General features: G+C 42.4%; 4 protein-coding genes across 4 annotated transcripts; all 4 read left to right on the top strand.

The window, feature by feature from the left end:
- Positions 1 to 36,366: 36,366 nt before the first annotated feature.
- Positions 36,367 to 55,655, top strand: FERMT1 (FERM domain containing kindlin 1). Its single transcript, XM_009906880.2, has 14 exons — positions 36,367 to 36,531; positions 37,257 to 37,490; positions 39,516 to 39,662; positions 40,223 to 40,436; positions 41,450 to 41,552; positions 43,116 to 43,223; positions 44,121 to 44,252; positions 44,400 to 44,449; positions 48,304 to 48,428; positions 49,706 to 49,812; positions 50,551 to 50,772; positions 51,409 to 51,533; positions 54,001 to 54,142; positions 55,334 to 55,655. The coding sequence occupies exons 1-14, from the start codon at positions 36,381 to 36,383 to the stop codon at positions 55,505 to 55,507; spliced, it is 2,034 nt and encodes a 677-aa protein (XP_009905182.2). The 5' UTR covers positions 36,367 to 36,380; the 3' UTR covers positions 55,508 to 55,655.
- A 7,372-nt stretch (positions 55,656 to 63,027) lies between these two features.
- On the top strand, positions 63,028 to 70,357 carry LRRN4 (leucine rich repeat neuronal 4). The gene is made up of 5 exons (XM_009906879.2): positions 63,028 to 63,072; positions 64,201 to 64,940; positions 66,091 to 66,295; positions 67,881 to 68,018; positions 68,918 to 70,357. Exons 2-5 carry the CDS (start codon positions 64,247 to 64,249, stop codon positions 70,239 to 70,241), a joined length of 2,361 nt encoding a protein of 786 aa, XP_009905181.2. The 5' UTR covers positions 63,028 to 63,072; positions 64,201 to 64,246; the 3' UTR covers positions 70,242 to 70,357.
- Positions 70,358 to 81,067: 10,710 nt separating this feature from the next.
- CCT4 (chaperonin containing TCP1 subunit 4) lies at positions 81,068 to 91,765 on the top strand. Its single transcript, XM_054180083.1, has 13 exons — positions 81,068 to 81,300; positions 82,014 to 82,066; positions 82,306 to 82,395; positions 83,109 to 83,217; positions 87,298 to 87,440; positions 88,126 to 88,247; positions 88,341 to 88,473; positions 88,820 to 88,959; positions 89,242 to 89,338; positions 89,652 to 89,762; positions 89,987 to 90,117; positions 90,224 to 90,458; positions 91,403 to 91,765. Exons 1-13 carry the CDS (start codon positions 81,183 to 81,185, stop codon positions 91,616 to 91,618), a joined length of 1,698 nt encoding a protein of 565 aa, XP_054036058.1. The 5' UTR covers positions 81,068 to 81,182; the 3' UTR covers positions 91,619 to 91,765.
- A 2,330-nt stretch (positions 91,766 to 94,095) lies between these two features.
- On the top strand, positions 94,096 to 104,199 carry FAM161A (FAM161 centrosomal protein A). Its single transcript, XM_054180082.1, has 7 exons — positions 94,096 to 94,261; positions 95,442 to 95,689; positions 96,154 to 97,335; positions 97,731 to 97,898; positions 100,276 to 100,375; positions 102,570 to 102,721; positions 103,352 to 104,199. The coding sequence occupies exons 1-7, from the start codon at positions 94,142 to 94,144 to the stop codon at positions 103,836 to 103,838; spliced, it is 2,457 nt and encodes an 818-aa protein (XP_054036057.1). The 5' UTR covers positions 94,096 to 94,141; the 3' UTR covers positions 103,839 to 104,199.
- The last annotated feature ends 39,980 nt before the right edge of the window (positions 104,200 to 144,179 follow it).

Below are 144,179 nucleotides of genomic sequence, written 5' to 3'. Positions count from 1 at the left end.
TTCTGAGTCTTGGTCTTTAGAATTATATGAATATAGGCTTAAGACCACCCAAATTCTTTTTTTTAATTCTTTTTTTTTCTTTTTCTTTTTGAGAGGGGAAAAGAAAAAGGACATGCACACAAGCACATGAAAAAGAAAGAAACCATTGCCTTCATGTTGGACAACTGTATTTTACAGTAACAAAGATCTGACAGGCAGCATTGACCTGTGACAGCAGCTGTATTTACATTATAGCCTAAAAGGGAAAGCAGATTGGAGGGGATGGTATATACACTGTATGATACAGTGGCCTTTAGAGAGATCCTTTAACCCACATGTCCAAAATCCAGTTGCAGGAATGTAAGTTCCCTCCCAAAGCATGCCCACGCGGTAACTGACTTTTGTCTCTTGCTTAGAAAGTACATGGCTGATTTTGCACCTAAATCTCAACTCTCGATCAGGAAGCACTCACATAGTAGCAGGACATGGTCATGTGAAGAGCCAGCACTCATCTCTGACCAGATAATCCTAGTTACCTCCTCTTTTATTAGGATCATCAGCAGGACTGATGCGTTGGAAAGAAACAGGACAATTGCACACAAGCTAAGCAGCTTCTAGTCTGCATGACAAGTTTAGAAAACAGAAGAGTAAGAGTTTTAAATCCCCAATTCATCTCAAAAAGCTAAACAAACCAGTCTCTTAGCAGAGAGGAAGGAGGTAGAAGTATTTCAAATACTACAGTTTAACACTTTATTGTAGCTAATCTCCTTAAGCTCCCTGGCAGCCCATAGAGAGAAGAGGAAAGGTTCCTCTGGAGATGATTCAGACCTGGAGCCCCCACCTCTCCACAGATGACACTGTGAGTGTAGAGACTCGAGACAAGCACCTGAGAGGCAGGGGCTGTGCCCCTTACAGATCCAGGCTGAAAGCAATCAATTTGTACTGGATCTATTCCAAACCGAAATTCATTATACAAGCTTTTGACAGCATTTCTTTGTTTTCTAATTGATTCAGGCTTTCTCAGACTGATCTCTCAATACAGATTCTAAACAAAAAGAAACATAATCAAAAGCTTGCTATTTCAGCAGGGGAAAAAAAGAACCATGAACATTGCTCTGTCTCGTGCTGTAGTCTTCCTGTGCTGCTCCCCTCTTTATTTATTGTTCTTCCTTCCCACCATGGGTTCTTGAATAGCAAAGAAAAACAGTTCCTGTCTTCAAGAACAAAGGTTGGCAGGGAAATCAAATTAAAAACGGCAATCACATTTGCAGCAGTATAGTCAGCTAAAATAATCAATGTTATTTATACTGTATCAAGTAGCTCAGAGCCCTGTTACGCCAGCACCCTGTGAATGGAAAGGAAATGGCTAACATAAGCATGTGGAAAGCATACCTGGCCAGTATCTTCAGGTGCTTAAGTTTTAAGCATATGCACATATTCCATTAATTCCTTTATTATCAGCTGCTTTTAATGACCTGCCAAAGCAGGTGCTTATTTACATCCCTGTAATAGGGGGGTTGTGAATAAGGGTGCAAGAGTTGAGACATGATAGGTAGATGGGACAGGCTGGAGGAGAAAGAAGACAAGAAGAGAGGACAAAGATTAAAGTAATAGGAAGATTTAGTATAAACCTGCCATGTGGAAGACTCCAACAGACAGTTCATCAATAGCAGCAAACCATGACATCTTTGGATCTACGTTTTCAGCAAGGGTAATGATTTCAGTATGCAGAACCTAAGCAAAGGCATTGGTGGAGTCACAGCAAGAACATGCAGCAGTCTTGGTTCAAGCTTGTTCTCTGCCACAAGCTTTCATATAACTTGGGTCCAGTTCACTTAGTCTCTGACTGCTTCAACCCCACAAGAATGAGACCATGCTACCACTAACCTCTTCTCACAGGCTTGTGTCAGTAGAGGCAGCACAGAGTACCAGGAGGTACTCAGGATTCCTGACACTTGAGGTTGTATGGCTTCCTTAGATGTAACCAGCTATCCTCACAAGTCTCAGGGAAAGAGGATAATTATGTCACAACACCACTAAAGCCTCATCAATTTGTGAGCTTTTTATTGCTTCTAGCTGAGGCCTTTGTGGTGAGTCCCACAGAGCTAAGCAGGCACCAAGCTCTCATATGTAATTTAAAGAACGATATCCTGCTTCCCATCTGCCTGCTTCCCATCTGCCACATCATTCCCCTTGAAGAGCCAGTGAAAATTTTTCCACTCATTCACCAATATACAGCTCTTTCACATTGGTCCTGGCTTAGGTACCCATTAAATAAACAAATCTTGCACTTCTAGTAAAATAAAATAGAAAAACAGGTCAAGATGGCAGTGATGGGGTGTGAGCTCAAGGGCCCAGTTTTGGTTTCATATATGGTATTAGCAAAAGCCAAAAGCCACAATAGCCATTGCTCTCAGCTACACTTTCCTCACGTACAAGGGATTGGCTGTGCAGGAGGGAGCAAAAATCCTCAGCTAAGACAAGGATCCCTCTGACAACAAGAGCAGTCTTCCAGCAAGCCTCTACCCATCCTCTTCACCTGAACAAACAATGCCCACAGTCTGTAACCCCAGAATGGGCTTAGAGAGGAAAGGAGGGAAACTGCTGCAGCTCAGTCACTGACGTAGGTAAACCCACCAACCCTGCTGCCAGAAAGAACCATTTCAGGGACTCCTTTCCACGATATTGGGAATTCCTGCAAAACTCCCATTTCTGACATGTTGCTCTTAAGTGAAATATCCATAGTGTTTGCAAAGTGATTATGAATGACTAACCAGCCATGCATTTATTTCAAGACAACTTGGAAGCAACTTTGTTATTTTTGGAAACGGGACCACTTGTTCAAGGAGAGCTAGTAAGGAAGAATTGATGTGGAAAGTTACCTAAGGAACAAAGAGTCTGTACTGCCACCTACTGCTTTACTCTGGATTTAAAATAGAAACCAGGGATAAAAGGCGTCACCCTGGAGTAGACACAGGATCAGACTGCCACCCAGACCTGACAACCATCCACCCCAGATTCCTCACCAGAAGGCACAAGAATGCTGCCACAGATGGTGGAAGGGCTAATCCCACCGGAGAGCTTTGCAGCCCAAGACACAAAGCATGACAGCCCACAAAAAAGCATTCCTCATTTTTGTTACAATAATGTTTGATATCCTTGTTGCGCACATAAATACCAAAGATAGTTTGGACTCTTAATACGTCCTCAACTTCACCACAGAGCAGCAGCAGTACGTTTCAAAGACAGTCCAAAAGATATTCCAAAGATACATTTTATGTAAGTGTGGGTAATTCAGAACTTCTCAGCTATTTGCATATAATTTAATAAATAAATAAATATATATACATACACAAAAGTAAAGATCCTTTGAGCGTATTTTGAACTGCCCAGGCAAATATATGAGATGTCAATTTTCCTAACCACAGGTTCACAAAACAGATTATCCCACACATAAAATAGGTACTGGTTTTGGATTCTGAATTACTAACCAGAAAACAAAACCTGCAAGAACACAAAGGGAAGGTTGCTGTTCTCTCTCCCCCAGCTAACAGAGTATCAAAGAACTGTAATTAGGATTTGCTACTCAGTATAACATATTATCAAAATCACCAAACAGAACATATCAATTTATTCATAAATGTGGTCTGGATTATACAGGCATTGTAGATGCTTGGTTGTATGTGTGTCTGGTCTGGGTTTTGTTTGGTTTGGAATCCATTCGTTTAGTCCTTAATTTGCCATTAAGGAACTGATACAGCAAGTGTGCACATTAAACATTTACATACGGGTGCCCAGAGGCAGGTATAGTTAAACAACTGCAAGTGGTTATCGCTGAAAGTTTAAACAAGTGATTTTCCTTCCTTTACAAAAATGAGGTTAAAGGTTGGACAGCCAGCCTCCAGAGATTCTTTCCAACCTAAACTGTTCTATCATTCAAGGACATGCAAGTGTAAGAATAGACAATCCAGAAGTAGGCACAATGTAGAGTATGATGCTCTAGTACATCACTTCCTATTCACATAGGAAGATTGGTTCATAAATGCAGATCTTAGGAGACTTCAGTCCACATCTTCAGAAGTATTTGGATGAGAAACTGCCACTGATATCTGTAGGACTGAAGCATTTCTGTAAATAGGGGGAAGAAGGACCCAGGGTCTTGTACAAGCTTCCAAACTACAGACCTAATTGCAAACCTCAGAACATCGAGTTCACCACAGTCTCGGTGTCATGAATTCAAGAGTTTTCAGTCATGTGGAGCATAGAACAACACAAACAACATAGCTATGAGATGTCTGGAAAGCCTGTACTGCCACAGTGTATTTATTCACTGTAGAAGGGTGAAATACAGTGAAGGGGATTTTAATAGCTACCATACAGAAACTCACAAGTTATGTTTGATTATATTGTATCTGTATCCTGTAAAAGCTGACCTGAATCCCTCTTGTGCCAAATGTAAAAATATCTCCACACAAATTAAAGCAAATTCATTACATGGCTGATAAGTTTCCTCTATTTATCTTATTTAAGAGAAAATCTACACAGATCTTAATAAACATTGAATACTGTCACACTGTCTACTCTTGGTGGAATACAGCAATAGGAAAGTGTATCACATTTCATAGTCTGTGCTTCCAAAATTTGGCCTGTCTTAAAAAGAATAACAAACAAACAACACTGTCACAAAGATGATTAAGAGACTAGAGCATCATTCATATGAGAAGAAACAGAGAAAACTGGGACTGTTCTCCCCCACAAAGGACAAGAGTTCAGGGAGATCTTACAACCTGGTATAAATACTAGATGGGAGAGAATGAAGAAGAGGGAGCCAGACTCTTCTCTCCGATACCAGTAACAGGACAAGAAGCAACAGATACAATCTGAAATACAGAAAATTTAATCTGGTCATAGCACAAATATTTCTTTACCTTCATTAAACTGCAATAAAGATCAACAAAAATGCAAAACTGCAGACAAAAGGTAATATATGCTGATGTACCATCGTTTGTCTGCCTGATCTACCTGATCCCTCAGTACATATGAAAAACTGGATTTACTTACTTATACGGCAGGTACACATACAAATGGAATAATGGACTAAAAAGATGTGGTTTTACCTCTGTGTGAATCAGAAAGAAAGCGACAAGTGCTTTTTTGGTTGAGTAGTACAGTGAATCCAAGGGTTAGGAATGTGTCTGATCAAATACAGATTCAAAGAACCTGCAATTGTAAGAAAAGTCAAATACATCAACTCCTGAGTTTTTATCATTCTTTTGTGCAAAAAGCCTGAATTTCATCACAAAGTTTCCAGAATATAATATACAATATGTCTAAAAGTGTCTTGCTCTCATACAGGAACTGATACTGCACCTATTTAAGAATGTGGCAGGATATATTAATTATGTCTCCAAGAATAAGGTCTGGCCAACTATCTTTAGTGCATCTGTATAACTAAGCTTTAAATAAGTCTGCAGTATGCAGGCAAACAGTGTGCAGAAGTCAGCAAGTGGCACTTAAAAAGCACAGCATCAATTTGCAGTACTTAGCAAACAGCCATGTTTTCCATGGTGGTTACAAGAGATTTGCCTTTGATTCTGCATTAACTAGCCAAATTTTCTACATCCTGTTTGATGCATTTAGAAAACATCTGTTTTGATTAACTTGAAATCAGTGCAGCACGTTAACATCTCGGAGGAAATTAGGTTCATTTAATATGGATTTTAGGGCCGTGTTCCTCTCACCCTAGTGATATCAGAAAGGGCTTTATATGTAGAAGCTGTTTCTGCCATGCCTATCAATGGTGGGAACGGAGTATTCAGAGGATAGAGTAAGATACATTGACCAAGATGTGCCTTGATTTACCTCCCTGGGTGGTGGGGATAAATTGGCCAGATGAGAGTTAAATCCTGTGGGATCCAGATACTAAATGGGGCCCTAAGTGGTATAGTTTCCCCTTTCCTAGTTTCAAACAGCAGGAAATTCCACAAATTGATTTTCTTGGTTTCAGGCACTGGAGGAAAAGGGTGACACAAGACAATTTTGAGAAGCAGAGGAAACAAACTAAAACAAGCTGCCGCTGTCTTGTGGTAAGAATCACTCCAGAGTAAAACAGCTTCCTAAATGTGTAACAGGCTGCAGCAAGCTGAAAAATGAGCTTTCTCCACAGAAAAGGTATTTTTCTTCTGCAGAAGGGAAAAAAAAAAAAAGCCAAAGCCAGTAAACCCATCTGAAAATACCAGTCCAGTATTACAGGTGGTGTAATTCAGTTGCCTCACATTGCAGTATTCCTCCATAGTACTGGTTTGGTGAAAGCTCTCAATACATACCTGTCCTCCTTTCAAGGAAAAGAATAGCACAACCACCTCAGGAATTTTCAAGTGTGGTTTACCATGGACATCTGGTAAAGCAAGCCTGCTCAATGGGACCACATGGGCACTGACACAGCTTCTGAGGTACTTAAGCTAGTTAGTAAATTCAAAATAATACAGAAGTTACAGTGTTAAGCATCTATGGAAAAACTTCAGGAGGCTGTGACTAAATATAATGAAAAGAATACTGTAGGCACAGCATGGAAGGTAGGGTCCAAAGCAAATGTTTGAGGATGCCCATGTGGAGCTAAAATAAATGTTTATTCCCCATTTTCTCAGACTACTCTCTCTCTTTTGTGCCCATTGGATGCTAACAGACTCCTGCAGCTAATATTTTCAAAGCAGCTTAAAATTATGAATGAGTTTCAATAAATTTGGGTAACAAAGTTCCCTCAATCCAACTTGAAAAGCACTCCTGTGCCTGTTTGGCTTTCTGAGGACCGTTGTGCATTTCTTCACATAGGGTCCAGCTCAGCAAAGGGATCTTTGACTGGGAAGATGTAAGAGACTAAATCTCCTCTCTCTCTCTCTCTCTCTATGTGAATCAACAAAGATAAAATCACCTTTGCTTCCAGACAATAGAAATGTGTAATGGGCAGACTGGATAAACTCTCTGGAATGTGCACAGACAGGATTATCTCTACCCATCAGCTAACCCAGAAAGGGAGGATGGTGAAAAGGACAATGGATTCACCACCTGGCACACCCTGGGGACAATACCAGGCCACATACAGTAAAAAAACCTGTGACTGAAAACTGTATAAAAGACCTGAACAATGCCTGCTCAGAAGAAGAAAATAGAAGGAGAGAAAAGGACAGACACAGGAGAAAAGACATCACCATGTAGCCTGGAGGCAGCAAACCAGGAGGAACCCTTTCTCCATCTCCTAAGTTCTGCCTGATGCAACTCATGGAGCTAAAGACAGAGACCACATGTTGGAGGCTGCACAGAGAAGGGCTTGGACTTGGGACTTTGGGATCTCTCCCTCCCCTCCATCAGGGAGGACAGCACAAGCCTACAAGGATGGGCCCCTCAGTTTAAGAAGGACATTGAGACACTTGAACGTGTCCAGAGAAGGGCAACAAGGCTGGGGAGAGGCCTTGAGCACAAGCCCTATGAGGAGAGGCTGAGGGAGCTGGGATTGTTTAGCCTGGAGAAGAGAAGGATCAGGGGTGACCTCATTGCCCTCTACAACTACCTGAAAGGTGGTTGTGGCCAGGAAGGGGTTGGTCTCTTCTCCCAGGCAACCAGCACCAGAACAAGGGGACACAGTCTCAAGCTGCGCCAGGGGAGGTTTAGACTCGAAGTGAGGAGAAAGTTCTTCACTGAGCGAGTCATTCGTCATTGGAATGTGCTGCCCAGGGAGGTGGTGGAGTCACCGTCCCCGGAGGTGTTCAAGAGGAGATTGGATGTGGCACTTGGTGCCATGGTCTAGTCGTGAGGTCTGTGGAGACAGGTTGGACTCCATGATCCTTGAGGTCTCTTCCAACCTTAGTTATACTGTGATACTGTGATGACATCTCCTCCAAGCCAAAGTGGCAGCACCCTTCCTTGAACCCAAAGTGTCTTGGTGGGTAAGGGGTGAGGTAATGTAATTCCTTTCCTCTTCTCTCTCTTTTTTCCCTCTCTTTCCCTTCTTCTGTTCAATTCACTTTATTCTGTTAATAAATAGCCTCACTGTTGATATTTTGGCCTCGTTTGTGCCTCTAATTTCATAACACAGGAATGTTCAAAAAGAGCTGGGTCTTTTTCCCTCTCCAGACCAAGACATTAATATTAGCAGAGTCGGCAGGCTTCCCGTGTAGTGAAAGTATCACAGTAAGACTACTGCATTTCTGAGAACCCCGAAACGTGTGTGTCTGAGACGTACTCTGAGTACGAAGTGAGTGAGGAGTCCAGATTCGTGTGTCCACTCTCCCGAGAGGGAAGTGCCCAAAGAAGGACCAAAGCAAGAGTTTGTAGAGAGACTGTGTGGGAGTTCTCAAAAACTTTAAATGTGTGTGCTTTCTCGGGGAAGATTAACTGGGGTATAAATGTTGATATTTTGGCCTTGTTTGTGCCTCTAATTTCATAACACAGGAATATTCAAAAGAACTGAGTCTCTTTCCCTCTCTGGACCAAGACAGAGTATGTACATGTTGCTGTAGCATGATGGCTAGTCTAAGTTCTCTGATTATAACTTTATCAGTTGGCAAAGTTTCCAGGGTTTGAGCTTCTTACTGTGGCAATCACAATAAGCCAGTTCTGCAGACCTTAGTTTCACATTTCCGCTCTTGTTTCAAAAAAAAATCTAGTTTTCATCACACCTCTAATGATAGCTTCACAAAACTGTGGTTTTGCTTTGTAGATCGTTTAAGTATTTTCTCTTGAGTTGCTCCACAGCTCTACTGTGTCAGCTTCAAATGAATCAAAGAAATCTCAGAATAAAAATGGTTTGAAACTGGTAATATTCTTTTGGATTCTCAGTGGAACCACCAATTTTGCCTGATGAGGTTCACTCAAAAGACATCATTAACTTAAGCAAATCTTTCAACATGCATGGCACAAGTTTAAAGTTTCTAATGAACTATGAAACCAGGCAAGTTTCAGAGGAGCTTATTGAGAATGCTTTTCTTAATTCAAGCTTCACATCACCTAGCAATTTTGCCACCAATCTTATGATGCACAAGACCCATGGGGGAGTTGTACAAGCTGTTGAGGAAAGCTATGACAACCATATTAGAATACACAGCAGGCCCAGGGAAATCAGAAGTTATTCACCATCTTGTAGGCCAGAGCTCAAAGGGCCAGTGAGAGAGCAAGATAAGTATTATTCAGAGCAACACTGATTTGCTGTGACAAATGAGGACTGGGTATTTTTTTCTTCTTTTCAAACAGTTTTCTTGTCAAATCCTTATTCATTAATACTAACAATGACGCACTTGGATCCAGGACTTGATTTCTAGGCAGAGAAGGTCACTGGTTTAGAAAGATTAAAAGCTATAGAAAACAATACAGCCACTGAAATCTAGGATTGGGGTTTTGCTTCGTCACAGTGTTTCTACACAAGTTAGTTTTCTCTGTGCTCTATCTCCTCATTTTCCAAGCAACTGAAACTTCCGACTACGCAGAAGTCATGTAAAGACTTTCTGGTGTTGAGCTGTAACAGGGAGCCGGATCATGAATACTTCATGTACCTTAAAAGAAGCTATAAAGTTCACAATGAGCCTCCCCAGTGCTTATAAAACATACTACTGGCCACTAATCAACACTACCATTTTGAGTGACATTGAAGGCTTGACCAGTTTTTGTTTATGCCTGTGCCCCATCCTAGAAGGCTGTTAAGCATAAACAGTGTGCAAATAGTTTTATGCTGATTTTGAAATCCACAATATGCATCAGCATATGGCACTTATCTCCAAGTACTAAAAGAACAATCAATTTTATTTCTAATTGAACTGAAGAATTCACATGCAGGTTTGTCCACAACAGAGCCTGCAGAGGTCTCTTCAGCAACAGACCTGCCAAAGATCTACTCAGTCACAACTTCTCGATGTGCAAATACGAATTTGCTCTAGCTCCTAACAGCAACTGCATTTACATTTCGGTTACAGAAGTGACACCTCCACCAAATTCCAGTTTCTTTTCACTTGCCAACTCTGGATTGATCCTACACTTCCTTTTTCTGCATTTTAAACTTTGTAATCTGTATGAAAGAGAGAAACCTTATGTTCTTTTTAATGTATTAACTTAGAGGACAGAGATTAGAAACCTCTTGGTGACATAGACTGGAGTCAATTAAGACAACATATTCCATGTGCATAACTCTCCTCAAGGCAGTATCTGCAGCTCCTATGTAATGCAAGCCATGTTAAGCAGATACATCTAGCCTGATTTCTGCCTAGCTACCAAGGATTCTGACTGAATTTCACCAGACAGAAACTGCAATGTTTTTGTCAATAGAGAGCGCCCAGGGAAGTAGCACAACAAAATGCTTCCTGCTGCTGCTAAATGCAGGAGGCTGTGACTTCAGCTCAGTCATCTGCTCTCACATTGAGTAACCCACAAATATTTGAGCTTTCTGGCAGTATAACCCTCTCCCCCCCAAGTAGCAGAGTTTTTTCCTCTAAATGGTCCAAGCCATTTCCATGTTTGCCTTCTCAGGCTATTGATAGTAAACTGCTTAATAGGAGAGGGCATCTGTGATGCTTTTCCTGATTATTGATAACATCTAGGAGGCTTAAACATGGCCTTTCCTGTCTCAGTTTTTAAAGGAACTTAATTGAGATCAGATACTTAAAGCTGAACTTAATAGCAACAGAGTAAGTGCACAGTCCAGACTATGGGGGGTGGGAACAACAAACAAACAAAAAACCCCATATTAGGACTACTTGGAATAGTTAAATATATCCAGATCAGTCACATACGATAGATTCAGAGCACTTCAGCAGCTAAATGAAAGAGCCTGTGCTATTCCTGGGTATCTGCAGAGTGCTAACTGAAGACTCCAGGAGACCAGAAAGCATAATTTTAATTACTTTTAAGAGATAGGGTACAGTTTAGGAACATCTAGTCCAGTCTATAGACCTGATTATAATCCCTGCCATACAAATAAGACAGTGAGAAACACCTTGTATGCACACAGCAGAACAAATGAAAAAGTCACCCTTTACAGGACAGCTAGTCTATGACACACACAGAGATTACACTGTGGCAAGCAAGGATTTGAGCATTGCCCTCACAACACATGAGGTTGTGAAAATAAGGAAAATCATGGTCTTTGTCAAATAATAATAAAGTAACAACACAAGCAGTTGAAAATCTGTGTTCACTGAGTCTGTGTTAGCTCTTCACTGGGAAACTGAATGTATTCACTAGTGTCTTTATCCTACACACATTGATATGGTGTAATAGCATTCAGAAGCCTTTAAGGCGCTTTTGAGAAACACTTTCTTCATTAAAATATACCTATAACTGCCTATATATGTGTGTGTGTATAAATATATATATACCAAGCCAGGAAAGAGTGCAAGTACTTAGGAGGATAAAATCCAGATTTAAAGTTATATTGGTCAGCTGGAGAAGCCAACAATAAAAAAAAGTTAACAGATCTGCTAGACACCTTTGGAAAACAGTAAATCAACAGGAGTAACAGCAAATTTTAGCAAATCAGAAGATACAGAAAGTAAGGAGAGGGGGGAAAAGGGGGACATCTTGCAGGACACCACATTTGGTGGTGGGAGTCAATTATTTTGTCCTCTTCCTCCCCCGAGGGCAGGACAAGAACAAAGAGCTAAATTTTTAAAAGTAGAGAAAATCAGCTGAGAAGTCAAAAATATTTTTAAAAATATATATAGTTACTTGGAGAGACTGTAGAATCACCTGTCACAGATTTCTAGAACATGTCAGGGTGATTTAGGCTAATTATTTACTTCACTACGGGTACACCTTCCAGTCCCTATGGGAACCTCCTCCAATCTGTCCCAGCTCATGCTGTTGTTGCTCCTTGTCTGTGACATCCTATTTCATGTCTCCTTGCCTCACAATCTCTTCCTTGCATCATTTTTTCCCCTCTTCCTCCAGGAATGGGGAAAACCAGAGTTTAAGCCTCAAGTAACTAATCAATTAAATTAGAATTAGCATCACGAACGAGAACATCTTTCAGCATCTATTTGACCAGTGGCTATAGTGACCTCTTATGCTAGGGTAATACAGCTGCTTCTATTCCAGCATCCCTAATTTCCAGGGCTGTGAATAACTTATAAACTGAAAATTTCTAGGCATAGGTTCCAAGCTTTTTCCAGCTTGGAAAAAAATACTTTGTCACTGGAGAAATAACTTCTGATCCTATACTTAAAGTCTAGATGATAATAATGCATGTGCCCAGGCAGCAGAATTACAACTACACGCCTGACTGTGGCATTTCGCATTTCTGAAAGCTTAGCTGTGTAACTCTAATGCTGTATTACCATCAGTTCTTTCTATGGGATCTATTTTACAATGAACTTAAAAATGGCCTGTGTAACAAATAATATCTATTGCATTTTATTATTCATCTTTTTCCACAAATTGACATTTGAGATGTAACCAGGGACTTTGCAGGGAACACGTCTGGACAAAGCAGTATGTGCTGATTAATGTCCTCTTGGTGCCGATACAAAACACATGGGTTCTATTAGCAAAGTGATGTATGAAATGATACATTGGAAATTACTTACCTATTCCATGAACATGACTTACCAGAGTCAGGAATGTTCTAGCAATTTAACTCTTACAAATGCACATGAATTAAAGCACTTCTTTCTGCAGAAAGGGCTGCATTATCATCTACCAATGGATCTACTGGGTCCCTCCTAAAATCTTCTCCAATAAATGGCTTTGATGGCACAGTTGCAAAATTATACATTCAGGCAATGAGTAAATTAAAACAAAAGGCTACTCTCATTCCTGTTCAACTTGACAAATTTATTTCTTCTTCAAATTTGGGCCACTACTGAAATCCCTACAAAAGTCCTTAGACATATTCCTCCCTTCTGTTGAAAACAATATCCCACTGAAATTGTTAAAGTTAAGCACACGCTTAAATATTTTCCTGAATGTGGCCATTGGGTACTTACTTGCCAAAGTTTTATTTTCTTTATTGATACAATATTAACTCCAAACTGCTGTGGACATATAAATACTAGCCACAATTACTAACTTTTTCTGGATTTCTTGGCCTTTTAAAAAATCTGGTCTGGCTTGAAGATTGCCTTATCATTAAACCAACATATTAAATTTCTCTGACAGTAAAATCTATCTATAGACGTACAGTAACAACAAATTAACCTCAATCTGACATGAATGAAAACAGTTTCTAAGTGGTTATAGTTCCTAAAACAGAATCTATATGCAATAAATGTAATTATTTCACTGAAATTGCTAGCACATGTTTTTCTTTTGCAACAGACATGTTCACCGTACCATCTTTGTTGCATTGATACGTTCTTTAGTAGCCCATTCTGTGCCTTCATCCTTGATTTAAATGTATCATGACACATTTTTAAACAATAGCAGGAAACCTCACTTATGACTTTAATTATAAAATGGTGTTATAAAATTATATCCACATTTTACTTTTGGCAGTTGGCAATCCTCATTTAACATAAATAACCCTTCTTGGCCTCAGCAGTTCTCTTTGGTTGATTTCAATGCTTACTGTATGTAATTGATATAAAAACATAAGGTTTAGGAAGCAGTTATTGGAACTTGTTAAAAGAAGTAGTCAAGTTCATAAACGCAGTCATTTTGCTATGTTAATGCCAGGAGAATTAATAATGTGCATTTGGGAATAAGGGAGAAATTCTGGCTTTTTAAAGAAAGACTGATATAACTACAGTATTCCACTCCTATGTTAATTGTTTGGCTCACAAACCCATGGCTTTGTTTCTCTTCCACACACAGCTGCTTCCAATAATCTTCTAAAAACTGACACATACAGACACACACATCCACATTCTATGCAGACATTCAGTTTTAACTACACATATGCACCAATATCAAACTAATGTTATTGTTCTATAATAAAAAACAAGAGCAAATATGTTAACCTTGCTGTAGAAATAAAAGACAATCACAAGAGGCTGTCCTCAGAAGACCGAAGTTTAGAGATGAAGCTACTTCAAGTCACTTCCTAGAGTTCCCAAGCAGTTCATGTGAAGGGGCTGATTTTCATCTGGAGACACTTGAATCTGGACAGAGTCATCTTTGCCTGTCTTTCGCACACTGACAGTGCTGGTACCTGAACTTCTTAGAGTTACTTGTCTGTATAAGCAATGAAGCGACTTCAAAATATCATCCCCTGATGCACCATGGTCAAGTGTACAAAAAGTCATCTGTACATAATGCAGCTAGAGCATCATTTGACAAACTGAAGCTCATCATTAAAATGCAACACCTTCTTAAATTGTACTTGGCCATTGCATAGCATTACTCATGGGATTAAAAATAATTGCACACTTAAAAGACTTTGATGAATGGGACACAAAAATCAGACCAGTTCTCAACAACGCTGATTCCTCCATAACCCTCACTGAGCTGATAGGAGCCAGTAATCGCCCCCCACTTTTGAAAACAAACCACTCAGGTTAGGCCCCACTTAATATTTCTTCATCTGCCATTTTAAGGGTCCAGTTTCAAAAATTCTAACTAATGAGGGGGAAAAAAGCATTGAGAAGGTTATATTTAAGCTGATTTATCTCATACCTCACATAAAAATAATTTAAGACACAAAAAAGGGACTTTTTGCATCAGAATCCACCACCTCAGATCATTAGAGGGATGTGTCCTACAAGCCAAGTCACACAACAGGACACAGCCATAGCACAGGGTTGTGTTTGTGGACAGCCAGGGACCCGTGATGCCATAGCTTGTCACTAACAAATGCCAGATGTGGATGGTTGGAAGCAGAGGCAGTTGGGGAATTCAGAGGAAAGCTGAGATGCTTAAAAAGTATGTGCTGTCAGTAGTATGATGAGAGAGCAGGACAGAGGGGCCAGATGTGCAAGTCTCACACAGAAAGAAAGAGCCTAGGCAGACCTGCAAAACAAAGCTAAATAAAATTGTTAAGCAAATGAATGTTCCCATTATGGCCCATTACCTTGGGGTAAAAACCCAGCTTTAGGAACAAGGAAGGGACAAATCTTTTCCTGCCACCTCTGACATACTGAGACCAGGAAACCACCCCAGCTGATTTCATACATCCAAAATATCATTGGTCAAATATTTGCTTAGTCAAGAGTGTAAGTACCTGCATTCATATATAAACCAGTCTCTTAGCTCAATCAGATACCAACTTGCTTCCAATCCCTTTCCAGCAAACAAGGAGAACACACCAGTACCACCAACCGTGACAAGAAATGTCTCTCATCTGTAACTTGCCACTTCCAGCCAGTGCTGAAAAAGCAAGCCAGCCTGTGCCTTCGTCCACTCATTAAACAACTCATCCAGGAAAGCTTGAGTGTCCTTCAAAATCTTCTTGCATCCTCCCTTCTTAACAACACAAGGATGGGTATAACCCAGTCTCTGTGACTTAATAAAGTTCACTAAGTACATCAGTCTTAAAGTTTTAATTCTTCTCCATCACTGAACATTCAGCCTCTCAAGACTTGATCCTAATCAGCTGAAACCTACTGACTTTAAATGAAGCTATGCCCAGATCAGCTCTGCTACCTCTAGAACACAGAAGGTGGCTTCCATCCCTAAAGCCAGAACAACAGCAGCTGCCAACTCCTGAGTGGTAGTTGTCTAGGTTGTCCTCTTTCTTCCTGAGGCATCACCAGGTTTGTGCAAGTATTGAAAGCAAACCTGAAAAAAGAGTACTAAGGAACACATCACTTTTGTCCTGACTGCCAGGCCCTGAGGTAGAGCTGAGGAGGCCACACATACTAGCATGCCTCACTCCCCCAGATGTTACAGTGTTTCTGAATAAATAGGAAGCTGACTGTACCTAGCAGCAGAAAAAATTACTTCAGAGGATGCTGAGACTCACTGGACTGCCATGTTTCCTAATATAAACATTGATTTTGCTATTTTTATTGAAAAGGGGGCGCTCGGCAAAGGGCCTTGTGCTTCCTTCTCACACTGCCTATTGCTATATGCAAGATTAACACTTTAACCTTATAGTTAGGGGTGGTCATGTTTTATACCACCTGAGGTTTTGCAGACCTCACAAAAGTCAGGGCAGGTAGGAAAGGAAAATTACAAAGCCTGAAGCTCACCTCATCTTTCCTTATAAATCCATTATTCTCTTTTCACCTGTGAAAGGAGATTCAGATTGCCTCTTTAAAGCCATCATATTTTCCTAAGGACCCATCTCCAACACTCGGTCCAGATATACTTTTGAGGCAAGTCCTAAGTGGCTGCAAACTGTCAGCATCCCTGATACCTGTCCTACCAGTCTACCAACAATAAGCCCCAATGTGCCTGCCTCTGTGTTTGGCAGAGTAAGGGGAAGATCAGCCTCATCATTCTGCAAAGGTCAACTTCTACTACTTAAACCAAAAAAGGCAAACAATTGGCTTTGGCAGTATTCAGGAGGCATTTGGCCACAAAATCCCAAAAGAGAAATCAACCATCAGAAAGGCAGGATTCAAGCAGTTATACTCCCTATTGAAAAGCAGATTCCATGCAAATTAAAAAAAAGAAACAAGTAATCACAGCTGAGAAACCCAGAATTCCTGACTGAACCAACCACTGAAATCAAAACCCAAAGCCACATCCTCAGCTAATAGAACTATGGTGCATCTGAACCTGATGGAACAAGAGCTCTCAAACACATCCCAGTTCTGCTGCCATCCTTTTTAACAGCATTGAGACAGAATCACTTTTTAATGCACAGGAGAAGGGCACAGCAATAGGAGGCCATGGTTTGGAGTTTGCAGTGGCATGAGGGTGTTTTCAATCAAGTACGCATTAGAAACAAAGTAATGGACAATGGTGTGCATAGAAATTATGAAAAAGGATCATAGAATAAAGCACTGTCTTACATACATAGAATACATACATAGAATAAACCAGGTTGGAAGAGACCTTCAAGATCATCACATCCAACCCATCAACCAATCCAACACCACCCAAACAACTAACCCACGGCACCAAGCACCCCATCAAGTCTTCTCCTGAAAACCTCCAATGATGGCGACTCCACCACCTCCCCAGGCAGCCCATTCCAATGGGCAATCACTCTTTCTGTATAGAACTTTTTCCTAACATCTAGCCTGAACCTCCCCTGGTGCAGCCTGAGACTGTGTCCTCTTGTCCTGGTACTGGCTGCCTGGGAGAAGAGACCAACATCCGTCTGTCTACAACCTCCCTTCAGGTAGAGAGTAATAAGGTCACCCCTGAGTCTCCTCTTCTCCAGGCTAAGCAACCCCAGCTCCCTCAGCCTCTCCTCGTAGGGCTTATGTTCCAAACCCCTCACCAACTTTGTTGCCCTTCTCTGGACTCGTTCCAGCAAGTCAACCTCCTTCCTAAACTGAGGGGCCCAGAACTGGACACAGGACTCGAGGTGCGGCCTAACCAGTGCAGTGTACAGGGGCAGAATGACCTCCCTGCTCCTGCTGGCCACACTGTTCCTGATGCAGGCCAGGATGCCACTGGCCCTCTTAGCTGCCTGGGCACACTGCAGGCTCATGTTCAGTCTACCGTCAACCAGCACCCCCAGGTCCCTCTCTGCCTGGCTGCTCTCCAGCCACTCTGACCCCAGCCTGTAGCTCTGCATGGGGTTGTTGTGGCCAATGTGCAGAACCCGGCACTTGGATGTGTTCAATCTCATGCCGTTGGACTCTGCCCATCTGTCCAGCCTGTCCAGGTCCCTCTGCAGAGCCTCTCTACCCTCCAGCAGATCAACTCCTGCCCCCAGCTTGGTGTCGTCAGCAAATTTACTGATGATGGACTCAATGTCCTCGTCCAGATCATCAATAAAGATGTTAAGGAGCATGGGGCCCAGCACTGATCCCTGGGGCACACCACTAGTGACTGGCTGCCAGCTGGATGTGGCACCATTCACTACCACTCTCTGGGCTCGGCCCTCCAGCCAGTTCCTAACCCATCGCAGTGTGCTCCCATCCAAGCCATGGGCTGACAGCTTGAATCATAGAATTGTTAGGGTTGGAAGCAGGACTAAGAATATGTTCTCTGGCTCACACTCAAAGAATTGAATCTTCCCTCTTGTCTTTTGACAGTCTCAGCTGTCAAAAATCATTCAGCTGAAGTCAGCTTAAAACCATCCTTCCCATCTTAACTTTAAAACATGATAGTGAATCAAAGGATTATTCTGATATAGTGAATGACAGAAATATTTTTAAAGCATCAAGGATTTAGCTTTCACATTACTTTTGTTTAGCACACAATTTAACAAAATTTGGGTGAATTCTTAAAACAAAAAAACAAACACACACAAAAAAACCCAAACCAACCAACCAACCAAAAAACCCACACCACCAACACTTCTACATTTCTAAATCTCTACTTTGACCAGCCAGGTCAGGGAATTTTGAGGTTGTCTTCTTTGGTTTTGGCAAACAAGATGTTTAAACTCTTCAAGAAGTTTTTAAATTATGGGACCCATCTCCTAGAAGACACCAGACTGGAGGTACATTCTCAGTTACAGTGCTATTTAAACGTAAGCGCAGCTTTCCAGGTTCCTCAGCACCTCAGAGCACCTATCCTGTTGTGTACATGACTCAAGGCTGCTCATGTCTGCCATTTCACTTCTTTGCCTGGTAAAGATCCCTTTATAAAAACAGACTGATAGATTTTTCAGTTGTCCCTCAGCTTCCATCTCCACACCAGGTATCAGGGAATGACTGAACAAACATAGTTTTTCCCCTTCTGAACTTTCTGTGCAGCATTAAATTCATAGAATCATTTGGGTTGGAACACACCTTTAAGATCATTAAATTGAACCATTAAACCAGCACTGCCCAGTCACAATCATGGTTACCACCACATCTTTCAAATACCTCCAGGAATGGTGATTCCATGACTTCCCTAGGCAGTCTGTTCCAGGACTCAACAATCCTTTTGTCAAGGGCGAAGATAAAAGGTGAAAAAAATTTTCCTAACACCCTGCCTAAACTACCCTTGGTGTATAAAAATTAGCCAACTGCTGCCATCAAGAGATATCCCCACACAAGGCACATAAAAGTTCACTTCCTTGAAGTGATCAGTTTTAAACCCCTCCTTAATTTCAGCTTCTGCCATGATACCTGCTTATCCCTCATGCACAGGTGAAAGCTGTGCTAACAATAGATGCATAATGTTTCCCCAGATTTCAGTTCCTCCTGCTGATTCTTACCCACCAGAGTATTTGCAGTACTGGTGTCAATCAACAGCACTTCCACAAGCAGTGCTTTACTGACTGAAAACTGGCATGACACTGGCACTCTGTGAGATAGCTTGGTTGGAATTTGCTTTCTACAGTTTCAGGAGTTTTCACTTTTCCACAAAAGTAGATCCTTTTGTAACTGTAACAAATTGTCCAAAACTCTATAACCCATCAGGCTAAAGATGCACAGCAAATGCCAAAAGCCAGCAATTGCTCTTTGAGCAATTTATTGAACAACAATGTCCTCTGCTGGCTGGAACTAAGCTCAACTGGCAACACTGAACTGCAGCACCTTCCCCATGATTCTGGAGACATCATTGTGAATACAGCATTAAATGACCTGAACAGGCATCCAAGAATGCAACAAAACCAACACTGTAATAAAGTGATATTTGGAAAGTTTTATCTGGTTTACCTCAGGACACAGGTAAGGTTATATTCAATGCACAAACCTTTGATGGTATGAAATAAATTTTCATGTGAGTCAAGATGACTTCACACTCCAGTGAACAGGGCAGCAACATGGAAACATAATCCAGATTCTCCTCTAAGCCTTACTACTTGTCCTCCACTTGTCTTCAGGCAAATCAGGTTTCTTCCATCCATTTACATTTTGAAGGCATCAGAAGAGTGAAGACATTTGTCCAAGCAGATCTTACCACAAAGGACCTGAGATACTTTCAAAAGCACACAGATGACATGGGACTCCAGGATTTATCTACAAGTGTTACATACAGTCTAGATTTCCAGAGTACCAAGCTTCCAAAGCAGGCCCTTACATGACTCAAGTGCTCCCTGGAAGCCCAGTAACAATTTGACTCCTGTTAATCCACTTCAAACACAGTGGCATTGATAGCTGCTTTGTTGAGTTCCTCCAAGCCCCTAAGTGCTGATTCTGAAGAGTCTAAGTTTTGGTAGCACTCCAATTCTTGAAATACAAAACAGTGTAGGTGAAATTCAAGTTTAGGTCTACTACACCCGATTGCTTTTAGAAAGGACAAGGACAAGGACAAGGACAAGGACAAAGAAGAGAAGAGAAGAAGAGAAGAGAAGAGAAGAGAAGAGAAGAGAAGAGAAGAGAAGAGAAGAGAAGAGAAGAGAAGAGAAGAGAAGAGAAGAGAAGAGAAGAGAAGAGAAGAGAAGAGAAGAGAAGAGAAGAGAAGAGAAGAGAAGAGAAGAGAAGAGAAGAGAAGAGAAGAGAAGAGAAGAGAAGAGAAGAGAAGAGAAGAGAAGAGAAGAGAAGAGAAGAGAAGAGAAGAGAAGAGAAGAGAAGAGAAGAGAAGAGAAGAGAAGAGAAGAGAAGAGAAGAGAAGAGAAGAGAAGAGAAGAGAAGAGAAGAGAAGAGAAGAGAAGAGGCCAAAGGATATTCTTCATTTTCATTCTTGGCAGGATTCTGTTTGGTGCTCCTCATACTCCCCCTATACCTCAAAAGAGTAGTGTCACAAACATACATGAAAAAAAGCTCATGAATCCCAACTACCGTCAAAAGCAAGCATTGTTACAGTTCTAGTATCTAACCATAATCCTAAAAACACATAATGACATGCTTTCCCCATCCACAGAGCTTGACAGTTCTGTTGACATTCAGGAAGGTAAACAAGGATTATCAAACATATTTAGAAAGACCATATGAACCTTTTGGCTCAGAGTCACTTTGTCAGATCCCTTGAGGGTCTGAGTCTGTTTTCTCTTTCCAGCTACACAAGCTAATCTAGGAAAAGCCATCACCTCTCCCAAAAAACTTTGTTTCCTTGATATCCTTTTAACACTGTTGCTACACCACCACAACGGTAAGAGTTTTTATAACTGTCTTCAGCAGCCAATAGAAGTCATCAGTGGAAGAAACCTCCAACACCTGCAAAATGACTAAAAAGTTGCTTAAGAAAGCAGCAGCCAAGCTGAGGATAAGGGGATTGTGAATCAGTGCAGCAGCTGAGAATTGACAGAATTTAAGTGTCACAATGATGGTGTTTCAGCAAGGAACAAGGAAAACCACCATGTAAGGCTGTGTGAGATATGGTCATCAAAATAAAGTGAGCAAATTTAATCACAGGAAAAAAAAGGCAGAACTATTTCTAATGATCCTTTAGCTTAGTCATCAATTCTATTTATACGTTTTAAGGGACTATAAATATTTTTATCTGCACTCAGGTCTCAAAGAGAGTTTTCCACTTTCTACATAAAGAAGTCATTTTGGACAGATCAAAACAATAAAGGCACAGGACTCCTGGATGACAGATGCCAGGATGTTAGCAACCATAAATGGTTTTCAAATATGGCCCCATCACCATCCCCCACAGTAGCCCTTTCAAGTGGGAATTACAAATTGCTTACTTGGAGAGGAAATTTCAAACAGGCCACTTATCAAAAAGTGCCAAATAAACCTGTCATTGGGATAGAAGTTACAAACCATTCCTAAACTCTGCAGACATTTCCTGAGCCTGTGAACTCTGATCTTGGCTTCTAATAAACATGACATCAGCTCCCCAGTACTGCAGACACAAGACACATGACCCACCACTATGTTATCACTTCCTCTGCAGTTTCTTCTCGTATCTGTTCTAAAGCACAACATCAATGGAAGACTTTCTGCTTACTTCAAAATTGGTTTTGGATCAGGTCCTTAAAGGGAGGTCAGAACAAGCACAGCATGGTATCACTGTGTGAGCTACAAATATTATTGCAAGTATCCACTTAAAAGCAATGCTGAATCTGAGACCTTTGAGGAGTTTTCCAGGTATTGAGCTAGCAAGTGAGCAAAGACAAGACTCCTGTTGGTGTCAAAGACTTACTAACTGCTAACCTCTCATCCTAGAAATGTAACTGAGCCTTTAAAAACTCTGGGTAACCATATATATACAGGATGGTTACTGAATAACATCTCAAATCATGTTAAGAATGATTACAATATGCTAGAAGATTTCAAACACTGGAATGACAGTCACCTAAATTCCATAGAAATTCTAGGGATGGATTAAGCTAACTAAAGCTCTACTGTTTGCTTTTTCCATGTAGGCACTCTCTTTGGGGCTAAGTTTTTCATTTTGAAACTGAAGTTGGAAAAGTAGATTTAAAAGAAGATTTCTCATTTATCTCTGGGCTGGAAACTTGGCCAAGAGCCCTACCTGATACACCAGTCAAAATGGGCCATAAATGCAGTAAGCTACAATGTCAGTAAGGACAGAAGTAGGGCTCTTGGGAAAGTAACTTAAAAATTGTACTATCAAAATAAACTATTTTTTCAAACTTTCAGGAAATTAAGCCTCTACTTCTGCCTAAAGCAGAGACATTTTTTTCGTACTTGGATATTCCCAAAACAATCCCAGCCCAAACAGGGGTCAGAGCTCGCAGGTTATAATATGCCATGAGTAAGAAATTTTATTTAAAAGTTTCATAATTAACACATGAATCTTGCTGTAAAGGACAACTCCAAAAGCCACCACGAAGCCTCACAGATGGTAAATTATGGCAGATGCAGAAAGCTGACCAAAATCCTAATTTTTCATTCAATTTCATTTCCATCCCCAGCATTTCAGAACCTGCAATTTTTGTAACTAGGAAGATCCCCTTGGCTGTATAGGTCAGAAAGGAGAGCTAGCTGCTCCACAGCATAAATTGACCACCATCAGCTCTAGTCAAGCTTAAAGCAGTTGTGAATAAACAGCATTCCAGAACAAAGCTGCTAAAATGTCCTCAAGTCATGGCAGCCTTGGCACATGGCTAGCCTGCCAGCTATAATGCAAATGTTCTGCCCTTCTCATGGCAGGACACCACCTACCATTCATTGTGTGAAACAAATACACAAGAAGACATGAGCATATCTACTGCTATCACAAGACTGAGGAGGTTCTCACAAATCTACAAAGCTCAAAGTCCCTCCATATCCTGATGAAGGGAGGGGGAAGCTACTCCTTGCTCCTGCGATGGACAAGAAATGCTCAAGTAACACTCAAGTTACTGGGTGGTGGATTTCACTGCAAGGACTTTTCTTAGGAAGGGAAAGGGAACTCACAGATTGCACAAGACTCTTGGCCTATATATGCTGACAATCAAAAGAAATTATTTCATTTATGTTATCTGATTATTTAGCCTTCTAGTCTCACAGCTGTAAAAATACAGGGATGTCCCAGTACTAAAAACACCACCCATGCTACATCAGCATCACAAATCCACAGCACTTCAGTAGGAACACAAAGAGCAAATGATGATACTGGACTGCCAAGGAGGGGACTGCACCAGGAGGGAGCTTACTAGAGTCACAGCTTAGTCAGAAGAGGCAGGCAAAGCCACACACTTACTAAGGGAGCCAAGCAATACTTAATGTCCAGGGAAAATGCAGTGCTTTGGATTTAATGACTCATGAAGCAGTGCAGTACCTCCTACCAATGTGCTGTGGCATTCATACCCAGAAGGAAGTGTGTCAGACACCAAGTCATGCACCCAGGAAGGATTGGCTGTCACCAATCTAAACACAAACTATGCCCAGCCCCGTTCAGTCCTGACATTACTGTAGCCCAAGGTTAAGCTCATCTCCCAAGCTTGAAAGCCCATCAATTTCCCTGCACACACACTTAGCCTTCCAACATCAAAGCACCTGCAACACAACCTGCCAAAGGGACTGAAAGCAAAACTGTTCGGCCACTTAGGAGCAAACTTTAATACAGGAGTGGGACTTGTGTTTTCACACTACTGACCGATGTTTGCAAATCCCTGGAGGTAATTTTGTCCAGCCTGTAAAAAGGATGAACTCTAAAGCCAGCTATATTAAATTGTTATGCAACAGAAAGCACAGCTGTGCTGAACAAAAACAGCCTATGACAAGCAGAGCAAACAAAAGCCATGAAGTTGCATGTAGGAAAAACTAATACATTTCAGCTAACAAAAGAAGAGACTTTTAATTAACTTGTTGTCATTTAATTAAATTACAGAAACAACCACATCACTGTAATTCGCTCAGAAGAACCCACATACAGAGACAAAGGGGGTTTCAAGATCCATCTATAAAGAAAAGAAGCTCCATTTAAACTGTTTTACTCTTCCTTCATTACATGCATTCACATGCTTTCTTTCAGCAAAAAGACAATCCTAACTCTGATTCAGTTTAATCAAACCCTTGAAAGGCTACCACAGCTGGTCAATGGCAAGCTGAACATGAGCCTGCAGTGTGCCCAGGCAGCCAGGAGGGCCAATGGCATCCTGGCCTGCATCAGGAACAGTGTGGCCAGCAGGAGCAGGAGGTCATTCTGCCCCTGTACACTGCACTGGTTAGGCCGCACCTCGAGTACTGTGTCCAGTTCTGGGCCCCTCAGTTTAGGAAGGAGGTTGACTTGCTGGAGCGTGTCCAGAGAAGGGCAACAAAGCTGGTAAGGGGCTTGGAACACAGCCCTGTGAGGAGAGACTGAGGGAGCTGGGGTTGCTTAGACTGGAGAAGAGGAGACTCAGGGGTGACCTTATTGTTCTCTACAACTACCTGAAGGGAGGTTGTAGGCAGGCAGAGGTTGGTCTCTTCTTCTAGGCAACCAGCACCAGAACAAGAGGACACAGTCTAAAGCTGCACCAGAGGAAGCTTAGGCTGGAGGTTAGGAAGAAGTTCTACACAGAGAGAGTGATTGCCCATTGGAATGGGCTGCCTGAGGAGGTGGTGGAGTCACCATCACTGGAGGTGTTCAGGAGGAGACTTGATGGGGTGCTTGGTTGCATGGTTTAGTTGATTAGGTGGTGTTGCATGATAGGTTGGACGCGATGATCTTGAAGGTCTCTTTCAATCTGGTTTATTCTATTCTAACTTCTGATATTCTTCAGGTACTTTGTATTTTTACAAGTAATTACTCATGATTCTCAACTTCTCTTCATCAAAGTGTATCTCCCTTCCTTTTGGTCACACAGTAAAAATTGACAGTATGTCTTGTATGCATCACAAGAGCTCAAAGCGACAAATGAAAGCTAAGTGACGAACAAAATAACAACACTGGGCAGAGCTAGTTTGATAAAGCCAAAACATTTGGGTATGATTTAATTTGGGGGAAAGTGCTGCTCACAACTTGAGGTCTTCAAGGCCTGACAGTGGAGGCTTGCCTAACTGCTTCAGAAGGGACTGTATTTGTTTGGATTGAGCCTGTATCAAGGCATCTGAGTGCCTGACCTGCAGTATTCTTTAGCCAAGGCAATAGCCCACCTTCCCAGGGTCAGCCATAGGAAAAGTCACTCATCCTTTGATCCATTCAGGTCCAGCAAAGAGTTCATGCCAAGCTGAAGCACAAAGGAACACCTCTAACTGGACCATTCACCTCAATAAATTATGCATCTGTTGAAGTGCTTAGCAGAACCAATCCAGAACACATAATCTCACCCTTAGGAAAAAGGGCTCATGTTAAGAGGAACTCAGGCTAGAAGAGAATCCACTGATAGAGTGCTCCTTGAGGTCTATGCAAACATGCTACAGGTGCTCAGAGCAGAGTTTCTCCACAAGTAGTTACACAACCTATGCATGCACCTGCCCGGTAGAGATGATAAGATGGAACAGGAAGGAGACATCTTCCATCAGAGGCAAATTGGCTGGGGGAACATCTGCAAGCTTGTAACGTCCCAGAGATCGGTGCCACAGCCAGCTCATTTTGCCCTTAATGCATTCCACATGAAAGCATGAATGACGTAGACCCAACACCACCACATCCTCAAGTTCTCCTGTCATCTGCACAGTACAGCTGCACTGGTTCTAATCCCAGATATCCTCACCACAGAGTCTTCTCCTAGCAATTTAAGGCCTCTTATGGGGATACATGTTATATAAGCAACACGTTCTGTGCCTTGGCTTAACAGCAACTTTTTAAACATACAATGCCCCAAACAGACTTCACAGTCAGGCAGGTTAAAAATATATCTTGATATACACATAAAAATTAGAACTACAAAAGAAGCTGTACAGCTTCTACTATTTGCTTTAAAAAATGAAATAAATAGAAATTATCATAACCTAGGAGGAGTTATTAAGTAACATTTCAATGGAAAATCTTTTCTCCCAAATATCATTTTAAACTTGAAAAGACACAACAAAGGTCATTCACAGTATTTCAGAAGCATGCAATAGACAGTGTTTAGCAGCTCCTGAACACAATGCCAAGCAAACCCACCATGCCAAAAACCAGCAATGTTTGCTGGCCCCAAAACAACAGTAACCTGGGAAGAGGGGCTTGGAGCACAAGCCCTATGAGGAGAGATTGAGGGAGCTGGGGTTGCTTAGTCTGGAGAAGAGGAGACTCAGGGGTGACCTTATTGCTCTCTACAACTACCTGAAGGGGGGTTGTAGACAGGCAGAGGTTGGTCTCTTCTCCCAGGCAACCAGTACCAGAACAAGAGGGCACAGTCTCAGGCTGCATCAGGGGAGGTTTAGGCTGGAGGTTAGGAGGAAGTTTTACACAGAGAGAGTGATTGCCCACTGGAATGGGCTGCCTGAGGAGGTGGTGGGGTCGCCGACGCTGGGGGTGTTCAGGGCGAGGCTTGACAGGATGCTTGGTTGCATGGTTTAGTTGATTAGGTGGTGTCGGATGATAGGTTGGACACGATGATCTCGAAGGTCTCTTCCAACCTGGTTAATTCTAAATAGACATTTGACTCTTTGCTGCTGAGGCTGAGATGCCATTATGGATCTCACTTCTACCATAAGACACAGGCAAGCAGAAAACTTGGACCGCAAAAGCAAGCTTTCCACAGAGTCCTAAGTAGGAAGCATGTCATCTGTCATGAGCATTAACCACGCCAAAGTGTACAGAAAGTGGTTTTACTCCATGCCTATCCTCCTAGGATCAGATGGCATGGCATATACTATCATCAGCTAACATAACTGAGAAGGCTATCAGGTGTCCCATCCTACGCTACAATTAAATTCCACGTAGCAGTGCTCCCAGTTAATAAGGCTGCAGTGGCATCTGCTGGTCACAGCCCAGTGAGACAGACAGTACTTCTGTCAGCTTCAAGCGTTTCTCAGGTGACAGGAGAGCTTTTCAGGGTTCCTACACTTCTTCCATTTTTTCTCTTTTTTTTTTTTTTTTAATTCCTATCTCCTGCTATTCCTTAACATTGTAATTTATTATTGTTGCTGTTAAGTTTCTCTGGAGATGTTACAGCAACCTGGCATCCAGGAAAAGGTAAGTAAAAATCTCAGGGTGAATGCATCACTTCAGCCACCCCGCCGTTAGCTTGTGTCCCACCAGCTCTGCAACGAAAGCTAGTGCTATTTTATACTTGGATTAGCTGGACTTCTGAAAAGACCTACAAGGCAAATTATTTCCAGCAACTGTGCTGGAAATAACTCTCCTAGTATTTCTGTTTACCACATCTTGCAGTCTTTTCATGTCTTCAGGTCCTCAGAAACATCTGAGAGGGACAAAAGCTGAACTCGGGCTGGCATGAATGACTGCATAAAACTTGTGTATCTGTGTGTCTGTGAAGGCCAGCAGTCTGTCATTACTGAGTTTCTCTTCTATAGATGCTCAGCTCTAACTGGAAAGCAAGCTTAAACAAGAGCCAAGCCTGAAGACTGCAGTTAGGCAATTTGTGGCAGTGCAAGTATCCTACATTCAAAGAGATCAGTCACATTTTCTGTTGTGTTAAATTCCCATGCTCTCAAAATACACATTTGTCTATTAAGAGACAAGGTGCAGAAGGATGTTTCCCATTCTCTTCTATGGGAATTTTGGCAAAAGGCATTGCTCATTTACAGGTTTCCCCACTCACCATCTCAAAGGATGAGAGAATTGCACGTCTCCAAATCAAATTTCCTCAACCTCTCACAACATGCCTGAAAATGAGGTAAAACTTAACTTTGCAACTCTCCTGAATTAATCCCTCACTGCCTTTAATGCTGTGGGTATAGTCCAATGCTGAATGAAAATCAGAACTTAAAAATCAGAACTTACAGAATTGACACAGAACAGCAAAATCAGATCTGCTCCACACGGATGCACAAGCCAAGACTGGCAGATAGCCCTCCTCTTCAGTACTCTCAACAACCACAGAATCAGTAAGGTTGGAAAAGACCTCAAAGATCATCAAGTCCAACTTGTCACCACAGACCTCATGACTACTAGATCATGGTACTTGGTGCCATGTCCAATTCCCTCTTGAACACCTCCAGGGATGGTGACTGCACCACCTCCCTGGGCAGCCCATTCCAATGCCTAACAGCTCTCTCTGTGAAGAGCTTTCTCCTCACCTCGAGCCCAAACTTCCCCTGGTGCAGCTCGAAACTGTGTCCTCTTGTTCTGGTGCTGGGTGCCTGGGAGAAGAGACCAACCCCCACCTGGCTACAACCACCCTTCAGGTAGTTGTAGACAGCAGTAAGGTCACCCCTGAGCCTCCTCTTCTCCAGGCTAAACAACCCCAGCTCCCTCAGCCTCTCCTCATAGGGCTTGTGCTCAAGGCCTCTCCCCAGCCTTGTTGCCCTTCTCTGGACACGTTCAAGTGTCTCAATGTCCTTCTTAAACTGAGGGGCCCAGAACTGGACACAGGACTCAAGGTGTGGCCTAACCAGTGCTGAGTACAGGGGCAGAATGACTTCCCTGCTCCTGCTGGCCCCACTATTTCCGATGCAGGCCAGGATGCCATTGGCCTTCTTGGCCACCTGGGCACACTGCTGGCTCATGTTCAGCCAGCTGTCAACCAGTACCCCCAGGTACCTTTCTGCCTGGCTGCTCTCCAGGCACTCAGACTCCAGCCTGCAGTGCTGCATGGGGTTGTTGTGGCCAAAGTGCAGCACCTGGCACTGGGACTTGTTAAATGCCATCATGTTGGACTCTGCCCATCTGTCCAGCCTATTGAGGTCCCTCTGCAGAGCCCTTCTACCCTCCAACAGATCAACACTTGCCCCCAACTTGGTGTCATCTGCAAATTTACTGATGACTGATTCAATCCCGTCATCCAGATCATCAATGAAGATATTGAACAGGATGGGGTCCAGCACTGATCCCTGGGGGACACCACTAGTGACTGGCCTCCAGCTGGATGTGGCACCATTCACCACCACTCTCTGGGCTTAGCTCTCCATCCAGTTCCTAACCCAGCACAGAGTGCTGCCATCCAAGCCACAAGCTGACAGCTTGGCCAGCAGTTTACTGTGGGGGACGGTGTCAAAGGCCTTGCTGAAGTCCAGGTAGACTACATCCACAGCCTTCCCCACATCCACCAGGCAAGTCACCTGATCATAGGAGATCAGGTTGGAGAGGCAGGATCTGCCCTTCCTAAATCCATGTTGGCTAGGCCTGATACCTTGGCCATCTTTCAGGTGCACAGCGATTGCCCCCAAGATGATCTGCTCCATAATTTTCCCTGGCACTATAGGCTAACAAGCATATAGTTTCCAGGTTCCTCCATCCAATCCTTCTCGTGGATGGGGATCACATTGGCCAGTTTCCAGTCATCTGGGATCTCTCCAGTGAACCAGGACTGGTGGAAAATGATGGAGAGAGGCTTGGCCAGCTCATCTGCCAGCTCTCTCAGAACCCTAGGATGGATCCCATCCAGTCCCATGGACTTGTGAGTATCCAAGTGGCTCAGCAAGTCCCAAACTAATTCCTTGTGGATTTCAGGGGTACTGCACTGCTTCCTGACCCCATGTCACCCACAACATCATTCAAGCAAAGACTGAAGACCCATCCTGAGTTCAAGCAGAGCTCTTAGAACTGGTCCCAAGTGAATCTGGTTGAAGCAGTTAGAGGCCTTTCTGTGCCCTAAGGTGACTTAGAGTCCAGAAAGGCACAAGTTCTTCAGTCTCTGCTTCAGAGGATGTCCAATACTTACACAACTTTGGTGCATACCACAAGACACATCTGAGGAGATGAGCACAGCCAGAGCAGCTCAGGGGCTGACTCCAGGACAGCCATAAGGGGTGCAAATATCCTGTGATATTAATCTGTGCTTCAGCAATTTCACATCTGCTTTGTTCTAACGAAAGCAATTGTTCACTGCCCATGGAGCATCTCTGTTTCTTGTTCTTGTTGAGCTTTGGGTGCAGGGTTTTTTCCCCACCGTGTCACTGCATCACCAAGAAAGTCACACATTTAGGGCATGAAAGGCTTTCTGAGGATATCTGCCTCTTGGAGAATCACTTGCCCAAGCCTAGTCAACTCAACCCACTCATTCTGCACACCCCTACATCACAAATACACCTTTCTATTCTTCAGCATGCACCCAGAACTTATTTTCTCCCATTAGTCTCTAATCTCTCAACAACTGCAGCCTAAAAGCAACAACTTCTTGTATGCCCAATGTGGTTCAATGGCCTTGGAGTCATAATGTTACAATTAAAACATAAACAAGCCAGAGTTCCCCAACAAGACCTCCTCATAGCATGCCTAAGTGTGGCTCATGGGTGTTTCACTATCATTCCTATCAGTTTCCCATCCAACACCAGCCAGGAAGGCTTTCAGGAGGGGAGGGAGAAATCTTTTAGCCATAGTCACTACTGAGTGCTTTGTATCTACCTAGGTATGTTTTCAAACACTAATTGGTCTGACAAGTGTTTGAATCTTACCCTACAGTTAATATTTAACTTCCAAACCGTATTTGTGGTATCTTTGTACCAGTTCTTTCTTCCTGAAAGGGAGATACGGAAGCATTTCAGATAGGCGTTGGCCACTGATCTTGAGGGCAGCTATCAACTTCCCCTGGCAGCCTCCACTCGTGGCCCAGCCATCCCCACAAGAAAAAGCTTTGTCACCAGTTGCTCCGTCTCCAGGTCTGTGGTGGCCACACTATGGTGAGCAAACACGTCTAGCGAGTTAGAAGCCTAGACGCCTTGGAGGATAGGGCGGGTGGCGGAGGCGCAGCAGCCTCTAACCGCGGGCGCAAGGCCCTCAACGTTCGCCTCCAACGGCTGGGCGGGCAGGGCAGGAACGCACTCCCCACCAAGCAGAGCGGGCGGAGAGCAGGGAAGGGCCGCCTACCTCCGGGGTGCCGGCCGGCCGGGGCAGCTCCTCCTTTCCCCTCTCTTCCCCTCCCTGCTTCTCAGACGGCTGGTAGAAGCGAAGGGAACTGGAGCCGGGCAGGGAGGTGAGGGACGGCGAGGCCATCGGAGTCTGCATGTGAGTGGGCGAGCGAGCGCGGGGAAGGGCTGTTCGCCGGCGGCGGGAAGCGCAGAGCTGGCCGGGAGCCGGTATGTCCCCGGCTGGCGCAGGCACACAGAGGCAGCCTGCTTGTGGGGACCCGCGGAGGAGCCGGAGGAGGAATGCTGGGCAACTAGGCTATTAAAGTTGTTTATTTTGTAATTACTATCGAGCGCTCTCGGGGAGCCTCCTCCCCGGGGCCACGCCAGCAGCGGCAGCCTGGCACTTCCTCAAACTCTGGCGCTGCTCTCGGGGCCGTGAGGAGGCGGCGCGGGCCGGGGCCGTGTTTACCCCTTGGCCTCACAGCACCTCTGAAGGCTGGCCAGGCGCTCCCTGCCTTAGAAGTAGTCAGGGAAACATTACACTCCGGTTTTCCCTCCTTTACCTTAAAGTGAATCTGTACCAGCTCTAGCACGAGTAACAGCCTTGTGTATTTCCGCACAGAATTTGAAGTTCGGGCCTGCTAAGGGCTAAAATTTCTGGAGAACTAAGTCTGTAGAGTCATTGTGGCTTTTTACAGTTCTGTTGGCTTAACTGCTCTGCAGAAATACTGACTGGAATCACAAGTAGCCTCAAGACATGTTTCTGGTCCTTTTGATCTCCCTGTGCCAGGCCATACAGCTGCACCCCACAGGGTGCTAAAGGAATTGGGGTGCGTTGCCAGAGCAGATCCAGGCTTGACCTGGAAGTTTTATGACATGGAGCATGCCCAGCCTGCCCTAGCAGTTTGGGGGTTTTGGGGAGTTAATATGTAATAATTAGTTGTCCTTGTTGTTTACCTTGCCTTTACTGCATACTCCAATAGATTTAATGGGGTTTGTGTTTTCTTGTCAAACTGAAACCTCTTGGTTTGAAGAGGAAGTGGGGAAGACAGCAGCTTTAGGGCATGTTGGAGTGCCAGGATTTGCTGCACTGAGGCCATGGTTTTCCAAGCCATCATGAATGAAAGTGTTTCACCCACCCCTTGGGCTGCCCATTTTCACCCATGTCAGCACAAGCATTTGCATGCAGAATTAGACCTGGAAGTTTCAAAAAAAAAAAAATCCAGATCGGCTCCCAAATGTTTTTGCTGGCACAACAGGCAGGTCAACTGCTTTTCTGTAACAATACTGGCTTATAGTGGACTAAGTGTAAGCAAAAGTATGGTTCCTCTGCCAGATTGCATACCTATGCTCCTGAAATGAAATAATGTTGTTCTTACACTTAGGCCAGATGCAGCTTTATTTATTTTTAAAGCTATTACTTTGGAACATGTCTGGTAGCCATTTGACTTTTCTAAAGTCAGGATCTTTGTTTTGCTATGAATATAGTGAAGTAATACCTTTTCTCTATACTTTGTGTTGAAAGCCTCGTCTGCACAGGAGACCATCTCAGGAGCTGTGTCTTGGATATGGCCTTCAGGAGAGACATAGCCCTTCTTCACCGGGGTACCCCCTGGTCTAATGCATACCTAAGCTAGTACATCCATGTGGCATAGAGCAGCACAAACTCAAAAATCCCAGTTTTGACCCAGAGGCAGGAGAGCAGCCATAGTGTTTTCCAGTGTCCAACACAGTGTCTCTACTTACCAAGGCAAAACAAGTGAGTATCTTTGACTAGAGGCTGTCCTGCTGGAAAACAGCTCCATTCATGGAGAAAGACCTTGGAGTACTAGTGGACAGCAAATTATCCATGGGACAGCAATGTGTCCTTGTGACCAAGAGGGCCAGTGGCATCCTGGGGTGCATTAAGAAAAGTGTGTCCTGCAGGACTAGGGATGTTCTCCTCCCTCTCTACTCTGCCCTGGTGAGACCACACCTAGAATACTGTGTCCACGTTTGGGCTCCCCAGTTCAAGAGAGACAGAGATCTGCTGGAGACAGTCCAACGGAGAGCTAGGAAGATGATTGCAGGACTTGAACATCTCTTCTATGAAGAAAGACTGAGAGAACTGGGGCTGTTTAGTCTTGAGATGAGAAGGATGAGAGGGCATCTTACCCTTGTCTATAAATATCTGCAGGATGGGTGTCAAGATGCAGATGGCAGTCTCCTTTTGGTGGTGCCCAGTGATAGGACAAGGAAGAAGGGGTACAAGGTAGAACACAGGAGGTTCTGCTTCAACACTGGGAGACACTTCTTTACAGTAAGGGTGGCAGAGCACCGGAGACTGGTGCCCAGAGACCTTGTGGAGTCTCCTTCTCTGGAGACTTTCAAAACCTGCCTGAATGGTTTCCTGTGCAGCCTGCCCTAGGTGATCCTGCTTTAGGGGCTTGGACTCAAGGATCTCTAGAAGTCCCTTTCAACCCCAAACATTCTGTGTGTGAGTCTGTGATTCTTGGATATCAACCCTTCTTGGTTCAGCAGCTGTTTGGTGCCAAGTTATAGGCTGGAACATCTGAGAACATAATGAACAACAGCCTCAGTGTAAATTAGCCCCTTGGAGTCTATGAAGTTACAGTTTTCTGAGTTAGGACTGTCCATAAGTTGTCATGATATTAGAAGTTCAGGGCAGATTCCCAGCACCATTCCAGTGAAATTTCTTGGTAAGGTGATTTTCCCCTAAAAGCAGGGGCTTGAGCTGGACATACTGTTTCATCTATGTTGTCGTTCATTTGGAGGAAAAGGGGTTGTCAAACTAATCTTTAGCAGATCCACTTTCACCTTTGGAATGACTTTTCCTTATTAGTAGAATTTGTCATTACCACCAGATTTCTATTATCTCTTTGATAATGAATTTTATACCAGTAGGGTTGACACCAGGCATGGCCTAGGTCCAAAGGAGTTAGAGGAGCCAAGTCTACAACAGTAGTGTTCTGACAACAAATTTTAAATGAACTGCACTGAAACAGATGACTTTCATTTATGTTGTACCTTGTAATGCAAATATGGCATGATAAGTAATTTAAATAAATAACAAAAGTCTTCATGTGGAAATTTTTAAACCATGAGATATTAAGAAACAAGAAGAACACCTGAAACTCTGGGGAATATTAAGCTGTGACTAACTGGCTGTTGAGGTACAAGTGCCTCCTTGCACCTCTGGAAGGGAACCTCAGAATGAATGTTGAACTGGGCACTGCCCTCAAAGAGCATCTTTTGGCACCAAAAAAAAATCTTCTACTATCTAATTGGTAACATAAAGCTTTACTATTATAAACTGGGTAAATAGGTGAATTGCAATTTTCACACTGGTTATCGACATGCTGTATTTAACATGTAGCTTTATATTACATTAGTGTAATGTTAAGCTGGAATGATGTTGTCCTGCAGTCAGTCCTAGAAAATGTCATTTCTTCTCTCGTTCCTCACCTGTGACAGCTGTCCTTGATTTTTCTGTGTTTAACCCAACTTTTAGGCTGTTTTAAATCACAAAATACTTTTCTAAAGATCTACAAGTTGCTACCTCCCCTATAGCCTTCTTTGTAAACAACTCCTTGACCTAGGGGTGCTGGTCGACGGTAGGCTGAACATGAGCCTGCAGTGTGCCCAGGCAGCCAAGAGGGCCAATGGCATCCTGGCCTGCATCAGGAACAGTGTGGCCAGCAGGAGCAGGGAGGTCATTCTGCCCCTGTACACTGCACTGGTTAGGCCGCACCTCGAGTACTGTGTCCAGTTCTGGGCCCCTCAGTTTAGGAGGGAGGTTGACTTGCTGGAACGAGTCCAGAGAAGAGCAACAAAGTTGGTGAGGGGTTTGGAACACAAGCCCTATGAGGAAAGACTGAGGGAGCTGGGGTTGCTTAGCCTGGAGTAGAGGAGACTCAGGGGTGACCTTATTACTCTCTACAACTACCTGAAGGGAGGTTGTAGACAGACGGATGTTGGTCTCTTCTCCCAGGCAGCCAGTACCAGAACAAGAGGACACAGTCTCAGGCTGTGCCAGGGGAGGTTCAGGTTGGATGTTAGGAAAAAGTTCTATACAGAGAGTGATTGCCCATTGGAATGGGCTGCCTGGGGAGGTGGTGGAGTTGCCATCATTGGAGGTTTTCAGGAGAAGACTTGATGGGGTGCTTGGTGCCATGGGTTAGTTGTTTAGGTGGTGTTGGATTGGTTGATGGGTTGGACGCGATGATCTTGAAGGTCTCTTCCAACCTGGTTTATTCTATGTATTCTATGTATTTTTTATGTTAGAAGCAGTCTGTGTACAGCGTTTTTAACAGAAGATTTTCTGTCTGTGACTTGAGTTCTCAGATACAGCTGCAGTCTGCAATAAATGGAAGTCATCCACTTTACTGCCTAAGCTTCAGCTGCAAAGGCATGTTTCTTAGTGTTCAGCTTGACAGGACGCTGAGTGCTAATCTGGTATTTTCTCCCACTGGTTAAATATCACAAATCCTTCTTGTTGCATCAGTCACCTTGCACCTACAAGCTCTTTCTTCAGTAATTAGCAGAACTCTACTGATGATAACCAAAGCTGCTACTTTGAGCATCTTCTCAAGTTCGGTTTGGCATGTTTAGTGTTTACCTGTCCTGGCAGGGAGGAGCCTGGTGGGATCTCAGGTGATCCACTCTGCTGAAACAGGATGCATGCCTATACCTCTGTGCAAGCAGACTATCAGCAGAAACTGCATTATGTTCCAGGATATTTCTGGCAAAGAGTCAATACAGTTTTTTGCCTCCCTTCACATCTGTTGAGATAGCTAAAACTACTGTCTGGGACCCATGGGACCAAGTTGGCAGAACTGCAAATCTAAACTTCCATTTGCAGTGAAAATTACAGCTTCAAGTGTACAAGGCAGTGTAACTCCTTTGTTCACTGGACAGATTGCCAAAACAGATCCCACTCACAACTGCAGGCTTCGCAGTGTCCAGACTGGCCAATTAACTGTATAGTGGGGAAAGCCCGGTAAAACTGGATGCGGGGGAAGGAGTGGAGGTGGAGTGGTGTGTGCGAAATCACACTCAAAACAAAAAAATCCCACATGCCTACCTTGGCAAGAGTAATCACAAGAGCAGAGTCTGAAGTTCCAGTCAAGGCCACTGTGAGGTGGTGGCAGCATAGAAGTGTTTTGAGACTATGGAAAAGTGCATTCATTTCAGAGAGTGGAGGGAAATTACTGGTTTTTTGTCTGTTTATTTTGGTTTTATAGAGCTTATATAGGCCTTTCCAACATGACTTCCTCAAGCGAGTATGGGTCTCACTCCTGGGAGCTCTTGGTGACAGTTGATCATCAACATGAAGAGGTACAAAAGGAATTTATGCTACGGGTCACAGGGGACCTTCATATTGGAGGACTTATGCTGAAATTAGTAGAACAAATCAGTGAGTAAAACCTGTTTAATTTACAGCATTATTAAGCTAATATGCACAGCTTTCCTTCTGCAAAAAAAAGGCTCTGGCACATTTTGAAATGGCACTACCTCACTTCTTTGTAACGGTACACTGAGTGGCTGCTGCAGACTCAGGGCTTTCATGTGGCCAGAACCCTGTCCCTATACTACCTCAGGGCAAACAGAACTTTTAGACAAATATAATTGCACCAAGCTAACTATATTCAACTCCCTTTCCAGACTTATTTTATAGGTGGCTAGTTTGAGGGGTGATAAAGGTAGCAGATACCCTATTTATCCACCTGTAGCAGTCAGAGAGACAGGGTTAGTTCTTACAAAGAAGTCTGGGTGCAAAGAAGGTTTCGTGGGAGGCTTTTCAGCTTGCAATACCAAGTTGCCTTGTTAGTAGTCCATATTGCAGCACAATCTAAGCAGCATTGGACCATGTATACTACCAGATTCAGGAGAGGCACTTTCCCTATGGATATCTGCAAGAGTAAAGCAGTGCCACAGGCAGCACCTAGATTGACTTTTCAGGGAAAACAAAGTTAGTTCCCAGTGACTGACACAAATATTCAGCAAATGGGGTCTAGGTCTCAGCAACTGTGGGTGCCACTTTAGTGTAATGAATGCTCTCTTTGCAGAGCACTGTTTCCAATCTAAGTTTTTTGTTTATTAGCTCCATAGTTTTTTACCAACCATTTTCTGTCTTCATAGAAATATCACAAGACTGGTCAGACTATGCTTTTTGGTGGGAGCAAAAAAAATGTTGGCTCCTGAAAACTCACTGGACACTTGATAAATGCGGGGTACAGGCAGATGCTAAGCTGCTCTTCACTACTCAGCACAAAATGCTGCGCCTTCGCTTGCCAAACATGAAGACTGTGAGACTGAAAGTCAGCTTCTCTTCCATGGTATTCAAAGCTGTCAGCGACATCTGCAAAATTCTCAGTAAGTAAAGCTAAATCCCCTCTGGCAACTAAGTTGGAGAATTTTATTAAGTGACTTTGTTTTGATGTGAAGTCCTTACAAAACTGCTTAGCTCAAGGAGAAATTTGACTGGGTTGACTCAAGATCAAAAGACAGTTACTATTGTTTTTAGTATCCAGTGCACGTCAGTCAGTCTTTGTGACTGACACAAACAGTGTCAGAAATGTGTCCTACGAGCGGCAGGAGTTCTGGCTAATCCAAAGGACTGTTGATGGGTTTGTAGGAATCCTTGTCCTTCTTGAGTAGGACTCAGTCCTGCTTATTGTATGCCATTGACTAAGAGCTTGATCTTGCCAATCTCCTACACCAGTCTGTACCATAGGCAATTTTACTGGTGTCAACTGATTTATCACCTGTTTTCACTAGTATTAATGGTACTCGATGTATTCCTTGTATGTATTCACTTCAGAAAGAGATGTTTTAAATGTTCAAAGCTTTTATATGCCCAAACCTCTTCAGGTGAAGGTATACCCAGCTGCCCCACACAAGCCCAGGAGTCTCCCAAGTCTCCACTCTTTCCAGTAATGGAGCACCTCCAAGTAGAGATGAGGTTTTGGAGCATGCCAGACCTGTATGCCTGTCATTAGTCTGCAAATAATCTTCAGAATCCCTTAGTTTTAGGGTAAAACAGGGATTAAAATCCTCATTTTAAATCAGATCTCCAAAAGTTACCTTTTATCCTCAGAAGGAATTTGCTACCTCATACTGACTACAATGCAGCTTTTAACTTCATCTAGCAGTGGATTATGAAAAGTATAATATGTCTGTATTATATGTAACAGCTCAGCTAAAAGGATGCTGTAGTGGGTTTGAGGCAGACCCCCTCCTCACCGAAACCGTCCTCTGCTACCAAGAATGTGATGGCTTGAGGCAGACCCCCTCCCCACCACAGGCAAAAATAACAATTCAGACAAATGGATTGCAAAAGTGTTGGAAAGTTTAAATGGAAAATGGTGAATGTTTACAGAAAAACAGAAGCGCGGTGACAAAGATCCCAAAACAGACCCAGGAACATCCCATCCCCACCTGAGGGTACACCCAAGACCCCCAGGGCTCCTTCTTCCCTCTCCTGCTGCTAGGCTAATCTTAGCTGGCCAGATCTGAGACTGCCCATCCCTCCATGGCCTTGGGCCTAGCCAGGCCCATGGCCGGGAGACATCTCTCCCTGTTACTGGGTGACGGCAAGGAAGAAAGAGGAAGTGCTAGACCCCGCACTGGATTTTATAGTGGTGCAAAGAATTATGGTAGGAAATACCTAGCTTCCTGTGTCTGCCCACTGGGCTGGACCTCTGGACACAGGAAGCACCTCACATAGCAGAGGGCACCCAGCCCAAACTGCAACAGATGCCATAACTGTTCAACTGACATTTGGCCAAATTTATTTCTCCCCACATTTCCAGACTGAGTCAGTACAGGAACTCTTTAACTTTTCTTATGAATGAATACTGTCAAAAACATCTTTGTTCACCCCAGGATAAAAGTGTTTTTCAGAGACAAAAGTGCCAGGTTTGCAACTGACAATCCATGTCTGAATCAGTAGTGCGTTAGGGAGTAGCGTATAGCCGAGGCAGAATTTTGTGCATGAGTACAGTGAATAATAAAAGGCATTAAATTCAAATACAGTGGTTCCATTTCTGTTCATCCTTACTCCTAAGTCAGACATTTCTTTGAGGTAATTCTGGTCAAAGGTAACTGCAGGGCCCCTAGGGAGAGTTTTTCCTTGGTGTTCTGAAATGCAGTTAACTATGCTTGCTATAAAAGTAGGCTTAAATCCTGTCAAAACTCATTCTCACAGCCCAGCATCTCTGACCTTGTTATTGAATTGCTGGATTTTCCACAGCTACTGCTTTCAACCTGCTAAAAATAAAATTCAGATTGCAAAATGGAGCTTCCTCAAATGCTGTTTCCACCCATGGGCTTTTTTGGATGTAGTCTGCTAAGTTTCAAATGTTTCATCCTGCTTCACTTCCCAAATTGCCGTTGTAGATATTAGACGGTCAGAAGAACTCTCTTTGTTGAAGCAATCAGAAGACACACTCAAAAAGAAAAAGAGAAAAGACAAGAACAGCAAAGAACCGCTTACAGAAGATATTTTAAACCTGTGCAACTCTCCAGTGAGTTCTGGATCATCAGGTAATGGAAAATCAGTATGATTTTGTTGTCCCCAAAAATCAAAAAGAGGGAGAAATTCTTTGTTACACAACTAAACCCAGGGAGACCACTTAAATAGAGGATGGTAGTCAGACACGGTTGGCCTGAAATCAGTGGCTTCAAAAAGTTATTGAAATCTCCACTATATCAATATTTTTCTGTTGTCTTTAAACATTTCTTCCTTTCCATTGATGTGAGAAGGGCCATACCAGGAAACAGGTGATCAGCAATGGCACTGCACACGTCATGTGCTGCTGTTCTCTGAAAATGCGACACCGCTCTTAGAATATTCAACAAGTTTGGCAAACTGCAAGGAAAATGAGAAATACAGGCGTGAAAGTATGTGTTTCGTACCTCCAGCAGAACTGAGAGATCTCAGAATGAGAGCTCTTCTGTCCCTGAGGTCGCTTCACCCATGAAAGGACAAGGCCTGGACACTGCCTTAAAAGAAAAGGTTCAGTCTTTTATGATAGAAAGTGGTGGACCACCCAAGTCTGAAGGCAGTGCTTCCTGGAATTATGCATTACTCTCTTAACTTGCAGGGAGCACAGGTTTATACAGTAAAACCGTGACACCTGTTTATGACCCAGTCAGTGGGACACCAGCTTCTTCTACAATTACTTGGTTCAGTGAGAGTCCCTTGACTGAGCAGAACTGCAGCATCCTCGCCTTCAATCAAACCAACTGTTCTCCAGAAGCACTGGCAGAGATGTACCAGCCTCGGACTTTAGCGGACAAAGCCAAACTCAGCGCAGGGTAAGATGCCTCTTTGAGATCTTTGTTGGCTTGCTTAACAAGAGTAGCATTAATCCAGCTTTTCAAGTGTAAAGCAGAATTTGAAAACAATATACATAAGATGGCTATATTGATATATGGCTATATTGAGACATGTTTTGATCTAGGATTTGATTCAGAAAGAGTTACTCTGTTTAACCTTTTTTCCTTATTCAGCATTCTTGGGTTAGGCAATTTGGTTAACAGTGACAAATGAGGTAATTGTGCAGGCTCTGGACTAAATTTTGTTGTTAGATGAACAAATCCAGTTTAGCACTGTGGGCACAGCTAAAGGACAGTATGGATAGGAAACTCTAAAGGTTTTAAACAGACAGTGGAAATACATGTGGATAAATTCAGTAAATCTCTAAGGCATTACAAATAGGTAACTTAGTGAATTATGCTCAAGCAGACATTTATTGTACACCACAGAGGAACAAAGAGCACTAGGGGCTTTAATGGTACAAGTGTTCTAGAAGGTTGTGTGTCCAGCATTAAAGTATGGATTATAATTTTTTGATCTGTGGAACATAAAAGTTTTAGTGACTTTGACATTTTTGTTGAATTTCACTGGAGAACAGAAGTACCTAGAACAATACAACAGTTAAATAGTGAAATGAAAAGCAAGAGTTCAGAATATCACAGGTGTGGTTTTGTCCTGAATTAAATGAACCTCACTTTTCTGGAGATCAAGAATAAAGAATCTTACTGGCATAGGTCACCCACAACTAGTTACTAATCAGTTTCTGGCATCTACTCCTGATGTTTTGAATAATGCTGGAGGAAAAAATGGGAAGATTGTAGGTATCCTGTGTATACAAGGAAAGTGGGAAATACATATGAATGTTGCGCCTTCTCAAGTTATGTGACATTTTCTCAGCTTTGCAGGAATTAGAGCTGTCTGTTCCTACTTCTGTTTCACCGTTACACTGGAGCTCTGCCGGTGTGAGAGTTTTTCCTGTACACATGAATCTGTGGGTTGTTTTCTTCCACAGCTGGCTAGATTCCTCTCGATCGCTTATGGAACAAGGCATTCTGGAAGACGATCAACTTCTTTTACGCTTTAAATACTACACTTTTTTTGATTTGAATCCAAAGGTAAGAGCTTTGTTTTCATTGCTGTTCATTGTTCGTCTGCTTTCATATCAAAGAGCTATAGTACAAGGATACAGAATTTAAGCTAGGATTTGTTACAGGCCCTTCAGAGATCAAATTAATCTTCTTCCCCTCAGCTAAGGCTACACTGTTCCCCTCTAGACACTGATTCACCATTCCTCACCTGAAACATGATCTTAATTACAAAGATGAGGTCTGAAGAGCACCAGAAACAGTATCCAGATTTCCAGAGGCAATGGTTTATTTTACGCTTCTCTTTTAACAAGAAAAATTAAGGGGAAAACTAAACCAACCAGCATATCCTAAATGATGTGAAGATGTAAGTTCTGTTTGTGAAAATGGACTTTAAAATTACTTTTATTTTCCACTGCCCTTTACTGAATATTGAGTTTTTCTGGGCTAAAGCCCACGGAGGCACTCAGGCACTTAAATTCATTTCAGTGTGACTGCCTGGTTTGGAACCTTTGGAACCTTCGTAAAGTTCAGCAAAAGTGTTTAAGAACCATTTGAAAAGAAGACTGAGTCTTCAGAACTCACTTAAATGCTTTTCTTAAGTGGCCTCTCATTTGCCTTTATTTTCACTACAAGTCAGTCATGGTAGTTATGTTAAGCCAGTGGTTTCTATGGCTTGGGTGATACCTTTAGTGCGATTAAAGCATGGTCATTGAGAAATGTAAATCAAGAAGAATTCAGATGTGAATTTTGGAGGATTTAGCCTTCATATTTGTATTTTCTGAAAATTCTGTAAAATTCTTTCATTTCAGGCATCTCAGATAAGGCATTTTCTAGTTTCGGTAGCATGTTTTCCGGTGAAATCCACTGAAACTCACCTACGTGTCACAGCTTCAGAAGCCCAAACATTCCCCTTCCTTGCCCCAGCCAACCATGGAGCCATAAGATGAATCAGCCCAGAACAGCTTCAGGCAACTTAATAGCTCAACACTGTTGGGAGAGATCATGCTCTGAGGTTTACCCTCCCATCAGCTACCTTTCACCAGCTCTGGGGCTTGAATATTTTTGTGAGTCACTTCAGCTTACTAACCAAGGAGATAATATGAAACAAGAACTATCCAAACAATGGACTATGAGTAAAAGCAGTTCACAGCAGGAGCTGACAAATGTCAAGCCAGTGCAAAGACACAGCCAAACCAAAAAAGCCAAGAGCAGAAAAGGGGAAGTGAGGAAGTTTGTGTCTTTCAACAGTAGCAAGCTGTTGAATGCCACATTCATATCAGCCACATCATAGTGTGGTTTCACATTTTGGTTAAGCCAGTCCAAGGCCTACTACCACAAAACAGGATATCTTCATCTCCCCTTCTGATTCAGCCAAGGAATTCTGATTCATTTTCTGTCAGATCAGCAAGTTGCTGTGGCCCTACACACAATCACATGAGCTAGTACAAGAGAAAGATGGGAATGTACAGCAAGGCAGAGATGGGGGAAGAAGGAAGGAACCTTTGTGGCTTCAGCCCAGTGTTAGATGAGCTGCAGCTGATTGAATCTGTATCTTGCTGGTCATTAATGACAATTGTTGTCTTGCTACAGTATGATGCAGTGCGAATAAACCAAATATATGAACAAGCCCGCTGGGCCATCCTGTTAGAAGAAATTGACTGCACAGAGGAAGAAATGTTGATCTTCGCTGCACTGCAGGCATGTACTTGATCCAAGTTGCAAAACTCGTTTCCTCAAGAGGCAGGCACAAGCTGGGACAAGAACAGGCTAGAGGCCAGGCTAGTAGATGTATATAGATTGGGGGTCTGCTCTTTGAGTGAGAAACAATACACAGCATCCATCAACTAAGCCCACTGCATTCAGTAGCAGTAGACACCATTATTCAAACTGACACAATTATGAAACCATTTGCTGACATTATCTAAAGCCAATGGTGCCCAGGATGTAACTGATACCAGCCTAATCTGAAGGGGATTACTATCAAGTGTTGCTTCCCATACCAGCTACCATCCTTTCACATGTTTTGCCTGAACATTTCTTTCATACCTAAATATATATGCTCACAACAGGCCAAAATAAGCTATAGCGTGATGTGAAGACAGGGATGTAACGGAGTACATAGAAATACAACACGACCTAGTGTGGCTTAGTCTCTAACCATAGATAATAAGGCACAAATGTTTATTAATAATTAATTCCTTCATTTTCAATGTAAACAAAGCTGCCAAGAAATGTATGGCTTGCCTCTACAGAACACAAAACCAGGTTTCCACCTGATGTGGATGGCAATTTCAGCTGACAGTACTAGGGATGCAAATGTTAGCAGCGTCAGCCTCACAGAACAGGGACAACTATACAATGAAGGAACACAAATAGTGGCTATTAAAATTGGAAACTGTTAATCAGTAATTGCTCTGGAAATCAGGGGAGATACCTCTTCCCTTGTGAGGGGAAAAAAAAAAAGCCATGTTTCTGTGCTGCAGTATTTTATGCAGTTGTCCAAGGCTTAGGAAGACCAAATGGTCTATTTTCATACACTGTGATTGTCTGTGGCTAATCAATGTATTACTCTTTGATATTGATGTTTTATTGTAGTATCATGTAAGCAAGTTATCACTGTCATCAGAGGCACAAGATGTCACCTGTGAGTCGGAAGTAGATGAAGTAGAAGCTGCACTTTCTAATCTGGAAGTGACATTGGAAGGTGGAAATACAAATAACATTTTGGTATGTCCTTTTGGATCCCAGAATTGCTTTCACTGTGTCAAATACATCAACCCTGATGAGCCTTGCCAGTTCCTGATTTTTTTAACAGAGTTAACAGACTATTACAAAATGCATTGTACTAAAATGATTCCTAATTATTCCTGATAGGAGGACATCACAGACATCCCAAAACTTGCTGATAATCTCAGGCTATTTAGGTGAGTTATTAAAACTAATAACAAATCACAAAAAAAGAAAAAGCTTAACTGTGCAAGAGATCTCTTGAGTTTTTCATTCTAATGTAACAGCAGATCCTACAGTTACAAATTTACAAATACACCAAATAGATCTAACTAGCCCTAACAATCCTCTTCAAATCTTTCTCTCACTGCTTCTGAGCAAGATTCTCAGCAAATCTTTCTGGCTCTTGGGGTGCTGGGATACCTATACTTGTGCTGATTCAAAGATTGAGCTCTTTATATTTCCTAGTGCTTATTAATCATAATCTCTAAACAAAAGGGGCTACAGTTTTCTTTTCAATTGCATTTCGCTGTTTTTTGCCAATGAAACACTGGAAAAAACTTTTCAGTTCTCCCTGAGAAGAATTTCTGAAAGGAACCATGGGGATTTATTTCTCTTTTTTAAAGAAAAGAAACCAACAAGTAGCCCCTTTCTAACCAAACACAGTGTCTGTTTTTTCCTAATACCAAAAGGACTTCCTGTGATCCCACTGTAATAGTTTGGTTTATGGGTTATCTAAATAGCTGCAGCAACCTTAGGTCTGTAAACACCTTTTACAACAAAAAAGTCTTTGTGTTTAAGGAAGACAGAGATTTCTATTGCACAAATGTTTATCAGATTCCTTCTGTTGACAAATCTTATTTGCAGATAGTGAGCTGAAAACTGCACCTGAAAATGTTTTACTGTTAAGAATAGTTAATTATTGCTTTCTAATAGGATTTTTATTTGACGTTCAAATTACTAAAGTGGCTTAGGATGAAAGGGAATTTAAGCCTTTTAAGTTCTGTCAGTTACTCACCTCTAACAATGGATTGTTTATTTTTGCTCAGCAGTAGAGCAGATTGCTTTGAAAAGCATTCAGTAGTTATAATTCATCATGAAAGAGTTCCTATATACATAACAAATCACTAAACCTAGGACACTGTAGGAACTACAGAAAGTGTACAGTTTTTTAAAGGAACAACAACATTTTGTTACTGTAATTTTATTTGCTTAATTGTGAACCTGACTGCAAAGATCTTCACAGCATGCTGCCAACTCTGTTCACACAGTGAACTTTTATTCACATCTAGTCAAATATGTAGCACATTAGCACACTAGTAAGTGCTGCTTTTAGGTGGGTGACAGTATTGTGGAGAATTACAACATTTAGAATAGAATAAACCAGGTTGGAAGAGACCTTTGAGATCATCGTGTCCAACCTATCATCCAACACTACCCAATCAACTAAACCATGGAACTAAGCATCCTGTCAAGCCTCGCCCTGAACACCCCCAGCAACGGCGACCCCACCACCTCCTCAGGCAGCCCATTCCAGTGGGCAATCACTCTCTCTGTGTAAAACTTCCTCCTAACCTCCAGCCTAAACCTCCCCTGACACAGACTGAGACTGTGCCCTCTTGTTCTGGTACTGGTTGCCTGGGAGAAGAGACCAACCTCCGCCTCACTACAACCCCCCTTCAGGTAGTTGTAGAGAGCAATAAGGTCACCCCTGAGTCTCCTCCTCTCCAGGCTAAGCAACCCCAGCTCCCTCAGTCTCTCCTCACAGGGCTTGTGCTCCAAGCCCCTCGCCAACCTTGTTGCCCTTTTCTGGACACGCTCCAGCAAGTCAACTCCAGCAAGTCACAGTACTCGAGGTGCGGCCTAACCAGTGCAGTGTACAGGGGCAGAATGACCTCCCTGCTCCTGCTGGCCACACTGTTCCTGATGCAGGCCAGGATGCCATTGGCCCTCCTGGCTGCCTGGGCACACTGCAGGCTCATGTTCAGTCTACCATCAACCAGCACCCCCAGGTCCCTCTCTGCCTGGCTGCTCTCCAGCCACTCTGACCCCAGCCTGTAATACTGCAAGGGGTTGTTGTGGCCAATGTGCAGAACCCGGCACTTGGATGTGTTCAATCTCATGCCGTTGGACTCTGCCCATCTGTCCAGCCTGTCGAGGTCCCTCTGCAGAGCCTCTCTACCCTCCAGCAGATCAACTCCTGCCCCCAGCTTGGTGTTGTCAGCAAATTTACTGATGATGGACTCGATGCCCTCATCCAGATCATCAATAAAGATGTTAAAGAGCACGGGGCCCAGCACTGATCCCTGGGGCACACCACTAGTGACTGGCTGCCAGCTGGATGTGGCACCATTCACCACCACTCTCTGGGCTTGGCCCTCCAGCCACTTCCTAACCCATCGCAGTGTGCTCCCGTCCAAGCCATGGGCTGACAGCTTGGCCAGGAGTTTGCTGTGGGGGACGGTGTCAAAGGCCTTGCTGAGGTCCAGGTAGACTACATCCACAGCCTGCCCCACATCCACCAGGTGGGTCACCTGATCATAGAAGGAGATCAGGTTGGTCAGGCAGGACCTGCCCTTCCTAAACCCATGCTGGCTGGGCCTGATCCCTTGGCCATCCTCCAATTTCTGTGTGACTCACTCAAGATGACCTGTTCCATAATCTTGCCTGGCACTGAGGTCAGGCTGACAGGCCTGTAATTCCCTGGCTCATCCAACCACCAACAAAAAGCTTTCAACGTGTTTTTTTTCAGCAACTTTTTTTTTTTAATAAATAATTTTGTTAAACTAAAAAGAAAAAAGAAGTCCCTTAGTTTTTACCCTTGTTTTTTAAGAATGATCACTGCATCGAGAAATTAAATGCCAAAATATTTGGCAGCCTTGAAAATATGGGGTTTTTTTTAATTTAAATGGAAAAATCATCATTTTCTAGAAATTATTCTAAACTAGGATTTCTAGAAAGGTTCTGAAGAAAGAGGGCATAATACATCAGTGTCCTCCAGCCAGCAGTATACTCTTTGTACCATCATCTTAGATTTGAAGAGAAGTAGTGAATAGAATGGACTTTTTAACTTTGTTGTTGACCTTTGTAGCTAGTTTTGAAGCATTTCTCTATTAAAATACATATGTTTTTCTCTCCTGAAATACAATGAACCTGGGGATTTATTTCCCTGCTGTTCTGGAGCACCACCTTCCTCCAGAGCATCGTGGATTACTGCATGACAGATGCTGGAGCTGTGGATCCAGCCCATTAGCAATCTGTTGAAAGTGTACTGGATTCCTTTCCAGGTGAAAGCAAACTGAGGCCTGCATTCCTCTGCTAGGGGAATAGAGTGGCTTTGTTAGTGTATTCTCAGTAGAATTAATTATGATTTTTATCTTACTGGAGAGAGGTAGGGCTGACACAGTTATTAGGTTTGACCATTAGTATCTATCAGTTTATTCTGAATTCCAAAGTAGGTATTTTAAAATTTACTCTGTAAAAGAAATCAGTTAAAAGAAATTAAGTTAAATAATTAAAATGAGGATTGTATCCATCTACCTCCATGTGTGTGGAGCTAGAGTAACACTGCCGTAGAGGAAGAAGATAATTTAAACTACAGAGCTTCTATAAACTTAAGGAATAGAATTTTGTTGTGTTAGATATTATTCAGATAAAGCCATAAAGCCAAAAACTGAATACAAGTTAGTTTTATGGGTGCAAATCTAGGTAGGGATCTATTGTAAAATGAAGCTAATTCTGGTGTGTGTGAACAAGCTAGGGGGTTACATTAGTGTTACTGAGTTCCTTTAAAAACCAGAATTGGTCTGTTGGAAGGGAATTGCTTTGATTAGCAGTGGATTTGAGGAGTAAAAACCACATCCATACCCAGGGTAATTTAGGTGCAGTGTGGGTTCCAAGTGTTTGCCACCCACTTAACTGACACGAGTAAAAGTAACTCAACTGAAGCTGTCTGTGTGACCTCAAAGCAGTTTGAGATCCACAGTAATATTTGTGAGTGATGACAATTTGTACATCTCAACATAAAACGTGATTTCTTTTTTCCTTTTAGGCCCAGGAAGCTGTCACTCAAAGCTTTCAAGCCATATTGGTTTGTCTTTAAAGACACTTCAATATCCTATTTTAAAAACAGGGAATCTGCACAGGGGGAGCCTATTGAGAAACTCAACCTAAAAGGTAGGAACAGAATTTTCCTTTCTTTCCTTTTTGTGTTGTGTTTGTTAACTGAGTAAATCTCTGCAAGACTCAGGAAGGGAAGGGAAGCACAGTAGCATTTAGTCTAGACACTTTCAGTTACTGAGACTCTAGAGCAGGCAGCCTCTGTCTGCAGGAGATACCTGAACAAAAAGCATTCAATAGGTTAGCCCAAACCAAGATTATCTGGACCTGGCTTATAAAATGCCAAGTAGTGATGAATTCACTTAAAGAAAGTCAGAAATTGTGATCTGTGTGACACATTTATTTCCAAATATTTTTACTCTCTCTTAAATGGTCCTACTCACCTCTGTCCTTGGCAAATGCACACTGGTAGTAGAGGATGGCGACTGTGTAGCAAAGAAGAATGACGTAGGTCGCGCCTATATACTGCTGTGCAAAGACAGCTCCAAGACCCTCTCTAGGCCTTCCTTGTTTCATGCATGGGGACTTCCATATCTCAAGGAGAAACCATGGGTGTACACACAGCAAACACCATCACCATGTATAGCATCCATCTACATTTACTGCTGCAGGGACTTCATTAGTTCAGCATCAGGGAGCCAGTGATGCCTAGGATTCATCCTAGAAGAAACCTTTGAAATAGAAACAACATTGAACCCTGTGAACAAATGGCTCTGCATACCAATCTGCATATCTCCAGTAGGTCAGACAAATGCATGGTAAAACTAGCCAGGGTGGCTGGAACCTCACAAGCATTTCACAGCCTTGGTGCCCCTTGACAGCAAGGGGAATTGTAGGCATCCATAAATCCAGATGAATATAGAAGGCCTGTAATAGCAACATTGACTTGAAATACCAGGTCCCAAGAGTTCTCTGGGATTCTTGAACTGGCCAGCTCTGTTGTAGATGTCACATATGTCTCATTGTCATTACTAAGTTGCTTCAGAAAACAGAATCCAGGCTTTTAAATCCCTTAGGGTAAAATTTTCAAAAGTGTCCGTCTCATCAGCTGCTCTCCATTTTGAGTATTTCCTAAGATCAGGCTGAGGTTTTGAGAGTACTTGCATCCTTGCTCTTCGGCATCAACATGCTCTTTGAGCTCAGAGCATCGTCACCCTGGCAAGCCAGACCAGGCAGTGAACTAGAATCAAAAACCTCGCATTAGGCCTAAGGTTTAGAAGTCTTAGTCCTTGATCTCAAAGAAAACCAACCATTAGTCACTTTTCTTTAATAGTAATCAGTTATTGATGTAGCCATTAAATAAATCTGTTTCTTTCTAATTCTCTGTGATCTAGGATGTGAAGTTGTACCAGATGTAAATGTTGCAACGAAGAAGTTTGGGATCAAATTACTCATTCCTGTTGCTGATGGCATGAATGAAGTATATTTAAGATGTGATAATGTGAGTAATAAGAAAAGGGAAAGTTTATATTCCAGATTGATTGGCAGATTGGCCAGAAGCTCCACTGCCCTGTCCTAGAATTTGTATAGAAAATAAGGATGCTGCAGAGAGTTTATCTGTATGTTTAGTAAAATTTAAGACTGATGTGGTGGCCTAACAAATACTTCGTGGTTGAGGAAACAAAAGGACAGTAATTCTGTTTTTAGTGGTAGTTTCCAGGTAAAGCTGCTGGGAAAAAAAAAAAGAAAGAAGAAACATTTTAAAAATTAAAAAGAGGTAATACTTTGTTCTGAGGGCTTTTTTTTTTCAGTACTGAGGCTTGGAGTTTGTTCGCTTCTATTTTCTTAACTAGAACTCTTCCCATTCAGATGAGGGTAGTGTGATAAGGATCTTATATTAGTTTTCAATTTCCATTTATTTTCATTGAAACTTATCAAGCCAAATTGTGAAAAAATGTTCATTAGGTGGAAAATAGTCACACAATAAAGTTTCCAGAAGAATCTGTTCTAAAGTACTGAACTTCTTTGAAAATTTAATACTTAACTGTTCTTCAAAGGCAGCCCTGTAGCTGGAACGAGCCCAGTTAGGGAAGAACAACAGTCCTATGACAGCTACACATCTACACAAATTAAGTGGAATAATCCAGAGTGGTTTTATCACAGAGTGAAAGATGTGTGAGCAGCAGCCATCTTCAGAAATGGTTTGTCCAAAGCCATCAAAGAGTTGTCTTTTTTGCAGGAGAATCAATATGCTCGGTGGATGGCTGCTTGTGTTTTAGCCTCCAAAGGTAAAACAATGGCCGACAGCTCTTACCATCCTGAGGTCAACAAGATCCTTTCGTTTCTAAAGATGAAGAACTGGACCATGACTCCCCAGACTGTCTCCAATCCAGAAAACATAGATATGAAGCCAGAATGCTTTGTCTCTCTACGTTACACCAAAAAATACAAATCCAAGCAGGTATCCTGAGCATGGCTTGATGGTTGAGTATCGGTCATTCCAGTGATTGCTTACAGGGCAGGCTGGACAGAGCAGTATTTCAAAACTGTACAGTAGAATCACCTTGCAATACTCATTTGCCCCTTTGCAAGAGGCCTTTCCTTTAAAATGGGTATGGGAACACTTGGCACATCTTCCAAGCACTCCTACATCCACACCATCTCCTAAGTCACTCTCATGTTCTCCTCCTGATAATGCTGTCCCTGAAAGTCTCTTCAGAGTAAGCAAGCAAAGTTTTTAAGGACAGGAAGTTAATGTCTGCATCTTGAACAACAGTGTCTTCCTGTCCTCTTGACTGGGATGCTTCTCCTTTCCCTTCTCCAAATTTCTTGTCCACTGCTTTTGCTGCAGAAGAGCCAACAGAGCCTCCAGAGCAGTGTGCTGGATCTAGACCCAGGGCTGCACAAACCCAGACCTGAGACCTTATACTGCCCTTGTACCTCAGGTTCTGTCCCCAAGTGCCCTCTGTAGTGTACAAACCGTGACGACTAAGTGTCTGAACACAGCATCAGAGCTAATGATGTTTGATTTAGTGAAAGCAATGGGATTTTTGATCTCCACTCAACTGAAACCTTCCTCTCTTCCTGTGTTTCCCAGCTGGTCGCTCGTATTCTGGAAGCCCACCAAAACGTATCCCAGATGACTCTAGTGGAGGCCAAGCTGCGTTTTATTCAAGCATGGCAGTCCCTTCCCGAGTTTGGCTTGTCCTACTACATTGTCAGGTAATCACACTGTCACAGTGATGTCAAGCTGCCATAATGTGTTCATGCTCAGTGACTTGCAGGAAGATCTTTCACTCCCTGTTCTGGAAACATTCTCTATTTTTTCCCCATATCCCTTTTTTAATTCTAGTAACTTTTCAAACTGCTGCATTTTCTTTCTGTAGCAGTAGAACTCAGTAGCTTTATTTCTGGAGTGAGACGCTCATTATGTCTGCCTTCATAGTGACCTGTCAGGTTTTGAAATAACATCTCACTAAGATTAATCCTTTATTGGCATAAACTCACTAAAGTGCAAAACATGCATGTTTTGCTGGTGTTCTTAGGCTTGCAGTATTCTTGTTCATTCCAGCTCATGCTCGTTGGATCGGTCTGATTTCTGGATTTTTGATCGTATTTTATGATGAAATGGTTTTTGCTGAGCATAATTGATTTGGTGTTTCATTAAGAAAGCAGCAAACATGACCCCTTTCTTAGGTGGATCTGGAAGCACAGTCAGCACAAGAAAGGTCCTTTTGTGTTGACAGCAGTTTCCTTCGACATTCACCTTGAACACGGCAGGGTTCTGACCTGCATTATTTATTCTTAACGAAACACCAAAAAAAATGAGAAGTATTTATATGGCCATAGTTGGGAGACACCTTCCTTAATTTCTGCTTAATACCTCTTCCAGGGCTACTTGGGAATCATCAGCAATATAACCTGAACCATTCTTTGGCACAGAGGCCAGGTGACAAAAAACAGCCCGCAACTGTACTGTTAAACTCTCGGGTTTTCCAAAACCCAGTAGCCTCATGTGAACTACCAGGTCCTTAGATATTCCAACTCCTGAGCCATACCTGGGAGGCACTTGAGAGCATGCTGCTTGGCTGCAGCCAGAATTCTGCCTGGGACTCTTCTCCCAACTGAACAAAACACAAGTTCAGCCCTTGTCACGATTCAAGTTACTAACACAGATAGAGATGTTTTACTCCATATGTCACCCTTAATTCCATCAAACAAACAAGCCAACCCAATACCTAAACAGCATTTTGTATCACAGTATCACAGTATAACCAAGGTTGGAAGAGACCCCAAGGATCATCAAGTCCAACCTGTCCCAACAGACCCCACAACTAGACCATGGCACCAAGTGCCACGTCCAATCTCCCCTTGAACACCTCCAGGGACGGTGACTCCACCACCTCCCTGGGCAGCCCATTCCAATGACGAATGACTCGCTCGGTGAAGAACTTTTTCCTCACCTCGAGTCTAAACCTCCCCTGGCACAGCTTGAGACTGTGTTCCCTTGTTCTGGTGCTGGTTGCCTGGGAGAAGAGACAGACCCCTTCCTGTCTACAACCACCTTTCAGGTAGTTGTAGAGGGCAATGAGGTCACCCCGATCCTTCTCTTCTCCAGGCTAAACAATCCCAGCTCCCTCAGCCTCTCCTCATAGGGCTTGTGCTCAAGGCCTCTCCCCAGCCTTGTTGCCCTTCTCTGGACACGTTCAAGTGTCTCGATGTCCTTCTTAAACTGAGGGGCCCAGAACTGGACACAGTACTCAAGGTGTGGCCTAACCAATGCAGAGTCCAGGGGCACAATGACCTCCCTGCTCCTGCTGGCCACACTATTCCTAATACAGGTCAGGATGCCATTGGCCCTCTTGGCCACCTGGGCACACTGCTGGCTCATGTTTAGGCGGGTGTCAATCAGCACCCCCAGGTCCCTCTCTGTTTGGCAGCTCTCAGCCACTCTGACCCCAGCCTGTAGCTCTGCATGGGGTTTCCGTGGCCAAAGTGCAGCACCCGGCACTTGGACTTGTTAAATGCCATGCCATTAGACTCTGCCCATCTGTCCAGTCGGTCGAGGTCCCTCTGCAGCTTAAGCAAAACTCTTTTTGGTGAATTTCTGCAAACTGATAGGTAGTATCTCAGTGGGGGCATTAAGTTAAAGCACAGATTTTGGTCCAGGTCGTGTTCTTTCCCCATGGGACAGCTTCAAAGACAGAAGGTTCAGAAACAGGATCAAAAATACTGAAAATATTAACAGCAGATAGATGAGGTTTCTTCCATCCTTCAGAATGAAAGTAGAGGAAGAATATTTCTTTAGTGGAGTAATCTTTTCCTAGCTATTCCCAACTCTATTCCCAACTCCCAACTAGAAGAGCATGTTTCAACATCAGTGAAATAAAGCAAGGAAAATTATTTTGGACATTTTTCCAGTAAAAATATAATCAAATTCTTATGCTTTGGCAGAACAATGTATTTTAGCAGAAATCTACTTCCCTGGTTGTTTTCCATCTTATGCCATGGTTTGCCAGCCTACATTTTGTGCTTTATAATAAAATACTGTTCTGTAAAGAAGGGTCCAAGGTCTCCTCAATCCCAGGCCATTGTGATGTGTCACACATGTTCTGCAACTTTCAGAGGGCAGGTGAAATGTTTTTCCTGCATACCAGATCTGCTCATAAGGTTGTGGTTGTTTTTTCAGATTTAAGGGAAGCAAGAAGGATGATGTGCTTGGGGTGTCCTATAACAGACTCATACGAATTGATATAGCCACAGGAGATCCTATCACTACGTGGAGGTTCTCCAACATGAAGCAGTGGAATGTGAACTGGGAAATACGCCAGGTAAAACTGGAATGTATCTCTGCATTCAGTCACTGTATTTCAGATACTGGAAAGTGCTTTCAGAACATCTCTTTAAACCTCATTGTGAAAAGATTTTGAATGTGTTGTGACATGTTATTAAATAATCTATTTTTTCTTAATGGAGTCTGTAGTCAGAAATAAGAAACTAAAAGATCTCCAGTTTAAAAAGTTCCTATGAAGCTTCCTCTTTATAAGTTGCCATTGATTTTGATAGGGTGAAACACAGACTCTATGGTAAATTCCAACCCACTATGTTTGTGCTCTGTTACAGTGAAAATATAATTTTAACTCTCTGTACAGTCTACCTCATACACCATACTCCAAATTGTGGTGATTCAGTCTCTATTTAAGACTGAGGAGACAGGAACTCAGTGTCTTTCAAATACCAGAGTGCAGGGCCAGGGTGGGAGCTCCTCTGTGTATGTGGTCCTCCATGATTTATACTGGGTTGCTCCCTGATGAAAGCTGCTCAGTAGGGTCAGGCATTGCCCAGCAATCTACTGAAGAGTTTGGGTTCAAAAGCTTGAAGCCAGTTCTGTAAATTGAGGGTTTCTGGGGCAAAACTAGCATGATCTGATGTAAGTTCAAGTAGCCTGATTTTTCTGCTTCCATCTGCAGGAGCCAGGAGAGATTAGGTACAATCCCTATTGCTCTCCTGCAGAACTCCCTGTGTGAGAGCCTGTGATGCTGGTACAGCTGCTGGGTTTGCTTTAAGTCCTTCTCATTAAAAAAAAAAACAAGGGAATCCAGTTAGAAACTGAGCTCAGTTTGCTGGATTTTAGAACTGACAGTAGCTGGCAATCAAAACCTCTTCCCCAGAAGTCAGCATGTAACAATGGACACTATTAATTACTATTAAGTGTACAAATAAATAGGAGTGCCATTCCAGCTCTCTACAGTGTTCATTTTATATGCCATTAGAAAAAAAGGTAGTTAAAAGCAAGGGTTTGTTGCCTTCCTCAAAAAGTAAAAAAGATTCTGACCACAAGAGGGCTCTACCACAGCAGAAAATTAACAAGCTGCCAAACGCCCTCAGCATCCAGCAGACCTGGAAATCTTAGTTAGCAGAGGCAGGTACTGCTTTATCTCAGTATTTACGGCACGCTTGCTCTTTTTTTGCCAGATGCAGCTTCTTTCTGTCCCTGATTTTGCCATGTGTATTTTCTTTAGGTTGCAATCGAGTTCGATCAGAACGTGTCCATCGCTTTCACGTGTCTGAGTGCAGACTGCAAAATCATCCATGAGTATATCGGGGGCTACATCTTCCTGTCAACACGTTCCAAAGACCAGAATGAAACACTGGATGAAGATCTGTTCCATAAATTAACTGGAGGTCAGGAATGAGGTGAAGTAAATTCTCTTCCCTCTGCCTGCTTCTCCCACCAGCTAAAAGGAACAGAGACTAAACAAATCTCTATGACTTAATTGCTAAATAATGATCTTGTATATGTCAATTCAAGTTGTTATACCACTGGACTATTTGCAGTTTTTGTTAAATCATCGTTAGGAAAATTAAATTGTCTTTGTTTACCTTTTGTACAGCTAGGAGTTTTTAAATAAAACCAGTGTCTAGCCACTTGCCAGTTTTGAATCTAGTATTTTTAATTGCAACAATCTGTTTAAGCATCCAGAACAAGTACTGAGGGTATCATATAGCAAATGTTCTTCTCTGTTACAGCCATGCAACTCCCACTGTTAAACTGGCCATTGCTAAAAGGGCCAGCATTTAACAGACCCAAAGCTGACAAATACTCATTTTAAAGCTGCATGACTTGTCTAGCAGTTACCCTGGGAACAAATGCATTCCATTAGTGTTCTGAAGGCCTGCAGACTGAGTTATCACAACCCAAATAGTGATTACACGTTGATAAAAACGTAACACCCGTGTTTACCTTCAGCCACTCAAGTAGTTCCCTTAAAGCCAAAGGAGATACCAGACACCTAAACCAAAGCAAAAACTGGATTCAAAACATCAATCTTTTGTGGAATTTCATTAATTTCCAGATTGAAAACAAAAATTCTTTAGGTACTATTTAAAATTACTTGCCGTTAGAAAGGCAACACTTAAAGGCCTTTTTATTCTCCACCTGCATTACTCTCCTTCACTGTAACATCTAACTCTAAACTAGTTTGGGGAGGTTTAGGCTGGATATTAGGAAGAAGTTCTTCACAGAGTTATTGGCCATTGGAATGGGCTGCCTAGGGAGGTGGTGGAGTCACCTCACTGGAGATGTTTAAGAGGAGACTGGATGAGGCACTTGGTGCCATAGTTTAATTGATGAGATGGTGTTGGGTGATAGATTGGACTTGATGATCTTGAAGGTCTTTTCCAACCTGGTTAATTCTATTCTATGAGTTGAGTTAGGAGCTAAAATGCCTGTAGAAATGATCTTACTTATGGATGTAATGCAGAATAGAAAGATTACTCAGTGGTTCTGTGGCAGAAGAGCCTGCTGTATGGAGTTTAAATCATACCTAAAGCCTCCACTGACCTGGAAAAGACCTTTAAAAGATTGAGTCCAACCATTATTCAAGTACCAAGCATGGTGATAAAACATGTCACTTAGCACCACATCTCTGCATCTTTTAAACACCTCCAGGGATGGGGATTGAATCACCTCCCTGGGGAACCTATTCCAGTGTTGGAGAACCCTTTTAGTGAAGTCTCTTCTACTATCCAGTCTAAACCTCCCCTGGCTCAACCTGAGGTCATTTCCTCTTGTTCTATCACTTTTTACGAGGGAGAAGGGACCAACACCCATCACCCATCTCAGTCCAACCTCCTTGAACGTTGTAGAGCGTAACATGGTCTCCCTGCAGGCTCATTTCCTCCAGACTAAACCACCCCAGTTCCCTCAGCCATTCCTGATATGACTTGTTCTCCAAACCAACAGCTTCTCTAGACCCACTGCAAGATCTCAATTTCTTGTAGTGAGGGCCTGAAAATTGAACACAGTGCTCAATGTGTGTGCTCACCAGTGCTAACTAGTCACACAGGACAATAGCTTCCCTGGTCCTGCTGGTCACACTATTTCTGATACAGGCCAGGATGCTCTTGGCCTTCTTGTCCACCTGGGCACAATGCTGGCTCATGTTCAGCCAGCTGTTGATCAGCACCCAGAAGTCTTTCTCTACTGAGCAGCTTTCCAACCACTCTTTTCTAAGGCTTGTAGTGTTGCATGGGGTTGTTGTGATCCAAGTGCAGGACCCAGCACTTGGCCTCAGTTAGTCTGATACAACTGGCTTCAGTCCTTTGATCCAGCCTGTCCAAGTCCTTCTGTAAAGCCTTCCTACCTTCTGGCAGATCAACACTTCCTCCCAACTTAGTGTCATAGAATCAACAAGGTTGTAAAAGACCTCAGAGATCATCAAGTCTGACCTATAACTGAATATCTAACACCTCATGACGAAACCATGGCTTCAAGTGCCACATCCAATCCTTTTTTGAACACCTCCAGGGACAGTGACTCCAGCCCCACCTCTTTCTGTGAAGAACTTTCTCCCTCACCTCAAGCCTAAACTTCCCCTGGTGCAGCTTGAAACTGTGTCCTCTTGTTCTGTTGCTTTCAGGGAGTTGTAGACAGCAATAAGGTCTGCCCTGAGCCTCCTCCATGCTAAACAACCCCAGCTCCCTCAGCCTCTCCTCGTAGGGCTTGTGCTTGAGACCCCTCACCAACCTTGTTGCCCTTCTCTGGACACATTCAAGAGTCTCAATGTCCTTCTTAAACTGAGGGGCCCATAACTAGACACAGGACTCAAGGTGTGGCCTAACCAGTGCTGAGTACAGGGGCAGAATGACTTCCCTGCTCCTGCTGGCCCCACTATTTCCGATGCAGGCCAGGATGCCATTGGCCTTCTTGGCCACCTGGGCACATTACTGGCTCATGTTCAGCCAGCTCATGTTCAGTGCCCCTAGGTCCCTTTCTGCCTGGCTGCTCTCCAGCCACTCTGACCCCAGCCTGTAGCTCTGCATGGGGTTGTTGTAACCAAAGTGCAGCACCCGGCACTTGGTTGAATGCCATCATGTTGGACTCTGCCCATCTGTCCAGCCTGGCAAGGTCCCTCTGCAGCTGCAAACTGTCATCTGCAAACTTACTGGGGTGCATTCAACTCTCTTGTCCAAATCATCGATAAAGATATTAAAGAGAAATGGCCCCAATGCTGAGCCATACCAATGGCCTTGCCTGAATTAGAGCCCCTCATTTGGGCATTAGGCTGGACAGATGGGCAGAGTCCAATGGCATGAGATTTAACACATCTAAGTGCCAGGTTCTACACACTGGCCACAACAACCCCCTCAGTGATACAGGCTGGGGTCAGAGTGGCTGGAGAGTGGCCAGGCAGAAAGGGATCTGGGGGTACTGGTTGACAGTAGGCTGAACAAGAGCCAGCAGTGTGCCCAGGTGGCCAAGAAGGCCAGTGGCATCCTGGCCTGTATCAGGAACAGTGTGGCCAGCAGGAGCAAGGAGGTCATTCTGCCCCTGTACTCAGCACTGGTTAGGCCACACCTTGAGTCCTGTGTCCAGTTCTGGGCCCCTCAGTTTAGGAAAATGCTGACTTGCTGGAATGTGTCCAGAGAAGGGCAACAAAGCTGGGGAGGGGTTTGGAGCACAAGCCCTATGAGGAGAGGCTGAGGGAGCTGGGGTTGCTTAGCCTGGAGAAGAGGAGGCTCAGGGCAGACCTTATTGCTGTCTACAACTACCTGAAGGGAGGTTGTAGCCAGGCGGGGATTGGTCTCTTCTCCCAGGCAACCAGCACCAGAACAAGAGGACACAGTCTCAAGCTGCACCAGGGGAGGTTTAGGCTGGATATTAGGAAGAAGTTCTTCACAGAAAGAGTGACTGGCCATTGGAATGGGCTGCCCAGGGAGGTAGTGAATTCACCATCACTGGAGGTGTTTAGGAAGAGACTGGATGGGGTGCTTGATGCCATGGTTTAGTTGATTAGATAGTGTTGGATGATAGGTTGGACTCAATGATCTCAAAGGTCTCTTCCAACCTGGTTAATTCTATTCCATTCTGTTCAATGACCAACCCCCACAAATCGTTTATGGGGAAGCACAAGCTGTGCTTGCCACCCCCAAAGCAGAGCTTGTCACACAACTGTTGTAAGGAAGCCCTGTAGTTGCTACCCATTGTCTAAATGATCTGAACACGTGAATGCAGAGATAGGGTAACTGTAGTTCTCATCACCAGAGTGTGGTGCACACAGAATCACACACAGAACCACCAAGGTTGCAGTCCAAGTTGTCTGGACTGGGATTTCACGGAAACTACCAAATATTTGCCTTCTTATTTCCTGCCCCTCCCTTAGCCTCACTCCATGTGTCACTGCCTGCTGAGTAAAACCTTTGCTGCTCTGTACAGAGGATTTCTGCCAGCTCATCCTAGCTGGCTGTGAGCCCCTCTCTCATTTTAGCTTTAAGGGAATGATCTCTTCCTTGCTGCTGTCCTCCATTGTTCCTTTAGATCTTCAGCTATCTTCTCTCCTTCCTCCACTCACCTTGCAAAACTTTTTCATGATAGGTAAGGAACATTTAGGAAACGAATCTGTTTTGATCCAGCTGCTTTCAGGGCTGCATATGACTATGGCTCTACTACTACAGTCATCTCTAGAGGCCAGACTAGGAAGGCACAACCCAGTCCACTGTACCTCCCTAATTCCAGGCTAGATATGGTCAGTGGCTCCTGAGAAGGCCTGCACCATCCTGCTCTGCCTGGCACCTGCATCAGCCCAGCTCAGGGCCAGCCAGTCATAGCATGAAGCCATCTTTAATCCCACCCCATCTCACCCAGCATGTCCCTGCCAGATGCCAGAGGGTACCCTTAATGCACATGAAGTACCACACCCTTCTTACTCATGATTAGACTCGGCTTTCACTTGCTCATACCACCTGATTTACACAGAGAGTAAAAGACCATGGGCTCAGTGATCTGTAGTAACCAAATATTAATTTCACAGTGTCAGATATGTGAGATGTTTTACAGAGAGAGTAAATGCAGAACAAGGGCATCTGCCCTGAAATTTCACAATGCAGAGACAGGAATGTTTCTTAGATAAAACCAAAAGCTTTTAGGAAACTAATACTTGGCCTAACTGCAACCCTATTCCGTTCATCGTGGTTAATTAAACCAAAGCCAGATCAGGATAAAATACTGCCAATGTCAGACGGCTGCTGTCTGTTCTTACTCATCACAAATTCCACAGGGGATTTCACCACTGCCTTCAGCATGCATTACTACAGCAGACAACACACACCCCATAGTTTTCAGAAACCTCAGGCTAAATAACCCTGTTCTTGCATTCTCTCCCTGTTCTCTGTAGGAAAACATCTTGCTCTGTGGACTGACCTGCAAAACACTTCTTTTGTTTGCTTTAGAAGTCATTCTCCAGATTTTTTTCAGGATATTCTCACTATTAACCATCACCTGGATCACAGCCAGTGAGAAACATTCATCTCCTAAACTTTACAACCTGGTACCATTCTCGCCTTTTGCTCCCTCCTTGCTCTGCTTATCTGGGTGTCACTAAGGAATGCAAGGCTCATCCCTAGCATTCCTGCAGGCAAAGGGGTTTTGTGCAGCACTTAATTGGCCTCAGGGATGGGGCATCTTATTTCAGCTCTGTGTGCATCACCCATGTGAAAAGGCTGACAAAAATGCCTGCCTTTACAAATGTTCCCCCAGGTTCCCACTGAAACTTGTATAGAAGTAGGAAAAAAGGAGAACAACCTGAAGAAACACAGCCCCTCACAAAGGGGAAATCTCTGCCTGCTGCTAGCAGATGATTTCAAGGAAAGGGTGAGAAAGGACTGCTGTCTGCCCTGGGAAACCTTTAACAACACCTGGGCAGCTGTTTAAGTAGTACACTAGCAGTAATAACAGAGTTTGCAGCTAGGCAAAAAGTTAAGAAAATATGATGCTTGCCTCAAAACGTTGGAATCTAAAAAGCAGAGACAAAGGTGAAAAAAGGCAAAATAAAAACATCTCAGTTTCCAGGCATGCTCTGCTTCTTTCAAAAGGTTGTTTTATCATTGAGAAATCAAATGCTTCTGGGTGAAGACTCCACCTCCCTTCCACCTTCACTGAAACAAGTGGCCTACTTGCTGGCCACTCCATAAGGCTGCTTATCTCAACCTCCAAAATTAAGTCAGTAAGGATGCACACACTAGAAATATGGCAGCATTTTGCTCTCCAGGTTTCACAGAATAGATTTTTAAGAGATTAAAAATTGCTGCAATACCCAATGAAAATTCATTGTCTGTAAACACCGAGCTAGCAGCAGAGAACAGAAATACTTAACAGCCCAAGGAAAGCGAGGCCAGCACTCTGCCCCTTGGCTTCTCAGAGGAGCTCTGCCATCAGCATGTGTGCCAGGCCAGAGGGAAGGCAGGGTTTCCTCCACCCTGACACAGGCTGGACCTTCCTATTATACCAAATTCTTCAGATTTTTTGAACCTGCTCCGATTTGCCCTTTGACCCTAAGAGACCACAGATCTCTGAAAGTACCTGTTAGTGAGCATGCTGACTGAAGTGCAGGCCTGTGAGCTGCTACACCAGGGTTTATCTGGGGGATTAGCCCTCATTTAGGAAACTATTTATCTTGTCTTAGAGTCATTCCACACGGGAACAATACGTACATCTCCGCAGCCTTCAAGCGAGCTGCATTGGCTCCAGAGAGTCCTACTAAAAGACCGTATCTTGTTTGGTGGACCTTCTGGTGTTTTTCAAGGCTCTCTCCCCATGCCACTAATGAATGATATGTTCAATAGATAAGGTCTGCATACATGCAGACCAAAGGTTTTTGAGAAAGCAAGGCCTTTATCTGCACTTTAGCACCAAAGCAGACAGGTCTGCGATGCCTTTTGTCATGGAACTAGTTTGCTGTCCTGACAAATGCAAAGCACTGACTACTGTTCTCCCTGAAAATTCTGATCATTAATTGTCTTACAGTAGCAACTCGACAACCATCCCTTTGGTATTACTTTGGACCAGTCACTATCAATTCCTCCCTTTCCAGTTCCTGGCTTTATTCTCATCCTTTGACTAGCCTATTTATTATATGAATGGTGGGAATGCTGAGAAACCCAGCTCAGGGCAGGTCCCTTGGTGGGAGATGTTTCATACTGCCAGCAAAGGAGGAGAGAAGGCACAGGAAGGGAATTCTTCCAAGCCACGTGGTATGGCTGATGCAGAACAGAGAGCAGCCCACACACAAAAAAGACAGGGAGAGGCCTCCCAAGTCTATCATGCGCAGCTTGAAATGCCTTCTCCGTCAGCAAGAGAGAATTCCTCTCTGAAAGAGCAGCAGGTGAGAGCTTTGCTTTGGACACTTCCAACAGTCTTCTTAGAAAAGTCATTTAACCTGCACGAACAGTTCCAGAACTCAGTCCCAAGAGTCTTAGAGAGAAATACAAATACTTGAGGCCTTTTATTGGCGCCTAGGAAGCCATTAAAACCCATGTCGGCAGAGGGAGCCTTAGCTTTACATCATCTTGACCTGTCAGCAAAGAAACACAATGATTCCTCTCCCTTCCCCCCTGTCAGTGGAAGACCTGAGAGCTGGTCCTATACCCCCACTCCACGCCTTCTTCGTAAACAAAGAGAGAGGGAGCAGCCCTGCCCGAGTGTTGGGAAATAAGACCCCTCCCACCCTCCTCCTGCTAGGGCCAAGGGAGCGGGAAAGCTGCCGGGAGCCACCCCCTCTAGGCAGGGGAAAGCTGGATGCGGGGGAGCAAGCCTGCAACAAAACCTCGCCTGCGCTTGTGAACAGAGCCGCAAGCAGGGAAAGCTGGGAGGAGAGAAGGCATTGCAGGCTCTGGGCTGAGTCACAGCGAAGGGTATAAAACCAAGGCCAAGCAACTGCAGGCACGCAGAGCTGAGGCACGAGGCGCCAGGGCTTCGGGACAGGTACGTGCCAGCGGATGCGGTTCAGAGCCGGGGACTAAGACTAAATCTAAAATCAGGATGCAGCAGTCCAATTCCTCCTATCCTCTCCCCGCCATGTGCTGGCAATACAGCAGCTCCGGTGACCAGGAAGCCCTGAGGCTGCTTAGCTCTTGCCCAGATCCAGATGACAAAAAGTACAGGGGCAACCCAAGTTATACTATTTCGCTAGTCCCTACTTCAAACCCGGGGTTACATAGATGATGGTCTGGGCAAAACCTGGCACCGTTCAGGGAATAAATCTGAGATATTTCGTACTACATGGAGCTTACCGTCACCCCCCTCCACTGTATTGTATTTTGGGATAAGGAATTTTTAACACCTGGCAGCACAAAAGACAGCAAGAGAAACACCAGCTTGGAGCTCTGGTTAATTCCTTGTCCTGACAGATTACCTGCCTCGATAAAATGACAAGGCAGGAACGGGCTGTAATACTAAAATGCATACATCTTGGTACACAGGCCTTTGAGCCCCTGATCCAGGAGCTTACTTTTAGTTTCTGACTACTTTCACTGAAATGTGGTTCAGGAGCTGCATTTTCAGCACATCCTATCTGCAGGAGCTGGAGTGTGTAGTATATCTGCAGCACTCACCTGTGGAACGACCCCTCAGACGGTGGGCACTGCCAGCTGGTCTGGAGTAGAGGAAGAGGGCTTCCTCAAAGCAGCTTGTTCAGTATAGTACCAACTGGTGTACTGGAGTAGTGTAGTCACTCCTTTGTATCGCTGTGCTGCCCAGAGGCAGCCAAGCACAGAGACTGGGTAGGCCACCTCCTACACTGCTGCTGCTCTGGGTGCCAGACTGGCACTGAGGGTACTGGCATGGGATCCAGACACATGATACAATTTGGTTGCTTTCTGCATGAGAAGCTGTAGGTACGCTTTGACTAAGATTGCATGATACTTCTGCCCCCGAGGGTTCATGTTTATTTAGGCTTAATTACAGAAGAGATTAATTATCACTTCCTTCTACTGTCTGGGTGTAATAGGAAAGCACTTGCAAATATTTCACTTATTAATAGCTTGTACCTGCCTGGAGGGATTTAATTTAGTTCCTAATGTTGATGTTTTGTTTTCCCTTTCCTGAAACAAGAAACAAACAGACTTTGCAAGTTAATTGCAAGCCCTTTAAAAGAAGGATGTTTTCACAATTGCTCATCCTCTCTCTGCTGCTGAGGAATGTGGCATCAGCATCAGGCCAGGTGAGCAGAGCAGAGCCCGCAGCATCCAGGGATGTCACCACCTTTTTCCAGCTGGCTCAGGAAGACTCTTGGGAGAATGTTAATCTCACCAGCATGTCTTGTGAGGATCGAAAGAACAGAACCTGGATCACCTTGCAGCTGACCAACAGCAGTCTGACAGCTTTCCCCATCTGCCTTCCAGATGCCCTGGAGACCTTGGATCTCAGCAACAACCTCTTAGAAGAGGTGAACGGCACAGAGATAGCAAACCTCCCACGGCTGCGCATCCTCTCACTGAGGCAGAACCATCTTTGGTCAGTTAGATGGGGATCTGAATCCCTCAACAGTCTCCTCTCCCTGGACTTAAGCTTTAATAAGCTGTCATCTGTGCCATCATGCCACAGCTCTGCCCTCCCTAACTTGAAGTGGTTGTCCCTGGCTGGAAATCCACTAGTTGAAATCCAGCCACTGGCTTTTTCATGTTACCCTCAGCTACAGTTCTTGAACCTCTCTGCAACACTGCTCGGGCAGGATGACAGCAGAGGAATTAGCGAGTCTGCTTTTGTCATCAGCACTTCTCCCAGTGAGGCCACAAATGGGCCTGGAAGCACCATCAACATGCTTGATCTGAGCGGGACCTTTCTTGAGAAAAGTAAGTTTCCAGATTTCCCACTATAAACATGGGACTTGGTCAGGCTAGAGGGAGCAGAAGCCTGGCTGGGATGACAGCTCCCATCCTTGCAAAGTCCAGGGTGGAGAGTGAACACCCCACCACTGAAAGCTGCTATCAGCTTATCTAAATGTGCAAGGCACGCTCCAGCTGGTCATGTAACTGCTGGGAAGAAACCCTCACAGGTACCAGCCTCTCGAAGGAAGGGCAGAGAACAGACACCACCAAACAGGACTGTTTGTCCCACTGTAGTCTGTCACCTTTATCCTCATTCCACAGTCAGCCCTGAGATTGGTTTTGGGACAAGCAGGAGGAAATTAACTTCTCTTTCCAGACATGCTGCTGAAATATTTCTTTGTCTATCACCACAGTTATGCTTGCTTTCTATGGCTGCACTGAAGTAGCACAGAGAGGCTTTTTGTGTCGACGACAACTGGCCAAATAATCCACACAGGGAGACAGTTGCTGCCCTGGGCAGTTTACAGCATGATTTTTCCTTCTGCCTGCCTGCCTCAGTTTATAACCAAGGTGCTCAGGCAGACACATGTTATATGCCTTGCCCGGCTGCCCTCAGCCTGGGGCAGAGCCAGAACCATAAGGGACTCCTCAAACTACAGGTTTCACCTCAACTCACATTTAACAGATAAACCAGATTTCCTCCATGAATTTGCCTAATTCCTCCTGCAGCAGCAAGTTACACAATTCAGTACTGGGATGGAAAGCACTTTTGTATAAACCTATCCTTTCCAGTTTATGACTCGGTTCTTTTTTCTATGCTAGGAGAAATAAGTTATTTGCTTTTCTCACACCAGTCAGGACTTTGTAGACCTCCATCCACCACTACATCCACTGGCCTTTTAATCTCACCTAATAGGAAAGTTATTCCACATCTCTTATCAGTTTTATTGCCATTCTATCTCCCCTTCTTTTCCTCAGCATGACCTGCAGGTAATATTACAAGAATGGGACTGCATGGGTATTTATACACTGCTGTATTGATTTTTGTTCTGTTTCATTCCCAAAGACATCAGACATACTTGCTATCTCTATGAATTCAAAACTTACTTCTAGGCAGAAATCCACAGGAGTACTCTATTTAGGCGACAGGTATAAATCTTTTGTTCTGCTTCAGTTCAGCCAGAGTGGAGCAGAGACTTACGCAACCTCAAATCACTTCACCTGACAAAGATGCCACGATTAAGAAGCCTCGATGCTGACTTCTTGAAGTCCACACCCAGTCTCCAAGAGCTGAACTGCCAAGACTCCCACTCACTGAGTTTTGTGAGGACAGAGATGTTTGACAGTGTTCCTCATCTAAGCCATCTCTTGTTTCAGAAGTGAGTTTTCTTTTTGTGTTCTTCCTCACACGATATTGTCTTTGCCTCACAGCGCCATGGTGCCTGGGAGCTGATTTTCATGCAGAGTTTGCCACTTGTCAAATATATTTTTAGGAAAGAGGAATGGGTTTGGGTGCCATGGACAAACACAGTCTTGTACTCAAACATGCCTGTGATGTAACAACTGACACAGCAGAAGAGCTGTTAACAGCCCAGTGAGACTCATAGCATAGTTACTGGTTGTTTGAGATCGCATCCATCGTGCTCCAACTCTTCTGCCCTATCTCCCAGTCCAATGGATGAATTTATTCTAGCCCTATTAAGATTAGCACAGATCCACTGAAGGCCACATGTGATACAGGCTGTGCTTCCAACATCTATAATGGCAACATCTTACCAGAGACAGGGGTCACTGAAGGTTCTTTGCTCTACAAAGGATGAATCATAGAATGGTTTGGGTTGGAATCTTAAACATCATCTAGTCCCAACCCCGCTTCCATGGGCAGGGACACCTTCCACTAGACCAGGCTGCAAAATCTGCACCTTGGAAGCACACAAAAATCCTGTCTCTCCCACTAACAGTGTGAGAGGTTAATTCCTTGTCCAGAATTAGTAAAAGCAATGGTTTTGTCCTTATTGTAGAGGTAACACCTCGTGTGATTTACTTGGGATGTCACACACTTGTTGAAATATTAAGGAAAACAAAAGCCTGAAAGTGATTTATCAAGAGTCAGTAAATTGCACTCAGAACAAACAGTATAAAAGAAAAGATTTGGAGAGCATTTCAAGTGATTTCTACAGTCTAGTAATATAAGAACAGATTAAAAGAATATCAGAAAACAAATACTAGAGCACTGGCTGTGCTCTAGGAATCAGTTTCAGGAAAACAAAGCAAATAAAGCAAAAACCACAACGGATTCCATCCCCAGCTAGACTGCCACACTGAATTCACATGACACTTCACAATAGCTGCAGGAAAACCAGTTCAGAATGCTAAAAATCATGATCCAAACAACAAGGGAGCAGCAGTTAAAGCAAGATAAAGAACATCTGAGCACTCAGACTGCAGGGAGGTCACACTGTAGCATTTCTGCAGGTAAGACAGCTTAAGAAGTAAAGATAAGCAAGGTCTTCCTGTATTAGTCATTTGACTTAGTAGGTGAGAATCTGTATTATGAAGGGCAATTAGTAGGGAGAGGATGATTGTCACAGAGAAAGTCAAGCCATTACAAGCATGCTGAGAAAGAAGCTAGAGAAATGGTTACTGTGTAAAACTGAATGCCTGTTGGCACAGAGGAGAGCATCTTTCTCAGAAGACCCTTGCCAAATGCTAGGTCTTTTGCCTTTCAGTTGCTTTTTTCTAGAGGTGTAATCCCCTTGGCATGCTTTTGTTATGCTCGAACAGCCACACTGGGCCAACAGGCATTACTCAAAAGTGCAGAAGGGTCAGTGTTTGTAACTTGGCTACTTCCAAGGCAACTGGGTATGTTGCTCTGTGTCTTAATACATGCTGTAATGCTGAGCACACTCCAGTCCTTGGAAAGTAGCTCAACATTTGCTAATTATTGCATTTGTCATCTTTTAGCTGTAACCTGAGTTCCTTTAATCCCTGGAATGCCAATTCGCCAGATAGCATCATCGTCAATTTGTATGGAAATCCCCTGTCATGCGACTGCCAGCTCTCCTGGCTGCTCTCCAAACCCGAGAAAGTTGTGCTGCAAAAGTAAGTGAGGTCAAGGAGATAAAATAATGCTGTTCGCACACAAATGTTCACTACCATCCAAATTCAAATTCCTTGTGTATTGTTCCCTTCCACAAGAGGTAGAAATGCAAAGTAAAGTTCCCTTCCGGGAAAAAGCATGGCTGATTTATACTTGAATATGGACAAATGTGATGGCACATGTAGAACAGTACATAATGTGTTACTGTACATGTGGATTCTACTTTAAGGTGAGAATAGCTTATTTTCTATTTCAGTGCACATTTCGGTTAGCTGGAGATAAAAAAATGAGCTGGCATGTTGGCCTTCATGAGCCAGCACCGGGAGCAGGAAATTAACAGCTCTGCAAGAACTTCAGCTAATTATTTCCTCCTTGCCTTCGCATTCCCAAAGCCTACATCTGCACAGGCAGTCAACAAACCTCTTGCAAATAGCACCATTTTCACCTATTGTTTTCCAGCCTAATTACAGTAAGCTGTAGTTAAAAGAAGCACTTTGCATATGGATGATCTCTCTTGCTTTTGAACGGCCACCAAGATTTGTCACCCGCAGAAGAGGGAGCAGGGAAGTAGATTGTTAGATTGTTTCTCCTCAGGATGAGCGTAGCAGCTGGATCCTTTACAAAAACATGCAATGTCTGAGTCAAGAAAGAACTTAAGCATAGTCATTTGAAAGCGTATCCCTCACAGCACAGCTGCAGCTGTCTTTACAGATCTTGAGGACTCTGTTATCTCTCTCACCCTGTGTTCCTCTCAGTGCATCATTAAGTCTGACTTTTTACAGCAAGCTGTAATAAAAAGACTGGGTTTGGACAGCAGGTTGACGATTACAATCCAAGCAGCCTTACATGAACCTGTAGTGTTCTCGTGCATCTTACCTATTCTAACTTGTCCTCTCTACAGGGCTTCAGAGACTTTTTGCAACACATCCCAGGAAGGTTGGGGCAGACCTGCAACATCTTTTTCACTGATAGAGCTGTATAATAAATGCCAGCCTGAGAGAAACACTACACTACCTGATTCAAGCACACTTGCTACTGAACATGATGCTTTCAGCCTTACCAGTTACAATGCCACTGCTGCAGTAACAACAGACTCTGCTCTGCTAACCAAAGACATACACACCAGCTCACTAAATCAGAGGAACGTAATGAGCACAACAGCAGCCAGACCAACTGAGAGGATGCTCACAAAGGCCAACAGTTCCCATGAGGAGGCAGTTTCCGAATCCACACGTGATCCACCTTCCTTCGCATCCATAACTACCTCCCCTGGTTTTGTCAAAGAGCTCTATAGTCAGTCTTCAGATTATGGCTTCAGAAGTCAAACTGTGACAGATCAGCTCAAGAGAGAGCTCAGAACAATCAATGCAACGATTCCCCAGGAAGGCCCATTCAACCAGCCCACTAGTGAATACTCCACTGGAGCAACAGAAAATCCCAATGCCACTGATCATTATGTTCACTCCTTTGCCACTCGTGCTGGGGAAGGTATGCCACAAACAAGCCCCACCCAGGTGAACTCCACAAGAACCAATGCTCAGTCAAAGCCTGCACCCACCAAATCGCTGATACACTATGTAGATGACTACGATTACGATGGACAGTCAACGGAAACCCCAGTGCAACTGGCATACATCGCCTGTGACTACAATCCTTGCAGACACCTTCAGAAGCCATGCAAGGAACTTCAGAAGGCATCCCAGTGTTTATGCCCTGGCATGTCAAGGGAAGATGAGGTTCCAGATCCACCGAGGATCAGAGAGGTGTCTGAAGTTACAGACAGCTCTGCACAGATACACTGGTGTGCCCCAAATTCAATTGTTCACACCTATGAGCTGATGCTTCATATCCAAGGCGATGAAGACAGACAGTTTGTCCTGGACAATATTTATTCCACAGCAAGGCAGTACACTCTGTATAATCTATTACCATACACCACTTACCACATTTGTGTGACTGCTTCAAACAAAGCAGGATCAAGCCAGACGACAAAGCAGGAAATTCTGGGTAACTCATGCACCAGATTTAAAACAAAACCCAGCTACAAGATTATCTTTGCTGCTCTGTCTGCAGCAAGTGGACTCCTTCTCATTTCCACAATTATTCTGTCTGTTTGTCTGTGTAAAAAATTTAAAAAGCCTCAGAGTGAGCAATATGGTACACACTTAGTCTCTTATAAGAACCCAGCATTTGATTATCCATTAAAACTACAAACAACTAATTAGCTCTAGATTATCATTCTCTGCAATAACCTAGAGCTCACTGTCTCTATCACCTTGGTATTATTTTGTGAGACTCTCAAAATGTCTTTCAGCAAAGCTATGAAGTATCAGACTCACAGTCCACATGTTCCTAACGGAGAGAAAAAACAAGAAAAACTAGTAATGAAGGTAGTGAAACAGAAAAAAGCCTTTGGATTCTTGCTTATGTGCTAAGCAGTAGCAAACCTGGACACTAACCTTGGAAACCTGTTTTAATGGCAATCAAGCATACATTTCATACAGAGACTGGCTGCCCTGCCACTGTCACCAGTATCTCTCATGGATACAGGCCACTGAGAGCCAAGACGTATCTAGCTAAGCAAGACAGACTCTGCTTTATTCACATCAGTGAAGTCTAGTTTCCAGTTTCTTCTGATGCCCATCTAAAGGTACTATCCAAAAAGATTGTTACTGGTAGGAATGAGAGAAAGGTCTGCTTGGGCTCTGTGACAAGGTGCTGTGCAGATCTAACTCTGGTGACTGCAACTGCTCAGGCCATCTCTAGCTCAGGGAAGAAAACCATGAAGATTAATGGCAAAAGAGAGCAAAACACTGCAGGATCCTTGGGGCAGGAGTCATTGATTTGTTCTGATTTCATACGATGTTTTCCACAACCAAGGCTTCCAAGTGCTACCAAAATACCAACTGCAGTCAGTGAGGAGTGTGCAGTATCCCACATAAGGAGAGAGCACATCAGCATTTGCTTCACAGTTGGTTTTAAGCAGATATGATTGCTGATCATTTACCTCATACAAAGGCAAAGATCCAGGTAATGAAGCAATTTGATGCCTATGTTGCTGAGACTTGAAAAATAAATCCCATCCACCAGCAGCAAAGTTATGAAGTACATCTTTGAAATGTACTTTTGGGTGTTAATCTCTGCTACAAAACAAGTAAGATACGCTCAGAATCCTGGTTCTTCGGCAGCTTTGGGCATGCCATTAAAATTCAAACAGAAATTTGATCAGGACAAACACAAACACTTCCTATTCAGAGACCCAAAGGTTTATGTTTTAGTAGCTGTATGTTTCTGCTGCTGTATCCTGCGGTATCGATACAATATGTAAAATCTCCCCAGATCTCAGAATGAAAGGTACTACACGGTGTAAACCAGTCTGTGTTCTCTTCAGTATTTTTTTTAACACTTCCAGTACTAACAGAAATAAAAGCTACAAAGTAAGATTCCATTTTTTTTAAAGAGCTAGATCTTTGTGTTGTCTTTACCATCTACAACGTTTACCCTGAGAAAGAACTCAAACGTTATGTTACGTTGTTTTGGAACAAACTTTCACCATATAGTAATGTTTTTATTATAGTAAATTTGTGTTACCTGGAGTCATAAGAACTTTCATCTTGTATGTGCCATCCTCACCACTATGGGCTCGCAGCCCATTCCTCCAGGTTTGTCCTTTCCTCTACACCACTGCTGGGAATGACACCGGCACTGGTCAGATGCTCATTGCAAACTCCTGTGTCTGTCCAGAGCTTGTCTGAGCTCCATGACTCAAAACTCACAATGGAGGCAAACTGCAAATGAAAACTCTGGGATGATGTCACCCCTCACTTTGAAAATATTTTATTTTCACATTTTGGTAGTTCAGACCTTTCCTAGTTTGGACTTCAGTTTTTCACATTTATTTCAGGCCTGAGTTCTGCTGTATTTTCTGAAAGATCTGGTAAACAGGTACAGATGATACTTGAACTTCATCTGAAGTGAGTAGGAGCCTTCAATCTTTGACTCATTATTCCAAACTGGGGAAGAGATCATAAACTCCTTGTGTGTTTGTACCACACAGCTCTAAGAGACCTTGACTGGGGTCTTTGGTATTACCAGAAACAAAGTGAAGAAACGTGAGATCTGTGAATAGCAATTTACATAATCTTCAAGATTAGTTCTAGGGGAGGATGACAAAAAACATATCACAACTGAAAATATTGTTCCATCCTAACTGTGAGTTAGCCAAAAGCAACAACTTCTAAAATATTTTAACTGTGCTTTCAAAGAAAACTGATGCATACTTCCAGAAAAACTGAATCACCACATTATTGAGTCCAGACTTTGTATTGTAGCTACACCTACTGACTTAGAAAGCAAACCCTAAAACACAATAAATATTTTAGTTAATGGGGTATGGCTATCTTAAAGCCCATTTACTGGGTTTTACATAATTCCAGTATAACTGCAGAAAAATTGTCATCCCCATTCTTCAACCTCAAAACCCAAACCTATCATTCCTGTAGACACAATTAACAACCACTCTCAGTCTTCCCTGTATTTTGATCACTGTGGATTGACACAAGCAGTAGAGCCAGCTTTCACTACGGGTTGGGACTGGGGCAGTGTAACTTCCCCACCCACACATACAGCCATGTGAGAAAGTTGCCCAGCTCTGCTCTGCCTGGTTGTTCCTTCTCCTCTTCCTGTTTTCATCCAACCACAAATTCGGTTTGTACATCCAACTCCAAAGACAAGAACCTTTGGCAGCATGACTGAGATACACACACAAGTCTGAAGTAATTTTTAAAGCTAACAAAAGCCAGCCCATTAAAACCCCCTCAAAATTAGCAACTCACTTTCACAGTTCAACCTGTCCTGTTTGCCTGTGAGTGGAAGGTGACTTGGGAGAAACGCAGAGAGCAACTAACTACATTTTTGAAGAGCCTGTGTAATTTTTTGTTCTGGCTTTTCTTCTAAGAAATAATCTGTATTTCTAAGAACCTTCTCCATTCACACATCAATATTTTTCTTTTCTATGCAGAGCTAAGTTCAAGTAAAGAAAGTCCAAAATAGACAGACTGATGCATGTAGGTACACCTCCTGGGTGTCATGGCCAAAGGACACGCTGCTCCATCTCTAACTCAGCATCCAAAAAGCAGTCAGGGAGCCTTACAGAGTCTCCCAGACAGCAGAAACACTCTGGGAAAGTGGTCTCTCCACAACAAAATAAGCCACTCTCCACGGGTCAGAACTCACAAAAGCAAAGGCCTTGCTGACTGAGGGAGAACAAAGAAGGACCACCTTCAGTCCAACAAATGCCATTTAGAAGGCCCTGTCCTGGGTGACAGAAGCAGTGGGTGGAAAAGCCCAGAACAGGAGGATAAGGTGCATCAGCCTAATCTGCCTTCATGGCAGAAAGGAGCCTGCTTTTGAGAGCTGGCTTTGGCCAGAGGCGTGAGGGGCATTTAACCAGACAGCTGGGAGACAATGCAGCTCAGGGCAGGAAGTTCGCATCATACCACTGTCTTTATGTGCCTCTTTGTGTTAGGGTGCAAAAATCAAAGCCCCATCTCACTTCAGCAGGTACTGCACTGGCACAAACATACTCCTCTGTAGCGACTTCCAGAAAAATGCATTCATGTGGTGGTAGAAATGATGTCTCTGAGGGTACAGACTCTTACTTGCCAAAAAGCGTTCATGCTCTACCTGTGAAACACAAACATCCTTATCACAGGCATGGACATGTTTGGTGTTTGCAGAAATAGATATTAATGAGAGAACACGTTTGAACTCCTGGTGCCTTTTCATGTTATCAGCTGTCCAAAGTATGCAGGGTTTGTTCTGAAGCAGGGCAATGTATTACAACAGTAACTTTAGCCTCTTTAAAAAGTAATCAAGCAGGACAACAAACTATAATATTTTTAAATACATTCAGAAAATACTACTTCACAGCAAGGCTGGTGTCCTGCTGTCATTTAGAGGGAGTGGGGGGAAATCATCTCCTCAGGTACTCTCCCACATGGGAATACTCTTTCAGCAAAGAACTTTTAGCCTGCACATTGCCAATTGAGGCCCCAGCTATGGCACCTTTATAGTTAGGGGCTGCCAAGCTAGCAAGTAACCTCCATTTTCACTGCTAGAGATGACCAGCTCATACCTTCAAGCTGACATTTCTCATACCACAATACATTTCTAAAAGTTCTTTGACGATGTAGCTCCTTTTAAAGGACAGTCTTAGTTAAAAAAAAATTGTTCCACAGAATTAGCAATGTATACCCTAGTATCTCAGCAGAACAAAATCACTATAAACGGAGCCTTTTTCTTCTCTGCCAAACCACAGCATTGTATTTTGTGCCGCTGCTTAATCCTCACACTTTAGTGCTGGATGACATTACCTCTAGTACATGTAAGAAGATAACACTTCCGTGGCACTTTGTGTATTTCCTGACCTATTACCACAGTGCATAGACTCACTTTTGCTAGATCCTTTGCCAAAAAGCTGGATGAGGCACCTTCTCAACTGCTTACCTCGGCTCTTAAGTTATATATTGTTTTAAAGGAATAAAAGGGAGAAAAAGCACTGAGAATCCTAACAAGAAATGAAGGGAGTGTGAGAAAAGGGAGATAAAGCCTTCACAATACATAGTCCACTGGATACACCCAAAGAAGAGAGAAACCAAGAGAATTAAAAGAATTCAAGTAAAAAATACCAAGCAAAAGCCATAAACCCCATAATCCCTCATTCACTGTCTCCTCCAGAAGGTGGAAGCATTGATGCAGCTATTCCTGCCACGCAGGCTGGCACAGGCCTTGAAAGCTCCTCAGGGCTCAGACACCAAGACCAATAACTTCTGGGATGAAACTCCAGACAGGAAAAAACAAAAGAAAAAACAAAAGAAAAAACAAAAAGAAAAAAAAACAAAAAGAAAAAACAAAAAGAAAAAAACAAAAAGAAAAAAAAAATCACTCAGCACTTGGTAGATACTTTCCTCTACTTTGAACACTCAAAATCTACTTGCTGTGCAAAACATTTTATGCTGTGAAGGCACAAGTATTGTGTTCATTAAATGTTTAGAAGTTCCTCACTCTTATCAGAGCATGATTAAGTAATGGTACTTAAGTTATCTAAGGCCACTAGGTGAAATGATGTCACCTTCTCTTTGGCAGTCATTCGTAATGCTGTCATCACCACTGCCTTGAGAATACTCAGCAAGCTTTCTTCAGGAAAAAAGACCCTACATGAGCCTGATGTTCACGTCCAACATGATGTAAACACATTGAGCAGTAGAGATACACATCCTAGGCATTTTTCATCTTGCAGGCATTTCTCAGAAACCCCATTTTGCCCCATATCACTTGTTTAGGTGGCCACTGATGATATTCATGCTTTGAAGGTTGTTCACGGTGTTCACATTGCAGTAGAACCACTTGGTATGTGGACGCTTCTTTGACAAGATACTGCACAAACAGATAGTAAAAAAGTTTACCACCTAATTGCATCAGACTAGAAATAGTGGTGAAGGAAAATCAGGAGACAGAGGCGTGATGTGATCTGTGCAGAATCACAAGCACCTTGTACAGCAGTGACCATGAGGAAAGTTTCACGTCGATAGCAGTTCAATGCCTCTACCCAAGCGAAATAAAACACTGAAAGCCACAGAAACATCCCAACAGGAGTCTGTCTTCACTGTGCCTATAACTAAAAGAATCTTTTCTGTGCAGATGCCTGGTCACTCAAAACCAAAACTTGCAGAGTTTCTAACACATTTAGTCACAATTGGCTGCAGGTGGCAAGTCCTAGTTGAAGGACAGACTATTAAGCACACTTTTTTCTTTTCCCCAAAGAAACTAAGATTAAAAACCCCTAAAATTTACAAAACCAGAGCCATGTGTGGGTTTTTCTGTATTTGTTATCATGACAATGCTCCTTGGAAGTGCTAGAAAAGGTCAGAACAGACAGAAATTATGAGATGATAAAAACAGTGTAAGAGACAAAAAGAATGTGCAAGAAACTCCAAGTCTAAACTCAGCTCCAACCAAATCTGGAAGGCTTCTGTGAGTGCTAGGCCTAAACTTGATCTAACAGCAAATCTGGTCCTTTAGGACTGCTGTCTGAACCTCACCTTCACGTTGGAATCACAGAATCACCAAGGTTGGAAGAGACCTCAAAGATCATCAAGTCCAACCTGTCACCCAAGACCTCATGACTAAACCATGGCACCTAGTGCCACGTCCAATCCCCTCCTGAACACCTCCAGGGTGACTCCACCACCTCCCTGGGCAGCACATTCCAATGGCTCTATTTCACATAGACTGAAGCAAAAAAAATAATGAGTAGTCATCAAAGCCCTAAACAGAACTCAACAGTTTGATAGCTCATCTAAATTACAGATAGATGCAAAACAAGTACTAAACCACAGTGTGGGTCAGTCTCCACCCAGTGACACTTTAAAACCTGCAATGAGCGGATCAAACCAAACCCTACACAAGGAGTTTCAACATGGAACAAGGCGGCAGTGGATGACAACCAGACAACCCCTTTTACATCCAGTGTAAACCTGATTGCATAGCCAAATGCTTATAAACCCCCTCATCCTTACTCCGCCCTGAAGCCCTGGAGAAGCAATACTGCCAGACCAAAATTATGAGTAAGAAAGTAGCCGCTAACCACAGCAGCCTTAAAGTTAGCTCAGCCGCTTGCTGTGTACCAAGTAAAAACGCTGGCTCTCCACACAGCCATGGGACAAACTCCAACGCCAACCAATTCTTCTCACTGGAGGGGTTGTTTTTGCCAGATGCAGAGTGATGTGTAACAAGATGACTGTGATGGCACCAGAACTAACCTTAGTTTCCTTCAAAATCACAGTATCACAGTATAACCAAGGTTGGAAGAGACCCCAAGGATCATCGAGTCCAACCTGTCCCAACAGACCTCACAACTAGACCATGGCACCAAGTGCCACATCCAATCTCCCCTTGAACACCTCCAGGGACGGCGACTCCACCACCTCCCTGGGCAGCACATTCCAATGACGAACAACTCGCTCAGTGAAGAACTTTCTCCTCACCTCGAGTCTAAACCTCCCCTGGCACAGCTTGAGACTGTGTCCCCTTGTTCTGGTGCTGGTTGCCTGGGAGAAGAGACCAACCCCCTCCTGTCTACAACCACCTTTCAGGTAGTTGTAGAGGGCAATGAGGTCACCCCTGATCCTTCTCTTCTCCAGGCTAAACAATCCCAGCTCCCTCAGCCTCTCCTCATAGGGCTTATGTTCAAGGCCCCTCCCCAGCCTTGTTGCCCTTCTCTGGACACGTTCAAGTGTCTCGATGTCCTTCTTAAACTGAGGGGCCCAGAACTGGACACAGTACTCAAGGTGTGGCCTAACCAGTGCTGAGTACAGGGGCACAATGACCTCCCTGCTCCTGCTGGCCACACTATTCCTAATACAGGCCAGGATGCCATTGGCCCTCTTGCTGATAAATGGCCCTCTTGCTGATAAATGCTGATAAAACCTTGTTCCTAAGCCTAATGCAGCACTGAGCAGCTCATGCTCACTGATGGTAATACACATGATCTGTTCTCCTACCAGAAACCAGGTCTGTTTCGCCACTGGCATAACCAAACCCAAAGTCCAGCTCAGCATCAGAGAAGCAGCATCTGCCGCTGCCTAAATTCATGCAACACACTTCAACGTAGGTATGCCATTCATTATATACACACAGGAGAAACCAAGACCTTCTGTGATACCACAAGAAACACTAAATGATCCCTAACCTGAGGCAACAAGGAGATAGCTGGCTACAATGACCTGAACATGCTCTTTTTAAAAGATTGCCTCTCTACCGATCCTAGCTTTAACACTGCATTAGTATTAAATTTCCAGTATTCAGTACTGTTGCTACTGCTGCTTGATGCACTTTAAGATCAGGGTCAGGAACCTCGATGGTCTTAGTCATTTAGGATGTGTTTCTGAGGATTTGGAGGCAATACAAATCTAGGTCAAGATTCTTACTAGTAGAACTTTCTCCTATGATGAGAACGTATCCCTACCTTTGTAATTAAAACTGTTCTTCTTTGCCTGTTGAAAAACAGAATATAAGAAGGTAAAGACCATTCACTTCCAGAATCTCCTCTCTAGAAAGCCTCCAACAAAGATCAGTTAATCCATGTTTCTATGGTGCACAAATCCAGGAAAAAAAAAAAAAAAGCAACTGTTCAAAATGTTTGAGGCATGATGAAATCCTTTAACTATAGTAATTTTTTTCCTGTCAAAAGAGCTATCCAAATGCTTGATTTTTGTGTATCACCACACAAAGCTGCTGCTGGCACTAGAAAATTGCTCATCATCAGGACATATTATACTTGCAGTGAACACCTGAGACAAATGCAGATTCTTGGAAACTGAAAACAAGCTTAGCCTGTTTCTTATACTTTCTTACACCAGTAGCACCTTACTAGTGCAGGGGGGGTTTTGCTGCATAACTGTCTACATGGGAGCACTTCACTGGCACTATTATTGAAATGGATGTGCTTGATCCCCTTTAACTAAACTAGCAGCAGTTTGGTACATACTCCAAAGGGGGTAAAGGCCTGAGCTACAGATTTCATACTAATGAAACCCATATAGCTAATTTCATTAGACATAAACTGATGTCCAAGTCTGGGACTAAGCTTGCATCCAGCTGAACCTAAACTCCTCTGAAAAGAAGTTTAGAAAGCAAGAGGGTCCACTTTGAACTTGATAACTCAGCAGGAGTATCTTCCATAAACTCATGAGTCTCTGGTCTCTGTGTAAATCACTCTATCTCAATTGTAAATAGTTTTCCTTTGTATGCTTCTTCCTCATACTAATAGTGAGCCCTGCATTCAAGCCTTGTTAAATTGCATTAAACCCATTTTTGTTAATATGTATCAGTGATCTTGTTGATCTAACTCGCTCATCTATAACAATATAAAAGCTGACTTTTCACATCCAGTCAGAGGTGTGCCATAAAATGTATGTAGTTTAGCTATGACTTGCCATTCTTGTTTCAGTCAAGAGCTCTTTTGAGCTGCTGCATCTTAATCTGAAAACAGTACAAAAATTAATTCACTTTGTGGATTCACTTTGCATCTAAACATGTTATTATGCCTGTATTCTGTTCAAGGTGAAAAACATAATTTACATAGCTATTGAGAAATCCCCCCCAAAACAAGTGTACAGAAACTTTTATAGCAATACAACAATTCAGGAAAGGTTAACCTAACAGGTATAAGCTATCTTTTAGCTCTACCATTATTTTTATTGGTAATAAGCTTACCTTTATCCAATGCTGATACAAGCTGAAGTAAGTCACTCAGACACATGGGAAGATCAGGGTGGTACAAAAAAAGCATATATTGTTTGTGCTCTTTTTCTGTAACTCAAGGCTGCCTAACTTCACTTGCTATAAAGCTGCTTCCTAAAATCCCTTTTGGTGACAGGTTTTGCAGTTAAGAAAATGGGTGCTCAAAACCTACTTAAACCATCTGCAGTGGTGGCAGGGAAAAAAAATGCAAACTGCCAGCCCTGGGTCAGACCAGAAACCACACAGCTACGCCCCCCTCGTGGTAACATGGCACTAATATTAATTGCTTTGTAACAGTCACCTGACAAACACTTCTGCCATAGCTGTGCAGCCTCTGGGCAACCTGGGGCACTGTTTCACCATTCTCACTGTAAATTTCTTCCTTACATCTAGTCTAAGTGTCCCTCTCTTAAAGTCACCTCCCCTAATCCTATTGCAACAGGCTCTTCTAAAAGGTCTGTCCTCACACTTCCATAGAGGCTCCCTTTAATACTGACGTCCTCAATAAGATCTCCCCGGAGTCTTCTCAGCTCCAGGCTGAACAACTGTCTCAGCCTGTCCTCTCATCACAGGTATTCCAGCCCTCGGATAACTTCTCACAACCATAGATGTCCGCAGGAAACGCTTTCCTTCAGATCATCCTCCCTGCCACCATTCACTACCCAGGTGAAGAAATCCACACACCCCTCCATCCCTCTGCTCTCCTTCAACTCCGTGCCCCGGCTTCCCCGCGTGGCGGGTAGAGAAGCAGTCACCTGGACTGAGAGACCACAGGTGACAAGCCCTTACTCACTCCCAAACTCTCACCCTCACTACCCGGGCTGAAGGGTGTGACTGTTTGAGGCTGCGCCTTTAAGAAAGAGGCAGTGTTGGGAACACTCTGGCTGAGTGTTTTTGTATCAAAATGAAAGCATGATATTCTAAACGAATTTCATTGGCGGATGGGCAGAATGCAACACTAAGTTTTAGGGCAGCTGGAATTTTTCGGAGTTTCAGCCTGTTCTGCCGTTCCAGCCTGGTCTGCCTGGAGCTGACCTTGAGACAAGCAAAACTAATTCCTGCATGTGCTTTTGAAGCCTAATAACAGCTCTTTTCCTTAATAACTGCCTTTCTTTCTCTCTCTAACCCCTTTTTGGGAAAAAAGGGAGGTGGCGGGGGAGAGAGGGGGTTACAGGGAGGGAAACCCTCCTCCTCTCGAGGAGTGAATTTTGGTATTTTTTCTTTGCTGTATATTTCTGTATATATATTGTAAAATACTCTATATACTGTGTTATATACAACCTCTATTCTATATATGCTTGTAAATATAGCTTTGCTTCTCCGACTGAGTTTAGCTGTGGTTTCTTTCTCTGTGAGAGAGGGAGAGCTAGGCCCTCTCTCCACCTACCACGAAGGGCCACAGACGACGCAAACCCTAACACACTCCCAAGAATCCCCACCTTAGCTTACGCGCACCACATTCGGCCTTAATGTTTCACCCCGGCCGCACCCTTGTGCCCCCCAGCGGTGGCAGCACGGGCCCAGGCCCGGGCCCGGGCGCGGGCCCACCCTTGGCGCAATGCCGCCCTGGGAGCACCGCCCCTCTAGGCGAGAAACCTCCCCGAAGGGGCCGCGCCGCTTTTTCTAGACGCGGCAGCGGCCGCCTTTAGGTGTCCTTGGTGTTCGCTGGCAGGCAGGACTCTCCTCTCTGTGGTACTAGGGCTCAGGCGCGTAACGGGCAGCCCGCGTGACGTCAGGCATGCGCCGAGCGGAAGGACCCGGCCGCGCTCTGTGGTGGCGGAGGGTAGTGGTGTCTTCTGGAAGGTTCCCGGCGGGCTGTCTGTTCTGCGGGGTCTATCCGTATCCATCGGCAGCGGACGACCATGCCGGAGAACACTGGGGCTAAGGCCCACGGTGGCGCGGGCAACCGGGTTAAGGGCACTTACCAGGACCGGGACAAGCCGTCCCAGATACGCTTTAGCAACATCTCTGCCGGCAAAGGTGAGGTGCGGCGGGATGCAGCCGTGGGGGAGCTCTGCTCCTCCTTTGTACTGAGGGGAGGCGGCCACTAGCCTGTCTCTCGCAGGCAACCAGGCCGGGCCCAGAGGCAGTTCTCGGGGAGCGGCCGCTCTTCCGCCCCAAGCCAGCGTCCTGCTCTTGGTAAAGAGGCCCCTGCGGGCAGGGACGGTGCGGGATGGACGGTGTCTTTCACTGCTGAGGCTCGACAGTGGAACGTGTACCGCTCTGGTCTGGGACCGCATTTAGGTGCGGGCATTCCTGTTGTCGCTCTCCCAGCGGGGCAAGTTCAGTTCCGTGTTTGTGAATGGTAGCCCTATATTAAAGGGTGGTTTCTTATGGCAGGGAAGTTCCCAGGCCTGGGGCCACTGCTTGTTGGGGGGTGCTATATTCACTTTTAACGTCAGCCTTGGTCGGGTTATTTGACATAAAATATTGCTGCGTTACCCCTCAGTTTTAAAATGGCTGCAGTCAAGCAGTTGGATATTAATTGCTTTTAAAAACAGCTTTGTCCTCAATGTTGATACTGAAATGTTTCATATCGTTATACTTTAAGGATGATTTAGTGCTGGCAAAATAACAGGGAACAGCTTAATTCTGGGAGATGTTTTCTTCTCGGAAGTGGTATTTAGAGTGATGGACTGAAGGATTGTAGCTCTTGAGATCAACTTGCAAACTTTTTTTTTTCCTTTTCCTAGCCGTTGCCGATGCAATTAGAACAAGCCTTGGACCAAAGGGAATGGATAAAATGGTAATACTTACATTTAAATTATAAAACGTTGTTTAGTGGGAGATACTGTGAAGTCAACCTGGGATATGTCATCATTTGCCTTGAAATTCTTTTCTGAAATTCATTTGTTTAAGGGAAAAGGTGACCTAAATGCACATCTCAGTTTGAGAAAACATGTCAGGAAAAATAATTTACTGTAAACATCAAGTTAAAGATGTGTGGTGACTGCTCAGAACTGTGTTTCTCCTTTACCTTTTCAGATACAGGATGCTAAAGGAGATGTGACAATCACTAATGATGGTGCTACTATTCTGAAACAAATGCAAGTTCTGCACCCTGCAGCCAAAATGGTGAGTGTTCTTTACATTGCTCAGGCAATGATACAGGATACAGCTTAATATCTGGCACAAAAACCCCATGGTAATACTTCATGTAGATTTGAGGAGCTTTAGCCACTAGTGAGAACGATTTTTGTGCAGCATGCTCCTGGATCACTTATTTGAATTGAGATGCGTTTGAATTGTTCCAAGTCCTTATTTTGATATTCCATATGCATAATCCCTCTGAATGCATCTTAAAAGAATCTAGCACAAACCTTCCCTCATCTAAGAAGAAAAGCCAGTGATGTCCTAAACTGTTTGAAGAGAAGAGAAAGAATTATATTACAGTCAGGTGATACAAGGACACAGTACCCTGCTCTTTTGAGAAGTGTGAACCTCTTAAATTTGGTTGTGGTTGGAGATGGAAATGAAATTCCTGTGACCCTCTTAGAGGAGAGGAAAAGGAAGATCCGTTAGATAGTGGATCAGTTTTAAGCTTGTGAAATATGCTTTGGTAAGGGATTTGTTTTATTGTAGCTGTATCTCAGCAAGATAAGCTTACAGATACTGCAAGCAAGGTGCAAAAGGTATGGACTCAGAATTGGAGATGATGTGATTAGTCCTGAAAGCAAAGTTAATTTCAGTAGTGCTGTATTCTTCACTATCTTTTTTTTCCTTTAGTACTTGTCAGCGTTTGCAATTAAGTATCAGTATATAAACTTAAGTTGTAATTTGCTCTTTAGTTGGTAGAGCTATCAAAAGCACAAGATATTGAAGCTGGTGATGGCACTACATCTGTTGTTGTTATTGCTGGAGCTCTTCTGGATGCCTGTTCCAGACTTCTTCAAAAAGGTAAATAAATATATTAATATGAAAGCATAACTGGAAGTAACTAAGTTGTCTTTCTGCTTGCACATGTATAATGAAACTCAGAGTAGCTGTGTTTAATCTATATGTGAAAGGTGCCTTGAGTCTTTGCAGTCAGGTTTCACTCATGTCCCACTCTTGATTAAAAGCTATTTCAGCCTTTCATTTTCAGTTGAATGTATTACTATTGATACAAGAAATTGTGCCTAGATGATGTGATGATAGTTGCCTTGTAAAAACTCACCACAGTTATACTTGTATTTCTCATATGGACAGAGAGCAATACAAAAGTATAAATGAAATCTGGGACCAGTGATTCTACAAATGTACTGCCTCCCATCTCTCTTACAATGTTAGGGACCTTGTGAAAGCCTGCTCAGGAAAAGATATGAATTGCAGAACACAGTAGTTAGTGCAGTTTCTGTCCTGTTAGCTCAGGAATTCCTTTAGCTGTTCAGACATAATGCTTCAGCTTTTGCGTGCACTGGAAATGGAGCATGGGTGATTGGACCTGCAGAGTTCTTTTCTGTCTCAGATCCAGATTTGATGGTGACTTGCTTAAACTTGCTTCATCTCAGTACACACCACATTACTTGTCCTCTTTCTGGCCCCTATCTATGTTTACTTCCTCTCCTGGTAGTGCTGGACCAGCAGCCTGGCATATTCTGCTGTAAGAGGTCATTAGAAGCTGCCTGCTTTGAAAAGATAAAAGGATATATCACACACTCCAGAGAAACTGGGGAACTTTGTATGCAGCTGTGGATAACCACTCTTTGAAAATCTGAAATCCCAAAAGCCCATTGCTGGGCTCCTTGTAGGTATTACTGGAACAGTGGCAGCATTAAGAATGTTAAGGGTAAAGAAAACTTTGAGAAAGGTTGTTCTGGGATGTCAGACACTGCAGGGAAATGTGCCGTACTTGGCTGTGAGGTAAAATTATTCAAGGCATTATAGCTTTTTTTCCCCTCAGCTGTAACAGTAGAAAGGAATAAGGGAGTTCATTTATTCTTGAAGAACACAGTTTGCTAAAATTTGCCAGCAGCAGAATTTTGGGTTCTTTGATCAAAGGGCAACTTTTACTGCACCTGACCTGCTGGACCTAGATGGAATGAATCTATCTAGGAAGGGCAAGAGGGTACTAGCACTGGAGTTGGCAGGGCTCATTGGGAGGGCTTTAAACTAGGTCTGAAGGGGGTGGGTGAGGAAACCAGTCTCTCCAGGGAGGAGAGGGAGGGACATAAATTGGGGTTAATTGAGAAATCAGCAGTCCAGCTGAAGTGCATGTACACCAATGCATGCAGTATGGGTAACAAACAAGAAGAACTGGAAGTCTTGGTGCACCAGGAAAACTATGATATAATTGTCATTACAGAAACATGGTGGGATGATTGACACAATTGGAGTACTGCACTGGATGGTTACAAGCTCTTTAGTTGAGACAGGTGAGGGAGAAGAGGAGGAGGGGTGGCCCTCTATATTAGGGAATTTCTTGATGCCACAGAACTTGAGGTTGTGGATGAAAAGATCTAGTCCCTGTGGGTTAAAATCAGAGGGAGGCCTAACAAACCTGACATCCTGGTTGGAGTCTTATAGACCACCCAACCAGGATGAGGAGGCAGATGAAATATTCTATAAGCAGCTGGAGGCTCTCTCAAGATCATCAGATCTTGTCCTTGTGGGTGACTTTAACCTGCCAGATATCTGTTGGGAACTTAGCAGAGAGGAGGCAGTCTGGAAGGTTCTTAGAATATATGGAGGTCTGCTTCCTGATGCAGCTGTTAAGTGAGCCTCCCAGGGGTCAGGTCCTGCTTGACCGGCTGATCTCAAATAGAGAAGGGCTGGTGGGAGATGTGATGGTAGGAGGCTGTCTAGGGTACAGCAACCATGAGATAGTGGAGTTTTCAATATGCAGGGAAATGAGGAGCAGTAACAGAACCCTTGCTTTGGACTTCTGGAGGGCAAACTTCAGCTTGCTTAAGCAACTTATTTGGAAAGTACCCTGGGTAGCAGCCCTTAAGAACAAAGGAGTCCAGGACAGTTGGAGCTACTTCAAACAGGAACTCTTGAAGGCACAGGAACAGGCTGTGCCCATGAGCTGAAAGATGAGCCAGTAGGGAAGGCGACTGGCCTGGAGGAGCAAGCAGCTCTTGAACAAATTAAGGGGAAAAAAACCAGGGTGTATCCCCTTTGGAAAGGGGGGAGGCAACTTGTGATACATTTAAGGATGTTGTTAGATCATGTAGGAGAAAAATTAGAGAGGCAAAAGCCCAGTTAGAACTTAAGCTGGCCGCTGCTGTGGAAGACAACGAAAACCAGTTTTTATAAATATATTAATGCTAAAAAGAGAGGCAAGAAGAACCTCCACTCTTTATTGCACCTGGAGGGAAAAGGAAAGGCTGAGCTACTAAATACCTTCTTTGCCTCCATTTTCAACAGTAAGACAGGAGGACTTAAGGATAACTGACCTCCTGAACTGGTAGATGGGGTCAGGGAGCAGTGTAGTGCCCCTGAAATCCATGAGGAATTAGTTCAGGACTTGCTGAGCCACTTGGGTACTCACAAGTCTATGAACCTGGAAACTGAAGGCCTGTCAGCCTGACCTCAGTGCCAGGAAAAATTAGGGAGCAGATCATCTTCGGAGCAATCACTGCACACCTGAAGGATGGCCAAGGGATCAGGTCCAGCCAACATGGATTTAGGAAGGGCAGGTCCTGCCTGACCAACCTGATCTATGATCAGGTGACCTGCCTGGTGGATGTTGAAAAGGTTGTGGACATAGTCTATCTGGACTTCAGCAAAGCCTTTGACACTGTTCCCCACAGCAAGCTGCTGGTCAAGCTGTCAGCCTGTGGCTTGGACAGCAGCACTCTGCTGGGTTAGGAACTGGCTGGAGGGCTGAGCCCAGAGAGTGGTGGTGAATGGTACCACATCCAGCTGGAGGCCAGTCACTAGTGGGGTGCCCCAGGGATCAGTTCTGGGACCCATCCTGTTGAATATCTTTACTGATGATTTGGATGAGGGGATTGAGTCTGTCATCAGTAAATTTGTGGATGACACCAAGTTGGGAGCAGGTGTTGATCTGTTGAAGGGTAGAAGGGATCTCCAGAGGGACTGTGCCAGGCTGGACAGATGGGCAGAGTCCAACATGATGGCATTCAACAAATCAAGTGCCAGGTGCTGCACTTTGGCCACAACAACCCCATGCAGTGCTACAGGCTGGGGTTGGAGTGGCTGGAGAGCTGTCAGAAAGGGACCTGGGGGTGCTGATTGACAGCTGGCTGAACATGAGCCAGCAGTGTGCCCAGGTGGCCAAGAATGCCAATGGCATCCTGGCCTGCATCAAGAAATATAGTGTGGCCAGCAGGAGCAGTGAATTCATTGTGGCCTTGTACTCAGCACTGGTTAGGCCACACCTTGAGTACTGTGTCCAGTTCTGGGCTCCTTAGTTTAAAAAGGACATTGAATCGCTTGAATGTGTCCAGAGAAGGGCAACGAGCCTGGTGAGAGGCCTTGAGCACAGCCCTATGAGGAGAGGCTGAGGGAGCTGGGCTTGCTTAGCCTGGAGGAGGCTCAGGGGAGACCTTTTTGCTGTCTACAACTCCCTGAAGGGTGGTTGTAGCCAGGAGGGGGTTGGTCTCTTCTCCCAGGCAATCAGCACCAGAACAAGAGGACACAGTCTCAAGCTGCGCCAGGGGAAATTTAGGCTCGAGGTGAGGAGAAAGTTCTTCACAGAAAGAGTGATTAGCCATTGGAATGGGCTGCCCAGGGAGGTGGTGGAGTCACCATCTCTGGAGGTGTTCAGGAGGGGATTGGATGTGGCACTTGGTGCCATGGTTTAGTAGTCATGAGGTCTGTGGTGACAGGTTGGACTTGATGATCTTTGAGGTCTTTTCCAACCTTATTGATTCTATGAAAATATCTTAAGTTTGTTCTGACAAGTCTTTAAATTAGTCTTAAAATAGAAAGAGAGCATAAAGGAAAAAAGCAAACCACTAAACAAAATGAACCAGAAATGAACAGTTTGAAATCCCAACTATCCTAACAACCTTTCTATGCTGTCCACAGGAATTCACCCCACCATCATTTCAGAGTCATTCCAGAAAGCTTTGGATAAAGGTATTGAGGTGTTGACCAACATGGCACAGCCAGTTGAACTGAGTGACAGAGAAACCTTGCTGAACAGTGCAACTACTTCGTTGAATTCAAAGGTATGACTGACATTTTAATTGGTACCTCCAGACTAGTTGATTTTTCAGTGTTTCCCAGTTTCTGCTACTGTTCACTTAATAAAAATACCTGCATGTCACAAATCTAGTTGGCTTTCACATATGGGCTGCCTTCTCTTTGACTGACTCATCAGAAGCTGTGGTTGATGCACATTAAAGCACTCAAACTGAATTTCAGTCTGAAGTACTTGGTGGTCTTTGATGTTGCCGAAGTGTAAAATTTAAATATGCTTCAACTGAAAACAGCAATGGAAGAATGAGGTGGGATAATGAGAGCTTTTTGAAACACTTTATGTATGCAGCTCTTGTTCATGTAGCAGGATCTTCTGAAACAGCATCAAAATATGGTGAAGTGTGCTAGTTTCTAGCGGAGTAATCTGCGAAGCTCTCAAAAGTCTTGCTTGAAGAGTCATAAGAAAGAAATTGAGGGTTCTTCTGTAAGTCCCTGAGCATATTTTTTTCCCACCAAAGCAGCTGCTGATTCCTTTGAGTAGCCCTTAAGAAGACACCAAATTAAAACATCTGATTGATGGACAAGGAGTGAAAAGGAGCTTTGCTTCATAACTCAGAAGTCAAACACTGAGATAACAATAACTATTATTTTGAAATTGCTATTTATCAGTGTTAAATATCTCACTGCTCTTTTCTTTGCTGTTAAATCCTTCAGGTTGTGTGTCAGTATTCTAGTTTACTTTCTCCAATGAGTGTGGATGCAGTGATGAAGGTGATTGACCCAACTACAGCTAGTAGCGTGGACCTCAGAGATATTAAAATTGTTAAGAAGCTGGGGTAAGTAATAATGGTAGCTAGACAAGTTTTGTCTCTGAAATCAGCTTCCTGAAGTGCAGGAGTCATGGATTCTTTTTTGGTTTTGCTTTCCAGAGGCACAATTGATGATTGTGAACTGGTTGAAGGACTAGTCCTGACTCAGAAGGTGGCAAATACCGGTGTAACCAGAGTGGAAAAAGCCAAAATTGGCCTTATTCAGTTCTGCTTGTCTGCTCCAAAGACAGATGTAAGTTAAGCTACGACTAGAGTGAAACCTTTTCCTCTAGGGCCTTGGAGTTGCAAATGTTGTAACACTTCTTTTTTTGTTGTTGTTGTAAAAAGATGTGTAATGTCATGTCTGTTCCACAGCTGAAATGAATGTCTGCTGTGTAATATATAGATAAAACACGGGTCTTAGAGTTGGTGTAAGAAAGAAGACAGTTCAGAAGTCCGGTATTTCTCATAAAATCACACTAATAGACATGTTTTACCAGCATGCTTGTTTGCTTTGAATTAGTCTCTTAAAGCACGAGGAACATCTTGACATCTGCTTTTAAAGTTCAGTTATTTGTAATAATTTGTTTTTTAACTAGATGGACAACCAGATAGTTGTTTCTGATTATGCTCAAATGGACAGAGTGCTGCGTGAGGAGAGAGCCTACATTCTAAATTTAGTTAAGCAAATTAAGAAGGCTGGATGCAATGTGCTGCTGATTCAGAAGTCCATTCTGCGGTATGTTAATACCAGCTTACTGTTTGTGTTTGTGGGATCAGTCATTTGTTTGAAATGCATGGAAAACTGAAGCCAAAATCACATTTGGCACAGTGTCAGTCTGGCTGTTAGCAGTGCTTGTGCATTTCAAAAGCCCTAGTGTTGTGTGCGTTTGGAGTTTAATGACAATCCCATCTCTAGTCTGAAGAACTTCAGTACTGCTGGTAAGGAGCATACAGCTGGCTAGTATGGTCCAGTTACTAAACTAGCACCCTGGACTGACTTCTTCCCTCTTGTTTTTAGGGATGCTCTTAGTGACCTAGCTCTCCACTTTCTGAATAAAATGAAGATCATGGTGGTTAAAGACATTGAAAGAGATGACGTTGAGTTTATATGCAAGGTAAAGTGAGTTATATAAATGGCCATTAAAGTAGCAGTGGTGTTTAAAGTCACTCCAAAACTAAATACCCAGCCAGTGCAAGTTTATTATGACACTTTCACAGGTTTCATGTTCTGACCATAACATGAGAGCAGACATTTCCCTGAAGAAAATGCCTGTTCCATGGAGCAGTCATATTTCAAGAAAGATTCAGAGCAGATGTAAAAGCCACTCTCCACTTCCCCTGTGCTATGCAGAGCATCACTATGCAGTGTATACTTGCTCACTGCTATTCAGGTTCTGAACTTCTGGGGTTTTTTCACTGTTTTTTCAGACAATTGGAACTAAGCCTGTTGCTCATATTGACCAGTTTACTCCTGACATGCTGGGATCTGCTGAGCTGGCAGAGGAAGTCAACTTGAATGGTTCTGGGAAACTAATAAAGGTGAGTTAGAAAATGTTAACACCTACTTAACACCAACTAGTTACCAATTGTTATTAAAATAATGGGAGTTTTACTACTGGAGTTACACATGCAAGGGCCTATTTCCAATCCCTGAGTAGCCACCAACCTGGGAAATGTGGTTTTGCTTAGCCAGATGCTGGTACTGTTGTAGAATTTGCAAATGCCAAATTTCTTTCGAGTCACAGTATTTGATTTTGTTTTAGATCACAGGCTGTACAAATCCTGGCAAAACTGTAACCATTGTGGTACGTGGATCCAATAAACTTGTTCTGGAAGAAGCTGAGCGTTCAATTCATGATGCCTTGTGTGTCATAAGATGCTTAGTTAAGAAAAGGTAATGTCTTCATTTGGTTAGAGTAATTTAGGGTGTTGATAATGTAAAAAGTAAATCATTTGTGCACTTCTGTGAAATGAGTTTTGATTTCAATTTCTGCCATCAGAGCTTTAATTGCAGGAGGTGGAGCACCGGAGATAGAGCTGGCACTGCGCTTGAACGAGTATGCGCGCACACTGAGGGGCATGGACTCATACTGTGTCCGGGCCTATGGAGATGCACTGGAGGTCATACCGTCCACACTGGCTGAAAACGCAGGTCTCAACCCAATCTCAACAGTGACAGAGCTGAGAAACAGACATGCTCAAGGAGAGAAAACTGCTGGCATTAATGTCAGGAAGGTAACGAGGAGTTGTGTATGCATAGCGCAGCTTTAAAAATACTTGAGCATGGAAAGTGCTTGGCATCAGGACAGAACTAAGGAGAGGGCAAGTTTGTGTCTCATTAATGGTGTTCTCTCTGAACTTAGGTTGTGGTAGATTACTAGTGTTGAGGGCTAGAACCTCACTGCCATGATGAAAAGCTGAGAGAATTGGGAGAATTGGGGTTGTTCAGCCTCAAGATCAGAAGACTTCAGGGAGACCTTATTGAGGCCTTTCAGAAATTAAATGGACCTATAGGAAAGATGGGGACAGCTATATTAGCAGGGCCTGTAGTGACAGGACGAGGGGTGATGGTTTTATACCAAGAAAGATTTGCACTGAAGGTGATTGAACACTGTCCCAGGTTGCCCAGGGAGGTGTTAGATGTCCCATCCCAGGTCAGGTTGGATGGGGCTCTGAGCAACCTGCTCTACTTGGAGATGTCCCTGCTTGCTGCAGGGAGGTTAGACTAAATGACCTATAAAGGTCTCTTCCAACCCGAAGTATTCTATGATTTATACCTTGGTCTCTTGAGGCTTTAACAGCTTATCCTGAGTATTGATAATAGTGGATACTGAAATGCCATACCCACAGGACTTCTATGTCTCTTCCAAAAACTTTGGCTACAGAAGTAGATTGATGTGTAAAATGATCCGTAAGTGTTATCTGCAGTGGAAGTGGTTTATGTTAGGAGTAGCACATTGGGAGAATTTCTTTTACATTGTAGCCGTGTTTAAGCTGTCATAACTATGTTTATCTTTAATCCTGGCTAATTTTGACAAATATATCAAGTGCCCAGGAGAACTGTAATACTCCTGTTGAGGATGGGCGAGTACAAGCCCTTTGACAGATCAAAGTTGACTGTCCTGCTAAATCTCACTGTAGTCTGACTTGCACAAAGTAAAAAGTACTTGTTTTTACAGGGTGGCATTTCCAACATCCTGGAGGAGTTGGTTGTCCAGCCACTGCTCGTGTCTCTGAGTGCATTGACTCTTGCAACAGAAACTGTGCGCAGTATTCTGAAGATTGATGATGTGGTGAGTAGTGTTTGCATTAGGCTTTGTTTGATCTCTTTTTCCACAAGGACCAGGCTGGTTGCCATCTCATTTGCAGTGTTTCAAAGTATAATTATTGTGTAGCATTCTCAGTTTACGTGCTACTGAGACAATTTGGCCTCTTAACAGCCATTGGAACAAAATTGAATGTGTTATAAATACTGTGCCTTAAAGTAAGGAGTTAAAAGTGGCTAAAAATCAAATCTCCTCAAGCAGAGAAGTAATTGCTATGTATCCTATGGACTTCTTACATCTGACTGTGTGGTCTCTGCAGGTGAACACGCGGTAAGCTGAACAGCAGAAGAGGGAACTGTGCCCTGGAGCTCCTTCCCTGTAGTCTGGAATATGGTTTCCTCACCAAAAGCACCTGTGCAAATTGTCTTGAAGTCCACAAAGTCTTGTGTACTTTCACCACGTTACCTTAAACAGCATTTCCTTTGTGAAAACTTCTATGAATAAACATGCTGTAGTCTGCCTGAGTCTTTGCTATGTAATTGTGCTAGAAATAAGGTCAACTTTGCTTTTCTGTGCTATGTGTGACATTGCTTGTATGATCATAGAATGGTAGGGGTTGGAAGGGACCACTGGAGATCTAGTTCAACCCTTCTGCCAAAGCAGAATCATCTAGGGCAGTCCACACAGGAACACATCCAGGCAGGTTTTGAAGATCTGTAGCAAAGGAGACTCCACAACCTCTCCGAGCAGCCTGTTTGAGTGCTCTATCACCCTTACAGTAAAGAAGTTTTTCTTGATGTTGAGGTGGAACTTCCTCTATTCCAGTTTCATCTTTAAAACACCCTTAAATTTGCACTGTAGTTACATGCCATCTTAGAGCTGCTGCTGTTAAAGAGTTTTGGAGCATTATTACTTCTCTTAACTGTGACTGACTAGAACAACAAAGTACCACCTTTACAGTGATAGAACTTGAGACTACTGTTGCTTTCCCTGTTCTGTGTTGGCTCCTGAAGTCTGCACTGACACCTTCACGTGATTCAGTTATTGCAAAGGGCAGTCTCTATACTCTATTGTTTGTACTCTAACAGCAAAGTGCAAGTGTCAAATCTCAACCTAGTTCTAAAAAGGGATGAGGATAATATTACTACAGTTCGGCATGTGTGACATAGGGTTTACCATAATCTCTGTTGGTTCCACTGCTTCATGTTCTGTTTAGGAAAATGCCCAAGGGTGAAACTTGAGGATAGCTTAAGTCATCCACAAACATCTTCCACCCCTCAAATTAGTTTGTTTTCCCCAAAGTGGCTAAGTCAAAAAGTATGCTATTTTATAATCAAAGTACAGTTTTCTAAAACGAGTCATAGAATATACATCAAAACCTGTTAATATCTAAAGGAAATGGGCATGATTGTTCGTGTCACTGCATTGTTGTTACGTCATTTGGGTGAGCTGTAATGGAGTCTCAGCCACCAGGAGAATCCCAGCTGCCCCAGGACTGTTAATTTAACTTGTTCTTAATTTTACATTATGTGGTTTAGAATAAGCATTTTTCAATTTTTAATTCTCAGCATGAAATTTCAAACTAGCCCTTCCATCTTGATCATTGCTATACTAAGATGACCAGAATCCTCTCTTTAAAGGAGACTGGTTCATTCATGACTCTCATTTGGATTTATGAATGGTTGGAGATACAGCTTTGAGGAAACTTCTACCACTTTGTTGACCAGCTATTGCTGAAATACTTAACTATGACCCTAAGTAAAGCATTCAGAATAACTGAAATAGCAATGCATTAGACAATCCCTTTAAGCATTAATGCTCTGCATGATTTATTGGCTGTTTTAAAATTGCAAATGTTACCTCACCCCACAGGATTACATCCAGCAATGACCTCTTAGTTAATAGCTTTGATTACAGCTTTCATTACCCACCATCACAAATTTCCAATTCGTGACAAGACTTGCAACTACTATGTGATGTAATTTTTCTATCTGTTTCTTTGCATAGAAATGTTTTTAATGTACTACAATGAATAGGTCTGGAATTATTATTGCCTCTGGAGAGGTAGAAAAATGTTCCAGCTGCTCCTGGGTTGCCAGTTTTGGGTAATTGCCTACCTGAAGTCTGGAGTTCAAGAGGGAAGATTATTCAATCATGTGAGAAGCAAAAATGGGGGCTTGTCAAGGAGAAAATTGCAGGTTCCAACTAAAATAAAAAACAAACCTACATATCAGTAGAGACGGCACATAGACAAGCACAGCAATGAATAAGCGCTGAAGATTAAGAGAGATGATGGAGGTGAGCTCTAGCCCCAGGCCCTGGCACTCTAGGACAGGGCTGCAAAAGGACCGGAGAGTGGCTGGAAGAAAGCTCGCATTAGCTCCAGGGCGCTGGCGGCCCGGCTTCCCCGCCCACAAGCCAACCTGTGGTGCTTACAGCCCGTTCCCCACCCCGAGCCGCGCTGCCGGTCACCCCCGGCAGAACACCCAACCAGACCCCCGGCACAGGCGGCGTCTAAACCCCTCCTCTTCCGCCTAATGCCCGCCTCCAGCTGCGCTGTGGAGGCGGAGCGGGAGACTCGGCCGCGGGGCTCACTTTTTTCCCCTATTGCTCCGTCGTCTCCCTGCTGACCGACCCCGAGGATCGGGCGCCATGGAGGCTGCGCATCGAGCGGCGCGGCTGGCCGCCTCCTGCCTCTGCACTCCGCTCGACCCGCGCACCCGGGCCCCCGCCGCGCTCTACGAGCGGAGGCCACCGCACGCCGACGCTCAGGTACTGCTGGGGCCGAGGCGGGTGGAAGGGAGTTCCCCGGGCCCCAGGGGGCGTTGGACGTTGAGGGGTGTTGGGCAACCTGGAGACGCGGCAGGCCTGAGCCTGGCCCGCGGGCACGCAGACAGATGTAGGAAAACCTGACAGATGGACGGGCGGCAGCGCCTGTGCAGCAGCGATCTCTTAATGAGCTTGGTGATGAGCCCCGGGGTCTGGAAAGCGGATGCCCAAGGCCAGGGAAGACGCTTGGATGGATCTGCTGGTAGAGACCTGAAACGGGAGGTTTACACACAATGTCAGAGCAGATTAGGAAGCGCCGGACAGTGCTTTTCGTTGGGCGTGCTGTAACAGCTTTTTCAATTTGCCTCTTTGATCGCGCAATTCATATGCTGTGAGGTCACTACACCACAGGGGAAATACCATAGAGATTTTTTTCAGTGAAAACACGAGCAAACATGCACAAGAGTTTTGGGTTTTTTCACTTCTATGTGGAAAAGGAGTAAGTATCTTTTTTTTTTTTTAAAAATTAAAAAAAATATTCCTTTTTATTTGTTGTTGGTTTTGTGTTGTAATGTGGTACTTAAAAATAATCAAAAGGGAGGCCTTGTAATAAAGGCTAACCTGGTTTTGATAACTTCCCTAACTTGTGTCAGCTTTAAAAATGTTCAAAGAATGTGTTTACCTGCACACAGCCGTTACCAGCTGCCAAGCAGTATCGGAACTTTAGCTGTGCAGAATCGTTGCACAGTAAGCTGTGGAAACAGGACTGAACACTTATACATATGATATCTAATGACTTTTTAGTACGCTTCTGGAAATGGGAGGTAGAGAAGATTCCATTGGTTTGTTTACAAATAAAGGCTTTTTGAGGGCTCTGTAGTAATCAAGGAAAAATTACACTTTACAAACCATTTTTTTCTTCTGTCACATCCTTTTGATCATATTTCCTGGTATAAATATATTGATTACAGGACTAGACTTAGGACTTTTGTGTGCTTTAAATAGGACCCTTAGGATCTAAATTAACTCTGATATAAGATTGTTCCATGCAACTGTGTTAACATTTGTATCTGTTTGGTGTTACTGTGTAATTCACTAGCCTTAATGAGGACAAAGCAACATTAAGAACCTTGCTCACCCCTTCCTTCTAACAGTCAGAAATCTTTACAAACATCTCTTCTAGGACAGTTTTGATTTGGATACAAATACCAACAAAGAGAAGACCCGTGCTTTAAATGGAGACTCTGACAAGTGGATAGACTTGTCCAAAATGTACAATTCAAATCAAGAGTATTACTTGAAGCTAGAAGAGCTTAAGAATGCTCACCTGGAGACCATGGCAAAATTAGAAAGTATGTATCAGAATAAACTGTATTTAAAAGGAGTACAACCTTTGGACAAGAAAAGTGCTGGTCCTAATGCGTGTTGTAGGTAAGCTTGGTGTAGGTACCTTTTAGCTGAAGATTCTCAAATGCTTTGCAGATAGCTGTAAAACAGCAGTTTGTTTTTTTCTGGGGCTGGAAAGTGTTACTCTCCCCATTTCCTATAAGCAGATAATTACACAAATGTTAGTTTTAATAATAAAACCAGCTTATTCATCTTGCTAAGGGGCTGTGAAATTTACAGTTGTGCAGCAGAGTCCAAGTAACATATTCAGTAAAGCATAGTGCCTTTCCTTAAGAAGAGCTGACTTGTTCATGATTAGTACATACTTAAAACTATGGTCTGGTGTGAGTGCCCAATGTGCTTCTCTTTTTCCCTTCTCTTCCCCCTTTCCTCCTCCTCACTAGTGCAGTTCACTTTTGTTTCTAATGATAATACCTTAAAGTATAAGTTTCTGGCTTTAGATCAGTGTCAGACAGGACTCAAACCAACTTTGTTTTCCCTTTTTAAAGGCCAACTTGGGAGAAGAGCTCATATCAGCCTCTGAATTTGCACAAATCCTTTTCAGACTCTGACTTAAGTGATCCCTTAAGATCAAGTCTATCTGATGAGTCTGACAGAGAATTAGCATTTGAAGAAAGCAGTAGTGAAACTGGATCATCTGCATTTGCTAAGGAAAGAATTGAAAAAATGTGGGATGGGTTCTCCGTGGATGACTACATCTCCCACATCAAACATAGCTTACCAAGTTCACCTGTTGTCAGAACGATATGTAAGAAACAGAAAGCATGGTCACCAAAAGTTACTGTGCCCAAGCCTTTCCAAATGACTATCAGAGAAGCTAGGAAAAAAGAACAGAACATCAAGTCAAAGTCACAGATTGAAATGGAAAATAACTTATTGAAGAAGCAATTAGAGGAAGAAGCAGAGTGTCAGAAAAAATTCCGAGCTAATCCAGTGCCTGCTGCTGTTTTCCTTCCACTCTACCATGAAATTGTGCAACAAAATGAAGAACGCAGGAGGTCTGTGAAAGAGAGAAGCAAACTCAAGCTCTTGGCTTCTCAGAAGCCATTTAAATTCATTGAACGAGAGAAGCAAAGAAATGAGATTAGGAAAAAGCAATTAAAAGATCTTTCTGCACCTGAAAAGAAAAAACTGTTCAGAGCAAAACCAGTTCCTAAATATATTTATAGTCCATCTGTTAAGGACAAGCTAAAGGAGGAAGAGCTCTACAGAGAAATCAGGATCAGAATGAGAGCTGAAGAGTTGCTACGTAATTCGTCTCTACCCAACAGCAGACTGGCTTTAACAAATGCCAATAAAAAGAAGAAACACAAGTGCATTGACCCAAAGGAAACAGAACATAAACCCAAGACCAAATCAAGTGTCCCAGATTTTGACCTACTACACCAAAAATCTCAGGAGCAGCTCCTGCAACGAAAACAAGTGAAGCACCTTACAGTCTGTGAACCTTTTGATCTTCGTACTCCATATATTCCCTCAAATAAGGGGAAAGTTTTGAAGGACATTCAAGAGGATGAAGAAAAGTTGAAAGAAACACGCTGGCCATATACCTCTCTGCGATGTAAAACTGAAATGAGACATTCAAATACAAATTCACATCTCTCAGGCTCTGGAGACTTTAAATCACCCAAAAGCACAGAATCCACTAGACGACGGCAGCAAGCCGTAAGGTGACTACTTTAGTGATGAGATTCTACATTTTAGATACAGTGTAAGAGTAGATTTCTTTTGTATTTCCACCTGTGGAGTTGGTTCTTCCATGCAGCAAAAGCATGACTTAATCTATTAATAGAAGGGCTTAATTATACTATAAGCCTTACAATATTTAACTATACAACTGAGTATTATTGTTACAAGAAAAATAGTGCATTTTTCTTAGAACATCCATGGGAAAAGGACAAATGACTGCTGTTCCCCAGGATGTGCCTGAATCCCTTAAAACAGCACGTACTTTCTGTCCTCTTACGCCAACCTTGTTTTTCTCTTGAATCTCTTTGGCCAAAGCTTTCTTTGGTCTTGCTCTTAATTTAAACTGAATTCAGCCTTAGTTTATTTTTTCTGCCAGGAATTCCCTTGAGGAAAAGAGAAAGCTGGAAGAACAACAAAAAAGGACCAGAACAAAGCAGAAACAAAGAACAAAAAAATTGCAGAGAATTGTAGCAGCTTGCGCTGAGGCAAATGACCCACACCAGAGCCTAGCGCAGATGTCTAAATCAAAATTACAAACATTCAGGTATCTTGTTGCATTTCCCCTGAATGATGAACTGCTCATTCTACGTTGTATGTTAAACATACAATGTAAAAAATACCACAGTCTAAGCTGACTTAATTACACGTATGATCATTTATGTACTGTATAAGTAGCTAGTAAAGGAAGTGGCCAAATTTAGTGTTTCAACTGGGAAACTGATGCCTGGTCTATTGATTTCAATCTGCACATTCTACCTTACAGTATTCTATAAGCTAATGGGAGAGTCTTGTGTTTTCTCATTTGACATACCATCTAAAGAGGAAAGTTTAGAAAAAAAGAAGGAAAAGGAATAATGTAGCTACATGGAGATGGTGAGAGGCACTAACTGCTCTGCCCCTGTTGCTTCATGCATAGACAGGATTTTTGGGCAGTAACTAGGAATCCTTATTTCCAGTAACCAGTCAAATTTGCCAGTAACAGACATTAGTAGGGCATAACAATGTGAATGTGAGATATGCCTCATTATGAGATTCATAGCTTGGAATAGCAACTTCTAAGTTACCATGTGAAAGTTTAAGAGGTTTAGAATATAGAGATAGAGAACTTTATGAAATGAGGGTAGAGGTTAGGGCTGTCTTTATGGCTGTGAGTTGAAAGGTAACAAGAAAGGTTTCTTCTTATTTTGCTTACTTGGGGTCTCTGTCACTAAAATAGAGAAGCATGGATTTATTCTTAGTAGACTTTAAACGGTTACAAGCTGTTACAAGCAAATTTGCTAAAAAAGCAGCACCACCTGCAAGACAATACTGCACATCATAGTAATGATTATTCACCAGCAACATTATTTCATTCTGACCAGAAAGAGAAAAAGCAGCAGAAACAGAAGCATGTGCAGTCTCACGTGCTGAAAGCATGAAATGCTGTGGCTCAGCTAGGATATACCACTGTGACAAGCACTTGTCTTGGCCATGTGGGCAGTCAGTGACCGTCCAGCGTACATCTGTACCCACCTGCCACCTTTACCAAAGAGAGAAGCCAAAGCACACATAGGAAGTGTGTAGGAGGAGCAGGGTTTATGCAGGCTCCTGAAGAGCAGAGATACAGCAGTAGAGATGCAGGTCAAAGAGGGTAGTGCCTCAAGTGCACTTTCTTTTGCAACACAGCCAGCAGAAACCATTAATAACGGGAGCTTTATAATGTAAGTATTCTTGGGCAAATCTGCTGACTCAGACAGAAGCAGAAAATTTGAGTTATAGTAGCATGGGAGGAGAATTAAATGGAGAGAGTGGGTGTGTTTACAGATTTGGTTTGAATTCATTTGACAGTGAACATCACATTACAGTATTTAGCTTAATCAGATTTCAGGAGTATTGTAAAACAGCCATGCTCAATTCTTGTCCACACAAAATTAGTCTGTTACAAAGTAAGATTACTTCCTTAGTGTGATGCATTAAGGCTGGTACAAGTGCTTAACTTGATAATGCTTATTTCATCATAGGCTAGATAATAAGGTATATTAATGTAAGTGCTCTTCTAACAGATAATTAGGTTTGCAGAAAGCTGCCTGAGAGAGCAAGTAGCAATAATGAAGTTCACTCCCTCAAAATAGTGAATAACCTGCCTTAATGCAGAGCATATTGCGGGAGTAGAGATGGTAAGGGAAAGAGGCAGGAGGAGACAGATGAGTAAAATGCCTTACAGCTCTCATACTCACCCTTAAGGGTCTGACTTAGTAATGGTAGAGCTGGTCCAGTACAGAGGCAGCATCACAAAGAGGTGTGTGTCGCATACCAGGGATTACAACCCATGCCACCCGGATTATCTAGTGCTTACTAAGATCCGAGATACTACTTCAGTTGATTAATCAAGGGTTTCATCATCCTGCTATGTTGACAAACCAACTATGAAAAAAGTGTACTAGGATCCAGAACATGGGCACCCCTCTTGTGAGGGAGACTAGTAAAGTAGCAAGATGCTTACCAAACTTTACCTTACAGTGCTGTTTTTTCATTTAAGGATACTAATTTCCTATGGTGTATTCTGTGTAATTTTGCTGAGAATAATTGGAATATCTATGAGAAACCTGCATGTAAAAAAAAAAAAGGTATCCTAATTGTAAAAAAACCCCTAAATATCCAAGAAGGCCCTACAAAATCCAAAGTCACACAGCCTCTACTTAACTTCACTAGCTGTTTATCCAAAGTGACTGCTTCAGAGACAGTTTTGTTCAGTACTTGCAGGCAAGCAACTGCTATGAAAGTAAGACAACATACCCCAAACCTTGTCACCACCATAAAATAACTTAATTTTATGCATCTTTAAGTAGGACAATGTTTAGCTTGTTATGAGTAGTTTTAACTGCTGTAGAAAATTCTTGTATTATAGATTAATATTTTTTCTTGCACTCTATTTCCTTTAGGAATTATGAAAAGCAGAGAATGCAAGAGTATTTGCAAGAGTTGCAAGAAATGGAAGAAAGATTAAAACAAAGGCCATTGCTTTTTGAAAGAGTAACTCAGGTTGTCTTGCTTGTGTATTACTTATCTTCAAATACTGCATAAGACATTTGTAGTCAAATATTTTTAGAAGATACCTGAAGAATACTTTCCACATTAGTATATGTCCATTTTAATCTCTGTTGCCCTATCTCTATACAAATATTTCTAGTTTTTGTGACTAATCTTTCATGGTATGCTTGCACAGGGAACTGAGATGGCTGTCATGAACATGTCCAACTGAAGTACGTTTAGTGCATACTATAAGCTCAGATACAGTGTATTTTTCTCTCTCCATTTCAGTACAATCATGTGCTGGTAGCGTGGTCCCTGACCTGTTTCCAAACTGAGAGAGGCAACTGATTTCCTTGTCATATAGAACAGAGTCATAGCATGCACTAGGTTGGAAGGTAATTTAGTCCAACCCCTCTGTAGTAAGTAGGGACAGCCCCAACTAGATCAAGTTTCTCAGAGCCCAGTCAAGCCTGACCTTGAATGGCTTCAGGGATGGGGCTCCCACCACCTCCATAGCAACCTGTTCCAGTGTTACACCACCCTCATAGTAAAGAACTTTCTATGTACTAGAAGGCTGCTCTAAGGCCTTCTCTACTCCAGGCTGAATAACTCCCAACTCTGTCATCTTGTCTTCATAGGAGAGATGCTCATGCCCTCTGATCATCTTTGTGGCCCCTCCTCTGGATCTGCTGTGTCAGGTCCATATCCTTCTTGTGTTGGGGGTCCCATAGCTGGACGTAGTAGTCCAGTCCAGATCTCACCAGAGCAAAGTGGCAGAAACGCCTCCCTCAACCTGCTGGCCACACTTCTTTCAATGCAGCCCAGGATGCAAGTGGCTGCCTGGGCTGCAAGTGTACACTGTTGGCTCATGGCCAGCTTCTCATGCACCAGAACTCCCAAGTCATTTTCCACAGGGCTGCTCTCTCTGTGTGTGTTTCCTGGTCTGCCATCACTACAGGGTGGTGGCACCTGTTTAGACTGAAGGACAAGTACCCCTCAGATATTACCTGGAGGAACAGAACTGACAGCGGCAGAGACAGAAATACAAAACTGTGTAATGTGTTAAATGGTGCTGTAAGAAGGTGGAGCTATACTGCTTTTTTTAGGGCATTTTTTTTTGTTTTCCCTCTCCTCTTTCCCTTTTCTCCTATATATGGAATATATAGCTGCTTATTAGCTGGTAGCCAGAGAGAGCAATCCAGATTTAAATTAGTACAGAAAAGGAAAATCTGCTGTGAAGTTTTTGAGTTTTGCTTTGCCATTCTTACCTGCAGTGAATAATCATTCAACTTGCCAGATACAATTAACAAAACAGTATTAACAGAAACAAAAGCATCAGGAGATAGGCATTTAATGCGTTTAGATAACATAAATTCTGATGGGCATTCTGCCCATTCTGATGGGCAGAATCCAATGGTATGAGATTCAACACATCTAAGTGCCAGGTTCTGCACATTGGCTACAACCCCATGCAGTGCCACAGGCTGGGGTCAGAGTGGCTGGAGAGCGGCCAGGCAGAGAGGGACCTGGGGGTACTGGTTGACAGTAGGCTGAACATGAGACTGCAGTGTGCCCAGGTGGCCAAGCAGGCCAATGGCATCCTGGCCTGTATCAGGAACAGTGTGGCCAGCAGGAGCAGGAGCCCCTGTACTCAGCACTGGTTAGGCCACACCTTGAGTACTGTGTCCAGTTCTGGGCCCCTCAGTTTAGGAAAGATGTTGACTTGCTGGAGCGTGTCCAGAGAAGGGCAACAAAGTTGGTGAGGGGTTTGGAGCACAAGCCCTGTGAGGAGAGGCTGAGGGAGCTGGGGTTGCTTAGCCTGGAGAAGAGGAGGCTCAGGGCAGACCTTATTGCTGTCTACAACTACCTGAAGGAAGGTTGTAGACAGGTGGGGGCTGGTCTCTTCTCCCAGGTAACCAGCACCAGAACAAGAGGACACAGTCTCATGCCGCACCAGAGGAGGTTTAGACTGTATGTTAGGAAGAAATTCTTCATAGAGAGAGTGATTGGCCCTTGGAATGGGCTGCCCGGGGAGGTGGTGGAGTCACCATCATTAAAGGTGTTTAGGAGGAGACTTGATGGGGTGCTTGGTGTCATGGTTTAATTGATTAGATGGTGTTGGATGATGGGTTGGACGTGATGATCTTGAAGGTCTTTTCCAACCTGGTCTATTCTATTCATAACCATTGTGTCTTTCCTACAGAAAAACGCTAGAATAGCTGCAGAAAAGCATTATTCTAACAGACTGAGAGCCCTGGGGATATGCCCAGAGTTTGTTTCAAGGAAAGGACAAAGAACTAAATTGCTACAATGCTCCAGTGTTGAAGATCTTAAATCCACTGATACCAGAGAAAGGTAGAAGTGAATGAAGGTTGCTTGGTGGGGGTTTTTTGGCCACTACATGCCAAGTAATTGGAAAGTAATTTTTGATGTGTATGTTTGGGTTGGTGTTTCTTTTTAAATTATATATTTGTAGTATTTTTCCAGGTAGATATTTTCTGTGAAGTTAGCTTTATTAGTGCTTGCATTAGTATGGGTTTTTAATTGTTTTTTTCCTGAATTAAATATTTCATAAAAGAGAAGAGAGCACTGGATATGTTACATAATGCACTTCAAAGAAAGATGAATAAAAATATTTGTATTTGTGCCTTTCACCAAAAGTTCTGGCAGGTTGCTAGCAAGTCCCTTAATTCTGAATTACCTTCACTGATTTTTTTTAAAATAAGCCCTATAAAATATGCTTTTCAAGATCCATTAGGTGTTATGATTTAAAAAGAAGCAGAAATGATAAACACATAAGCAATAGTGTTGAGTTACTTTCTAGTATAAAAGCATACCCTAGTGTCCCCCATTCCCTTTTCCTTTCCCAGTTTCCCCCCAGCCAAGTCTACCAGGATTTGTCCTAGATCACTTGAAAGTAGTTTAAAACCTACTGGAAAACATATTATATGAAAATAAAATCACACATGCAAATTGTCTTTTCAGAATCATCATGGATAAAGTGGAGGAAAGGGACTACTTTGAGGAAGCAGCTGACAGCAGTTCTTGGTCTGAGCAGTCCTGTGAGGAGGAGAAGGAAGAGGAGGAGGGAGAGAGGACAAAAGGTGCCAAAACCTCCTCCCCTGATGGCCCATCCACTGAGTTGGAGGATGAGGAAGAGGCAAGAGATAGCCCTCATATAGATCAGCCTTGCCATGCAGGGAAGGCTGGGTCCAGCTCCAACTCACACCAGCACCATGAGGAGGAGAACAAGGAGGAGGAAAAAGCAAAGGTAGGCCTGTCACTTGGGCATTCCCAGGACAAGGAGGAGGACAATGATTGGTCAAGACCCAGCTCTCAGTCCAACCAGTCCCATGAATATGAAGAGGCTGGTCAGTCCTACTCTGAAGCTGAGGATGCCTTCAGATACGAGGATGAAGAATATGAAAGTGATGATTCAGAAGAGAAACCCAGCAGTGATGAAGCTGACTGAAAGACAGAGAGGATGGACTAGGGCCCAGGAATCTATTTAATTGCTGGCAGTGACACAGACACCAAAGAAAAACTTGGCACTCTGCTGATACAAAATGTTGTGAATTTAAGCCTTTAGTTTTAACTGTCTTTTCAGCACAGAAATTTTGTCTATTTTCCAGTAAGGAAAATTAATTTACTAATTTATACCACCAAAAACCCCCCCAATTATATCAATATTTTTTATTTCAGTCTTCTGTGAAATTAGTGCATAAAAGAAACTGCAAAACTACTGTTTGACCATAACCTCTTCTATGCTGTGTTGGTAAGTACTGAAGTCTTAACGTGTCCAGCTCCTTCTGTGTGCTAGCAAAAGCAAATAAGATTATCAGTATCTGAATAGTCTAGAGGGTTTTGTGCACGACCTGTGACTGGTTTTAGCAGAACAGCTGTTAGGAAGACATCAGTGCAGTCAGACAATATGGCCAAATTAACTTGCTTAGTTCTGCCCTCCTCTTCCTATGGGGTTTGTCTTCTGCCCACTTAAATTAGCTGAATAATCTCAGAGATGGGTCAGATGAGTGCCAGAGCCAGAAAATATTACTGCTTTTATCCAGCTAAAATATTAACAGCATTGCATTTGCTGAAGCCTCTCTCTACAGAGGGCAAAATGCCTAGAGCACAATGAGAGCAGCCACTTAAGCTTTCACAGAGATTTTTAATGCTTACGGACAAGTAAGATAGTAAGTCAGCAGAATAATGTTATGCTGCAGATCTTGTATTACTGTCTAACTGAGCCTCAAAACTGTTCTTTCAGTTCCATTTTGTTTTGAAGAGCTCTTCCTGTGATCATGTAAAATTATTCTTAATAACACAACAAATACTGACATTAATCTTCAAATTTCCTTACTGAGGCAGTAAACATATACTGTAAAAGAGAGAATCTTACTACATCAGGTAAAAATGTAACCCTACATAAAGTGTGGAAGTGCTTTAGTACCTTTTCTTACAAACTTGCTACTCAGAACTTCAGCTATGATACAACAGTGAATGCAAATGGAATACTGGGGTTTGGTTTGTTTGTTTTTCCTTTTTCTTCTTTATATCTCTAGTAACTTCTATTACTAAATACGTTGTTATTTCTTCCTCCTGATTTCAAGAAACTATGCAACAATGTTTGGAAGACTTTATCATTATTGCTTTATTTATTTTTGAAGTATGAGAATAACTAATATGAATTTGAAACACTTTTAATAAAATACCCATTGTATATATATTATACATAAAAGTATCAATCCTTACCTCAACAAGCAAAATCGGTTTACAGTCTCCAGTAATACTTTACAACCCTACAGTACAAACTCAAGGTTGGTTTGCTTGTGCTTGTCAGTATTCTGTATTTTTGAAGGGTTGTCCAATAAGCTACTGAATTCATAGTCACATATGACTGCTATTTGACTGTAGTAAATCAAATTTGCTTTGAAAGAAGGCAAATGACCTCTGAATGTTTTTCATCAAGATGAACTGAAGAGGTTTCAAATGAGAAAATTCAAATGTTTTTAAGATCTGACAGCACTCAACTAAGTGTTCCAAAAGAACATAATTATATAATAGCTGAACTATTAAGAAAGTAAAAATATTACTAGAACTCCTTTGAACTGGAAGGAAGTAGCAAAAAACAATGTGGGTATTTTTTTTAAGGTTTTAGAAGGCAGCACTGAGGACCTGTATGTAATTTAGGCTGAGTTTTTCACTGAATTTTTAGTACACGAACCTTACGAGTAACAGAATTAATGAACATGACTAAACGTAACAAGGAGGAACCAGTACAGCTTTTGGAGGTTATGCTGCAACATTTGTAGTGTTTCTGAAAAAGTCAAGTGGATTCATGTGAAATAAGGGGATGCAATTACTAGATTTCCAGGAAACATTTGACACAATTTGCTATCAAAGGACCTTAAAGAAACCTGCCTTACTGTAGGAGAATAAAGGTCTTAATGAATTAGCAACCAGAAAAATAGTTCAGGAAAGAAAAGGTAAGTTCTCACAGTGTAAATGCAGTTATCAGCAGGCATTTCATGAGACTGAAAGTGTTCAAGTGTACTGAGAGGGATGCAGCAGCTGTTCCAAAGGGTCTGCTGAGGCCACAGTTACTCAGTGCTGTAGATGGGAACTGACTGCAAACAACATAATGAAGGATCTTCTGGCAATGACAGAACAGGCATAGTTCAGTTTTAATAAGTGAAAATAAGTACATGTAAAAAATATTCCTAAATAGACAGCACTATATGTGGCAAAATTCAATTCCTTCTGAAGTACTACATGTACTTCTACTCCTTTCATCTTAAAAGGGATTTATTATATAACTAGAAGACAAGAAGAATGATCAAAGCTAAAGAGTGGTTTTCATGTGAAAAGAAGGTAGTTTGGTTTTCATATGATAATACATGCGAGGATTCATATTATTTAATTTGGAAAGGATACGAGATTGAAGTTTGAGATATTCAAGGAACCAGTTATGGAAACCACTTTGAGCAGCACAGCTCTTCAAAGGGAAGAATCATTAAATTCAAGTAAAAAAACAAAACCCCAAAACAAAACCAAACAAGTTCAATAATTTCATTACCAACAAGAAAGGGGAAAGTTTTCCAATAAGGAATTAAACCCAAAAGAAATAGCAAAGAAAAATCACAGATGAGAGAACAAAAAGCAGGATAAATAAGTCAGGATGAATTATACCTCATGGAGTTTGGTACAGCAGTGAAGAAGTCTTGGAGATTCTTGAAGACTAAGAGGCATGGACATCATGCTGCTATGAGATGAACAAGAGGCTGGTCTGAAAACCAAGTGCTTATTTGATGATTATTTTATTCTTCAGTTAGGAGGATTATCTAAACTTACCCTCAACAAGAAAATGCAAAGCCAAGTGAAAGGTTTTAGTAAATTGCCAAGATGCAGAGTAGTACTATAGGAAAGGAGAATAGAATACATAGTACTGTGTCAGAGCTCAAAACATTTTGATGCAATTAACATGGAAGAGAAAGAAAAATAATTCACAGATGATGATCTAATACAAGTGTTTTAAGGTAAGAAGCTCATTAAAGTAGAAATTATGATAAGTTATGCTTTCAGGAGCAGGAAGAAGATAAACAGGAAAAGTTTCTCACAGATTATTGAGTATTCTGTCTTTAATATTTTAATTAACAGCCAAAGTACAAGAGTAGAAACATTCAAAAATTTGCAATGAAAATAAAAAAGGTGTACACAAGAAATGGATTAAAAATACCACGTGGGAGGAAGGTTACTTTGCATGTAGGCTGTAGTATTACAAAGAAATTTAAAAGAGAAAAACACTTCTTTAATGGGAATTCATTACCCAAAGCTGCAGAGAGATCCGGATGGCTTATTGAGTAGCAGATACTGAACCACAAAATGTGATCATAAAAAAGGTAATGGAATCAAAGGATGTCTCAGACACAGTATTTCTAGCAGGACTGGAAGAATAGTACTTTTAAGACCACAACCACTACAGGTCCCATTCTGGGTTTCTCATGGCACCAAGTGTGAGCAAGAGCTTTGGTTGGAAATTCTGCACTACCCGCATTGTGTATCTGCTCACATATGCCACAGGTTCCCCACTGAGAGAAGATGTAGCCATATTCACCTCACTGGATAAAGCTAATGTTACAGGCATTATCGAAAGGGTCAGCAATATTGCAAGGCTGCAAGGTACCATTTTCCAAGTGTATATAATTTGTAGCAGATACACATCCCAGAAAAGGGATACAGTTTCTGGAAGTTAGGTGCTTGTAGGCAGTGCAATTGCTGTGGCTCTAGTATCTGGTGATCCCAGAACGAAAATGGTTGTAGGACCTGCACTGTAATAAACCAGCTGAAGTTTAGAGACATTAGGAGTGGTATTTTTAGCAGTAGCAAATTCCACAGAAAAAGGAGTGTCATTGTCAAGTAAACCAAATAGAAGTACAAGGCCCACAGAGAACTAAAAAATGCTTTTAAGTTACAGCCAGATGCAGTGCCCTGTGTTCAGCATTCATCTAAGTTTCACTGAGTACAGTCTAAAAATGTTGATAGGTTGCATATACAGCTTATTTATATATTTCTAACTGTATAATTACATATATTTCAGTGTTTTAAAGGAAGAAGTTTATCTGCACTTCTCAAGCATTCTTTGTATATACAATACTGGTTCTTCTAGCAACAATCTTCTTGTGTTTATAATTACCATAACATCAAGAAGGAGAAAATATTAGATCATTACCTTTTACAGCTTCTCCCCAATGCAGAGAAAAACAAAATAATTCAACTTCTTGAAGAAAATGCTTAAAGTCATCACTATTTTGAAATTATTTAATTATAGTTTCATTTAGAATCCTCAGGCTTCTGGAACTGCAGAAAACATTTGCCTGAGCTCAGCAGATAATAGGCACTCTAAAGATACATATATATAAAAATAATTTCTAAAAGTATGTCTATACAGTTGGCCACAAATTTAAGTTAAACACCCCAGGCACACTAACTATGCCATTATTACAAGATCCAGCAGCTGCATGCTTACAAACATGAGCACGCAGGTAAAATTGGAAGTGTTTTGAGCTTTGTCCTCTTCCTTCAATAGGTTTTCAGTTACAGGTCTCTGGCTGTACAAGACTTTGGTAATTATTTGGTTTAAGGAAAAAAAGAGAAAGCCTGCAGTACAGCAAAGCTCAAATTTGCTTTTTTCTTCAAAAGGAATTTCAGGTATTTGAGGAATGCCAATTCAGAACTAAAACTTGGAACAGTACCAGAAAAATACCAGTCCTTACTGTAAATGAAAATTCCCAGCAGTCTGCTGAAGAAGCAGAGAAAGCAGGAATCATGAGTGAGGCAAGCTCTACAGAAACAAAGCTGCAGAACCTGATGTACTGCTTTAGATACCAGTTTTGTACTAAGGAATTACAGCATTAAGATGTTTCCTAAGTGTGCACAAGCACACAGAAAACATCCTCACCCAGACTTGCTAGGCATCTTAGCATACTTGAGAGGAAATCCATCATGTTCACTCACAGAGCAAATCCTTTCACAGATATCTGAGCATATAAAACAACTTCCTTGTGCTGAAAAGCACAAGCTCTATCCTCTGTTTCCTTCCTTTTCCTCCTTGTTTTACAGACTGTTTCATTTAGTCAGATTAACTCACTAAAATAGCCCAGCCAAAAGGAGAAAGCGAGGTTGGGAGATGACAGGGACAAGCAGGACTTCACCTTTTCAGTGCTAGCCAGTTATGGTCAGTGTCTCACAGAACTCCATCCCAGGATTAGCCACATGAGAACGTTCCCCATATGCTCAAACAGTACAGTGAAAACAGATGTTTATGGGCAGGAAATATGGTTCTTTTCTGATAATTTAACCTGTAAATGAGACTACATTTAATTTCATGAACACAAATAATACCAAGGAAGCCAGTTGTCAACAGGACTAAAAGCAAGCATATTTGTACTTGTGCAGCACAGAGATTGCTACCAATACTTAGGGCTTACTCACAATAAGCTGATTACTAACAATAGTTAGGCAGGTTTACAGTAAGAAGGTCAGTATGATTAAGCAGGTTACTGATTAACAGTAAGTAACCACACTACTAACAGCTTAGAAAATTATAGTTGCCAGCATGAGTGCTTACAAACCATCCCATTACCACATTATTAATTCAGATCACTACTTTAGACACAGCCTTCCACCTTTTTATGATTTCTGTTAACTTGCTACACTTCGATGCCTATTTCATGCCATCCTGTATTTTCTATAACAGGTAAAAGTACACAAATTACATTTCTAATAAGTAATTAAAGCAAACATCAATCAGCTCTTAGAGCTGTCAATGCGTGTCTCTCATTCTGATTAAGTTCTGCTCTTGTGAGCTCAATCCAGTAACATCTTTATCCCCGAAGGTATCGAAATTGCCAAGAGCATGATCGCAGACAGTCAAGCAATGAGGTCTTTGATCTAATAGTGAAGAGGCCACACAAACAGTTAGGTGTGAGTTACCACATTTCTTGATTACAACTAGCCTGGAGTTTCAAATTCAAAAAGTTTTCTGAGAAAAAAAAAAGTAACTCGAAATATTACACAGCAGAATCTCAAAGTATGGAGGCTAGTCTGACTTACACAGAGGGCTTGCTTATCAGGACAGCTGCAAAATATACATTTCTAAGAAAACCTATCAGTGGGTTCATAAAGTTTATGATATTGCAAAACTGGCATTTCCTGAAGCAGTCAATCAGAAGCATGTGAATTTCATATAAAAAGAAACAGAAAACAAATTTGCAGAGTTGCCTACACAGAAGTCAATGGAAAAGTACCACTTCCTGCAATCCTCTCTCCATTTAATTTCCTCAGTGTGAATTTCCCATACCCCTTGCTTCTAAACTAGATGAATAGTTCAGTCTTGGGTGAAACCTTCCTTCTTATCATATACTGTTAATGCTGATTTAATTTTGACCTAGCATGCTGAGGCTGAGATTAACTCTCCTTGTGTAGCTGGCTGGGTACCCATTTGCCTGCTTGTAGTTTCTAACCCTGAGAACTAGCATGCTACCCTTGTAGCACACAGGCCTTCCTGTTTACAGTTTCCTTTTACTGAAAGGCAGCTCAGTGCTGCACAGAAATGGCCTTCAACTTTAAACCAGCCAAACAACTTCTCAAAGCAGTACCTAGACTTTTCTAATCAATCATAATAGCTAGAGCTGTTGACTACACCCATTCCTCTCTCGATGATAGGTGTGTGCGTGAAATAATGGAACTGTAGAACAGAGGCAGGCAAGTTGCACTGCTGCTTTCATGAGCTAATCATCACCAACCACATGCCATTGGTTTTGAACCCGGGGAAGAAGGAAGATACCTCATTGTATGTGTTCACAAATACAATGAATGATACCTCTACAATCTGCATACCTGCCTCAATATCTACTGGTCTGTGCTGGGAAGTTGGCAGCCTCACTGCATTCTCATGAGCAGCTGAGGCAAAGCTACACAAGGGAGACTCTCAAGGGCTTTCTGAAGCTCTTCCACCTTCTCCAGAAGAAAACTGTTCTCTGTGTTTATCCCCTCAAGTTGCACCAGGGGAGGTTTAGATTGGACTTTAGGAAAACACCTCCACTGAAAGAGTGTTCTGTCATTGAAATGGGCTGCCTAGGAAGGTTGTGGAATCACCATTCATACTAGTACATTAACATATTAAGGAAAATACTGTCCACCAAGCTTGTTATGTTTCTGAGGTAACCTACAAAGCACTGAGATACTGCACTATTACAAGACTTCACATTGGCTGGAGACATCATTCTTTCCAAATGGGATTAGCTGGAGAATACCCAGTCTTTGATAGGTTTAGCACTGGTGAGGCACTAAGCATACCGGTTATTACTCAACTTTTATACAAAGTAACTAAGACAAAGTTGTTCTGTTTTATTCAACAGCAAACTGTCTTTTAAACACCTCACACGAAAAAAAAAAACCCAAAGTCTACTGTCTACTCTCTTCACCCTAATGTAGTGCCAGCAACTCTAAAATGTGGGCCAAACTTCATTTTAGGTCATATAGCAGTGCTCATAACTGTTTACCTGTGAGACGTACTCAATTTGACACTAAATGAGAAGAAAATCCACTCTGGATGATGTATGTAACTCCTCTCTCTAGGGCAGAGTTGCCACATACCATAGGAACGTCCATCCCCTGCTATCACTGGCAGATGAAAGGTCAGGAAACCCAAGTGGGGAATGTTCAGGTACGCAAAGGGCCTGCCTTCCAGCATGCAGCCTACAGAGCACTTTCCACAAGGCCTGTGACAACACAGACAACTCCTACAAATCTTGCAAAAAGTTTAAAATTCTTCATACAGAAGAAATTCTGGGAAAAACAAGTATTAAGATAAAAGAACAAAGTCTGTAGATGAGATTCTTCAAGGTTTCTCAAAATGGAGTGCAAAACTACCCAAGAAAACTGCACAGTAGAATTTGTCTGCTTTTATAAATCATCTTGCAGGAACCAAGTAGCTTCCATAACATGGTAAGATTTCTTTGTTGTTGAGGTTTTTTTAAATAATAATTTAACCAAAACTTCAGTAAAACACATTATCTGAACTATAAAAACGCTGAGGATATGCTTCCTTCTGCTGAGAGTTGTGTTCTGACCAAAATCGTCACCATGAGAGCCCCTTTCACACATTACTCACTCAAGACAGCCCTTCAGCTCTGCTATTTCCTTCAGGCAGGCATCCCATAAAATAATGTAAATTACCATAACTTGATGTTATTGGTCATTTGTGAATACATGTTTGTGGATAGCATTCATTTGCCATAAGTGTGAACAAAGGCTTGAAGTAGCATGGCACACTTGATGAGGTACTTGTGATTTTTGTATTCCCTTACCCACCGTATGGTTTCACAGATCAGATTAATTGAAATTAATTAGAAGTTTGCCTCAGGTGAAAGGGAGCAGTCCTTTTTCCTTCTTCTGGCCACTCACTATTGAAAAGGATCCAAGGCCTGTAAAGCCCAGACTGCAAAGTCCTTCTGAGCTCCCACTATTGCTAAAATAGTAGAAATAATCTCAGCAAAATGCTCCATGCTGTAACAAAAGTCCTTTCCAGGCATTTCAGTGAGCATCAGTGCAAACACTAGAGGAGGGAAGACCAGATGAGTGCCAATAAAGGCAGGGAAAGCAACCAGTTGAGCTGTTCACTTATCTCAGACATAATACACGAAGAAATCCCAAGTTTATGTTTGTGTTTGGGTGGGGTTTTTTTTCCCTTTACTGTACAAAAACCATTTTTCAAACATATTGAGGCACCTGACTTGTTTTTCCCAGACTTCTGACATAAGCCTAGCACTGGCAATTTTTTTACAGACATTTTGAAAATACTGCCTTTGGTGTTCATTAGATTTTTTCCCTTATGCATAGATAAGCTGGGAGGCACTGGCCAAAATATGATCTGTTGCTCACATAACTGCACACAAAACCAGCTGTTTTGTTGCTGGAAGACATATTTGGTTATAGGGTTTTCTGTTTGTTTGGCTTTTTTGTTTATTTCTTGCATTTTCTTCTTTTACTAGTGTGAAATTAATTTTGCCAGTAGCCACATAAGGCACACTGTGCTCCACCAGCATGGCCCTGGAATTTCTCACCTTTATGCAGCCTTGGTACTCACAAAAGAGGCTGAACAGACATTTGTATTTCAGCAACATCTACAGTACATCATCATCTCATGTGCAACAGGACTGCAGCCTCCTCACATTTTCCTGCCACAAAACCTTGGATGAAGTGATTTTTGAAGTGCAAGAAAGCAGTCCAGCCTCCTCTGTAGCACTGGGTGACACTCAAATTTAGAGGGAAAGAGACAGCTGCCAAGACTCCTAGACACACTCTTATTCCCCAGAAAGGTAACGGAGAAGACATGGGCAGAAAGAGATTTTCTATTTTCCCTCATTCCTCAATTCAGTTCAATTTTTTTCAAATTTCTACAAAATTTCATTTGGTTTATTTTCCTGATCTGTTTACTTGCCAGCTATGCCGTTTATGCCAACATAAGAAAGCAACGAGAATAGCAGCAAAGAGAAAAAGAACCAAGCTCTTTCAGCAGCAGTGTCAGCGTAAGTGTGTATGAAAGCCTCCCTGAAGACTAGGATGCTCTGCAGTCACAGGAGTCTGTGGTCCAGTTGTTGTACATGAGAGCAGGAGAGCTGGGTGAAACAGAAATCCTGCCAAACACTCAACTCCAAAAAAAACAACAAATAAATCAAAAACATCGCCAATGCCAGACATTCTTTCAGCACTCAACACCAATATCCTCAGTTCTGGAGCATTTCTTATTTTCCAAAAATAAAGTAACCCTTTCTTTGAAAAATAATTCTAACAGAATAGCCAGGAAAGCCACATTCCAAAGGACATAATAATTTTCCATACAAGAGACTACAACAGTCTGTTAGGGGCTTTTTTTGGGGGTTGTGTTTTTTGGTTGGTTGGTTTTGGGGTTTTTATGGGTTTTTTTGAGTAGGTAGGAGGGGATTGTGTAGGATATTTTTAGAGCTGCTTGCCATACAAGCTTTTTGGAGAAGGTCTATTTATGTCCCAGTCATAGAAAGAACAATCGTAACAAGATGAATTGTACTCTGTACTATAGACACTGGCATAATGAAATAGAAAGACGAGGAGAAATAACATGATTTTCACCCCAGCATCTTTTGTCGTTATAACTAAGGTACATTTCAGGCCATATCTCACTGCACTTTGAGTCAGGAAACCCTGGTACAAAGATACTACAACAACTTGTACTTTCGTTGTACTGTATGCATAGGACAGCACTGCAGATTTCGAGGGACTTGCTAGAGGTTAACAAGCATTTCAGGGGCTATGTTTTCCTAAAGCACTACTCTGACAACTCCTGTAGCACTGGAAAGCTCTGCAGGTTATGAAAATGAAGATGACTTGTTGAAACATCCCAGCTCTCTAGATAAAGTTGTTCATTTTGTGACAAGAACGGAGACAGGGATGACAGCACTCAATATGAGTGATAGTAATCATCCAACTTTATTGTTCCACACTTCATTATTTATAGTCTTATCTTATACATAGTTAATTCTATTCTAATTTAACACACACTATTGGTTTCTCTCTAAAAGGTTACATCATTGTTTTCACTATTCTGTGGAATTTCTCTACTCAGTCTAATCGCTCTTTTTCCCAGCTCTTTGCCTACTCCTTATCTTGTTTGCCTCCCTTCTCAGGGGCAGCTTGACTTCAGCATACCAAGCAATCAGAACTTTTCCACAACTCCTACTCCACTGCTATATTAATAACAGAAAATCCTTCAAGGCCTAGCTTGCACAGGTGTTCCTGGGACCCATGTCCCCTCTTGCTTAAACCAATCCCCAACAATTTTGCAGTGGGACAAAGTCAGTGATCAGTTGCTTATCTACTCCAGATCCCAGATTGATAAAAGGGGGTTACATGGCAAAAAAAGCACGCAGCAGCACATTTCCAAGCACTCTTATCCCCTGTGAGACCTCTACCTTTGACTTGATGGGAACTGCAAAAATTCGGTGCTCAGGATTTAATTGCCAGATTAAAAAAAAAACACAAACCAAAACCAAAAAGTGTATCCCACTCCCCTTAGTCACATAGTGTTGTGACTTGCAAACTCACAGACCTAGAGAAGAACGTGGAAGTGTCAGGATGTTTTTAACTAATTCCCTCACTGCTCTGCCAAGAAGAATACATCTTCACTAAAACACTTCTCTTTACACCATAGCAAACAAAAAGTTCACATTGAAGTTGTATGCTTCTTTCCTAATGGGAACACCAAGAGATCACATTAGTTATTTTTTACTGTAAAAAGCTAAAAAGATGCTTCTCTCCCTACTCAATACCAAAGGACATGAAGGGAAACTCTCTACCCCCTTGCAACTTCAGTTGTGCAAAACCTGCCCTTTCTTTATTAATTTCTCCCAATACAGGAGACAAGCGATAAGATATCTTTCTTTTATGTATTTCAAAAGTCAAAACACTTCAGAGTAAGCATATGAACTGGAAATAAAACTGCTGTACATTGGCATACTTATGGCAACATATCTACATTTCCACTGATAAGTATCTTCTCACTTGCCAAAATAAGATTTTTGTTTTTCCTTTTTTCTCCCCCTTGGTTCCCTTTTGAGCTTGGATTTCAACTCTACCATTACAACAGCTTACTGTATTTCATGTTGGTCCTCTGTGTCTGCACCTCCTCTCCTCTGAGTTTCTTCAAGACAGGTTTTTGAGTCCTCCATTTTAATAGTAAACTGCTCTGGGTAGGGGGAGAAAGATACCACATGTTATGTTCCTTGTTCATGTGGAACAACAGCTTACATGTTATCTGCTGAGCCTCAGAAATCTGAGCACTTATAAAAAGCAAGGTGCAAGTTCAGGTTCCAGTCAGAAAAGTGGGTGCTTTGATTGAAACAGAGACCAGGATTTTACCTGCAGCTCCCTCAGGAATCATTTTAAACACTAAAATAAAAATTACACTAAAATTAACACTAAAAATAAAAGTTATAGCTGGGCATTTTCCACATGGAAGATCCTAGAATCCCCATCAGCTCTAGAAACTGCCAATATTAAAGCTGTGCATCATCTTGTCAACTTGTAGAACTCTCTCTTCGCAAGTCCATTAATATAAATGTTTCTCCACTCCTGGGTCTGACCAAGTCCAATGCTAATTACATTCTGAAGGAGGAAGTTGTTGACAGACACAGCATGCATCATGCCTTAAGGCTGAGTGCTTCCCCTCTTTTCCAGCTGTGCAGAACATACCAGAGCTATCTTTCTGCAGCTGTACAACAAAATTTCATGCCCAGGGTCCTCTACATCTCTCAATTTCAGGCCACTGACAATAAGTTCTTCACTACCTCTCTTGCTGTCTCTCTTCCCAGCTTCCCTATTTCCCAGCACTGTAGGGGAGGGGATACTTTGGCCAAGAACTATTTCTCATTTCCTCTATAATCTTGAGACTATGATGATGATTCTTCCTGCTGTGATCATTTTAAAGTATCTTCAATCCTCTGAATTTCTTTAAAAGTTGCAGTCTTACATTTAAAATCCAAGACAACCCAAGACTGACTCTACGCCTGCTCAAGCCACTCCCTTAAGGAACAACTCCCAGCTACTTAATGCAATTATCAGTTCTGGCAAATACTTCCTAGCAAAGGAGAGCCTGGAGTTTATTCCAGTGTGTGGCTCACCACAAAGACATAAAGCTCATCAGCTTTTGAATAAATTCAATTTGTGGTCAGAGACAAAAATAACATCAGTGAATATCCAGGGCAGTCTGCCTTTGTTCTCATGATATATTGGGTCTATGAAAAAAGAAAAATAGCACAGCACTCCATGTTCTAACTGAGCAGGTAGCAGGGAACTTTTAGGATGAAGAAAACAGCTAGCTGTTTCAAAGCATCACTGTGCAGTGGCTGTATTCTGAAAGCATTGTGAACAAAACATTTTTCTTTATCCCCTCAAGTAAAGATGTAAACTTATATGTCAGAGTTACTTCATCAGGAGGTGCAAGATATTAGATGCATTAGCAGAGGAAGGAATCAATTCAGTCAATAAAGGAATTGATACCTACCTATAGTTAGAAAATGCCTTTTACAGAGCAAGTTGTCCTTATGGATCATTGAGAAAAGAGTTTTATTGAGTTTCTAAATACTCAGACATATATATAATTAATATTGTCTAACTGCCAGGCATTAGGAGTATTTTAGGATTTTAAATGTTCTCTTCTTTTCTTCTTTCCTTCTCAAGAGTGAATCTAACAGCTATGGGAAAAGAACAGGCATGCCAAAGAGTAATGACTTCCCTGTATAATGAGCAGGGGACTGGTGTACAAAGCTTGAAGTGGCAAATACAGAGACTGCTCACTCACAGAATCTATTGAGAGGGAAAACAAGATTAAGGCTTCTCTTTCTGGCCCACTGGTGGGTGGCAGGACAGTGGGTCTCTGGCTTTTCTATCCATAAAGCACAAATAATCATCCACATACCAAATATTCCATGAGATTATTGAGCAGAAATGTGCCAAAATACTAGCTAGGACATCCTAGGGGAGAGACAGGGAGATCTTAATTGTCTCCCACAAATCTAGCTTCTGCCCAGGACAGGCAGTGAGGCAAGAATGCTCATATTTACAGACAGTCTGCACTAGGACTCCCTGGCAGTGTTGGCACCCTCATTGAACTGCCTTTGGAGCTCAGAGCAGACCTGAAACAATCAAAACGTGCTTCTACATTGGTTTGTATGCAGAATGCACTTGATGCAAATCTTCTGTCCAAATGGTCTCAAAAAAAAAGCAGCAGCAAATTTTATACCTTTCAGATCAAATCAATTGAAAGATGCATCCCAGCCATCACTGGATAGCTAGTCTCAAGGTCTAAAGAGCTAGTCAAAAGTAAAACTCTTGAAATACATGCAGCTCAAACATAAGGTTGTGCACTGAGAGGTCCGCTCTCCAGACTGCTACACCTGCTGATGGAGATGCAGCTAACGCCTCCAAGTACAGAGCAAGGACGTTGTGCAGGTCACCCAGCAGGTGGCGATCTGCTAATAGCAGTGACAGTGAAGAGTGAGTAGGAGGTCCTACTTCTGGCAGAGGGCTCAAGGACAAGAATGTGGGAAGAGGAAGACAGTGTGGGGAAAAAACATACTAAGCTTTACATTATCTACTTATTTTTCTCTTTTTGAAAAGTTCAAACGAAGCAAGAAGCAACTGTGCAGAAATAGTTCCTTGGTGTTACAGAAGAAGTATATTCTTAATGGTGTAAAATCATTCCACAAAGGAACAACTAACTTTCATTTCACCTATTCCCTGAAATATGGAACAGGTTGCCCAGAAAGGTGGTAGAAGCCCCATCCCTGGAGTTATTTAAGGTCTGGCTGGATGTGGCTCTGAGCAACCTGACCTAGCAGGGGGGTTGGAACTGGATAATCCTTGAGGTCCCTTCCAACCCTGACAATTCTATGATTGAAAATGTCTCCCTTATGACTGGACATTACTTACAGCTACATAGGTGCAAATGCCTATATACTGCAAAAAGCATTAGAAAACATGGCCAAAGGTCTCCTGAAACTAGTTCACACAGAAAACAGGGTTCAAAGTACTGGCTTCTATCTTTCCTTCTCCTTTCTCTGCCTGCTACTCTGTCCAACAATAGTTATCATTTCCAGAAAAATCAGCATCTTCAACACATCAACAGATGGCAAGTCTAAAAGAAAAGAAAAAAAAGAAGAAGAAAAAATTAGTTATCTTTGAGGAGGTAAACACTAGGATTTTTGTAGCAGATTAAGATGGCACATAAAAGAAAACCAAAATTAAGAAGCACCAACAGAATTAATTACATTTTTTAAATTATACAGTCTCATTCCTCATGACTAACTAACAGTCTCAAATTTACCTTGGTCTTATGGAGATTTATAAGAAATTTTAGTTTGTAGCACTACTAGTCAGAAACAGCAGTTTGAAATTAAAAGAATTACACTAATGCAGTTCAAGCAGCATGTCAGTGCACATCCCTGCTTGCTGTTTCTTGGGTGAACACAAAGAGTATTTACCAACCACAACTCAATCACAATTAGTCTAGTGGCAAAAGCTTTGGCTTTACTTTTCTTGCATTTGGATTTTCAAGTAATGCTTTTTTTCCCCTTGGATTCTTCAGAGCAGAAAACACAGTTTGTCTCCACTTAAAACAGAAATAACAGAAGATCAGTAAAGATTTTTTCAGAACAACAATAATAAAATCCAGTGTGTCTCATGGAACTATAACTTGTACTTCCCACAAAGGTAATTTCATACTGGTCAGGTCAGTAACAGACTTTCTTAATAAATAACTTACAGTTGATATTAAAATACAGCCTCACAAGAGCATCTGTCTGTAGAACTGGCCCTATTATATAGATTGTACAATACTATGAAAGTATTACTCATTAGCCACTTTGCTTTTTTTTCAGAAAGCTTCACATCATCTACAGAACCACAACAAATTTCATCTAAATAAAAAGTGGCCTACTATTACTTCCATACATGCTGCCATGGAATTACAAGTCCCAAAGAGTCACTAGGGTAACACCACAGTATTGCATCAGCGTTTTGCAACATCACAAATCACCATTTAAGGGCTTTAACTGGTATTTAACATTCAATCTCCAACTCGGGGTGAGAAACATCCAACTTACTTCCAGTTTCTGTCTTCATTCTAGTCACACTCCTTGCAACATGCATGGGAAAGACAGCATGTTATACCTTGTTCAGCATTATGCAATTACAATACCCTTTCTCTCCTCTCCAAACCCTTAAATGGCAAACTATTACTTACTAGCTACAGGCCAATTAAGAGATGAGGTTGGGTAAAAGCATTGTCTTAAAATAGCACTTAGGTGAGAGACCAAACTCCAAACAGCTATACAGAAAAGGAAGCATGCTAGCAATCCTCTGGGCACATAATTTTTAGCCTTCCTGATGGTTCTATCAACTTTTTTTTCTGTTTTTTTAAATCAAGAGTACTTGTCATAACAATCAAAATTCTCTAGAACAGATAATTTCCCATGGAGTAGGGTAAAAAGGGTCTGATTTTTGTGACCTTTGAAGCTGCCCACATTTAATACAAGGAAAAAGAAAGTAGTTTTAATTCTGTGGCATCATGTGAAAGCTCTAATAAAAAGCTCTAAGACTGCCCTTTTGCAGACTCAGGAAGAAACTACATCATACACTTGCATACTGACTGTGTTTACATGCATAAGAAATGCATACACCTAACTTGTTTTTCACTTGTGATATTTTACAATTAGAAAAATGTAGCAGGGGCTAGAGGAAGTTAGGAGGACTATTGATGTAAACCTATTCATTTAGACATACACATAGGAAAATAAAATATTTTAGAGGCCAGAGAAGTTCGGAGTTTCACCTGGAAAAGCATCTATCGCGAATGCAAGTGTTTGTGATATGCTCAAAAATCTTGCCATAAAATCTGTTATATTGAATTAGAGAGGTCTTAATTTTTGATCCATTTCATTGTAAACTCACATAGTTTCATACTCAAAAGCAGTGATAAACAGCAGCTTCCAGAAGAACAGAAAAGATGTCAAAAACTGCTCAACCTAATTTTAGGGAACACAGACATGATGTACACGCTTTTCAAGGGTTGGTCCTATAAGCTCATTCAAATCAGAAAAAAAAAAACCCAAACAAATCAACAATGGCTGCAGTAATGCTCACAACAGAAATGCCTGGATTAGCACACTAGGGACACCATTTTAGAGCTCAGAGTGCTAAAGAGGAGAAGAATAAGTTATCTTATTTCTATAGGTATTTCTAGGGTGCTAAGAGAGCTGGCAGATGAGCTGGCCAAGCCGCTCTCCATCATTTTCCTCCAGTCCCGGCTCACTGGAGAGGTCCCAGATGACTGGAAACTGGCCAGTGTGGTCCCCATCCACAAGAAGGGTCGGATGGAGGAACCTGGAAACTACAGGCCAGTCAGCCTGACCTCAGTGCCAGGGAAAGTGATGGAACAGATTATCCTGGCGGCAATAACTGCACACCTGAAGGATGGCCAAGGGCTCAGGCCCAGCCAACATGGATTTAGGAAGGACAGGTCCTGCCTCTCCAACCTGATCTCCTTCTATGATCAGCTGACCCATCTGGTGGACTTGGGGAGGCCTGTGGATGTGGTCTACCTGGACTTCAGCAAGGCCTTTGACACCGTCCCCCACAGTAAACTGCTGGCTAAGCTGTCAGGTCGTGGCTTGGACAGCAGCACTCTGTGCTGGGTTAGGAACTGGCTGGAGGGCCGAGCCCAGAGAGTGGTGGTGAATGGTGCCACATCCAGCTGGAGGCCAGTCACCAGTGGCGTCCCCCAGGGATCGGTGCTGGGCCCCGTCCTCTTTAACATCTTCATTGATGATCTGGATGAGGGGGTTGAGTCAGTCATCAGCAAGTTTGCAGATGACACCAAGTTAGGAACAGATGTTGGTCAGTTAGAGGGTAGAAAGGCTCTGCAGAGGGACCTTGACCGACTGGACAGATGGGCAGAGTCCAACGGGATGGCATTTAACAAGTCCAAGTGCCGGGTGCTGCACTTTGGCCACGGCAACCCCATGCAGAGCTACAGGCTGGGGTCAGAGTGGCTGGAGAGCTCCCAAATGGAGAGGGACCTGGGGGTACTGATTGACAGCCACCTAAACATGAGCCAGCAGTGTGCCCAGGTGGCCAAGAGGGCCAATGGCATCCTGGCCTGCATTAGGAATGGTGTGGCCAGCAGGAGCAGGGAAGTCATTGTGCCCGTGTACTCAGCACTGGTTAGGCCGCACCTTGAGCACTGTGTCCAGTTCTGGGCCCCTCAGTTTAAGAAGGACATCGAGACACTTGAACGTGTCCAGAGAAGGGCAACAAGGCTGGGAAGAGACCTTGAGCACAAGCCCTATGAGGAGAGGCTGAGGGAGCTGGGATTGTTTAGCCTGGAGACGAGGAGGCGGCTCAGGGGTGACCTCGTTGCCCTCTACAACTACCTGAAAGGTGGTTGTAGACAGGAAGGGGTTGGTCTCTTCTCCCAGGCAACCAGCACCAGAACAAGAGGACACAGTCTCAAACTGCACCAGGGGAGGTTTAGACTTGAGGTGAGGAGAAAGTTCTTCACTGAGGGAGTTGTTAGCCAATGGAATGGACTGCCCGGGGAGGTGGTGGAGTCACCGTCCCTGGAGGTGTTCAAGAGGAGACTGGACGTGGCACTTGGTGCCATGGTCTAGTCATGAGGTCTGTGGAGACAGGTGGGACTTGATGATCCTCGAGGTGTCTTCCAACCTTAGTGATACTGTGATATAGCACTTAGGAAAGTATGAACCAGTACAAGGAAAGAAACACTCTGCAGAGAAGAAGATGAGTATACTGCCATGATTTTCCGTGGATCATCAACCAAGAGCCAAGATCTGCTTCTTTAAATAAGATAACCCAAATGGACTTGTATTTCTGTGGGACCACTCCTGATAGTACCCTGAGCAAAACAGGGCTCCTGCTCAGCTCTGTCCAGAAAAGATGACAAAAGAAATTATTTTTCTGGAATCTTAATCCAAATGATCACTGCTGTATAGGAAAGACTTGCATCTGAGAAAATAACCATGATAAACTGCAGCTACATAGCAGAAGTACCCCATGACCACTGAAGCTATGTTAGGAACTGTTCACACAGTGTGAAAAATAGTTTCCAAGAGTTTATAAGCTAAGCAATTAAGGCAAATAGTCCTTATAACCACAATATATTTTAATAAAGACTTATAATTCAAAACATATTTACAGTATCACAGTATCAGTGTAACCAAGGTTGGAAGAGACCCCAAGGATCATCAAGTCCAACCTGTCCCAGACCCCACAACTAGACCATGGCACCAAGTGCCACGTCCAATCTCCCCTTGAACACCTCCAGGGACAGCGACTCCACCACCTCCCTGGGCAGCCCATTCCAATGACGAATGACTCGCTCAGTGAAGAACTTTCTCCTCACCTCGAGTCTAAACCTCCCCTGGCACAGCTTGAGACTGTGTCCCCTTGTTCTGGTGCTGGTTGCCTGGGAGAAGAGACCAAGCCCTTCCTGTCTACAACCACCTTTCAGGTAGTTGTAGAGGGCAAAGAGGTCACCCCTGATCCTTCTCTTCTCCAGGCTAAACAATCCCAGCTCCCTCAGCCTCTCCTCATAGGGCTTTGCTCAAGGCCTCTCCCCAGCCTTGTTGCCCTTCTCTGGACACGTTCAAGTGTCTCGATGTCCTTCTTAAACTGAGGGGCCCAGAACTGGACACAGTGCTCAAGGTGCAGCCTAACCAATGCAGAGTACAGGGGCACAATGACCTCCCTGCTCCTGCTGGCCACACTATTCCTAATACAGGCCAGGATGCCATTGGCCCTCTTGGCCACCTGGGCACACTGCTGCCTCATGTTTAGGCGGGTGTCAATCAGCACCCCCAGGTCCCTCTCTGTTTGGCAGCTCTCCAGCCACTCTGACCCCAGCCTGTAGCTCTGCATGGGGTTGCTGTGGCCAAAGTGCAGCACCCGGCACTTGGACTTGTTAAATGCCATGCCATTAGACTCTGCCCATCTGTCCAGTCGGTCAAGGTCCCTCTGCAGAGCCTTTCTACCCTCTAACTGACTAACATCCGTTCCCAACTTGGTGTCATCTGCTTTTCCCTTTAAATACAGGGAAAAAAAATAATACTACAGTGTAACTAATTCTTTTCAGGGAAAACCAAAAAGAATTAAGAACAGTACCTTTAATACAAACTCTACCTCTTAATCAGTACTTTAATGATTTGTTAAAATTCCTGATATTAGGGAAATGTCAACATCCAGATGCAAAATATATGTGCGGATCTCACTGGTTTTCAGTAAGAAAATATGAATTTAAAAGCATCTTTTAATATGTTAAATTAGGAAGTCTTTTAGGCCATCAGTATCCCGTATCAAACATTGAGGGCTACAATTCTCTACTTGTAAAACTGCATTAGTAATTTTCTATCCAACCGTCTGGCTTCAAAGACCTATGTAAAATGTAGGCCTCAAATGTGAAATTGAATCAAAATAGAGAGGTTTCAAAATGAAGATAAAATCTTGACATTTAGTATGACCGTCTTCAGTAAACAGTGAAAGTAATCAGGGGTAGTATCACATTATAAGTGTTATGAAAATTGCATCAGTATTTAACAAGTGAAGGAAAACATGACACTCAGTTGTGGAACTGCTAATCTAGCCCTGATAAGATGCAAGGTTTGAAGATACATGCTTCCGTAAAAACAAAGACATAAACCTTAGTGTGAAAAATGACACACAACGCCACAAAGATTTGTAAAAGACCATTTCTCCACTAACCAGGCAGTTGTCTTAGATGTCTTCTACTTAATTACATGTATTTATAAGAATCACTTTTTATATCAGCCTAGATTTCAGAAAAACATTTCATGAGAAGATGTAGTTAAAATGGAGACAAGCACACTATTGTAGGACAGGAAACAGCAAGCTGGGGAAAAAACATCAGGCCAAGCATCAGGCTAAGGGAAGGCTAGAATTTATTTCGCTTAGCAGTATTTCAAATAAATAGTGGAGAGAGGGAACAATGAGAAAGGAAATCAAGAAAGTGCTTCTAATGACAGGGCTGGGAAGACTCCAGAACTAGAAGATAGCAGCTTGTATTCAAACTTCTAGTTGTATTAGTGTGGTGGGTGAACGCCCTTTTCTGAAAAAAATAAAGCTGGGTGGAGGGCTTGCGGGTACTTTACCCTCCCCTGCGGGGCGTTTTCCCCTAGGAAGCTGAGTCTGTTCCATTCCCCCCCTCCCTGCCCAGCTAGGGTATAAAAATCAGGACATCATAGCTGTTGGCGCTCCTTTTGGCTCCTGCCTCTGCTGGATGAGAGCTGCTGCATCTGCCCTCCTGCTCCTCAGCCACGTGGCCAGACCTGATCCTTCTCCCTGCTGCCTCCACACCTCCTTAGAGAAAGGGCTGGTTTTGTATTATTTTTCTCTTGTCCCCCTCCCATCCATCCTTGTTTCTTGTCCCTTGTGAACCTTTCCTGTTATTGTTATATATATACATATATATATATACAGTTTAAAGAAAATTCTTCACCTCTCTACTTCCAAGCCGACTCCAGATTATTGTTTAGTGGATTTGCTCCTTACCCCTTTTTTTTCCCCCTCGCTGTTTGCGGGGAGGAGGGGAAGTGGGGGAGAGATTCTCAGCCTTTCCCCTATCTGGGCTTTTAACTCCCAGCAAAGGCTCAAACCATTACAATTAGGTTTTTACATTTTAGAGACTTGTCCAATATTGGACAATCACAGTATCACAGTATCACAGTAACTAAGGTTGGAAGAGACCCCAAGGATCATTGAGTCCAACCTGTCCCAACAGACCTCACAACTAGACCATGGCACCAAGTGCCACGTCCAATCTCCCCTTGAACACCTCCAGGGACGGTGACTCCACCACCTCCCTGGGCAGCCCATTCCAATGACGAATGACTCGCTCAGTGAAGAACTTTTTCCTCACCTCGAGTCTAAACCTCCCCTGGCACAGCTTGAGACTGTGTCCCCTTGTTCTGGTGCTGGTTGCCTGGGAGAAGAGACCAACCCCCTCCTGTCTACAACCACCTTTCAGGTAGTTGTAGAGGGCAATGAGGTCACCTCTGATCCTGATCCAATCATTTAAAAACAAAGGCAGGAACAACAACAACAACAACAAGCTTAAAAAAAAAAGCTTAACACAATTCCCTGTCCCTCCTAGGTGGGACTGAGAGATTTTTAATAGCATCTAGACACCTAACTTCCACATCCTCAAAACAGAAAAATCTAACCTTGTAAAAAGCCCAACACTCCCATTTACTCTATGGAAGCAAACAAAAAGCTATGGAGTATACCTTACTCATTATTAGGAGGTAGAAGTATTTATTGTATTTTTCATGAACTGAATCTAAACACATGTCAGCCTGAAAGCAAGTGTTTCTAGACACTTCAATGAATTAAGTTCAGTAAAAATCCTGCCTTCTGCCTCTTTAGAAATGAAACACAATTCACTGTTTCTGTCCTACTCAGATTCAATTTTATAGGCAGTGTGAGTTCTCCTCAAGAGCTGGTATTCCTGATTTAAACAGCATCAGGGACAAAATAAGATTTCAGTATTAATAGAATAACTTTTCTGGAACAATAAAGTGCTAAAACACACACGTACCAAAGCAGCATTCTGAAGTGCCATGAGAAGAGATGACATCATTACTACAGACCATGTGCTAGGAAGAACACGGAGCAACAGATGATGAGCCAAAATCACTTCTGGCATAAAAGGACAGAATTCCACTGACCAGGAAATTTATCCCAATGTTCCTATGTGTTGCAGATGAATAAAACAACACACATTACAGACTAGTACAGGTGAAATAAGGTTAAAACCTTGTAGTTTTATGTAGCATACTCAGAGCAATTTATTCTTTTCAGTACAAATGTATTTGTAGATGCTAAAAATCAAGACTGTGACAGCTACTCATATACGTAAAAAAGTAGGATATTTCTTCAGAGATAAGAAAACACGTGGTCCTTATTTCCAGCTAAAGGTCTCTTTTAAAACCATTTTCCTCAATCTTATTTGCTTTACAATTACACTAAATCCTGCCATGATTGCTCTCATAGAGCACTTACAGAATTTGGCTTCCCTTGAAGATGTATTTTTCCTTCCCCTAGTTACCGCCTTTATTATTAATTTTTAGATAATCCCTGCAGTTACTAGAAAAAGGTTTTGGCAAGTTTCCCTAGAGGCCTGCAGATGCCTATTACCCTTATCAATAGAACATCCTTCCACCCCCTAGCTACCATCCTCAGTTACTAACTGTTTGACTATGTATCTATTTTGTTCAAGGACCAGCAGGGAGAACTTTTAATATCCTCTCACTAACAAACAAGAAAGGCAACAGCTGCTGGCCTCAGCAGAGAGTCTGCTCAGAGAGTCTGCCCCAGAGAGGACTGGCTGGACCTAGCTGCAGAGAACTAAGCAATTCTCCCTCCCTATTGCATAATGTGCTATAAGAAATTTGGCCCGTTTTGTCCTCTCCTTATTGGAAGGAGATTATGCTATTTGAAAAACCCTTTTAACTGATACAGAAGAACTCTCACCAGGAAAGTACTTTCATTAACATCTGTGACACAGAGAGGTCATAATAGAGAAGGGTGATTTCTATATTCAGAAAAATAAGAGACAAAGAATTCTGATAACAAATGCAAGCCATACTCCTGAAGACAGGGCTGCTAGCATGTATGCTGCTTTCTGAGAACTGATTGGCTAAACTAAGAAGCTTAAATAAATTATTTTTTTAGCTATTAGCATAAAATTCAGAACTAGTGCCTGGCTAGAGCTGCCTGTGGTATATAGGACTTGGACATGCCTGTTACTCCAGCAACAGTCAACCAGAAGGGCTACCTATTACAGAGTGATGCTACATGGCTAGCACTGCCAACTTTGTTAGATGAACAGCCACCATGGTTAAATTACTTTAGTGTTTGGTGGTTATTTTGTTGGGGGTCTTAATTGAGAAAAACACCAACTGTGGATTTAATTTTTAAGACAGAGAAAGAAGAATTGGATTACAGTCCCCAATTTTCCACCAAATCAACACCAAATCTCAGAAATCACAAAGCAAATACAAGGATGCCAAGGCCTATTAAACACAAACCAAACAGTTTTCCTTTTATTTTTAGGATTTGCAATCCTATTCAGAGGATGGGGCATCAACACCTCAGAGCAAAGACAGAAAAACTGAACAGGTACAAGAGAGGAGTTGTGCCTTACCTCAAAAAATGGGTAAGAGGCTCCTTTAAAAGGAGCTGTGCTCTCCTTAGTGTCCAGTTGCTTCAGCTGCCACTCAGAAAAAGGGACAGAAGTACTAAGGCTTAAAAGCTTCTCCCCTCCCAGGCAATCAGGAGATGAAATGACATAAACTCAAACTCTGGCTCCGGGCCAGCCCCTTAAAAGGAAGCCAGAAGTGTTTTAAGGAAGATGTCTGGTGCTAGGATCTGGCTGCTGCCCATCTCTCCGACAGCAGTCGCTGCAATCCCAGGGCTGCAGGAGCTGCTCTGCACTGCAGGAAAAAGGGAGTGTCGGGCAGCTCTGGCACTGGGCGGATCTAACACTATCAGAAATTTTGCTGCCTCTGTTCTTGTCCCAGCTTGCTCAGGTTCACCAGGGCTAGCACAGAGCTGGATTGGAGCTGAGCAAATACCCTTGCAATGCAGAACTCCTGCTTTTGTTCCGCGAGGAGGCAAACTACCAGTTTTCCACTAGCATGAGTACAGCCAAGTGTGAGCTGCTATCTGACAGTGAGTGATTACAGTCAAGTGTGATGGAAAATGGAAGCCTTTTGTTGTGGGGCTAATTAAACTATTAGTTTATTTCCATCAAAAAAGTACTAGAACTTCTGGGTGCTAGTCATATGCCCTTTTACTGCTGCAGTAGCCCACTGTATGACATTCGCATTGTTAGCACAATTGCACTTAAGTTGCTTGGTCATAATTTCTGCATGTGGCCAAGGGCTGAGCTGAACAACCTGAGCTGAGAAGATGTCATCAGAAACTCAGACAGCTGACAAGATCAGTGGAAAAAAGAAGAAAACTCAACCAGTCCAGGCTCCCTTCCCCCCTCCTTCGCCCTAGTAAAAGTCTTTGTTACCTTTTTTTTTTTTAATGGCATTTTACAAGAGGCTGAAACAACAAAATAATTACTGGTGCATGGAAATGTTTTTGACTGAATCCGGTGGAGTTTTGTTTTCTACCCAAGATATAAACCCCTGCCACTCTGGGGATTAGAAACAAAGTCCGACAGATTTAACTCTTCCAGCACAAGTAGTTTCGCTATAACATGATACCAATACAATGACTGAAACCTGATCAGTGTATGACTTTCTTCAATTAGAATGTGAGTCTTGTTACTAGCACATACTTCAACTTTAAACATCAATAGTTAACATGACAATTCATTTCTACAGCGTATCTGTTAAAAAAGAAAAGAATATGAGAAGAGACTCTTAGTTTATTTATAGGCAAAACAGCTGTTTCCTGCATTCCATGACCTAAGCTGAGGTCTGCTCCAAGTCCTGTGTGTACCAAGAGAGGCTGGGTACAGAGTTACTTTGTGTGGGAGCAAAGTCTGGAGCTTCTTTCCCAAGCTGTGAACAGTATTTTTTTTCATTGTATGCTGACACCTCCCTATGGAGCAGAGTTTTACTGGTGATTCACTTCAATCACAAGAAAAGTGATCATTTTTGATGGTGGGGGCAAACTAACCCCAGTCTGGAATTTGGGTTAGTTCATTTTAGAAAACAAAATAAAGAGGTACCTTTCACAAATGGAAGCAAATAATAGCCTCCAGTCAAAGTAGCCCATTCACCTAGATAAGATAAAGACATGTTCCTCATCTACATACTGAAATGATTCTGATTCTATCACCCAGGTACCCAGGTGCAGTAATTTTCTTCCACTATTCACTTTTATCTACCCTACTATGTTGTTAGCTGCCGCACATCCTAATGTGCATTGGCCACTTCTTAACTGAACTATCTGCAGGGTGTTTGTAGCCAGGAGTGGGTTGGTCTCTTCTCCCAGGCAACCAGCACCAGAACAAGAGGACACAGTCTCAAACTGCACCAGGGGAAGTTTAGGCTTGAGGTGAGGAGAAAGTTCTTCACAGAGGGAGTTGTTAGCCAATAGAATGGGCTGCCCGGGGAGGTGGTGGAGTCACAATCCCTGCAGGCGTTCAAGAGGGGATTGGATGTGGCACTTGGTGCCATGGTTTAGTAGTCATGAGGTCTTGGGTGACAGGTTGGACTTGATCTTTGAGGTCTCTTCCAACCTTATTGATTCTATGATTCTATAAAGCATTAGGTACTTTTGTTAGTCAACACTGGATACGTGAACGTGTATTAGTACAAACAGTACACATACAGGCAAAAAAAGGCAAAAAAATCCCACAAAACCAACCCAGAATACACTTTTGTATTTAGATGTCTCTTCTGCATAAAGATCCACAAGTGATGAGTACTTGTTCATGCTACCTGTATTTGTTCTCAAGCAATAATATACTTGCAACTAGAAGTTTCCAGGTCTGCCTAAATGTTCCCTTTTATATGGATTTGCAGTCTTAAACCACAACATTGAAATAGTCTACACTTCTGGCCTTTTATACTTTAAAGTTAATATTCTTTTAGAGGTGATTTGCATCTTTCAGATTACTGCTTTTCTCTCTTAAAAGCAACTTAATAAAGCTATCCATTTCTTATTTAATATATAAATGGGGAGGCATGCCCTGTTCTAACGTCACTGCCAACATTATGCCAAGCAGCAGCCAATGTCTGCAATCTTGCCATCATGCTGTGGGAGAAATCAACTACACATTCTAGGTTCCTTTGCTCTTTATGCACACAGACTGCAGAAAGTCAAATAAACATCAGGAAGCAATTCCTTCTACAAGGAATTCCAGTGAAGGATCCTTGCCCAGTTCTCAAAGGCCAAACATAAACCAAGAGGAGACTTATAAAGTTCACAACAGAATAAGACTTCCTACTACTTACATTTCCAGACTGAACCTCTACACAATCATGAATAATCCAAAATGAACTGTCAGCATAATATATCTTCCCAAAGCAGAACATTTAAACACATACTAAATGAAGGCTGATTGCTGGCCATTGTAACTTGCACTCTCCAAATAATATTCATCAAGTAATACTCATCAATCTAGGGAAATGTGCTCTGCAGTTTAAAGGGGCACACAAAACTTTTACAAAGCAGCACAAAAATGATACATGCATGTACTCAGGTGTTAATACTGATTACAATGATCAGTTTAATTAAATCAGGCAAGTTTAAGCACAGACAGGCCCTGCAGTATATTACTACTAAACACATTTAAAAACCCCAAAACATTGGGTGGAAAAAACCCACTAACCACTTTTCCTCTTCACTGCTCAAACATGCTCATCCTGCTGCTCAGGTGGTATGAGTTGATACTATACTATCATAGAATAGAATAAACCAGGTTGGAAGAGACCTTCAAGATCATCGTGTCCAACCTATCAACCAATCCAACACCACCTAATCTACTAAACCATGGCACCAAGCACCCCATCAAGTCTCCTCCTGAACACCTCCAATGGTGGTGACTCCACCACCTCCCCAGGCAGCCCATTCCAATAGGCAATCACTCTCTCTGTATAGAACTTCTTCCTAACATCCAACCTAAACCTCCCCTGGTGCAGCCTGAGACTGTGTCCTCTTGTTCTGTTCTGTTGCTGGCTGCCTGGGAGAAGTGCTGTGCCATTCAGATATTTCAGAGTAGCTGTCAAATGGGTTTGCTGTAGGGGTTTTCCTATGAGATGCAGTGTTTTCCTACATGTAACCAAGGTCAGCCTTTGCTACTACCCGTGACCTTTTTGCTTTGACAGCCAGCAGGTGCTTTAACTTCTATATGGGCTAAGCCTGTACTAAATTGCACTGTAGTCTGAAGCAGTTCTCAGCTGGCTCCAGAACTGATACAGCAGGCAAATGATTGACAGCCATCTTTTCATAGCCCTGCTCTTATGTTCTGAGCATAACTCTGCAGAGCATAAGTGATGCAAAGTGTAGACTGTGGCCCCAAGGTTTGTAAACCTCAGCCCAATCATACACAGCGTATTCAAACAGGATCTCTGTGTCTTTTTCCTCACCGTTCCCTCTGCTTTCTCGAAAGCTGTAACTAACTACTTGGCTCTTTTTTCATGCAAGGCTGCCAGCTTCTATAAACAGACTCAACCTGGCAATCATTATGCAGAATTCTGCTTGCAATACCCCTACTTTGCTATCTATTTTTGTAGACACTGTTTTCAAATACTTACAAGCCAAGGGTATTTTCCTTTGGCTAACTATTCTATCTTAAACAGTACATAAGATAAATCCATCAAAAAAGATTCCAACAATCCCTCAGGTGATTTGTACTATATGAAAGAGACTTAAAAAGAGATGATTTCTCTCTATCATTGCCAGATTTGCAAGTCAGTATTCTGTACACAAACATGCTAATTTGTTTTTCTTATCTTCCTGCTTTCACTCTCTCAGATGATATGAGGTGATATAAGTTCATGGTGCTTCCCTAATGCTGCACTTACTCTTCCAAAAGAAACATACTCTACATCCATTTGGCAAGATGGCTTTTAAAAATAGGAACACAAAATCCTGTGCTGAGTTCAGGATAACTTATGGAAGATACAGCAGGTGCAGGTACATGACATTTTCTGATAGTAGGATGAAGAAAAACTTTACTTGTAAAGAGCCTGAAAGGACTTTTCAGGGTACTTCTGTTATACAGCTTTGAAAAATTATAGTAAACAACCTCCTGTAAACAAGTCTGACCAAGCTAAAAAGTGCAAGAGCAATTTCTGAGTGATGTTCAGCCCACTTGATAAGCCTGCCAGCATTTTTCACTCTGCAATCCACCAGGCTCCTGTGAGATGAACAACCTAGGTTTGCATTAGGCTCCTAATTTCTCCTAGGTTTAGAAGTTGGGACCTTAATTTCTTTGCAGAGATAAGTGCTAAATAAGGCCTTTGCTACAAAAGATCTTTGAAAGCTACTGCTTTGGTCGCTGTCTGAAGGGAGAGAGCCAGCCAGAAGCAATACCATAAACTTATTTTGGTATGGTGATCAGAATCCCGTTCACCCTAATGTGTACTACAAGGTGATTTTGATTTAGTTTTACAAGATCAAATTGTACCAGACAAAACTGAGCTTTCTTAAGTGGACCAGGAAGGTGTCCATGCCTTCTTAGTTGCTAATTCTCTTCAGACTTAGAATAAAGAATACAAAGAATACAAAGAATAAACCAGGTTGGAAGAGACCTTCAAGATCGTGTCCAACCCATCAACCAATCCAACACCACCTAAACAACTAACCCATGGCACTTCTCACTTTCATCCATTGCTTTCTGTCACAGAATTCCACATCGAAGACAATGAATTTAATGTCAGCAGAATTTCAATAAATGGAAATAAATCCAAAGAAAACATGCCTCAATTTAATCTGTGATTTACTGGACTTTTGGGACCAGACATGTGGCCTCAGATGCATACATGGCCCTGTATTTTGAATGTGTAACAATTCTAGAAAGCAGCTAATGGTGTATACACTCTAAAAATATCATGGAACAATCTTTCTGGATGAGAAATACACTACTGTTTAACTTGGATTCCCCCCACCCCTCCCCTGCCCAGTGAGAGTTCTTTGGAGATCAGTTTTTTCTTTTACTGTGCAAGGATTTATTTTTTTTTGGTGGTGGTGGTGTTGAATTCAACACATTAACATGGTAATCAGTTGATCCTGTTGAACCTATTTCAAATTCAATCAAAGTTAGTCTAAAGAATTTTCTACTTTGTAGTCAGTTTTACACATCCACTGGCTTTTTCTGTTCAACAGCAGAAGCACTGGGCGATATGTTTCTTCTACACAGAAGCACACACACGCTTTTGACATGATAGGCATCAAACCTCCCCTTTTAATGAAAAGGCAGGATCAAATTTTATATTTAATTGCTGTCTATCTGACTGGTGTCCAGGTTCCATCAGCAGCAGGTGTACAAACTAGGAATAGTGAACAAACCAGGAACCCTATCTGTTTCAGTCCAGACAGGATTTCTGGCATATCCACTGTCTTTGATCGGATAACTCTGCAACTCATTATTTTCAGTCCCATATCTGTAGCTCAACATCCATGCTTAAATCTCTCCACTTCCAACTGATGCTGTCTTGACTGGTAACTCTCTATGCCATTCATCTTTCTTGGACAGGAAGCACTTTGTCTTTGCAAGATGTAATCCAGTCCTTTTATGCCAGCCTTTGTGCTGGCTGTACTGCTCATCTGATATCCCTCCAGGGAGCTAGTTCAGATAACTAAATGGTCCCACAAGCACTTTTCTGCCAGTTAGCTCACTGAGCTGCCCCAGTCTTCTTGCAGAGCTAATGCAAGGCAGGCAGTAAGCCCTCTCAGGGGCAGTTAGCCATCCACATATTCATATACAACTATAATGAGAATTTTAATCTCGTAATGTGGAAGCACACATACCTTGGAACACCCTTCAGTGGGTCATCTACTACCTTCAGAAGGCAATGCACTAGCAAAAAACATCATATGCATTCTCATGTATACCTTACTTTCGTCCTGTCTTGGTGAGTACTACAAAGAGCACCATGCAGAAAATATTTGAGTGTGCTTCACAGGTGCTATTGAATTATGCTGTTCAAAAGGCTCATGGATGGCAATAAGCTGCAAAATTCTCCAGGTTGAAAAAAGAAAGCTAGGAAAGGAAAAATAATTGTCTAAGGAAGTGTGAAAGATCTTGATCATAAAATAAAGGTGTCATGTTCAAACAGCAAAATAGTACATCAGAATATACTATAAATGCTAGGAAATACTATTAGGAAAAAAAAAGGCTTTCCCAAGTGTCAACAGTGAACATAAGTCTTTCATACAGCTTTTCCTTCTAATTTCTCCATTACAGTTTTAGTTTAGAAGGTTAGAAGACCTCAAAGGTTAGAAGACCTCAAAGACCTTCCTGTTTCAACATCTGAGGAATAGCTGTTTCATCTATTACAGCACAATAAAACATTAAATCTAAGTCAAGTTCAGCTCCATTTATTTTACTGTCAGTTATAACAACTTCAAGCTTACAATGTATAAGCAAGTTTGGGAACTAAGACAATGTCTATTTGTAAAAAAATTATTAAACACAATCTTATTATCTTATTGTTTCCACAGTTTTTCTGGAATGCAATCTGTCTTTTCCCTGAACTATATCAAGAACTAGGCAGTTCTTACTGTCATCTTTCAATCTAAACAAAATGCACCACAATAGTCTCAAACTACATGTTTTTATTTTTTTATGACTGAATGATTTAGGCTCAACAGTGACTTTCTAATTCCTTGTGCTTAAAATATTCTCTTGAACTACCCAGAATTCAAGAAGGTTTAGAGAAGCTGTATTTCCTAATGCTGATATAATGGCAAAAAGCCAAATCCACCGCGTCTAGGTTTCAGAAGGTCAAACAAGAGTAAATGCAGCCAAGAATTAGACCAGAAACTTGGACCTAGAAGATGTGCAATCAAATCTTGGCCTCATAGTCATTATAACTAAATTCCCACCAAATGTCTTCAGCAAGTACAGAAGGTTCATCTTTCCTCCAAAAAACATCTTACTTCAGGCACCACTCAAATTTCCAGCGATGCAGAATACTGGATCTCAAATCCAGCAAAGCAAATTACTGAATACTTTTGTAGGACTGCTCTGGTTAATGTTGGCAGCCAGCATGCCTGGAATATCAGATATTTCACACTCTCTCTCATTTCCTTATTTGACTTTGCTGACCCCAACTGTGATATGGTGAATCATATCTTGTCCTCAGGCACTCCAGTTCTATCCAGTCTTTAACTCTCTCAGACATCCCCACTGAGGCTGGGCAGGGGGGTGCGATTTATTTAAAGGCACAAAAGTTCAGAGAACTTTTTTGTATTTTTAATAAAAAGAGAGTCAGTGCAACTTCTGCAGACAATCTCTGATCAGCAAGACAATTCTTCTAAAGTTCCTGACTTGCTTCACAGACTGCTCACACAGTGAACTTGATTGATCATATTGTTAACAAGCTGAAAAAAATTTTGTGTTTGTTCTACTAAATTAACCAATGCACAGAACTGACCCCATGAACATATATCTGAGACTCGTTTCAGGAGGATTGTTACTGTTGGTCTATCAACAACAAATACAGAACAAGAATGTAACATGCCTGTTATTGAAATAACCTGTTAAGCATTAGCACACAGGCAATAATCAGTGGCTTAAGCAAGATTTTCTCCTTCTAACACACCCAATGGAAGCTGGGAACTATTTTGCTAACTGGACAGAGAGGCCTGTTCTGTGCTTAAGAATAGCAGCAAAAGTAAAATACTTAGATTCCTCAGCACCAAGTGCTTAAGGTTGTTTGCAAATAATTAATAAAACCTAACAACCCAGCATGAAGCCTATTATTTCCAAGCAGTTCATGCCAGCACTTTCAGAAGTAGCTTTTTTGGTGCATTTTTTTTCATCCGGCTTTTACAATCTATTCTTGTTACCTGCACTTAATTGAAGTGGTATGTAAGCAATAACGATTAGCCAAACAAATACATGAAGTACTTTGAAATTTAGGATGTCAAGGACCAGCACATGCTCACAGAGCTATTTGGTATTCTTACAGCTGGATTTTCAAAAAACTGTTATTCTGCTCCTCTATTCTGCAGTAGTGCCTACTACACCACAAATGCTCAAAATAACAACTGTCAGTATAAAGTATTTCCCCAAATAGGTGTTATTTCAAGTATTCAAAACTCCTTTAAAGACTATCCAAATGCCACTCTTCACTTTAAGACAAACAAACAAAAGAACAAACAAAAAGATTTTTCAGGAGTGCTTCAGTTGACAACAGGAGAATGATGACCCTCCAAAGGGGATTTCGCCTTTCAGCAGATGGTGTATAGTTAAAACACAGCAGGAAGGACAAAATATGAAATGCATTTCTTCTCACAAAATATTGGTCCTATTTGCACAAAAGGCTTAATACCTCACATTAACAAGGATAAACAATACCACCTGCCAAGCAGCCACAGACAAGGAAGTTTGCACAATGGATATCACCAAACAAATGCAGAAGATCTTGCTGTCAAATCACTGTCCTTATTCAGCAAGGGAGGGCAGCATGGATGGCAGCTTCCCCTGACTCTCTCAGCAAAGACCTGGGAAAGGATCCCAAGGCTTTGCATCATCCCTGTGAGACTGAATTATGGAGTTGTTGGACCATGGCTTCAGTTAAACAGCAATGCCAGGTAAATGATCCCAGGTTTCAGGCTGTGTGGTGACTCAGCTGTCACAGGGTAAGGAAAGGACTGATCTGCTTCCACAGCCATGGGATGTTAGAGCAGCAAACCCTACACCTGCATAAATACTCCCATAGGGAGTCAAATGAACAACAAACACACCTTACTTTATTTAGAAACAAAATGACAACATTAATGCAGCCTAAACTAGACCAACATCTGTAATTTGTGGCATTTCAACACAACAGACTTGCTACCAGATTCAAAGCTGTGTGGCAGGGAGCAGGAAGCAAGCATCCATGTCACTCTGGAGCACAGCTCCATGGGAGGAAGAAATCTGTGTAGGACAGCCTATCCTTCTGTTCTAGACAGTGAGAGAGGGAAGGAGGAATTTTCCTTTCTAGGGCAGACCAAGGGTAATTCAAAAGCAGAGAGATTAAATAACTTGTTTGTGACTTCAAAACACAGTAGAGCAGCCAGATCAACATCATATCCATTACCCTATTCTGCTCCAACATCTGCTTATAACAAGATATAAATTGCAAGCTACGATGGGCAATGTTTGCATTATGCTTGCCAAACTAAAAACCAAACCAAACCAACCAAACAAAACAAAAAGCCAACACCAAAAACATGACAGAGAGCAAAGTGAATTGTGCCTGATAAGAAGATAATAAATCTCTCAGAGATGAACATGTCAAGGCCTGCATTCTCCCATCACCACCCAGGTTTCTGGATTATCAAAGAAGCATTTCCTTGAGATACTGTACCAGCAGTCACCAGCATGTCTAGTACATAAACAACAGATGCTGAGAAACAGAAGGTATAGCAGGCAGAAAACAGTGCAACTAATACATATGCTTGTCAGCACTTTCAGTGCAAGAAGGCTTGAGAATATTATGAACAGCTAAACCAGATGCTACAGAATTAGTACAAATAGATGAAAATGTGGGCACTCCACCAATTGGCAAAAATCTCCAAATTCAGATCTTTCTTTACCACACTAAAGCCTGCCTAACAGTTAGTAATGTACCACAAATATTTCAAAGGTTTCCTCCTCCCAATTGTTGCTTTAACAGTGGTAGACAAACATCCATTTAAACTATATTGCTAGCAAGACATTTTCTCCAGATACTCTGCTTGTTTTCTGAATAACTTCTTAAAAACCAAATAGAAAGGATGATTAAATAGGCCATTATGATTATGATAGTGTTATTATACCCCACCGATGGGGGTAAAAGCCAAAGAATTTCCATGGAGGAGGAAGAGAAATCATAATAAACTTTCCAGCACTTATCATAAACATAATTTTTATTGTAGTTTTGGAGAAAAGCAGATTTCAGAGCACCTAATGGAAGGCAATTATAAAATCTGTTTTTAAACTAGGGGTGAAGTACACAGATGTTTGTATTTGCAAGCCCCTCCATGCTAGCACTGAGTCATTCCACTCAAAAAACCAGGTCCCATTTCCCTAGCAGGTCCACTTCCTTAATTCACCTTCACTGTACTTGTGCATACTTACTCAAAGGACAGAAACCTTTCCCCTGGGTGCAGAGTTGCAGGTGAAATCTGTCCTAGGTTCACAATTAAATTGTAGTAAGGATTTTTGGAATAATCTCTTTGTGAAACCACATGAAAGGGATATTTCTATTTGCTTTCAGATTTAAGCAAGAATCTAACTGGAACAAAGGGAATTTTCAAAGACTGGCCCTATTGCCACTGAGGAAGAAAACAGACTGTCTGGCAGTCCAGATACTACAAAGATGAGTGTATCTACAGGAAGAGATGTAAGCCAGGTCCAACTAAAACTAAATCTAACCCATCAGGAAAAAACCCCAAGCAATCTCAATAGATTCAGTAAAGATGAGGGTTTTTAATATCTGAAAGGAGCCTGTGAAAATGCATTCTTCAAAAGTTAAAGCAACTGCAATTTCAAGGTTTCTCACTGAGAAATTTTGGTTGCAGTTTTATCAATGATAGCTGCAAATGTTCGGAGAATAAAAATCATACAACTTTAATAAAATTCCTCTGTGTGTGTACTCACCAAGGAACAATCAGAAGTACATTGAAAGTACAGGGGCTCTCTTTGACAGATCTCTTCAAACAAGAGCAGTAGTTAATTAAAAAACATACATCCCTCACTGGAATAAGCATTGCCTGTAAACAGAAACAGGGCTCACTGTGGCCAAGAGTGAATTCCTGTCAGTGGCAGGGTTTGGCAGCTACTGGCAGGTCAAAGGTGGCTCCTTTGCAGGTGGGAAACAGGACTGGGACACACACAAGAAAAGGAAAAGATCCGGGGCTGCTGGCTTTGAATGGAGATGAGGAGTTCACTCAGCAACACAGAACAAGGTTGGTGAGGGGCTTGGAGTTGGTGAGGGGCTTGGAGCACAAGCCCTATGAGGAGAGATTGAGGGAGCTGGGGTTGCTTAGTCTGGAGAAGAGGAGACTCAGGGGTGACCTTATTGCTCTCTACAACTACCTGAAGGGGGGTTGTAGACAGGTGGGGGTTGGTCTCTTCTCCCAGGCAACCAGTACCAGAACAAGAGGACACAGTCTCAGGCTGCGTCAGGGGAGGTTTAGGCTGGAGGTTAGGAGGAAGTTTTACACAGAGAGAGTGATTGCCCACTGGAATGGGCTGCCTGAGGAGGTGGTGGGGTCGCCGATGCTGGGGGTGTTCAGGGCGAGGCTTGACAGGATGCTTGGTTGTATGGTTTAGTTGATTGGGTGGTGTCGCATGATAGGTTGGACGTGATGATCTCGAAGGTCTCTTCCAACCTGGTTAATTCTATTCTATTCTATTCTAAGCATCCCTCTCCAGCCATCACCCCTTCATTCCCCAAGTGGTCCATTGCCTCAACAGAGATGTCCCTTGAACAGTGGGATAACTTATGGCTCCTCCTTGTAGCCACCAGGGAAAAGCACAGGAGCAGTGTCAGACCCCTTGACAAAGCCCTCCCCAGGCATGTCCAGCTACTGGCATTTGAGAGCAAGACCACTCTGCATTTATGGCTGCAGCCAATGGGGCTGTGGGGAAAGAGGGAACAGAGATAGAATGAGACAGAACTAGGAAAAGTTAACCAAAAAGAAGGGAAAAAGAAAACTTTGGAGAGAATAAAACGGATGAATGAATAAAATCAAAAGAGTGCCCACCATGAAATAGACAAGGAACTGAGAGGAGAGAGGACGAAACCTGAGGATGAGTGAAGATGCAGACTCTGAAAAAGACTGGAGCACTATAAAAAGGAAACAGCAAATCAGAGAGCAGGAAGAGGACACAAAAAATACCCCAAACAAACAAACCCCACAAATAACAAAACAGAACGTTCCACTGTTATCTGAATTAAAAAAAAAAAAAGTATGGGAGAAGAAAAGAGAAGTGACAGAAATCTGAATATTTTGGCAGAAATTCGAGTGGAAAAATTTGAGTCCAGTCATCCAGTTGATGTTTTTGTTTTTAGGAGTAATGATTTTTCTTTTTAAATTCTCTTTGAGAGATTTTTCTTATTGGCACTTGTCCTGGTTTCAGCTGGAATAGAGTTAATTTTCTCCCTGGTAGCTGGTACAATGTTATGCTTTGGATTTAGTGTGAGAATAATGTTGATAACACAGAGATGTTTTAGTTGTTGCTAAATAGCACTTATCTTAAGTCAAAGATGTTTTTCAGTTTCCCATGCTCTATCAGGGAGGAGGTGCACAAAAATCTAGGAGGAAGCATGGCCAGGACAGCTGACCCAAACTAGCCAAAGGGATAATCCATACCATAGAATGTCATGCTCAGTATATAAACTGGGGTGAGTTGGCCAGGGGGATGCTGATTGCTGCTTAGTGACTAGCTGGGCATTGTTCAGCAAGTGAACTGTGCATCACTTTTCTTCTCTTGGCTTTTAGTTCTTTTTGTATTATCTTCCTTTTAATTACTATTACTATTGTTATGTTTTATTTAAGTTACTAAATTTCTTGGATGTCAGCCTAACAGTTGTACTATTTTTCCAGTTCTCCTCTCCATCCTACTGGGACAGGAGAGGAATGAATGAATGGTGCTTAGTTTCTTGCTAAGGTTAAACCAGTACTTCATTTCACTGGTTTGTTGGGAGAACATCTTGCATTTAAACATTTGATCATAACATCAGGGCTTTTAAATCGCTCAAAACAGTACTGCACTTGTAGTTGTGTTTTACTATTTGGTAACTTAAAACTTCAAAATCTCAGTGAACTCTGTCCACACAACACATGACAGCACCTGTCAACCTGAATTAATTTAGAATCAGGCAACACTGACTTAAAAGTTGCACAGGGCATATTACACACTCAGGTAAAAAGCATGGAGCATGCTTTGAAATGTGTCTGACTGTGCAAGCACATAAGCCACCAATAACTTAACAATATTTTTGCCCCTTTATGTTAACTAAAGATAAATTGAACAACACTGTGCCTGAGGTTTTGAAAACACAAACCCCAAGAAACCCCGAGTTTCTCAACTTGCCTGTAATGCACACATTTTACATATATCTCAACACCTAAGCTATTCAAAGAAGAGATGGCATCTTTATAAACACCAAACTACAATGTTCTCTCTCACAACTTCTAGCACCTTTAGATTTTTATATATATATATATTTTTTATATGCACTGTTTCAGCAATTTGTGTGATCATAACATGCTGGCAAATGCACTGACAGGCATTGAAGTTATCACCTCTTAATAACTATGCCTCTTCCCATCACCAGTTATTGATGTTTCCTTGAGCACTGGGTAGGTGAAAGTTTAATTTGGCCACATTAACATTCAAGGCTATGTTTTTTTGTGCATTAAGAACACCTACTGACTTAAAACAGGAAAAGAGGACTTAAAACAGGACATAAAACATTAAGAATCAATAGCTACGCAAAACAATGTTGGTTGATTTAAACAAAACAAGCAATGTTACTGGACAATACTTGATGACCAGCAAGAGAGAAAGTAAGACTGCAAGAGAGTGTCCTGTGTTCCTCCTTGGTGTACAAACTCCTCAGTATGCCAAGTACAGACTTGAAGAAAATTATGAACTATGGATCTCTGCTCAAGTGCATAGATCTGTCTTAACACTGTCATCACAGGCTTCACATACAAGAAGTCCAAAAAAAACCTTCTTACATGTGAGTTTTACTAGACATAAATTCCATGAGTATTCTTTTTTTTAAGCTTGCATTATGATCAGTCTTGCATACTGACCCCCACATTAGGAAATTGCCTTTTTCATTCCTGTCAATGACACAGGCAAGAGAGGAAAACAAAAAAGAAAAAGAAAAAAAGTTCCTTCGTGCAGAGCTGGGCCTCAAGTATGAAATGAAGTTAAACAGAAAAGAAATCTAAACCTTGCTGTACTTCTCATCTGCCAGCTCCAGCTGCGCACAGCAACTAACTATGCCATACTCACAGGGTGGCATTATTGTCTTGTGAGATTTTTGTTTAGTCTGTGGTAGATGGCTGCATTTTAAATAATACTAGAAGAGAACTTTGTATTATCAGAACTCATGCCAAGCAACTGTACAGAATCTTGATAGCTCTTTCATTTCACATGGGGCTTTAGTCTGCAAAAACTGACTTCTTCCAGCACGTGTGTGCTCCCTCTTTGAGACTGACAGTGAACGTAAAAGCCAGAGTAACTTATACTGGCTACGAGCCACTTGGATATAACCTTTACACTTAACTATTTAAAGTATTGGCTGTTCCCAAGGTTTAATCTTATGGCTCTGGGATTGCTTTTCTACAATAGATTAACTGACCCATTTATTTCTGTTCCCTTGATTTCCTAGACAATATGTAGCTGACCGGAACACACACCTTCATGAGATCAGTCAAAAATAGTGAGAGTAACAACTTGTATATTTTCACTTCACAGCCTATGGAGATTGGGTACTGTGAAACACATCTGGAACAGAATGAACATGTTCTAAATAACACAGGATTCTTTGTAAAAATATTTTTATTATAAAATAGGAAGTCCCTTTCGTGTTTCCACCACTGGTCTCATGCTTAAATTATTATTTTAACAAGATATCACTGTATTTATTGTGTTAGTGACTTCCCAGGGGGCTAGATCCTATTTTAGAAATAAAATAGCATAAAAGGAAAAATACTTTACTGAGACAATTCAGAGCCTACAAAATCAGAGAAAATGTTCAAAAACTATTTTTAAATTACTACCATGTGCTATTTCCAGTTTATGATTGATGTGTGATTTTCATACCTTTTCATACCTTTTTTATACCTTTTATCTGAATACTCCTGGATATCCTTGGCTTCTGAGGAAGCTGCCATCCAAAGATGGCAGTGATTCTTTCAGATCCAAGCCTGAAAAAGCTTCCAGATCCAAGCCTACAAGTTGAGATATCAGCAGTTTCCACCAATTCCTGCAAACAAAAGAATTTTATCTATACAGGTCTATGACTGAACCAAAACCAATTAACTGACATTGCAACTACTGCAAGCAAAGAAGGTTAAAGTTTGTAATATTTTATTTTGCAAGATAACCTAAGTTTTTCTGAACAACTCGGTAAATAACTTCTTTTAAGATTAAAATATAAAGCACAGCATTTGAGATATTTTGTTCCTATATAAAACTTCCATAACTTAAGCAGATGCCTGTTTTTGCTAGAAGAGGTATTCCCCAGCAATGACCAGAGAGTAGTGTGCTATAAGTAAAACAGAAGGATCAGATTAGGATAAAATTATTTAGCTCTTTGATTTTAGAAACAATGGGTGTTTCAGCTGAAACCCTCACCAGCAGAATAATTGTGGAAGTATAACACAATATAGTGTTACACTGCAGTGAGGTGAAAAGGGATTGTTCACAGCTACCTCAGAGCTGCTGATTGTTTGCCCCAGGCTTGACTCTTACTGAGATTCTTTCTCTGTTCTAGAGATTAGCAGTATGAGGTTCTCACAGCTTTCTAAAAAGCTTAAATAGTACAAACGTTTAAGAGAAGATTTCAGAAAGCTCAGAGATGGCTTTCAGTGGAATTTATACTTCTGAATCACCAAAAGATCTCAAGAAACTGAGATCTGGAGGAAATTCTTTTATCTTACTGATCAGTGTGATTTTTTAATAGGAAAACATTACAAATCAGGTTTACAGATTCAAAACACTACTCAGTGTGACATCACCCAACTTTACAGCAGCTGTTACAACCTTAAACCTTTGTAGACATTCAAGTGCATTTGAGCTCCAAGAGTCCATTGAAGGTGACAGATCTGCACAAAGGCTTTAGTACACCATACTAATACAATTAAACCTTAAAGCCAGATCCCTAAAATTATTTCAGATAGACAGATTGTCAGTCTGTGCAAACATCTGTCACAAGAAGCCTCCAACACTACAAGGTCTTACTGACAAGAAACAGCTTACAGGACTGGTGTCTGTGTT

The sequence above is a fragment of the Dryobates pubescens genome, chromosome 3 (genome assembly GCF_014839835.1).
Source record: "Dryobates pubescens isolate bDryPub1 chromosome 3, bDryPub1.pri, whole genome shotgun sequence".
In the NCBI taxonomy this organism is placed as follows: Eukaryota; Metazoa; Chordata; class Aves; order Piciformes; family Picidae; genus Dryobates; species Dryobates pubescens.
Note: the sequence above shows the minus strand (reverse complement) of the source record. Positions and strands in the feature narration are given on the sequence as shown.

What these genes read in the sequence shown, in the direction of transcription:
- FERMT1 (XM_009906880.2), top strand. Translation starts at nt 36,381, where the DNA reads ATGACTTCCTCAAGCGAGTATGGGTCTCACTCCTGGGAGCTCTTGGTG. An exon ending in TGAGAAACTCAACCTAAAAG is followed by an intron (nt 48,429 to 49,705) that starts GTAGGAACAGAA and finishes TCTGTGATCTAG; the next exon opens with GATGTGAAGTTGTACCAGAT. An exon ending in TGAACTGGGAAATACGCCAG is followed by an intron (nt 54,143 to 55,333) that starts GTAAAACTGGAA and finishes TATTTTCTTTAG; the next exon opens with GTTGCAATCGAGTTCGATCA.
- LRRN4 (XM_009906879.2), top strand. Translation starts at nt 64,247, where the DNA reads ATGTTTTCACAATTGCTCATCCTCTCTCTGCTGCTGAGGAATGTGGCA. An exon ending in CGGGACCTTTCTTGAGAAAA is followed by an intron (nt 64,941 to 66,090) that starts GTAAGTTTCCAG and finishes GTTCTGCTTCAG; the next exon opens with TTCAGCCAGAGTGGAGCAGA. An exon ending in AGCCATCTCTTGTTTCAGAA is followed by an intron (nt 66,296 to 67,880) that starts GTGAGTTTTCTT and finishes GTCATCTTTTAG; the next exon opens with CTGTAACCTGAGTTCCTTTA.
- CCT4 (XM_054180083.1), top strand. Translation starts at nt 81,183, where the DNA reads ATGCCGGAGAACACTGGGGCTAAGGCCCACGGTGGCGCGGGCAACCGG. An exon ending in ATTCAGAAGTCCATTCTGCG is followed by an intron (nt 88,960 to 89,241) that starts GTATGTTAATAC and finishes TCTTGTTTTTAG; the next exon opens with GGATGCTCTTAGTGACCTAG. An exon ending in GTTCTGGGAAACTAATAAAG is followed by an intron (nt 89,763 to 89,986) that starts GTGAGTTAGAAA and finishes ATTTTGTTTTAG; the next exon opens with ATCACAGGCTGTACAAATCC.
- FAM161A (XM_054180082.1), top strand. Translation starts at nt 94,142, where the DNA reads ATGGAGGCTGCGCATCGAGCGGCGCGGCTGGCCGCCTCCTGCCTCTGC. An exon ending in GGTCCTAATGCGTGTTGTAG is followed by an intron (nt 95,690 to 96,153) that starts GTAAGCTTGGTG and finishes CCCTTTTTAAAG; the next exon opens with GCCAACTTGGGAGAAGAGCT. An exon ending in TTTTTGAAAGAGTAACTCAG is followed by an intron (nt 100,376 to 102,569) that starts GTTGTCTTGCTT and finishes TCTTTCCTACAG; the next exon opens with AAAAACGCTAGAATAGCTGC.